A 138810-nucleotide genomic window follows, 5' to 3' on the forward strand; every position below is an offset into this window, starting at 1 on the left:
ACTGCATATTTGAATCGGAAGTCAATGGTCACAAATATGATAAGCTGTTTAGGCAAGAAATGAACTGCATTTCTACAGTATATATTTAATTGGTAGTATACTTAACATTGTTTAATGGTCAAACCTATGCATGCATATTTGCAGACCAAGTTAGACATGGTTGCTTGAACTTTGATGAACTCATTTTAGATAAGTTAAAAGAATTGAAAAACAAAAGACGTGAAAGTTGTAATTTATTAAGGGTAATGTTAAAGAGATTAAATTTGCAGATAAATGATGCGTCACTAATAAAAAATAAGCATGTTAATCAACATTTAAATAATAATTCAATTATCAACTTTCATGTCGTTTAGTTCCCAAAATTTAGTCTACAAATTTAGCCTCTCTCTAACATTACCCATAATATATAAGATGACTAGCTATTATATGAGAAACACTCACACACACACGCACATATGTATAGTACTTGTAAACTCTGGTATAATTCACACCAACAAATAAATGGGCTAATTTATGCCTACTCTTCTCTTTACCAACTTTTGCTGATTCTTTCGTTTCTTCTTTCAATTTTTTTTATTACCTCGGCTTATAGGTGTGCCTTACCTTTTTTATTTGTAGTTTTCTGCTGATATTATGTTATGTACATTCATACTTTCGTTAGGCTTTGTGAAAATCCTTTGAAAAACCATGCAACCCTTAAGACGTGGTATTCGTCCTAAGTGAAATTACAACTATCAATCACAAGAAGCAATACTCAATCCCCCGGTGGTATTCTAACCGAATTGCATCCAATTAATTATCTAAACATCCTAATAGTAGCTAAGCACTAAGATATAGAGACAGTTTAAACACAGTGATTAATAATTCAAAGTATACATGCACAATATCAGAAGCAATTAAATAAAGACTACATATTCATGCTAAGACTCAAGGCATTACCCTAGCAAACAGAAATTAGTTACGAACAACCATAAAACAAATTTTTTTTTTTATTGAAATAGAAAAAGGATAGAAAACAACTTGAAATACAAATGGTCAAAATCCAAATCGTCAAAGCCAAGCTAAGTTCTTGATAGGAGCATATTTATGCTACTTAGTTATGTTGTTTCCTTCCATTTAGTGAGTTAATTACTATGTATTTCAATCTTTTAAGTTATTTTCGTATGTTTTTAGGTCCTAATGGCAAAAGGAGCAAGAAAGTGCATTTTAAGGCTATTTGGAGCATTTTTGGGCATGGATTGGATAGCTTAACCATGGAGTAAAGAGGATGGACGAAATTGAAGTCAAGAAGGACTAGGAAAGGCTACAAATCTGGTGGAGGAAGTCCTAAAGCAAAGAAGATAAGGAAATAGCAAGAAACAAGGAACCTTATCCAACCTTATCTTACCCTATCCTATCCAACCCTATCCTTTCCTAACTCTAACATTATCCTATCCTATCCTATCCTATCCAAATCAGGTTAGGACTTAAACCTAGCTAATTAGAGGGGATTAATTACATATTTGAATACCTATTTCAGTTTCTAGAAGCCTTATCCAAGTGTATGCCGCATGAACACCATTCCTTGTAGGTTTAGGAATTGCAATCCTTCTGCTACTCTTATATCACATGTTCATGTCCCTTTAGGGTTAGGAATCTGCCTTAAACACTTCTTCTAGAACACCTTATCCTCTCCCTACATGTGTGCCGCACCTAACCTTCTAGAATTCCCTAAATCCTAGCCGCACTACCTATTCCATTTCCCATTTGATTTCTGCCTTGAATTAACCCTTTTTCAATGGGATTGTGCAATCCTTCTCCTTCACTAAGTGTGCCAAATTAGCCTATATAAACAGCCCTTGCCGCACCATTTAAATACCACCCCCTTCACACAACATTCATTCATTCATTCAGAAATCCATCCTTTGCCGCAACCTTGCAACCAACCTTCCATCATTCCCCTACTTCCAAACCTCCATCCCAACCTCCATACACCACCATCAAACCTTGCCGCACCACCATATCTTCCTAAATCCATCCAACACCCAGAAAATCATCCATAAAACCACCCTAGACCTTGTGCTGTGACTTAGCAAGGAAGAGGACAAGAAAGACGCAGCCTTGGGCGTTTGTGCATTCGAGTTGGAGTGTTGGAACGTTTTTAGGTGTAATCTATCTTTTATTTTCAATGTTTAATTCTATGTTGCTTTGTTTTGTCATGAACATGAGAGGCTAAACTCGTTTTAGCCTAGGGATGCTTTGAAACCATGATTACGTTTATAATATGAGTTGATAAATTCCAATTGTGATTTCATAAATTGTGAATGCAATTTACTTAACCGTTTGACGGATAACTTATTCTTGTATGTTTATTAGGGAGGCCTACTTAATTTGCATGCTTGAACTTGGTGCTAGAATATTAGGGTGTTTTACATAATCGTCACAAACTTATATTCACAAGTAGTTAAGGTTGTTTTCACAATCATGTTAAGTAAATTCCTAGCATGAGTATCATGATGTCATAGTTACAAGTGCTTTGTCAATACTTATGATTTCCATTGAACGTAATGATCTTTGATTTTATCTCTATTATGATGTCATGTAGGGGACTTTTGAAGAATGCTTTGGGTTGTCGTATGTTGTCATCAAATCCACTAACTTAAGGGAAATCTGAGGGTTAATTAGTGATGTCACGGTTAATCTGGGGTGTTGAGGTTCATGGTTTATCGAAAAAACAACTGGAAATCAATTTATGTTTGAATGTATCATGTGTGGAGAAGTATCCCTTGGCTATCCCATCATCCATTGATCTTTCTTAAATTCGTCCAAAATCTGTTTTAAAGTTTTAAGTTAATTGTTTTCTTTTAAATTCGTCCAAAATCAAAACCCCTTTTCTTACTTGTTTCAAATCTATCCAAAAGAGTCTTTTTGAGTTTTTAGAGTCAAAACTAATTGTATTTTCGTCCAAAGTAAGCCCTAAAGTCTAAATTGAGTCTTTTTGGTTGTTTTGAGTTGTTTGGAGTCTTTAAAGTTTGTTTTGAGTCATACAAGTTAGTAAGAGTGTTGTGAGTTTATTTAAAGTGTTTTAAAGCATATTTTCACATTTTTGAGTCAATTTTTATTAGATTAGCAATCCCTCCTAATCCCCGGCCTAGAACGATCCCTACTTTTATCTATACTACAATTATCAAAAAGAGGGTTTAATTTGAGTGCTATCTTTTATCACATCAAATTTTTGGCGCCGTTGCCGGGGATTAGCAACTTTGCTAATCCCCCGTTGTTTCTTTTTGTTTCTTTTTCATATCTTTCTGATTTAGCTACTGACCTTATTTCTTTTCTTGTTTGTAGGTACTAGTTTATGACTCGTAGTTCTCACCCTATAAGTGCAAACATCTTGGATTTTGATGACGATTTTGAGCGTACTTTGAGAAAGAAGAAGAAGAACCCAGAACTTCACCCATCAAGTTCTAGTTTGGCTTCCAACCTTGAGGAGGAGGAAGAGCCCATGGCAAGGGTGGAAGAAGAGGTCCAAACCATGGCAACGGACAACCGTACAATCAAGGAGCTTTCCGCTTCAGGAATGGACAATGCTGCACCCTTATGCATCCAATACCCAAAGCCGGCTCAAGACAAAACCGATGAATTTGAATTGAAGTCAAGTTTTTTGCACCATATTCCGAAGTTCCATGGATTGTCCATGGAGGATCCCAACAAGCATTTGAAGGAGTTCGAGGTGGTATGTTCGAGCATGACTCCAATCAACGTTGATGGTAGTATTTTGAAGATGAAGGCTTTCCCGTTCTCACTATTGGAGAAGGCCAAGGATTGGTTATACGAGTTAGCACCCGGAACGGTCACTTCTTGGGAGAGCATGAAGAGGGCGTTTCTTGAAAAGTTATTTCCTACTTCAAGAGTCATTCTCTTAAGAAAGAAGATTAGCGGAATTCAACAAAGTCAAGGGGAGTCTTTTCCAACATACTATGAGCGTTTTAAAACCCTTGTTGCATCATGTCCTTAACATTAAATGAAGGAGGAGCTTCTACTTCAATACTTCTATAAAGGTCTTCTTCCCATTGAAAGGCAAATGCTTGATGCTTTGGCGGGAGGAGCGTTGGTGGATAAAACCCCTATAGCAGCCAAGAACCTCATTGCAAACCAGGCTCTCAATGCACAACAATACGAAGGAATTGGGCAAAGGGACACCCCACGGCAACAAGTACATGAGGTAAGTTCTCAATCCGACATTCAAACTCAATTAGCTAATCTTACTTCTCTTGTGTCTCAGATGGCCGAAGGAATGAAGATCCAAGGTTCAATTGTATGTGGCGTATGTTCTATTCAAGGACATCCTTCGGAAAAATGCCCTCAATTGATTGAGAATAGGGGGTAGGAAAGTGCAAACGCCATTGGATTTCCAAGCCAAAATCAGCCAATGAATGATCCATAGTCCAATACATACAATTCGGGATGAAGAGACCATCCAAACTTCAAGTGGAGGGAGCCTCAACAACCTTACCAACAAGGAGGCTTTAGGCAGCAACCCCTGGGGTTTTACACCAAAACCCACGGCCAAGATTCAAACCAACCCCAATCTGCCCAAAAACATCAAGGAACATCTTTAGATAACGCTACAATTCTTAAGTTACTTACCAATTTGTCTCACGGGCAAGAAAATTAAAACAAAAGGGTGGACCACTTAGAGAAGCAAATGAGGCAGATTGCGGAGTTTGTAGGGCAAATCTGAGACCAAGGCAAGCTCCCAAGCTCAACCATTGTCAATCTAAAGGGAGGGTTCGAAACGGCCAACGCAATCACCTTGAGAAGTGGAAAAGAAGTTGCATTACATCCAAACCATCCAAAACAGGTCTTAATGAAGAAGGGAAACAGCAACATGAAGAGGAGGATGCTAGCAAGCCCACGGCAAGGGTACAAGCACCCTTGCCACAACAACCTAGGGACCCTAATGCATCCAACTCATCCAATTCGGCCACCAAAGGTAAGTTAGGTTCAAATTCGATTAATTCTAACCCCGTTCCACCCAATGTTCCTTTTCCTCACAGATTTTTGCAAACAAAGAAGGAGGAGCATGAGAAAGACATTCTTGAGACGTTTAGGAAAGTTCAAGTCAATATCCCGTTCCTAGATGCCATAAAGCAAGTGCCCAAATACGCCAAGTTCTTGACGGAATTATGCACTACAAGGAAGAGGGCTTCACATAAAGAGGTAGTGAGGGTAAGTGAAAACGTTTCCGCTATTTTACAAAGAAAGTTACCACCAAAGTGCAAAAATCCAGGTAGTTTTACAATTCCTTGTATTATTGGCCAAACTAAGTTTGAACATGCTATGTTAGACTTAGGAGCTTTAATTAATGTCATGCCATACTCTATTTATGCATCCATGAACCTTGGTGAATTGAAAAATGATGGCGTGATTATTCAATTGGCCGATCGATCTAATGCCTATCCAAAGGGAGTTTTGGAAGATGTTTTAGTGCAGGTGAATAACTTGATATTCCCGGCGGATTTTTATGTGCTTGAAATGGACGACTCGGTTCATTCTCCACCCTTGCCACTCCTACTTGGAAGACCGTTCATGAAAACAGCCCAAACAAAGATTGATGTGGCCAAAGGAGCACTAACAATGAAGTTTGGTGGTGATATAATTAAATTCAATGTCTATGACTCTATTAAGAATCCTAATGATTGTCATTCTTGTTTTGCCATAGATGTGCATAAGGATATAGGGCCGAAAGGATCCACACCTATCAAGAAGGATGTATCAAGAACCACAATTGGAGGGGAACTTGGAGTGATTACCCTACAACCACCCAATATGGCCGAAAGTAGCCATAGTGACATTGTTGATAGGGCTGCCGATTTTGAGCCTTCACCACAATATGTTTGTAAGTCTTCAATCCCAATTTCAATTCCCATTTCAACTAATAGGTTGTTACCTTCTTTGGTGTAGGTGCCCAACCGATTTCAAGGTGGTGGGAGTATTTACATGGACTTTCGGAACCAAAACACCACCATTAGGGAGGATCACTATCCCCTCCCATTCATTGAGCCATATTACGAAAGTGTTGAAAGGCAGGTTGTGGAGGACATCACCCTCCATGTCGTGGGCTCTAATTGAGGATAAGAAGAATGTTCGTCCGGCTGCACTGACGTTAAAGCAAGCGCTTCTTGGGAGGCAACCCATGCATTTAACTCGAGAGGATTTGGGCAATTCACCAATTCATGCTACAAAATCAGATTTGCGTTCCTCAATCTCTATCTCTTAATTATTTTTACTTTGTCATGTTAGTTTATATTGTTTGTTTGGATGTGAGTCTTTGTGTGAAACATTGAGGACAATGTTTGATTTAAGTGTGGGGGGGGGGGGGTAAACAATTTGTTTTTGCATGATTTTACATGATTTTCGTGGGATTTATCACCTATCACTTATAATGTTGTTTCTCACTGTTTTGAAGTGTTTTTAGAGTGTTTTGAAGTGTTTTTATGTCTTTTGATCAGAAAATCTGAAAATTTACAAAAAAAATTGCAAAACAGTTTTGAAAAACCCAAAAAAAGTTGTTTTAAAGTTGTTTGTGTGTTTGTTTGTGTCTTAGCGTACCTTCCAACACAATGATGAGGATTTGGTTTTTAATTGCATGACTATTAAAGAATGTTGTAAACATGGCTGAAAGTTGATTTATGCTTTGGTTTATGCTTGGTTATGGTTATAGCTTATGAATTCACAAGTAATTACAAAGAGAAAATCAGTTTTTGTAACATGCTTGAAGAAAGAAACTCAAACTAACGCTAAATCCTTGAGAGACTTGAGCCTATAACGTTCTTTGGAGAGTATAATCTGTGATTTATTGTTTTCTAAAGTCGTTGCATGATCTCATCATTCTTTGCTTGGTTGATACTTGGAATGCATCTCATTATAGTTCCAAATACTAGAACTAATGCCCATTTCATTCAAAGCATGATATTGGTTGCATAACATACAATAAGATGAAGTTGTTAGTCAAGCCACAGCCAAAAAGCCTATCCCTTTTCATATGTATTGTAAGATTAACCATTTTGAGCCTTGTCAAAGCCTATTTTCTTTGTTAGCCACATTATCCTTACCTAGCCTAGATTAGGACTTTCCATACCTTTGTTCTTAAAGAATAGTGAAGCACGACTTAGAGTGAACTCCTTTGGTCAATATATGGCGGAAAATGAGTGTGGGGGAAGATGATAGGGCACGACAAAAGAAGAAAAGAAAAGAGAGAAAAGAAAAAAAAAAAAGAGAGAAAAATTCGTGGAAAAATCAAAAGAAAATAGAAAAGTGTTGAAAAGAAGGAAAAAGAGTTGAAAAATAAGTGAGAATGAACTCACAAGTGTTGGTTATTGAAGGAAGGGTCCAAGAAAAAGTAAATTTAACCCTAAGTGTTGCATGAATCTTCCCTTGTGTGTAAAAGTTGATTTCTGCCATTTGAAGAGAGTTTAAGTGTCAAATTCATTACTTTGCTTACTATTGCTTTAAGAACTTTTGTTTATCCTTACCTTTCTTTGTTAGCCAATACCTCAGCCTCGTTACAACCCTCGACTTCTATCTTGATGTTATGTGTTCAATATGTGGAGTTTGAATTTGGTATGAGCATATGGAATCACTGGTTCTCGTTCTAAGTAGTAGCATTCCATTTATGAGATCATAATCATGTCATTGTCATAAATCTAGAAAATGCTTTCTTTGATATAACATATGTGAGTGTTAGTCTTCATATCTACATCAATCTTCTCACATATACCTAGTGTAGGGTGTGAAGTTAGAAAATCTGTGTGAAAATAGAGTGCATTCTAGTGAGGAATTGAGGGAATTCTCTAAGGCATGTTACTACATTCAAAACATTGTTTTAATTGATTAAATGTGAACTAATAAGTAGTAACTATGATTAAGTGTTTGTTGAAGTGTAAAGAAAGCTAAAAACCGTGGGAATGATGTTCTTTAATGTGTCATGATTCGTTGGAAATCCCTGAGGTACATGTTGGAAGGTCTAGAATGTGTTTTGTTTGTTTTGTTTATTTCGTTTTGCTCAAGGACTAGCAAAAGCTAAGTGTGGGGGAATTTGATAGGAGCATATTTATGCTACTTAGTTATGTTGTTTCCTTGCATTTAGTGAGTTAATTACTATGTATTTCAGTCTTTGAAGTTATTTTCGTATTTTTTTAGGTCCTAATGGCAAAAGGAGCAAGAAAATGCATTTTAAGGCTATTTGGAGCATTTTTTGGCATGGATTGGATAGCTTAACCATGGAGTAAAGAAGATGGACAAAATTGAAGTCAAGAAGGACTAGGAAAGGCTACAAATCTGGTGGAGGAAGTCCTAAAGCAAAGAAGATAAGGAAATAGCAAGAAACAAGGAACCTTATCCAACCTTATCTTACCCTATCCTATCCAACCTTATCCTTTCCTAACTCTAACATTATCCTATCCTATCCTATCCTATCCTATCCAAATCAGGTTAGGACTTAAACCTAGCTAATTAGAGGGGATTAATTACATATTTGAATACCTATTTCAGTTTCTAGAAGCCTTATCCAAGTGTATGCCGCATGAACACCATTCCTTGTAGGTTTAGGAATTGCAATCCTTCTCCTACTCTTATATCACATGTTCATGTCCCTTTAGGGTTAGGAATCTGCCTTAAACACTTCTTCTAGAAAACCTTATCCTCTCCCTACATGTGTGTCGTACCTAACCTTCTAGAATTCCCTAAATCCTAGCCACACTACCTATTCCATTTCCCATTTGATTTCTGACTTGAATTAACCCTTTTTCAATGGGATTGTGCAATCCTTCTCCTTCATTAAGTGTGCCAAATTAGCCTATATAAACAGCCCTTGCCGCACCATTTAAACACCACCCCCTTCACACAACATTCATTCATTCATTCAGAAATCCATCCTTTGCTGCAACCTTGCAACCAACCTTCCATCATTCCCCTACTTCCAAACCTCCATCCCAACCTCCATACACCACCATCAAACCTTGCCGCACCACCATATCTTCCTAAATCCATCCAAAACCCAGAAAATCATCCATAAAACCACCCTAGACCTTGTGCCGTGACTTAGCAAGGAAGAGGACAAGAAAGACGCAGCCTTGGGCGTTTGTGCATTCGAATTGGAGTGTTGGAACGTTTTTAGGTGTAATCTATCTTTTATTTTCAATGTTTAATTCTATGTTGCTTTGTTTTGTCATGAACATGAGAGGCTAAACTCGTTTTAGCCTAGGGATGCTTTGAAACCATGATTACGTTTATAATATGAGTTGATAAATTCCAGTTGTGATTTCATAAATTGTGAATGCAATTTACTTAACCATTTGACGGATAACTTATTCTTGTATGTTTATTAGGGAGGCCTACTTAATTTGCATGCTTGAACTTGGTACTAGAATATTAGGGTGTTTCACATAATCGTCACAAACTTATATTCACAAGTAGTTAAGGTTGTTTTCACAATCATGTTAAGTAAATTTCTAGCATGAGTATCATGATGCCATAGTTACAAGTGCTTTGTCAATACTTATGATTTCCATTGAACGTAATGATCTTTGATTTTATCTCTATTATGATGTCATGTAGGGGACTTTTGAAGAATGCTTTGGGTTGTCGTATGATGTCATCCAATCCACTAACTTAAGGAAAATCTGAGAGTTAATTAGTGACGTCATGGTTAATCTGGGGTGTTGAGATTCATGGTTTATCGAAAAAGCAACTGGAAATCAATTTATGTTTGAATGTATCATGTGTGGAGAAGTATCCTTTGGCTATCCCATCATCCATTGATCTTTCTTAAATTCGTCCAAAATCTGTTTTAAAGTTTTAAGTTACTTGTTTTCTTTTAAATTCGTCCAAAATCAAAACCCCTTTTCTTACTTGTTCCAAATCTGTCCAAAAGAGTCTTTTTGAGTTTTTAGAGTCAAAACTAATTGTATTTTTGTCCAAAGTAAGTCCTAAAGTCTAAATTGAGTCTTTTTGGTTGTTTTGAGTTGTTTGGAGTCTTTAAAGTTTGTTTTGAGTCATACAAGTTAGTAAGAGTCTTGTGAGTTTATTTAAAGTGTTTTAAAGCATATTTTCACATTTTTGAGTCAATTTTCATTAGATTAGCAATCCCTCCTAATCCCCAGCCTAGAACGATCCCTACTTATATCTATACTACAATTATCAAAAATAGGGTTTAATTTGAGTGCTATCTTTTATCACATCAGTTCTCCAAAGTGATGCCCCCTTCCATAACCTAATGGCTAAATAGCCTTATTTTTACTACTAGAAAATAAAACTAGGAAACATAATAGAATAATATAACTAGAAAATAAAAGGTTTCCTATTTAAACTGAGATTCGGATTTCTCAGAAAATAAGACTTTTGACTGACCAAATCAACTCTGATTTGGTCCCAAAATGTCTCTTTTTAAAGCTTGAAACGTCCCTACGAATCCTCAAAAGGAATCTTCTTCAAAATATGCCATCTTGACCTCCAAAATACCTAAAACGTCCACAAACGTCAATCTAGGAAAGCTATGTTGGACCTTCTTTTCTTCACCACAGTCAAACAGCTTGGTAAAAAAATCTGGAATTTTGATACAATCATCTTGAAAGGCTCACGAACATTCTCCAATTTGAATCACTCCAAAATTCATCCGTTTGATCACATTTTGCTTAAGAGGAAATCAAATGTTGTACATTGAAAATACATAATAGAGTATCAAAATTCTATCAAAATAACCAATAAATTAATACTAAGATTAGGGTAAAATATATAGTATAATATGAACTCATCAACCGTCATCCAGCTCACTTAACCAGGAAATATTACATGCTTCCTAGCCACAGCTGATTAAATAAAGAGATAGACTTTTAGATTTTAGCTCGTAGCTTTTGGCTTTTAGATTTCTATTTAAAACATTAGGTGATGATCGTGATCCTAATAAGAACAAAAAGATGGTCTTATTCAAAAAATTTGAAGAACAAGTTTGGGAAGTTTTTCTTCGGCAAAGGCCTCAACCTTTGACTACGAAGAGGCACTTTTGGATGGAAAAAAATACATAACTACTATTCTACCTAAATGATAAAATCTTTGTCATGCAAGTATGGGAAGGTGTCGGTTCTTCTTTTTTCTTTTTTTTTTTTCTTTTTTTTTTTTCCTTCGTCTGTTCTTGGTATGGACTCTGTGGATTTAACTTCTCCATGAAAAATAGCTTTATAATTGGGACCTACTGGATTTATACCCAAAAGTGTAGGCTACTATAGTACTTTTGGTACATAGATTTTGAAATTGGTATAGCGGGTCGAACACTACTGTACAATGTGGATGCAAAACTTAGACACGCATGGGACATTGGAATCTACCTACTTTGGATTAATCAAATTCAATGGTGGGTGGGTTGCATGTGGGTGTGAGACTTTCTGTTCTATGATTGATTATGATTGTGGATGGACGACCATTTTGAAAGTCAAGGTTCTTTTCTTATCTTGTTTAAAAATATCATTACTAATCCACACGGTGGAGAAAATTTTTATGGGCACCACTAGGTTCTTTTTACAAATCACCGTCAGATACAGAAGTAAAAATAACTGATGGAAATTACCAAAAAAACAAAAAACAATTTTTAATATACACATTAGACCTGTGATTTGTAATCGATAAGAACTAGTTCATAACATATGGATTCGAGTATTTTTCATTTTAAATTATAATATGTGATGTGTCTATCAAACTGTCACATAATATTATTATTTCACGTGTTATAATATACACTACAAAAAAAAAAAAACTAATTATACACGTATAATAAATAAATAACACATAGGACAGCGTGACTATCACTGAAAAATGTCTAACCTTCGAAGTTTCAAAGCCAATTAAGTAGAACGAAGTGCATGATCCTCTCATTATTGACTTGTTTGGTACTAATGTACTTTAAGATTAATGGGTTTATCTTAATAAATTTTGGGTTGGTCGGAAACCAAGCAAATAATAATTCTTGCATATATAAAATGCACAGCCATGATGAAGAGCTGTCCATTTCAACACAACCTAACGAGTAATGCTAGTTAGATTAAATTTTGTAAACTAAATTTATAAATTAAATAATGTGTCATTAATAAAAAAATAAACACGTTAATCAACACTTAAGTAATAGTTCAATCATCAACTTTCATGTCATTTAGTTTACAAAATTTTGTTACGCATTTAATCTTCCTAGCATTACTCTTTGATATATAACATTGTATATCTATACCATCTGTAACATAAATTTTAAAATAATAACGTACATATATCGAGACACTTAAGCAATTTTTCTAGCCAAACTTCTCGTGGGAAGGCAAACTCCCCAACTACGCGTAGGTACTCACAGTCCGAGTCGTCTCAACTCCGAGTCTCCCCAACCTTAAAAAGAAAAAGTTGGGCAGAGAGCACATTTTCATTGAATTGCAGGTTACTTCCATGTCCCTCATCATTTATTTCCACCTGGTTTTCCTCTTTTTCTCTCATCTCATTACTTCTAGCTCATTCTTCCATTTTACTTTAGAGCCACCTTTCTTCCAACCTTCATCTACTCAAAAAACTGAAAAAATATATGGGTTTTCTAGATCTTTGGAAATCTCACTTCTTGTGAGTTTCATGTTCTTTTTTTTTTTTTTTTTTTTTTTGTATTTTTCTTGTATTGGAGGAGTGGTTTTGAACTCAGGACATGAGGTGCGAGGGTGAAATTTTTTATTTTTTAGTTCCTGTATAAGTTTCAAGGTTTAAGAAAAAACCCCATTTATTTTATTGTTCATACCCTCATTTTTTTTCATGGATCTTGGAAGCAAAAGCTATTTGATCCATGTGTCACAAGCTCTTCCTCCATCAACAACTCCAGGAAGCTCCATTTTTGGAACTCCGATTCACCATTCCGACACAAGCTTCCCCATTATAGCAGTTGCCGGAATAGGAATTGTAGCCACAGCTTTCTTGCTCGTCAGCTACTACATCTTTGTTATCAAATGCTGCCTCAACTGGCACCGTGTCGACATCCTCAGGCGATTCTCATTGTCGCGCAATAGGCGGGACGAAGACCAGCTCATGGTCTACTCCCCCCGTGTAGAGACCCGGGGGCTCGACGAAGCAGTGATCAGATCAATCCCATTGTTGCAATTCAAGAAAGATGGAAATTATATAGGATTGGGAGAGGGAAGCTTTTGCGAGTGTGCGGTTTGCTTGAATGAGTTTCAAGAAGACGAGAAGCTTCGAATCATACCGAATTGCAGCCATGTTTTCCACATTGATTGTATTGATGTTTGGCTTCAAAGCAATGCCAATTGCCCACTTTGTAGAACAAGCATTTCAACCACACCCAGATTTCCTTTTGATCGAACTGTCGCTCCAAGCTCTTCGCCCCAAGATCCAAGTCCTTACGCAGGTAGCCTCAGTGGAGGCGATGAAGACTACGTGGTTATTGAATTGAGCAACGACAACACGATGGATCAAGCAATGCTTGGAAGACAAGGAAGATCGAATTCCGGGGAGTTATCACTATCAGTAAGATCTATTAGTCCTTCACCAAGGAAATTGGAACACAGAGTTTTGCCCAAGAAATTTGAGAGAAAATTTCACAACATGATTACAAGCATGGGGGATGAATGCATTGATATCAGAGGGAAAGATGATCAGTTTTCAATCCAACCAATAAGGAGGTCTTTCTCAATGGACTCATCAGCTGATAGGCAGCTTTATTTGGCAGTTCAAGCAGCAATGCAGCAGCAAAGGCAAATCAGTGAGGTCAGTCCCACTGAAGGTTGCAGTAGTGCTAGGGTTAGAAGATCTTTCTTTTCTTTTGGTAATGGTAGGGGATCTAGAAATGCAATTCTGCCTGTTTATTTGGAGCCATAAGACAAATTTTTTGTTTGGACTTTTGCAAGTTTTTAGTGTTTTTGTGAGATAGAAATTTTAGATGTACTATTGGGAGGTTACATGATTTCCTAATGTTACATAGCCACATTCAATTGAAATTTGAAAGCATAGCTTTACTTTACATTCTTTTTCCTTTCTTGTCCCATTGGGGCTTTTTCATATTAATAATACTACGTTAGTTAAAAATTTCACGGCAACATTTCGAAGTGATGCAAAAAAAATTCCCCCTGATCAAAGTGTTGCGGATGACTTAGAAGACATTATTATTGGCATCATTGCTGAATCACCACTTTATATTTTCTAATTTTTTCAAAAGACCTTTTCCCACCTAATTGAATTGAATAATTGGGAGGCTCATTGTTGTTAATAGAGATAGACAGACCAACCTCAAGAATAAAATTATTTTAGTGGAAAGAAAGAGGAATTTAGGATGGAGGAGGCCCCCTTTGTGTAAACCAACAAGCAGAATCCAAAGATTACAAAGCGTGTGAAAAGGGGGAAGGTCCCTTCCATTGATTAAATTGGCAGAGATACATGGGTCCTCTTTATTCAAATTGCAAACTATCATAAGATGAAGTGCCTTCCTGTGTGATGACCAATAATATATGCTAATGCTGGTACAAGGAAGCTATATGCTTTGTTATTATCTTATGTGTATGGTTGGTGTGAGGTTCTTTCCCTGATCATGTCTACAATTTTCCAGTCTGGAAGATTAACCTACTTACCTATAATCTCAATCAAGCACATAGGGTGTTAATATAATTAGGTAGTAAAGTCTACCCTTTTTTTTTTTTTTTCTAGCCACTGGATTAAATAAATGAAAGGAAAATTAATGAACAAGAGTTCTTACACATTAATTTAGTCTTGGATAAGAATCAACAATGCACTAGAACGTCCTCGTTGACGATCCACATTCATGTTTAGTAATGTCTATTGTTTTAGTTTTATTTATCTGATAATCAACAATAATAAAAGATATTTGAAAAGTTAAAAATAGTGTAAAAATTAATCATTTTTTAGTCTGCAAGAAATAATATATACAAGGGTTCATCTACTTAAAAAAAAAAAGTTCATTTGTCCCGAATTACTGTTTTTATTCTCCTTGAGACAGTGCATTTTCTTTTCTTTACATTACAATCAATAGTCGGTAGAGCAGGCAAATCTTCTGTCAAAATCTTGCTTAGTTGGAAATATTCTGCGAGACTGTGGTTAAGACGTCAAAACAGCTTTCATGCCTCATTTTTCACTGGCTTCGAGATATGCTCAAAATTTCCATAACGCAGTACTTTGAGTTGCCACTTCGGATTATACACTGCTGTCTTGACTCTCATAGGAGGAGGAGGAGGAGTCATGTAACAAAGAGTAGCTGTGTGTGATAACATTGACGTGCGGTCAACACTTTGATGAGAGCCATGGTCTATGTGTCAGATGGTTTGGATGTGAGAGTGCTCTTGAACTCCTTGATCAAGGCATGTGGTACGAGGCATGTTTGGGGGACTCTCATTTATATGTTGGATTTCACACTTTTGTTATCTATATTGCAAATGTTTATCACGAATAGTCTTTAAAATTGAGGCATCATCAAAATGGTCTCTGAAATTAAAAATCAATCAATGTAATCCCTAAAAATAAAAAATTAATATAGTCATTGCATCACAATTCTATAAAAAATTCCGTTATATGTTGATGTGACACATAAATGAGTTCCACAAGTTTTTCTTTATCACAAATGGTCCCTGAATTGATCCACACTATCAAGATAGTCTCTGAAATTGAAAAGTGATAAATGTAATCCTAGAATAGATGTTTCCAACCAATGTGGTCCTTCCATTGTAATACTGTAAAAAAAATTTGCTATATGCTAATGTGGCTCATAAATATTATTTGTTGAAGCAAATTGAACTAGCATGAGCATGACATGACTAACATAGACACAAAACAAATAATGTCGACCAGGAGAGACTTTTTCAGTGTTTATGTTCGATATACCACGTGTCATAATATAAATGAAGAAGAGTTTTTTTTTTTTTTTTTTTTTCCTAGTGTCCTTGAGGGGTGCAAGTTGGATTGAAAATTCCAATCCGAACCAAAAATTTTTATTCCAAGTCTGAACATTTCCTATTGAAAAATTCTGAAAATTTTGGATGGCAACTGGAATGTACCTATCTGATCCGAAATTCAGAAATTCAGTTCTAAAATTTCTCAAACTTGGTACTATAAACGAAACCATGCGTATTCTTATTTTATCACATTTATTATTATATTTAGATATGCTTATTTCATATTTTGTTTATTTAATCATACTATTAAAAATGAAGAGTATAGTCATGCTAACTATTTTAACTTGTCTAATATGATTTATGTCATACGCACACGTAAGGCCTTCCACAGTGATTTAAGCAAGTGTGATACCATATCTAGGAATCAGACGCCCCGAGTTTGATTTCTATAACATTACTACTACACTAGTGTAAGTTCAATGTATTGGTACCACACTCATGAGTTTGATATAGTGAACTTATGAGTTCAAAATTTTCAGCTCACTTAGAAGTGTGATTCCTTGATGAGTTCAATATATTGGTAATGACACTCACTTTTTCCGCCTTACTATCTTGTGGAAAGCCTAACAAGCAACAACGTACAAATATTGCAGAAATTTAGAATAAATATTAAATAGTGGATACATAAAAGTTTAAAAATTTTCAAAGTCTTGCAAAATTGAGGAGATTTGAATTATGTCATGAAATTCCGAGATAAAATTGATTCCGAATTTCCAATAAATTTTGGTAATCTAATATTCCAATATTGGAACAAATATTTGATTCCGAAACTTTTTTAGATTGGCATTGGAATGCTTATTCCCATCCAACCTAATCGAAAGTCACCCCTGTATCTCTCCACTTGTATCTTAAAATATGGTGTACCCCATATTTTGGGTACACTAAAAAATTTCTCGTCAACCATTATGATAAAATTAAGGAAACATTTTGGCTCGCCACTACTCTTAAAACATGACGTGCTAAAAAAATAGCAATTTTCAAAAAGATGATGTTATCCACACACTCATTTGTACCTAACACACTCCTTGTTATTCACACACTCATCTGTACCTAACACACTCCTTGTTAATTTTTGGTATTGATCTTCTTCAATTCATTTGATTCGACATCTAAACATTAAGAGAGTATGTAAGAAGTAAAAATGAGTGTGTGAATAACACTACCATTTTCAAAATTTCCTATTGGCAAGTGGTTTTCCACTTGTCATCAAATTGTGAAAAAGAAGAGAAAAGAAATAAGGTAAATTACGTAAAACTACCTCAACTATGGGTCAAACTACAATCGCATACCTTATGTTATTCCTAAACCGTGAAAAATATTAATATTAATAAAAAAATAATTTTTTTATTTTTAATTCGGGGCTTGAGACTAGGGATGGGCAACGATTACGACGGACGGGTAACTGCGGTTATTTATCCATAACCATTTATTCTCATACCCGCGTAACCGTTTACCCGTTGGGTAATTGCCTAAACGGTTATAACCATACCCATAACCGTTTATAAACGGCGTACCATACCCATAACCGCATACCCATTTAACCGTTACCGTTTAGTACCCGTTTACCCATTTATCTTTTTTTGACCCGTTTATCCTTTCTTTTTTACCATTTGCTCATTTTTCACCTGTCTACATGTTTTTTTAACAACTTGAAAATTAAAAAAGAAAAATTTGTCATAATTTTATTGTTTTAACAATTAAACACCGTTATAGGTATATTCATCATATATTTCCATATTTTAATTTTTTAAGTCCCTATACCATTCTAATAATTGAAATAATAGTTTGCTAATGATATTTTTAACGGTTATCAATGAAGGTAATATAAAATTTGCTATATATATATATATATATATAATGGACCATGAAATTTGAAGTGGTTAAGGAAAACTATATTATATTAGCTACAGAAACCATGCATTTTAGTCAATAGCATTGATCTAAGTTTTGTCCAATAGGGAACATGATTTGTGTTAATTTTACATATAAAATAAACGGGTAAATGGTTACCCGTTTAGAACCGCAGTTAATACTCATAACCACCCATTTAAATTTCATGGGTAAACAGTTATACCCATAACTTTTTATTTATCTAAACGGTTACCTGTAATTGTAACCGTGAAATTTAAATGGATGAGTAACCGCGGTTACTCATAATTGATGGGGTATTTGTCCATCCCTACTTGAGACTGCTGGAGAAGGGTGCTCGCTTGTCGAGAAGCAAAACTTGACGCTGATGACGAGATCCCGCCATTGGAAGCAGTATAGAACCCTAAATTGAAGTGAAGCGAGGAGAGAGAAGAGAAGTGTGGAGAGGGAAAGAGGGAGAAAGGGAGGAGTCTCCCCAATGTCGTTTGTGAGAAAAAAACACAACCTAGATACAAACCCTACATTGAAGTAATTTTTGAAAAATCGAGTAAATCAAAGAGTTAAATGAGAAGGTGGACTTTGGGACTGGAGGGTTTCTGGTGCGAAGGCATTTAAATCCTACTGGTGGATCGTAATCTCACTCTCACAGGTCATCCCTAGCAACTCCATCTTCGTTCACATGAACTCATCTGGTCAGCCGCCAGCTGAGCACATGAACCCGAACCACCTTCATTCTTCCGTTGATTTCGCCGCCGCCAATTGGGTCTCTCTTGTTTCTGATTCCCCACAACTTTGCTATTCTGAATCGTGATTCACAATCCTCTGAATTCAATCGCCGACGTTGGCAATGATGAGCTTGGTCCCGAGATCCGTGGGCGGAAGGCAACTCGTGGAGCTTGCCTATGCAACTCGAGAAGCTTGTACCTCTTCACCTCAAGCAGTCTTAAGGCCCACAAATAAAAAAATTATTTTTTCAATTTTTTTTTTAACAATTTTCAGTTTTTCATTTATATTAATATTTTTTTGGGTTTAAGAATATTAGTATTAATAAATTAAGAATCTTTTATCAATATTTTAATTCAGCTGAGCAAGAATGGACTCATTCTTACCACATCATTATTTAATAGTCAAATTAACAAAAAATTTAATGAAGATCTAACATTACAACGAATTAATAAATTGAAGTATGTCATTACAATATTTAAAACATGAAATCATGGTTCGACCTATAATTAAGATAATTGTGTGTAATTTACCAAAGAAATATAAAATTAGAGCTCACATTTAGTAAAGTCGGGGCAGCATTTCTCTCCTCCTCCCCACTATTCTCTCACCGGATTATTATCCAATCCCAATCGCCATTACCATCTCAGTGCCACTCCCACCGGATACCATGAAGATGATGGTGCCAGTCAAAATCCGATCAAACCAGACAAACCAAGCCAAGCCATTCCAAATCCCGTTCTTGTTTCGTTTCAGAATCATGTAATTCTAATTCAACAGTTTCAATACTTGCATTCCACAGAGCAGCGTGGAGACCCAGAACGTGAAGATGTCGATGAACCCCTTCTGCGAGATTGCTGTGGAAGAGGCCCTCCGGATTAAAGAATCCGGGGCGGCGTCGGAGGTGGTGGCCATCTCCATGGGACTAAAACAGTGCGTAGATACGCTCAGGACAGGACGGGCTATGGGCGCCGATAGGGGGATTCATGTGGAGATTGATGGCCCTCTCTACCCCTTATCCATTGCTAAGCTTCTGAGACCTCTCGTGAAGGTTGAGAAGCCTGGGCTTCTTATCCTGGGCAAACAGGTTAAATGTAAATTTCTTTTAGTTTTTAATGAGTTTAAAGATTTGGGTTTTGTGTGGGAGAACGTCGTGCTCCCTTGCATCCAAGTTGGAATCCCCATTCCCGTAGTCTAGATTAGATTAATTAGAATATTGCTCGAAAAATTAAAAGAGATATTGGGTTTTGTGGCTTTGCATTGTTGGTACTGGTTTGAAGAAGTGAAAATTTGATCTTTTATGCATAAGTGAATGCTTGTGTAGGCTATCGATGATGATTGCGATCAAACGGGGCAAATGGTGGCAGGGCTGCTGAACTGGCCTCAGGGGACGTTTGCTTCAAAGGTTAGTTTTTTATCTCTTCATTCATTCAGCTAGAGAAGAAATGTACTTGCTTTGATTTTGTGTACTTTGGTTTCACGCTTCCTTGATTTTCTTTTGTTTGACATAATTAAACTTTTGAGGAATATATTAAGGTTTCAAATGTGGGTGAATATGAGACAAATTTTGAAGTGTAGATTTTGTTTTGGGGGCTTTTAATCGATTAATAGAAAATTCAATCTGTTTAGACTCTGAGTTAATAGTTGGTTGATATGAGTTTGTTGATGCTACATATTATCGGTTTCTAATTTGCCTTTTGTTCTTAAGGGTGAGCAAAGGTTTTGTTTTGCAATCCATTAAATTGTAGTTGGTGAGAAGCTCCACCCCATTTCTTAGTTTCATAGTTTAGTATCATGCAGCAGAAGACTTCTGAAGAAGTTAATACCCTCGAAAGTTGAGGTTAGGGAGGTGTTGGTCTCTCTATGCTTTCCAAATACATATGTTCTATAGATATCCCAATTGACCAGGATAAGTATGGCTTCTGAGGGTCCGTATCGTATGGGCAATAACAAGTGGATATTCTGTTTTGCAAAACGTTTTTGCGTTGGTCAAGGTGAGTGTTAAAAGCATAGCAGGAGTGCCACAAGGCCAAATTGCAGATAAAAGGTTCTAAAAGTGAAAGAAGATTGTAAAGAACGGTAGTTAAGGTGGCAAGAGTATAGTTAGAGGCATATATACTGATGTTGTCACATGTTATTCATCTTGAGTCTTGACAATCTGAGGATGTAGTTTCTCTCACTCAATATGCTTATTTCAAATTTCTTTCCTTCTAGGCTAGTCTTTGATTAAATTCACTAAGGTTTGACGACATATTGGATCAGAGACTCTTGGTGTTTGAAGTACTGGGTGATGGGGGCTCTGTTTTTACTAAAATCTATTTCTTCTATCTTTCATCTTTAAATCCCTGGTATTCCTAAATTGCATTTCTTTTCTTAAGGAATAAAGGCTTATTTTTTCTTTCTCTTTACTCTATCTTAAAGATATTATTTTTTTAGCCCAAACAAAGTTATCCTCCTTCTGTTGTATAAAAGAGATTGTTCTTCTTATAATTTCGTATTCCTGAGAATGGTTGTCCCTTTAAAGTGTATCCATGTATACTATTGTACATGCTTTGTAAAAATCTCTGTGTTTGTCTTTACTGTTACTTATTTGCACGTGTTAAACTGTCTCTTCGACTTCACATTTAGTTTAGCGAAAAATGAGATGTATTGATAGTATTTTGTTCTATTCTGATCTTCATACATTATGAATTTATTCCTTTGACTAAATGTTTCCAGTAGGTTGTGCTGGATAAGGAGAAGCAGGTAGTGACAGTGGACCGAGAGGTGGATGGTGGTCTCGAGGCCCTGTGTCTAGATTTTCCAGCAGTGATCATGTAAGTATAAGATCTTCTTGCGTATTCCTGTGTGGACACCTAGGACTTTTAGATGCATCTCTTTTTGCCTTCACTTGAATTTTGCCATATGTTTAGGGAATGGGAACATAAATTTATTTACTTTGATAGGACCAATTAGGAAATTGAAACAGCTTTCAAACTTCATTAACCCAACTTATTTACTTTATTAAAAAAACTTCCAAATTATTTTCTGAATTGAGGAGTAGTTCAATTTGAAGGTAGCGTTCGTGATTTCTATTATAAATAAATGACCATATCATTTTTTTTTTCTTTGTATTTAACTGGAGAAACAAGTGCCACTTCCACAGCGTTTTAAATTTCAAAAATACTAATGGGCAATCATGTCTTTACATATCTAAGTAGTCCTATTTTCTCAAATTTTCGCGATAAAGTTTATTGGGAAGATATGAAAGACAGGTTTTAGAGTTGTCAGTATCCTTGATTATCGAAAACCGGAAAGAAACTAAAAAGATGAAAAGTCCTTTTGTTGAACTGCGCAATGTCTCCTTTTCACCTCAAACTTTCCTTAGTCTGCCCCTTTAGGGCCTTCATAAATTCAATTCTTCGTCCCCCTTGTTGTGGAGTAATTTTTCAAGGAGCCGGGAACTCCACATAAGCATTGATAGCTGCTGGTGGGAGAGTTATCTATCCTCACCCATATGCCAGAATAGTTGAAAGGCTACCCTACTGTTCAGCAGAAGATGGACGGGCTGTGCCATTCTCAAACCATTTAGCTAGGGGTGTCGCAGCTGCACCGTGCTTATTTATTCACACAGAGGATTATGTGGATGGAGAAATATGATCAAATTGATAGAGTTGAACGGTTCAGACGTAAATTAGCTTTCCCCGTAACTTTGTTTAGTTATGACATTTCCACTTGCGTAGATACCAGAATGCAGTTTATTTACTTATTTATTTATTCTGGTTATGTCTTTGGCCTAAACGCGAAGTACTAGACACAAATTAACTTGGGTTTGGTAATGCCAATCCAATCATCATGAAGATTACCCAAGCTACTGGTATAACCCAACTTAACTAATAAATATGCAGCGAAAATTTCTTTTCAACGAACAACCGCCTATGGACAAACAATTGAACCCAGCGATGATACCAATCAAAGGATAATAGCTAAATCAACAGCTTGAAATATCTCACTGGAACAGTTTGAACTAATGTTAGCCTTAAAACCCACCAGCCAACCACCATTGTAATCCTGGATTTGTCCCTCAGCACCTAGAACCATCGGCCCCTTACCTAGCCTAGGACAGTCCACATTCAGCTTCAAGTAACCCTAAGGGAAGGGGCTTCCCAAGCCAATAAAGCTTGGGCATGTAAAGGTCTGCAAATAAGGACCTGGTTAGGCCTTGAACCAGTCCAAGGGTACAGCTGCCTGTTCTTTAGGAATTCGACAATTAAATGATATGGATCATATTGCGTCTTGAGAGATGAATAAGTGTCAAAATGACAAAATTTTGATGATATTTTAAGTACACTTGTGACTTTGTGATGGAAATATATTTTGAAGGTTTCAACTTTATTATTTCATATTAGAATATTTGAGATATCAATTAGAGTAATGGACTGAAATCCAGCGAAAACATCAGCACATACATCACGATAGATGCTTGTCTAAACCTGATTTTCTGGTGGAAGATGTAGACTAACACTTGTTTCTGTGACCGTCTTGCAGCACTGATTTGAGGCTAAATCAACCGAGGTATGCAACAATCCCAAGCATAATGAAAGCGAAATCGAAGGTCATAACGAAGTACACTCCACAGGATCTGAATGTAGGAAATCAACTCCGATTTAGAACAGGTTCAAGTCGCTGAACCTCCCACGAGAAAAGTAGGGGTCCTCGTTTCTTTTGTGGACGCGCTAATTGACAAGCTTAAGAATGAAGCCCATGTCATTTAATTTTTCTGTCAGCACTTCGCTTCAAAGCTTTGCTCTGATCAAGCTACTGCTTCAGACTAAAGGTAAGCGCCATTGTATGGGAATTCAAAGATTGACAAGTTTCAACTGCAATAGTGATCACCTGTTTAATAATGTACTTATTTATTTTTTTTTATAATTTTAATCCAAAGCTTAATAAGTTTTTAATCATCATACGACCTACCGAAAATGACGGCATTTGAGAGCATCTATACGTCTTTGCGGAGAATATACTTTGGAATTATATTTATATGTTCTTCAGGTGAGTCACTGTTGATAAAGAAATTAAAGATTTGTAGTGATGCTTTGTGCTGCTATCTAAAGAGCTCTATCTTTTGAATGGATGATGAAAGAAAATTGTGGAAGACGTAAATTGCAGATTAACCAATCATTTGGCAAATTAAATCGATATTTTACTAGGTTGTTCTTTGAGATGGGTTATTCTTGATCCATTGTGATCTTTTAGCATGTTATGTTTCAAGAGTTGTTATTGTCACTCTAAAGAAGTCGTCATTTATTCTTTGAAGTGCGATTTCTATCTTTTGTTGTTACGAAAAATGCATGAAGTGATTTTTGGAATGCTAAGAATCGTTAATTTTGATGTTTGATTCGTGCGAGGTTAAAAATAATGATTTGACGTGGAGCTTGATGTTCAAGTAGTCGCCAACATTTCCTCTTACACTCGAGCTTGCAGTTCGAACTCCTTTTTCCCCGCTAGCTTCCTTTGCAAGGAAAAAACCCGTTACTTATATATATATATTTTTTTTATAAATAATTTGGAAGCGTTCTAGTAATAGCTGGTCATTTGATGTACACCCTGATAAAATTATCGTTTGATGAAAAGATGTCACGCCTTACGAGTTCACTCATATATATAGCATTTTGTAAACTAAATTGTAGAATTTTTAGTACCAAAATCAATTTTAAGGGGGTTCTCATTTTCATGTAAATATAAAGACTGATTGTGGGTCCCATTTTACATCAAATTTTAAACGATTTGAATTGTTTATTTTAAGTTTGCACTGATAGATTTTCTAATAAAAAAATTAATTTAATCCAAACCTTTGAAGCATTTATTTTGAACTTATTAAATACCTCAAATATTTTTAATTTGATGAATATTTCACAAAAATATTTTAAAATAAACAATTTGTTGTAGACCTAATTAACTGAGCGATCTAATGAATAGAGAGAGAGGGGGGTCCCGCGACAACAAGAGAGAAAGAGAGAGATTTAATTCTCAGATGTGTCTTGTACCACCCCCTTATGCCTTTATTTATAGTAGCAGGAATGGTAGAATCCTTACCCTTATAGGGTTACATCTCTTAATAGGTAATCAACTCCTAATAGGTAACTACAAGATACTCCTAGATATACTAGGATTTACACAATCACATTCCTAATCCGATAGGACTGCAACAGACCCCTTGAGTGTGTAAATACTCAAACAAAACGTCGCATCATATCTTCAGCAGATGAGGTAGAACAGTTGATGAAGTCATCGGCATAAAGGGTGAATGCGAGTCTCAAACACAAGTAAGTATGCATTGGTAGTAAAACTTACAAAACCTCACTATGGTAAAACCCAAGGCATAGGGCAACCCATAGACTAAGAAGAAAAGTGAGAAGTATGCATAATGTCTAAAACAAACGTCAAAGAGGACGAAAGTAGTGAACTCAATAGAGTATGATCATCCCAGGATGTGTGCCTCGTTAAAACCTTATTAGGTAGCAAAAACCCAGTGGGAAAAACGCTCCTAATCGTAGGAAAAAGAGTACATTAAGATTAAGTGAGTATGCTTCAGGATACTCCGCCTGCGTTTGACATAACTTACAAATAAGACTACAAATGATTCAATTCAGATAATTTACGCATACCAATTCCTTGGACGAGCTTCTGAAAAGTAGACTTGGGCAATGACTTTGTGAAGAGGTCAAGCCAGGTTGTCCTGGGAACGGATTTGCTTGACTTCAATGTTCTAATGCTATTGTTGTTCGTGAGAGTAAAAGAACTTCGACGTTATGTGCTTGGTGATGTATCCTTCTTTAACTGCTCGATGCATGCTGCATTGTCTTCAAAGATCGTCATAGGAAGGTTAACGACGGAAGTAAGACCACTAGTGCTTCGAATATGTTTCATAACTGCTCTCATCCAAGAGCACATTTGCGAGGCTTTATGCACGGCGAAAATCTCAACATGGTTTGAAAAAGTTGCAACTAGTGTTTGCTTGCTAGACCTCCAAGATATAACAGTGTCTCAAACGGTAAAGACATAACATGTTTGAGAGCGTGCCCTATGTGGGTCAGATAGATAATCAGCATCTGCATATCCAACGAGGTGTGAATCAACCCAAGGACCGAGGGGGGCGTGGTTTCTCTTGAGGATTCATGGATATAGAACAAGCCCAAATTCGTTGTACCCTTGAGGTAGTGGAAAATGTCTTTAACACCATTCCAGCGTTTGTGTGTAGGTGCATTACTGTGTAACGACCTGTCCCCAAATTTTATAGTTTTATAAATTTAAAGCGTGAATTTACGAAAATGCCATTCGAGATGAAAACGTTGATTTTTGTTGACCACCTTTTCATGTCACATAAGATCTGTTATCTTGGCGTATCCTCGTAGTACTCATTGCTACGAACGCATGGGCATAAACGAAATGTAATTTGGAGTTATAACGAAGAGTTATTAACGAATGAAGTCGAGGGCAAAATGGTCATTTGACCATAAATCTGGAAGGCTCCAGATTTTGTTGGAGCATCAATCTAGTGTCACGTGTGTGGCTTGTGATGGAAAAGAAAGAAGAGAAATGAGAGAGATAGACGGATAAGAGAGATGAAAAAAGAGAGAAAAGAAGGGAATGTTGCCGAATTAGGAAGGAGGAGAAGAGAGGGTGAAACAATCAGAAAGCAGAGAAAGGAGAGAAAGGAGAGAGTTGTGGGAATAACTAATCGGACCCCCGACCGGTTTCCATGTCGTGACCCCGGTTCCTGGCGACGGTTTCCGACGATTTTTCCAGCAATCCAAGGCTCGTCACCACCTACACAAGACTCCACAACCCTCTTTCTTCAAGTTCCACTCTAAACTCGACAGTTTTTGGTCTCAGTTTTGTGGGGATAGCACCGATGGCACCATGGGGGAGATCGGCGGAAATCCGCCATGTTTTAAGGTGATTCTTTCGACCACCACCACCATTAGCCTTCTCTTGAGCTCAGGAACAAACCCCAAACAAGTTTGGAGGTGATAGAGCAGCAGAAAAGACGAATCAAAGATCACTCATTTTTGGGTTTCCGAGTGATCGAGGGTGATTTGAGGCGTTTTTCGGCCGAACTGGAATTCAGCCTATGTATGAAAGTTGTTCTTATTATTGAGATCTTCATTCCTGTAACATTTGGGAATTTTGAGAGTTGTTGAATTTTCTGGCGAGTTGGGGCTGCCAGCCGCCGAGTGTGGTGGCGCGTAGAGGAAATCTGAGGTCACTCCTTATGTTTCTTGACATGCCGAATCCAATCCGGTGTCTGTTTTCCCAAATTTGATCATTTTCGTAGTGTTTTACTAAATGGTCTCTGTGTGCATTTAGGTGCATCGACGAAAGCGATCCCGTTCACGCTAGTTTGAGCGACTCTCAGACAATAAAATATCTGTGAGTGGACCCCTTCATAACTTATATATTTTATAAAATATTAGCCTAGCGTGCATTGCATATTTTATGAATAGAGCATGATTTATAATATGTTACGGATTTTCATACTTATGATTTATTTAGATTGCTTTTACTGAATAATTATGATTTATCGGATTTATATATTACTAAAGGTTATGAATCATTGGGTTTTCGATTATGAAATTCTATGGTTTCACGTATATGTTTATTTTGGGTTTATGATTATGGTTTATCATGGATTTATGAGACGAGGTTTGAGCTATTGAGCTCCAATGTTTGATACGAGATTTTGAGATATATTTTTGGTACTTACCTAGTGGGTTATCATACGACACATCTGCACATAATCCCGACGTACAATCCTGTATTTTGCACCCTAATATTTTTGGTACTTACCTAGTGGGTTATCAACGTGTCTACCCTAATATTTTGCACGCCTTCAGGACATAGAATCAAGGCGTACAATCTCGGCGTCAAGGCACTCCCACATTGGCATCTTCGAGTTCTCTTAGTGTAGGACCCATCATTTTGTTCATTCAATTTCATATTATTTCTTTTCTAGTGTCTCAAATTAGTTGTATGCTCTAAACATGCTCCTCATTTGCATATTAATTATATTTAAATTTATAAGTCTTATTTATATTCATTGGTTCTCATGCATATTAGTGTGGCTTTGCACTTTTGGGTGTCGGCCAGCACGTACCTACCCTGGTGTTTAGAGTATATCAAGGTTGGACGTGTCAATATGCGTGACCAATGATCTCTTGATCCATATTGATAGCACATGTCCAGTTCAGTGGAATTCAATTGATGGTAGCTTTTCTCTTGTTCTTGAAGTTTAGGGGCCTTTGGGGCAAGAGGTTAGCTCTTCTAAGTTAAGTTTCCTCCCTTGGATGGGCCTTTGTTCGGTGGACCTTGGGCCCGTGGTGGGCTTGCCTCCCTTTCCCATAGCCACGACGGAATCTCTTTCAATTGTGGCTGTTAGAAGTTGTTGCGTGCGCTTCAGGTGCGGTGTTTGAGCCGGTAGGTCGAGCTTGATGATTCTTCATCAAAAGCTGGTTTTGCTTTTCAGCAGGAAGTAGAATAGATATCAAATCCAAAAATTTGGTGAACTTTTGTGCCCTATATTATTGTTGTAGGACAATATTGGTGGCATTGAAGGTTAAATAGGTCTTTTTTAGGAGATCTTGTTCGGTTAAGTCCTCGATATAGAACTCAAGCAGTGATCGAATTCTACAAACTTCAGAGTTGTATTCATTCACAGACTTAAAGTGTTGGAAGTGTAAATGTTGCCAGTTGTGTCTTTCTTCATGTAAGAAGATATCTTTCTGGTGATCAAAGTGATCCGCCAGTGCGAGCCAGAGGGTACGGGGATCTTCCTCTGCGAGGTACTTGGTCTGCAGTGCATCATGGATGTGTCTTCAGATGAAGATCATAGCAATAGCTATATGAAGCTTCGTTGATTGGTTCCTCGATGGTAGCTCTAAGACTCTTTGCAGTAAGATAGAGCTTCACATCTTGAACCCACTTTAGGTAGATTCTTCTGGAGACTTTCAGAACGGTGAAGTTGAGCTTGTTCAAGTTCGACATGTCCCTAAATAGAGGGTACATCAAAACGTGGTTAGTCATATGGAAAGCCATAGACATACATTGTAGAACATTTGGGGTTCTATAGACATGTATTGGTTTAATTTATGCATGAAAGCTACAGGTTTCATGTGGTAAATTTTGAATGTAAACTTCGGGTTTCTAAGGCACTAAATTTGAAACTACAGGTACAATTTAGTTATGAACATTTTAGTTCATATATATAGGGGTACCTGCAAGAATACAGAATACAATATACAATAAAGTGTAGTGGATTTGTGTATTGCTTTAGGAACCCAAGTGTGAGTACTTTAGGGCTACAAAAGATAGTCAACGGTTTAAAGAGGAGAAATAATTTATTGAATTGTTAATGCCAAAATGAGAGCTTCAGGTCAATAATTTTGGATTAATTGTCAGATTAGTGAACTACTGGTCACTTTAATTAATTCAATAGATTGAGACCATTCAGGGTCGATCGTAGAAGAAAAAATAATTATAACATTCGGGTTAAAATTATTTAGAATGCCAAAAATTAGCATTGGGTTTGAAAAACCATAGCCCAAACATGGTGGGCATGGGTGCCGTGAGTAGGACAAGACCCTATAAAGTTTAATAGGCTTGGGTGGCTGCTAAGAGCAGCCCTAATCATGGTTGCAGGCCACGAGTCCAGTTTGGTAAGCCCATCCGTGAATGGTTAGCGTGTTGGGTCTGGGGCAGGCACACGGGTCAAGGTCCAAAGGGCATGCGGGTGTGCAAAGAAACCCCAATCGCAGCTGGGTTTTAGTTGTGGGTCGTAGGGACAAGCCCAGCCGCATGGGCTGGCTTTTGGTTTCGCAGGTCGGGGCTAAGACAAAGCCAGGATGCATACAAGCTTGTTGGCGTAGGCCGAGATAGGGAACCGGTCCAGCAACCCAAGAAGGTTGCTATAGACGGGCCGAGGCTTCAGGCTCGTGTCAGGGACAGGCCCAGCATGCTTTTGTCATGCAGGTTGGGTTGGCTTTGGACTAGGGCTTCAGGCCCATGTATTAGGCAACCCAAGGCATCGGAGACGTCGTCCTAAGATCTGTCACCACCACTGTTCTAAATATCCCAGCCTAGTGCCGCCTAGACGCTAGGTTGCTGGTCACCTCCCCGATTAATGCCTAGGCGTTTGAAAATCAAGAAAGGGCACCTAGAGCAGCTGAGGTGCCCAGCTAGACCACCTAGGCACCTAGCCCAAACCACCTAGGCACCCACCTAGCCCACCCAGACCCACTTAGGCACCTACCTAGGTTGTAACTCACTTAGATAGAAAATAGATAACTTCCAATTTGCATTTAATTTTTTTCAATAAATTGTTGAATACTTAAATGAGCACACAAATTTTCCTTGTTCCCTATGTTTTCATTATGTTCCAATACTTCATAATACATATGTCATTCTATTTTGTAGTTTATGATGAAATTATATATATATATATATATATTTTTTTTTTTTAAAGTATAAACACAGACACTTATTTACGTGAAATATAATGAATTTACTTAAATCCGCCTAAATCCCGCCTAACCGCTAGGCTCCAACCCACTGCCCGACTAGCATTTGGTTTTTGTCCCTTTTTTTTTTTTTTTTTTTTTTTGCCGAATTCTAGAGTTAAAACCCTAATTACTTCTAAATTAATTTTGATTCTTTTGACTAACAATTCCACATAGCATATATGCATAATGCATGAACAATTATATACATTGACAAAATATATGAACATATATACAATACATATAATTGGAAGGAAAATATAAATATAGGGGGTTTATGCATCATAAGGAATGTTTTCATGCTTCAAGGTTTTTTCAAATATTTTAATTTATTTTAGAAGAACCTGATTGACAGAAAACAATTGAGAGCCTTTGAATTTGTAGAATATAACCTCCTCCTACAATCCTTAAGTTCCTTAGCTTGTGACAAGAGCGTGCTGATAACGTGTTGTTGGCCTAAGCGATCTAAGGAATAGAGAGAGAGGGGCCGACGACAACAAGAGAGAAAGAGAAAGATTTAATTCTAAGGTGTGTTTTGTATCACCTCGTTATGCCTTCATTTATAGTAGTAAGAAGAGTAAAATCCTTACCCTTATAAGATTACATCTCTTAATAGGTAACTACAGGATACTCCTAAATATACTAGGATTTACACATTCACATTCCTAATCTGATACGATTGCAACACGATTTAGATTGTTAAAGGTCATTATGAACTAAGTCAACAACTAATCTCTTTTAAAAAAATGAAGATCCCTTTAGAGATGAGCCCAGCTTTTTGTCACGAAATTGATTTTGTACGAATTTATAACACCAGTTGGCATGCCAAGTAATATGACCGTCAAATACACTAATATTTTCTAATTCTGGTCTTTTTATCTATAAAACAAAATTAAATAATTAAAAAGGTAAATTATAGCAATCGTTTTCCAAGTTTAATAAAATTGGAATAATGATCCCTCAATTAAAAATCCATTACCATTGGTCTTTTAATTCATCAAAATGTATAGCTATGATCATTTTTGTCAACTTTGTAAGAATTTTGTCAAAATAATTTATGTTGAAAGGACCATTGCTACAATTGAGTCCCTCAACTTATCAAAACGTGTAGCTATGGTTTTTTTCGTCAACTTATTTAGAATTTTGTTAAAATGAGTTATGTTGGAAGGATCATTGCTACAATTGGGTTAAAGTTGAGGGACAATTGCTTCAATTAGGTTAAAGTTGAGGGATCATTTCTCCAGTTAGATTAAAATTAAGGGACCAATGGTGATGAATTTTTAGTTAGAGGATTATAACTACACGTTTTGATGAGTTAAGGAATTAATGGTAATAGATGCTCTAATTGATTAAAAACAAAATCAATTAAATAAAATTAAATAATAAACAACATGCTAAATTTGTTTTTTGTATGCTTATTTCATAAAAATAAATTTAAATTTAAATTTACATCGAACTAAGTCCTGAGAATCATATTCATATTAATAGAAGAGAACTCAGTCTCTCTTTGCAATCTCTAATGGGGGAATGGATAGATTATCTTGATTACATCGACGAAACCCAACCCACCGATTTCCTCTGGCCCAACCGCACTCCTTTCGGCGATTTCGAATTCTCCGCCCTCGATGTTCCTGCTGCCGCCGCTTCACAGTTACAGGAAAAAGAGTGCCCCCGCAAGAGGTATTTCCTCTTCCGCTTTCCACGAAATCTTCAGAAATGTAAATGCGTTCTTAGTCACGAAAGCTCCAAACTTTTTGTCACGGAATTGATTGTTTGATTGATGATGTTTTGGTAATAAGGGGACGACCGGATTCGTGCTCTGGATCAGGGGCAAAAGCTTGCCGTGAGAAATTGAGGAGGGAGAGATTGAATGACAGGCATGTATACAATCTCAATTTTTTTTTTATTTTTTTTTTTTTACAAATTTGAAGAAATGGGTTGTTTTGTAATGATGAAAAGAATGGTGAGTCTTTGTTTTCTTTGTGATTGAAACGTATTGCTGTTTGATTAATATGTTGCAGGTTTGTGGAGTTGAACGGTGTTTTGGAGCCCAGGAGGCCGCCGAAGACGGACAAGGCTGCTAGACTTGATGATGCCATAAGGGTTTTGAACCAGCTGAGAGCTGAAGCTCAGGAGCTCACAGAAACAAATCAAAAGTTACTTGAAGAAGTTAAAAGTTTAAAGGTTCGATATACATCATTTACTTGAAGTTTTTGTTTTTATTCTTTTATGGTTTTGTTACAAGTGTTATGAGATTTGGCTTAAGGTTATCTTTAATTCAGCCAACTATTGTGTTGGAGAAGACCGATAACACTGATTTTAAGAGCAGTATTCTGTTCGTTTCAGCTAATTCTTTCGAACCATTTCTCCAGTCTAGTATTTCAAATTTCTGCGGTTATTGCTTGTGATGATCTGAAATGAACAGAATACTCCTATAGAGGATCTTAAAGCCGTGATAGGGCGTCTATGATTGATTGTAATGCTTGTTTTGTTTCCATGTGGTTGGGGCTAACCTCGGGTAAAGTTTCAAGTGTCCTCCTTGCTTTACTTTATACCTGGGTCAAGCTCCTCTGATGGAGATAATATCATACAATTCGTCTAATTTTACAATAGACTTGATTTGTGGCATCTGTAAGCTGAGCCTACAAGGATTCATTCTCCAAAACAATAGTCCATTACTATGATCATTTGCAATTATAACTATTAAGAATAGGGAATTGATATTCACACACCTGTTTTCTTGTTTTACATGCCCCTGTTGGTTTTGTCCGTTGATTCTCCTTTGATTTATCCAATCCAAAGGCTAGAACTATACATGGGTGTGTACGGGGAGAAAAAGGGTGTGCGAAAATCACTTCCTTTCATAATATCCCGTGCTCAGATGTTATATCATTAATTTATCTGCCCTGTTGGTACCGGATATAATCTGTTGTGTAACTGCTTGCTGATTTTTAGATCAGTTTCTTACCACTTTGAAACACGTAAAGTCCTAGTGTGTTAGATCCTATTTATGTATCTTGTAAGCCTGTGTCCATCCTTTGTAACATTATGTTAGGTTCTTTCTTGGAGTTAGAACTTCTACCCCATTTACGATGGACTGGTTTCCAATCTGATGCAGTTAAGCAGAGGTATTACTATTAACTTTAGGGTGCATTTGGATGCAAGGATTTAAGAAAATTATTTAAGAATCAGTACGATAGAGCTTTTGAGTACTCACTTAGTTGACTGTTCTTGCATATTACAGGCAGAGAAGAACGAATTTCGTGAAGAGAAACTTGTACTGAAAGCAGATAAAGAACGGCTGGAGCAGCAGTTGAAAGGTATGGCAATTTCACCTTCTGGGTTTGTTCCAACCCACCCAGCGGTACCAGCTGCATATCATCCTGGGGCAAACAAGATGGCAGTCTATCCTAGCTATAGTCTGGTCCCGATGTGGCACTATTTGCCTCCATCGGCCCGTGATACATCTTGTGATCATGAACTTAGGCCCCCCGCTGCTTAGATTTTTAATAAAGCACTTGGATAATTTTAGATGCCTTCATTTACATTTCTGACCATTTTATTGATTGTTGAGAATATGTCAGCGCTGTTTCAATTGCCTGACTTTATTTGGCTGGTGGCACTTGTGTAGCAGAATTGTTAAATGTAAGCTTGAAGGCTCTCATTTTTGGAATAAAACAGTTCGTAAATGTCCAGTATTTAGCATATTTTTGCTTTTACTTGTTTATACCCCAACCTTTTTCAAGAGCATATCTGACAGCACTGGTTCTTGGCAACATATACACTGAATTTTTTTCCTTCCTAACATTTTTCTTTTCTATCCGTCTGTTGTGAATTTCTTATTAAATGCGTTGTGCAATACTGAAATTGATGGAATTTGAGCACTTGCCAGACAAACAAATGCATCAAGCAAAACTATTTTTAATGGAACTTTTCTTGCTCCCATGTCTGCTCATACAAACTGTTCTTGTCACCTTCATCTTCTTCTTCTTCTTCGGTTTACTGGCTTTGAATTTCGATTTGTGATTTCTGTCTCGATGGATTTCAATCTAATCTTTATGGTTCACCATGCAGCACATTTGTATGTCATCATCAATGTTCTCTTCAAGTCGTATAAACCAGTGATCACAGTAACTGCCCCTACTATGCTGTGCAAACCACGCATGAAAGTTTATTACATCCAAACAACTAACTCCCTCCCTCTTACAAGTTAATCACATTCTGTGACAGGTGAAGTGTCAACTATTAATTAGACTCGATTATTAGTCTAGTAGTACTTCTCTTCTGATGTTGGAAAAGTATGTTGATAAGCAATTATGCAAAACGAGGAAAGTCAATGTTGGGTTCAATGTCTTCTTTCATTCTTATTACTATCTCCTATTAGACTTAACGTCATGACCTCCTCCAACATAGTGAAGACTGTATGTTAACCCAACTGCCATTTGACATACGCCTACCCGCATTAGAAGAATCTTAATGATTCACTATTGTATGACAACATTTCACATTCCTTAATTCTACTTACCAAATACTAAAAATAAAATGGTTATCAAACGTAGTAAGTTTACATTTTCCGAAAATCCTGATACTTACAGAATACAATATTGACCAGAGGTCAACGTTGAATCCAATTGTCCAAGCAGCTCGTCTATGCTCTATGCCCTATGCATACTGCAAAAGCAGTTGCTTGTGCTGCCCCTATAAACTCATCCATGCAGTCAGAGATAGTTGCGCAGGATATCTTCTCAATGTGATTACCTACATTTTTCATTTTTATTTTTAATTATTTGCATACATATCAATTATAAAAAAAAATCATCTGTATTCTCTAATATGCAGGAATTCTGCAATGTGGGTAAACTGCAAGTTAGAAAATTGCAGTTAACCAGTGACAACGGTTGAGACAATTGATATGCGCTCCACCACATATTTACCGGTTAACTGCACTTCCTAAATGTTTGTTAACCCTGTTAGAGAACTCATTGACATTTGCAACAGTTAGAATTAAACCCTTCAACCAGTTCTTGCGGATGGAGGATTTATCTTGAATATGAATTAATGGACGTCATGAAATTCTAATAATAGGCCCCCTGTAGAATTTCATGGTCATTACACCGGCTAAAGAGATGACGGTGCCCAAAACTTTTGCTAACCCGTGAGGACTTCAAAGATAAACCTCTAGCCGAAATCAAAAGTAGTGTATAAGAGAACTTCTATTAACATTCCAGACAATCATTCTACGCTTCTTCAAATGCAATTTCTGCTTTATGTTTTATAAACAAGGAAGTAAAATGATTTTTTAGAGTGCTAATAACAATTGCCGTTTGTTAAGGATAAAACGTGAATTCACGCTTTGAATTTATGGATGAATGGGTGTACTAACCTCAGTTCAACTGCAATTACGAAAGATAGGGAAGCTATGATTTTGATCATGGATGCAAGGAACGTCGGAGAGGTGTATCTTAGGCTGGCAAAGTACATGTTTAAAGTCAAACTTATCCTACAACTATTGAAAACAACGCATAAATTAGGTTTTTATTTATTCCCTTATGATGAGAACCATATACGGGGTTTAAAATCTAAACACCTTACCCAAGAAGTGAAAGAACAAAAATTCTATGAAAAGAGCAATGTGAGCTTTGGTCTCTCTTTTCTGCAGGACATAGGCAAAAGAAACCATCACTAGAAATGTTAATGTTATTGTGATTGGTGTAGGAAAATGTTCTTCTATTATCAGACAGTCTAACATGTTACGTTGTAAAGAATATGTAAAAATGTTGTACTTACTGTGATGTGATGAAAGAAAACAAGCAATAAATATGGAAAAAGAAAGTTACCCTATAATTAAGTACAAATGTAGCTTTATATAACTCTCAATAATTTTAGGCAACAGGGAAAATCACTAGGGCTGATACTGTGTCGATAAGTACGTAGACATGAGGGTTCATCCCAGGATTGAAGGAAGGTTCTGTGAGAAAATATAGAAATGTAAAGGCCACCTGAGCTAAACCCATGATGAGGTGTGGCTTGGACTTCATATAAACTTTCCCACGATTACGACATCCCTCCTCCTGTGCCATAACCACCTCCGGCTGCCGGTTTTTCTCTTTCTTCCTTCTCTTCTATTTAAATACTTGACACGCTGGAGGAGCACATCGTGCATGCACTCATACAGAATATATATATATATATATATATATATTTCAGTCTTGATTCTTGTTTGTGTTGACAGTATCAGGTTCTTGATTAAGTTCTAATGTGATCTACTATCATTATTTTTGTATTCTTTTCTGTGAAAAGAAGCAAAACTTGTCTCCTAATTGACCACTTTTTATTCTATGACGCAAAAATCATATTCGAAAGCTCTACTTTTTGTTGTTGTATATAGAAAGTGCTACTTAGTTAGGAATCATGTATGTCATTACATTCTTTTGGAATATGAACTTTGCACCATAGATTTTTCAGGAACTATTTTAATTTATTTTTTATTAATAGAAAAAAAAAGTTATGATAACATTGTGAACTAGATCATTACTACAAATAATAGTTTGCGTGACGAAGCACAGTTTGTCATGCAAAGACAAAAAACGTTGCCTGAGAATTAGAATGACTAAACCTTCATCACGTGGAGCCCTTTGCGCAAAGGTTGTGAAAGAAGGGTTTATGCGATGACAGCGTAAAATACGTCGCGCAAAAGGTCTTTGTGCGACGACAATAACCTGCATCTCGCGAAGTTTTTTGCACAATGTAGCTTACTCTCATTGTTGCGCAAAAAGAGTGCACCCACAAGAGGTATTTCTTCCTCTTCTGGTTTCCTTGAAACCTTTAGAAATTCAATGCATTTTAATCAATTTTATCTTTATTTTATGTGTTTTTTATTCCCTTTTGATTTATCCAATCCAAAGGCTAGAACTATACATGGGTGTGTACGAGGAGAAAAAAAGATATGCGAAATTCACTTCCCTTCATAATATCCCTTGCTCAGATGTTATATCATTAATTTATCTGCCTTGTTGGTACCAGATATAATCTATTGTGTTACTGCTTGCTAATCTTTAGATCAATTTCTTCCCACTTCGAAACACGTAAATTCTCAATGTGTTAAATCTTATTTATGTGTCTTGTAAGCAACATTCTAAAAGGCGCTAGACGCTAATTGAACGGTGGGCTGGCGCCTAGCGCCTAGGCGGGGCCTAAGCGGGTGCCTAGGCGGACTAGGCGGATTTAAGTAAATCTATTATATTTCGTGCAAAATAAGTGTATCTTTATACTTAAAATATATATAATTACATCATAAACTACAAAATAGAATGACATATATATATTATGAAGTATTGGAACATAATGAAAACATGGGGAACAAGCATATAATGTCTGTTCATTTAAGTATTCAACAAGTCTCTTACAATTTATTGAAAAAAATAAAATGCAAAATGAAAGTTATCAATTTTCTGTCTAAGTGAGTTGTAACCTAGGCGGGTGTCTAGGCAGGTTTGGGTAGGCTGGGCGGGCGCGTTAGTAGGTTTAAGTGCCATTTCTTAATTTTCTAACACCCATGCATTAATCGGAGTAGTGGCCAACCGCCTAGCACCTAGGCGGGGCCTAGGCGGAGATTTTGAGAACAATGCTTGTAAGCCTATGTCTATCCTTTGTAACATTATGTTAGGTTCTTTCTTGGAGTTAGAACTTTTACCCCATTATATTGTGACGATGGACTGGTTTCCAATATGTTGCAGTTAATCGAAGGTATTAACTTAAGGGTGCATTTGGATGCAAGGATTTAAGAAAATTATTTGAGAATCAGTACGATATAAATTTTGAGTACTCACATAGTTGACTGTAGAAGAATGAATTTCGTGAAGAGAAACTTGTACAGAAAGCAGATAAAGAACGGTTGGAGTAGCAGTTGAAAAGTATGGAAATTTCACCTTCTGGGTTTGTTCTAAACCACCCGGTGGTGCCAACTGCATATCATCCTGGGGCAAACAAGATGGCAGTCTATCCTAGCTATGGTTTGGTCCCGATGTGGCACTATTTGTTAGGAAATGCATTTTATTATTTCTATTTGTAATTCCAGTCGTTAAAAGGGTTTGTCCCTTAGTGATTTAGTTATGTAAAGGAATGCTGAGTTGGCATTTCTGAGTGGAGAGACTACTTAAAGGGAGCAATGGCTGTGTTGCTTCTCTAACGAATATATCATTTTTATTAAATAAAAAATAGGCATGAGTTCCTCACTTGTCGTCTCGCTCTTCTATTTCATCCAATTCTCCATTGCTGTACTGTCTAAGTTGAGTAGGTTCTTATCATTGGTATCACCCACTTTCGATCCTGGTCTTTCTATGCATGCCCCACTACAATCCCAACACTCGATTATCTCAAATGGATGCTCAAGTTGCTGCTTTGGAGTCTTCTTTTGCTGCACTCTCTGAATCCATTGATTTGGAAATGGCGATGTTCTTGGAACAATTATGTTGTGAGATGGCTTGTTCTCGTGGGGTGGGGGTTCCTTTTACAATGCCGATCCTCCTTCTTAACCCGTCATCGCCGATTCTCCCGATTTCGGCTAGTTGTATTTAATAAATCATGCATTGTGTACATCATTTGCGTATGTCTTTTGCCATCAACTACATAGTTGCTGTTGTATTTGTTTTCTGCAAACAAAAAAGAATTTGTTTTATTTTATTTTTTCTTTTGAAACTTTGATGAACTGCGGCCAGGTTTTGGAATTGATTTCAAATCAATGTTTACAGGAGTGCGTTAGAACGTTTGAAAAAATATGTTTGTGTTTCATTTTTATATTGGCCCATTGAGTCCGATAATTCGAATATAGTTTCTATCTTGTGACAAAGTCAACTTAAATATGACCCACTAGATTTAACAATGATTTATTCGGCTTGATATAATATAAATCTTTTCCATCTCCTCATCTTTTTGTGAAGATCGTGCATAAAGAATAATTTGAGCATCCAAGTAGTTTGTTAATGAGATTTTAATTTTCTCTGTGATTAGCGTATCGCAGTTTTCAAACAAGGATATTGCTATTTACTCTTTTTTAACTTTTTACACACCTTTCCTAATTTCGACCATCTGATCGAATGATCGAATGAATTGAAGAAAATCAAATAACAGAAATCAACATAGTATATAAGAAGTAAAAAAAAAAAAATGTGTGAATGCTGAATGGCACCACTAAAGAAAAAGGAAGCACCACAAGAAATTCGTGGATTCCCTCCTAATCATGTTCTCACTCCCCTTGGAACCCGAATATACGAACGCAAGTGTTCCAAATGACGCCAATACGTGAGGTTTTGGCAAAATGCTGAAAGCCTAAAACCTGAACTATACCAGCTGTATAGCTAAAGAAATTACACTCATTCAGTTGGCTTCAACACTCTCTTTTATTCAGAATCAACACAGCCGCCCTCCACCTCCACCTCCACCGCCACCCCCATCCCCACCCCATCAAGAGTTGAAATACCAACGCAACAAAGCTACATGAAATTTCAAAACCCAGCGCAGGTGGCGGAGGTGGAGTGATTTTCTGTATGCCATTATCCTTAATTATGCTCTCCATGTGTTGTCTGATAAGATGACTCTTCCGCCTTGACGTAAACTTCATCACTATCTTTTCCCTACAGCAGCAAGTACGGCCCAAGGATGAAAATGAAGGCCCCTACTATGCTGAACAAACCACACATGAAATTTTAGATAAATCCAGGATTGTAACACAACGTGGTGGTGTAAGGTCACATAATGTGGTTCACTGATGTGCATTATACAAAAGTTTAGTTTTGCATACGGAGGAAAATTGGCATAGTCCATTCTCTTAATCGGGTACCATTAAGTTAAACTCTAGATTACATGCGATTATCAGCAAAATCATATTAGATTGCATAAGTAAAGCGAAAAAGAAATTACCTGCCAGTATAAAGTCTTTCACCTAGGACAAAGTAAGCTAAAACAGCCACCAAAATTGTTGAAACAGGATTAAGCATGGCCACAAAAACTGGCCCTTTCTCTTCTGTGCACAATAGTTGAATGAAGATTATTAGACCTGAGCACACTACTGCCTGCCATGCACACCACATTAAATTAGTCCTACCAATAACTATTTAGTTTTAAGTTTTTAGTAAACATTTTATGTAGCATTTCACGTACATTTCTTCCACCTCCCTCCCATCTTCTATCTCCATCTAAAACAATGAAAACTAAAAACCAAAATGGTACAAAATGGGTCGTAATTTCACGGTCGTTTTCAGAAAATCCCGATGCTTACAACATATAATATCGACCAGAGGTCAATGTTGAATTCGATTGTCCAAGCAGCTCGTCTATGTTCTATACACACGGTGAAGACAGCCGATTGTGCTGTCCCCTATAAAGCTCATCCATGTAGTCAATGATAGTTGTGCAGGATATCCTTTCAATTTGATTGCCTACAATAAGTTTAACTTTATCAGAAAATTATTTGCATACATCACATGCCAACATCACCAATATAAATTATCAGAAATTCTATATGTAGTCTCACATATATGCAGGGATTCTGTAATGTGGGTAAACCACAAATAAACAAATTGCAGTTAACCGGTGAATGTTGTATTCAGGTGGTTGAGAGGGTTGAGATTGTGATCAATATGTGCGCTCGGCCACATATTCTTTGGATAACTACACTTTTAAAATTTTAGGTCAGATCATTGTTATTAGCATTCCAAAAAAGTCATTTTGCACTCTTTAGCTTATTTTTTCACAGCAGAGAAAGTATGATAACTTTTTTGGAGAGAATAACATCTCACTTTCGGTTAACTTCATTACTCCATTAGAAAACAATTCGACATATATATGTATATTTGTAAGTATAGTTTGAGTAAGGAGTGAAACCTGCATGATGTACCATGCCGACCATGTTATGCAGCTTGTAACAGTTAGTGTTGAAGCCTTCAACCAGTTCTCATGGATGGAGGATTTTCCTTCAACATGGATTAGTGCAGGCCATAAATTTCTGATAATAGGCCCCTTGTACAATGTCATGGTCATCACACCAGCTAAGGAGAATAGGGTACCGAAAACTTTTGCTAACCCTCGAGGATTTTGAAGGTAAAGTGTAACAACCCGTCCCGGAATTTACGGAAGAAAATGAGTATTTTTGTATTTTCACTAAGTTTAGGGATACCTTCCTTTTTAAAATTGTTTTTGAACCTTATTTGGTGAGCCCAAGGGGCCCACCCCCTGTTTTGTCCCCCCTGCCGTGTCCCTCCTCTCTTCTTTCTTCTTTCTTCTTTTTCTTTTTTTCTTCTTTTCCTTCTTTTCTTTTGTTGTCTGCACCTTTTTCCTTTCTTTTCGAAAACTCTCATTCCTCTTCTTCTTCTTCTTCTACCCGTGACACACACACACACACACACCCATTGTTGCACCTGCTTGAGGACACAGCCACCATCATCATCATCAAACCTTAGCTCTCTCTCTCTCTCTCTCTCCCTTGTTCACGGCGCCAAGAGGGTACGAGCACCTCCGGCGAATTTAGCTTGTTTTCCAGTTGGGTAAGCATGGTTTCTTCCTTTTTAGTCAAGTTAGATGTTGGTTAAATGTGGTTATTGAGTTTGGGTTCTTGATTTCCAAGGTTTGGAGTGTTTTTGGCACGGGTGAAGGCACCCAAATTTCCGGCGACTTGGATGGGTTCCGAGGGCTTTTCCGGCCATCACAAGCCGTTTCACGGCGAACCCAAGGTATAAAACTACTCATCTCGGCTAGTGCTTCATTTTGGTACCTAGATCGGGGTCTAGGTTGTAGTTTTGGCGTCGGCCGGAGCTATGGAAGCTCCGGTGTTCTTCTCCGGGCACCCAGGCCTTCGGGCCATTCTTTTTCCCCACGGGCCTTAGGCCATTTCGGGTTTTAGCCTAAAAGCCCAACCTTTTCAGTTTTTATTTTTTTAGTTTATTTCTTTTAAAAACCCAAAGGCCTTAGGGCCTTGGTTGCAGCCCAAACCCTTTTCCCCTTTTTATTTAGGCCTTAGGGCCTGTTAGCCCAAAGCCCATCACCCTTTCTGTTGTGGGCCTTTGGGCCGTATGGGTTCAAGCCCAACCCAACTCACCTAAAAACCTAAACCCAAAACCCTAGGGCCCAAACCCGGATCCAATACCCAAACCCTAAACCGGGTTGACCCGGTTGACTCTGACGGGTTGACCCACGACCCGTTGACCTTGACCCGTTGACCGTTGACCGGGTCAACGGTCAACTTTGACTTTGACCGTTGACTTTGACCTCGGGGTTGACTTTTTGGGTTTTCGTGCGGGACCCATCCTAGGCTAATTTCGACGTCCTGAACCCGTTTCCGATGTCCGTTTTCCCAAATTCAATCGTTTGAGTAGAGTTTGACTAAATGTACCCTTTATGTGATTAGGGGCGATTATCGATGGCGTTTCCTTCTTCGCTAGATGACGTGGCTTTTCGACGGTGAAGTACTGTGAGTGGACCCCTTCTAAAAATGCATGTTTTAATGGTAGAATTGCATACACAAAAAAACATGACTTTACGATTATGTTTTATGAAACGTTTTGAGATAATATGCTTACTAAGGCTAGTTTGAATTATTACTATTTTTCCTATAACCCATGTTCTTGTAGAATATCTGATGGATGACGATATGATATTTAGAACATGTTTAGAACACCTCTTTATAGTATAGATGATGGATGACTTTATACTATGAAGTTGATTTTTCAATATATGTATGTTCACTGGTTTTATACCTACCTAGTGGTCCTTTCCGCTACGGGACGTAGGGATAGATCCGGTCCGTCCCGGGCGACGGTTTGGTGTTGGCATAGGGCCTGGAGTGTGTTTTCCTCTGACTGTCTGCTCAGAGACGGGGAGCCGGCAAGGAGCCTGAAGTGTATTTTCCTCTGACTGTGTGCTCAGAGACGGGGAGCCGGCATGGGGCCTGAAGTGTTATATTGGACATTCACTAGTGTTTATTATATATGCGAATTATGATTTGAGACATTGCACGACATGCTAGGTTTCGGAAAACCTATGTTTATCATTATATATATGTGTTTTCATAAAACCTGGGGGTTAGTATGTTGATAACTGTTTTATTATATATATATCAACTTGGTCCACTCATGTTTGTTTTGCGCCCCCTTCAGGACTTAGAATCAAGGCATACAATCCCGACGTCCAGGCACTTCCGCATCGGCATCTTCGAGTCCTCTCGGTGTAGGACCCACTTCTTTGTTTCATTCACTTTTATATTATTTTCTGTTAGTGTTCTAGATTAGTGGTGTGCTCTGAACACGGTCCTTATTTGCATATTCATTATTCTTTTATATTTATAAACCTTATTTATCCTTTATTTTCAGCATTTGCACTTAATAAATGGCTTTCGTCACCCTCGGGTGTCGGCCAGCACGTGCCTATCCTGGTATTCGGGGAATATCGGGGTCGGGGCGTGTCATTAAGAACCTCCAACCTGAAAAAGTAATCTCTTAAGGATAAAATGTGAATTAATGCCTTGGATTTATATACGAATAAGTAGGCTTACTAACCTCAGTACAACTGCAATTACAAAGGTTAGGGAAACTATGGTGTTGACCATTGATGCAAGGAAGGTCGGAGAGGTGTATCTTAAGCTTGCAAAGCTCATGTTTAATGTCAAACCCACCTATAACCATTGGAAAGAAAGAGGGAAAAAGTGAGCTTAATTAGCGTTTTAATTTAAGCCTTGAACAGAAGCATATATGGGTTCTAATTCTACATGTTCTTACCCCAGAAAAGAAAGTAAAAAAAGTTCCAAGAAAAGAGAAAATGTGAGCTTTGGTCTCTCTTTTCTGCAGGAGGGTAAAAGATTCACAAATTAACATGTATGAAGAATCGGAAAATATTTTATTATCAGACAGTCTTAACATATTTTGTTAGGCTGTCAGACTCAAAAATGTTGCCGTATGCAAGTATAAATGCAACTTTACACACATACAGATACCTTTCAAGAAAATAAGCAAAAGTGAGCATCACTATGCCAGACACAATATGTCGATGAGTTACGTAGACATGAGGGTTCATCCCATGATTGAAGGACGCTTCAGTTATAAAATACAGAAATGTATACCCCATCTGTGCTAAAAGCATGAGGAAGTGTGGCTTGAACTTTCTATATAGTCCCTTGAGGTTACTACTACGTAACTCCTGTGCCGTAACCTCCTCCGGTTGGCGGCCGCCTTTCTTCCTTCTTCTATTTCAATTCTAGACAAACTGGAGAAGCATGTCATGCATGTATACGTTCATATAGGGCATGATGGACCTGATTCTTGTTTCATGTTGACAGTATGAGGTTCTTGATTAATCTACTGGCTTAATTCGATCCCATGTTTGCTCAAATGGCAAATATATATTAATCCAATATTATTTCAAGATTATAAAGTAACTTCTAAGTTCCAATTAGAGAAGATTTTTTTTATGTATCATAAAGACTTTTCCATCATTCTGTGATTTTGCGTATTCTGTCCTGTGAAAGTAGTTTTTTGTCTGCCTATTCTTTTTCATTGCAGCCATTCGGAAATATGACTTTTGCATCATTAATTTTGATGAACCATTAGAGAATCTCATTAGCAATGAGAACTTTATTATTGAATTGATTGCAAATAATCATCATGTATTTATCTATTTCATAAAATTGGTCACCTATATTTTACATATTCTGTTATGGGAGGCTACTATCCTTCTCAGTTGGACCTTCTTGGTTCTCATTCTCATTCTGCAATGTTGCTCAAAGATTGGAACCGCTTACTTTCTAGTTCACCCTTTAATCATCAATTTTACAAAAATGTAACCTAATCAAAAATCGTTAAACTCGATTAATGTTGTCAAGTTTTTATGTATATGACTCAATAGCATGGTGCAATTCAATACTATGGTCTAGTGAATGATGAGTTCATTACCAATTCATTGTATAATAAATAATAAAAATAAAATTCAATAACATGGTTTGTCTATTTATTGGATAATCATTAGATGACTAAACGATTTTGGGATTTGATTGGTATCTGGCAAATTTGATCATTGAAGGGTGACCTTCTGCAGGATAGAAGGAGGAGCCCTAAAGGAAGAATAAGAAGGTTACTAGTATTCCTCATTCTGCATATTCACTAAACATCACAAGTCAAGGATGTTTTTTTTTAGTAGGTCCTTAGTGACATTCATGTTATGATTGTGTCGAGCTAGCTGTCCACGAGCGCTATTTCAACTGTTGTACCATTGTACAAGACTCTTGCTCAAATGGTGGATATGCAAGTAATGATAACTCATATGCCTTTCTATATCTCCATTCTAGGAGTACAACAATACATCCCACTTCAATTTATTTGAATTTTGCCACTTAGCATTATGGTCTAGTGGTATCTCTCTTCACTTAAAAGTGAGAGGTTTTAGGTTTGATTCTTGTTAAATGCGAAGTTGAACCAATTATTATGGCAAACTCATCGTAAGGCTTAGCCCGCTCCTCCACCCCTAAGTGTAAATACTATCGTTTGTTCAAAAAAAAAAATCATTTGAATTCTATGACCTCATATGACGCTGGTAGGGTATATTAACATGAGACATGTGAGTTGTTCTTGTTGAGGAAGTCTTTTTTGTTTTTGTTGAACATTGGTTAGAGGAAGATGGTCAAAATTTTACTATGTTCCGATTTATAATATCTACTGGATAAATGAAAATTAGAAGTGTGGCGAAAAATTCAATAATTAAAGGGAAATAATTTCAGAGAGCTATGGGTTCATGTGGATTTTGGTATAAAATAATTAACATACTTCAAGTAGGATCCAGCATCAAGTAGACACACTAGCATGAGGAGTGAGGTGAGGACCGCTCAAAGTGGATGGCATTGTGTTTATACTATTGAAACTTCTTTGTTTTGAAAGGAAAGAAAAGACACCCATCCAATATTGTTCCCTTGAAGCATCTAAACAAAAGCTGCGCAAGACTTACCATATGCTACTTAAAAAAAAAAAAGAAAAAAAACTAATTAATATGTACTAGACTACCAGTAAGATGCCACACCAATAGTACAATTTATTTATTTATTTAAGTTTTTGTATATATTTTGAAAATCTCTTCTCACGAGTGTGACACATGGTGCATAAGATTTTGCTATTATTGTTTTCACATGTTGCAGTCATGGAGGATCGGTTGAAAATGAATCCAACATTGATGAGAAGAAAAACTTTGCATGTGCTTATAAGTAGTTGGACTATTTCCCATATTGCCAATTGGTTTTATTATGGGACCCCAATTTCTTCAAGGTATCAGACCAAGTCGTTCCACATGTGAAGCCAAACGGTCATACGCGCATATTCCCAATTGGTTTTATAGTGAAATCCCAATTTCTTCAGGATCAACTCCTCAAGTTTAAGGAACCAAGTAATATTCACTAATCAATTCGGATCGTCGCCAATTTTGACAAATTCGACAAAAAAAAGTAGTAATATTCTCTTTGCTATTAATTCCACTCTACAAGTAACAATTCTACAATTCCAGTTGAGACAACTCTTTTCCAACTGATCTAACTGCACATAATGAAAGTAGTTTTCGAGTATTCTACCGCTATGCGCTATCAAGTTTGTTTCCTTTTCTACAGACACTGCAATTTCTTGTTTTTGTTGTAAAGAGAGAGAAATATGTATGACAGAGGAGGACCATCTAACATGCTGCTAATAGCCAGAGCATAATCAGAGAAGAAATTGCAATTGTTAGCCAGCTCATGTACGCCAAACCAACTGCAATTTGGTATTTCTGGCATTCCTCTCCGGAATTACAATCACTCAGATCACTAAAGTACAACATGGTTATGCCTGCTGAGGCCGAAGCTGCTGCAAGAGACAATGTTGCTGTAACCTATTGAAACATTCAACGAGTAAGCTGTTAAACCGCAAGCGCTATGAAGTACGAACACAGATTTCATGTAAGAGGAAAACAAAGTCGCGGATTTATAGAGGCTGACCCAGTCTCCAACAACAAAGAGGCTAACCAATACAGGGTTGTGGAGGACCTTCATTTTCACCAAGGAGTATACATCTAGCAGTGCAAGTACTAAACTCCAGATCAGTTGCAGACCCATTGAAGAATTCAGGTAGCTGCAAAATCAGCACTGCTTAACCCAATACCGGACAACTTACGGTCCAAGAAACGCCATGTGATGCATCATAGCTGGATGAAATTGGCATTGCAGTATAGTGGCAGCGACTCAATTATATGGCCTAGAAACTCATAAGTGCTTAATTCTATCAACCAAAAGAAGCTGAAATCTGAAACTTATATAATCGAGTTACGCAGAATTGAGCTGATAGCAACCAATTCAACAAGGCCAATGAAGATATTCTAATAATGCTAATTGACTTCTCATGTCATATTAAGGAAATAGTCAAAACTTCAGCAGAGGAACTTCCCAATTCCTTCTGCTTACATTTAAATATTTACGTATCCCGAAAGTGTGTCCGTTCAGTTGACTCATTCTCTATAAACACTACAGTCTAGCCAGAAATCTGTTCTTCTGCAATCAAAATCTAATAAGAAATCAGTGATTTGAGAAAGAAAAATACCAGAAAGCGGTGAAATTGAAGAAGCTGGCAGTGGTAGCCATGAAAGCAATGGACCCGGCAGCAAAGACGCATTGGGAAATCCTGAGAAGAAGGCCAGTCAAAGTCCCGGGCGTCCCAGGAAAATCCCTCATCTGATTATTCCTCTTAAAACCCGGAAACGTATCGGATTCTTACTGGGTCAGAGAAAAAACCCCATGTTTCCTCACGTAAAAAACTCATCACCCAGAAAAGAATAAGAAGAAAGCTCACCAACCCACTAGTCCTTTCCTTTCAAGAACCCAAGAATCTGTTACCCGGAAAAGAATTGGGGTAAATTCCAACTGGGTGAGTTTGATTGTTGTGAAAAGTGAAGAACTTGGACTGCAATTTACAACAGATAAAAGCGGAAGAAAGAGTTGAAGTGAACGAATCAAGAAAAATGGCTGAACAAAAATGGGATTCCCAGATTCTTTCTCAACCAACATGCTTACGATCAAATAGCGTCGGCAAATCTGGCATGCTTCACCCATAATCAAACTGATTGTTTCCTCCGTACGCGCCATAAGGCGCGTAGATGCCACCGGACCTATCGAGTTTGACCCGACCGGACCTGCCGATCTAATGTATCAACCAAACAAAGCGGCGGAAGCCACACTATATATAAGAGTGTTTTTTTGTTGACCATTGTAAAACAGTGATTATGAGCATCGGAAACTTATTTAATGACAATTAGTGCATGCTCACCAAGTAACAGTAATTATTTCTCGAATATAGACTTTGATCAATCAGACGCTTTAATAATATAACATGTTGTCACCTGTTGAACTTTGTCAAAGGTGGATCAAGAATTTTATTTCCATGGATGATGGTGTATAAGTTTTTAATATTTTATTTTGAAATCAAAATAACACTGGAAATTTGATCTACTTTCATTCATTTGTATGGCATTTTTGAATTACCGTATTTCATCATGCATTAGATGGGCATCTTGCGGAGTGCTGCGTTGCACGCATATAAATTGAGAAATTTTTTTTATTTTTATTTTTATCTTTTTGAACAAATTGGGAAATTTTGTTGAACATCTGGTGAGCACCACAATAGTCTTATGTAAGGTCATTGCCACCCTAGAAAACCACCCCTCCCCCCGCCCCACCCACCACCACATACAAAATGACCTCCTACATTTGGGTCCCACGTGGGCCTATTTTGGTGGGTCCAAACGCCGATGGTCTCCATTATGTATGTCTCATGTGGATGTTGACGTGGTATGAGAAGTTGTACACAAGAATGACTTCTAACAAAATTGAAAATTCGCAGACGAAAAGATTGGGCTAGTTCAGTTGAGAAGGGTATACAAATTCAGTCCCAACTCTAGGAGAATCTCAATTCAAAGATAACAAAGCCCCATCAAACTTCAAGTTCAACAATCTTATAAAGTTCAACATTCGAACCCCTAAACTACTTCAATTTTATTTTTAATTTTTAATTTTATGCTACATATATAATAGACGTACATGAGGAGAAAATTTTAATTGTGACAGGAACACAAGTAGTACATCATGTGGTTTAATAGGAATTGTGGGAAATTTTATTTTTTAAGTTATTAATTTTTTAGCACACATATCCCATCATTTGTATAATGACACGTGATGTACCACCCTGTGTACCAGTCACATTGAAAAATCTCTCGTATATGAGAGAAAGATGAATTTAGTGTAGGTTATATTATCTTTTGTTAAAAATGAAGATGTAAAATGTATATAGTTTCACTATACATCTATTTGGATGAGGAAATAAACTTAGAATTTGAAAAAAAATGTCAGAATTTATAAATTAAAATCCACAAATTTTCTTGTTAGATTCATAAACATAGAAATTTAAAATTTGTTGATGAAAAAAATTGGAATTATGGGAACGGTGATGACACTGATGGTTGTGGTAATGGTAGTTTTGATTGTGGTGCTGAAGGAATTTTTTTTTTTTTTTTTTAACTATGTGAGATTATTTGAGCAACACATTCATATATATTAACAATTAAAGAAAGTTTGAACTCAAAACAAACCCAAGACCCACGAAATTCAAGGTCTATTGGATGGTGAACCAAGACTCATTGCAAAAATGAAAGAGGAAAGTTTGAGCTTTCGCACCCTTGAAGCTTATCTTTGTTTTCACAACGTAGTCATCTAAGTGGAGGGTCTTCAAGTCCTCTCCTTGCACCTTGGATCTTTGCTTCTTCCTTACTTCTTTACTCCTTGAGGATTGAATGAATATAATCTCCAACCACCAAAGAGATGGCGCCTCTAAGTCTCCACACCAAGAATGTGTGATGAACACAAGATGGACAAATAAGAGAACTTTTGATGCTAGAAAAACTCTGCTAGATGGCCAGCCTCCTTAGAAAGAAAAGAGAGAAAATGTTTCCATCTTTGCCTCAAAGAAACCGTAATGGGGAAAGAGCTATAAATATCTTTTTAAACCCACTCACATTTGAGTGGCAAAATTGAAATTAACTCTCTTCTATAACATGGACAGTTTCCCTTGTCATTGGCCTCATTTCCCATTTTGTCTAAATTGTCATACAACTTAAACATAATGAGCTTTAGTTACCAAAGCCCATTGGGTCTAAAAATTCTAAATAATTTAAAGCCACATATGAAATGTTCATATGATTAATTAACTAATTAATTAATCTTAACCATACTCATTTCATTTATATCTTTTTAATCTCATCCTTACACAATGTATGATTCATTAGGTTAATGAGCGAGGCAGTGGACGATTGTAACTCTTACTAATCAATTCTGAATTAAAACTTACTTTCAATTTTCCCTATGAAGAAAATTAGTAATTTCATTAATGCTTTCCGCAGTGTTAGTTGCCATTAGGTTATACCTCTTCCCATTTATTCGTGCATGCGACCACTTCTCTACTCCCACATCAGCTAGGTATTTTGCTACCAATTCTTTCACCTTCACAAAGTGTGTCAAACTCAGTATAGGAATACGATTTCGCAGCCTTGAGGTAGTGGAAGAAAAACTTGTCATTCTTTCTTAACCGAAGCTTAGCCTTCATATTACCTTTCAAGTGATACATACATAAACCATGTTAAGTGTCTTGAAAAACCTTATTGACGACGTTTAAAATGCTTGTGTTCCGGTGTGAAATTATAATTAAATTTGGTACATTCCCAATCACTTCATGCAGTTGCAGTTAAACGTTGTCGTAACTAAAAGAATAAATTTGTACATTTATTTTTAGTGAGATGCATCAATGGCAATAATTGGATGCATCCATGATAGAAAACCCTTGATTGACTCACCAATTGTGAAGAAGAAGTCCCGAAATTGGTGACCTCCGTCAGTTAGAATTGCAGTCTTGCTACTTGGATTTAGCCTCTCAAATTCAACACAATACGTGGGGAGATTGGCATACGACTCATCGGGTGAATCGCATCAAGATGCAAAAGCGACTGATCTGGCTCAGGATGCTGTCCTATAGATATTTGTCACACCAAGAGTAGTTTTAACATCTCGTATGACATCTTTAGCAGTGTACACAATATTGGGATCGTTGAACTTATTCCTCATCATGTGACCGATAAGTCACGTGTTGACTTGCAGATGACAGTACTTGAACTAAATCACACTGGTGGCGAACTTCATATTTTGCAATCTTAAAATCGCCACTGCCTTTCCGGTATGTAGAAATATGCCAAAGATAGTGGGTATGTAGAAATATGCCAAAGATAGTGGGTATCCTTACACTTGACAATGAGACACCTCTTCTACGATACATTGGCCAGGTACTGAAAATTCCCTTTAATCGCTTTCACTTAAAGCCTTTGGAACAGATCATGCTTGTCGACAAAAAGGTCGCCCATTCTAAAAAACGGCTGCCAATCCGCATTTCCGTCAACACCATAGTTGGGCCTTTTCACATAACCATCATAATTGCCTTAGTATCATAAGGCATCAACATGACATGTTCACTTGTATACTTGTTCACGGCAATTGAATCAAATTCGTAATGCTAGGAATCAAAGTCCACCACGGTAACCCAATCTATGTCATCGCCGTCTTGAAAAGACACCTCTATAATACCCAAAACCCTTACTTTAGGTGCAAAAGTAGACCCTGCATCAGAGCATAATGGGAGGTTAGAGGGAAGTTGGTTCATACTGGTTGAGTTGTCGAGTATCAATACATATATAAGTGTCACCCTCGTAGCAATAACTACCCGGCTATACTCCAAAAACTACTGCACGTCATTATCGTACCGAATCATCACATGTTTATTTGCATTCGACCCCATTGAAACTCAGTAGGCAAGAGTTACCATGTAAATACCACTAGTCGCAATATTCAAAACAATCTCCTCAGAGTCCATGCATTTTATGGATTTAGACACAATAACTCCTTTCTCTTCAGCACCTGCGTACTCCTTTTCATTATCAGATGCAACCCACATTCGATTGTGTCAAATCGTTACAAGTACTTCTCCCATGTTATGTTGCACAAACCTAAAATTACATATAACATACGTGCATCAAAACTAGTGAAAATTCTCGATTGTCATATTAAGTTATAGCCATGCACACCATGTACACCATTTGTAGATAACGAAAAAATTTCCCAAATTTCTACAATTGAACACTTGAAACATAAATTGGAACATACACAATATTCTACCACGTCAAAAATGAAGTTTTTTCCACAACCATAGCCCCAACATGAAACACAAACCCTAACTGAACTTCTATACATGAATTCATGTTACAGACAACCGATATATTCCGTAAATCATTGATATAGGAACTTGGAATTAAACATCATACCTTAGTAGTCTACAAAACCAAGCCAATGCCTAGGGTGCCGAAATATGCTTGCTGAAACTTCAGTGGCCGAAAAAAAACGGAAACTTTTCAGCCAAAATAGGAAAATATGGTACAAACGTGTTATCTTTAAGGATGGAAGACTTTGTTGTGTTTGGTTATGGAAGAATAACACACATAACTCACAGATCTGAGCTCAAACCCAAAAATCCTGACCTCACTCTTCTCAGCTTTTTCTTGACATCCCTGTGTTCAAAATGATAGCTCATAGTTCTAAGCTCAACCCCAAAACCTAGAGTGCAGTCTTCTTAGCTCTCTCTTGACTTCTCTCTTTTCAAAATCAGAGCTCACACATCTGAGCTCAACCCAAAAACTCATAGCTCACAGCTCTCTCCCGACATCCTTCTCTTTGAAATGCTAAGAAAAATGATGCCATCAGTTGTGAGTTTTTAAAATTTAAATGTGGGTATTTTCGTCATTTCACTTTTGTGCAAGGTGTGCATGGCCAGTTTGTCCTATTTTGGTCCCAAGAACAAGAAAATGGCCCTTTATGTCAATTTCCGTATTTGTTTTTGCTTCTAATCTATCACTATAATATTAGTTACATTCAATTGTATCTTAAATATAACCACCACGAGGGACCAGTGGTTGGGGACGAATTCCAGGCCTGTATTCCACACAACACATCCTGAGTTCGATTCCTGCTGCTAGTGAATCAAATGATGGTGGCCAAGGATTGGAATGCATTTATAAGTCTTTCGTGCCCCAAAAGAGGGACTAACGTGACGAAGTCACCAACTAGTTCCCTTTTTAAAAGAAAAAAAATTGTATCTTAAATATGTTTCACTTGAAATTTTTGTAGTCTTCTTAGGATATAGGTAAGTTACAATTAGCCTCAATTTACAATACAGCTTCAAATTTAGACATAGATCTAATTGCTCCATTGTTCAATTGAGTTATGATTCCTAACTCTAACTGCAAAGTTGTATCAACCTTCGCTGTACAACTCTTTCACTAAAGTTGTATCATTTTTAATTTCCTCCATATCTCAAGCACATAATTAAAAACCAAATGGTCCTCCTAAACAATTTCAAGTTTAGTTGTTACTTTTATTTCCGTGTTACAGATTAAGGGTCAAGCACTCTATGTTGAACACTCTGAAACTTGTCATTTGGCATAACCTGGACAAATTTTCAGGAAACTTTAGAAAGTTGGCGACTATATACATACATACACAACGTTACAATAGCAGCAAAAATAATGTATTTGGTAACAAACCTGAAGAAGGTCACCTATATATACTACCAAGCCACCTGAAATTGGGTTCACATTAACCCACTGATTGTCATGAAGGACTTGAAGGCCACCAATTTGATCTTGACGGTGAATAGTCAGGAAATAAGGAACTGAGTGCTTGCTGCTTCCCATTGTTAATTCTGGTTCTGGGCATGCTGGAGAGTAGTGGCACGCACAGGTATAATCTTTAGCACATCCCAATTCCTTTAGGTAGTCTGGTTTGAGCCCAAGAGCCTCCCATAATAATCCAAAAAGTTGGTCTCCCAAATTTATGACATGCTTTGTGTACTCAATTGTTTCATCTCCGTGTATAGGAGTGAGCCAATATGTAACAGATTTTGGGTTAAAAGGTCACAAAAAAATAAAAAATAAAAATAAAAACATTTTTCCTAGTCATCAAAAGTTGAATTGATAGAAGGGTGTGTTAACATAACTATATTATTATAGAGGTGGCTTTGGGAAAGCGAAGCGTTCGATCGCAAAGGGCTCAATATTTGAGGGTCTCTCAAAATTTTTTTGCTATCTAATATAAAACATTATTGTCGCTTAATACTACGGCCTAGTGGTATTCTTTTTCACTTGTAAGTGAGAGGTCTTATGTTTGATTCTCACTAAAGATGAATTTAAACCACATTATTGCTAACTCATTATGAGGTTAAGCGTATTCTCTCTCCTTTGGTGTAGATAATATTATTTGTTCAAAATAAAAAAAATAAAAAACTATATATATATATATATATCATTTGTTCCAAAAAAGCTTGAAGTTCGTAGAAAAAAACATTTTGATGAGCATGATGATGACTCATATCCCAATCAACTCAATAATCAATGGAGAAATAATCTTGGAGTTTATCACTTTTTATATATAATAGATCAAGCTATTGGTTCAGCGAAGAGAAGGTTCAAAAAATATCAAACATATGATGATATATTTGGTTTTTGTTCAATCATGAAAGGTTAAATTCAATGGACAATGATAAATTGAAACATTATTGTTGTCATTTTAAAAACTTTCCTAAGAGAGAGTTGACTTCTTTTATGTTGATGGGGATGCATTATTTGTAGAGTTGAGTCTTTTATGATAGCGTTTGCTAAAAGAAATAAGTCATCCATTGATGTATTAAACTAGTTGAAGATGTTGCATTATTTTTCTACTGCAACCATTGCATACAAATTGTTTTATTGTACCTGTTATCATTGCATTGGGGAAATGAATTTCTCAAAGTTAAAGTTACTAAAATCATACTTTGCGATCAACCATGTTGCAAGAAAGTTTAAATGGGGTTGCTTTGATATCGATTGAAAGGGGTTTTTAGAAAATTTGATTATGAAGGTTTAACTGATGATTTTGCAGCAGAAGATGCACGAACTACCGTCTTTAAGTGAAACTTCAATGCTGGACATTTTGAAACTTTTGTTCATTTGGTTTTTTTAAGATTGAAATGGTTCTTGATTATTTAGTAATATGTTTATTATTATAGCTTTCTTTAAATTCAATGATATTTGAACACTTATAATTAGTATGATTTTTAAGGTTTGTTTCAGTTTCATTATTTCTTTTTAGCTTCAATGCATTATTCAATTTTTTTTTTTTGAAGACCGTCTTAAGAAGGGTCCCATTATAAATTTCGCATAAAGTTGTCGAAATCTCACTAACGTTCGTGCCATCCTATACATATATTAGGACAAACTTCTTAGAGGGAGCTATGTTTTTCAGTTATTGAAACCAATTTTTGATCGTTTGAATACAGCCCTACAATTCTTGTGGGTTAGAAAATCATGTGCATAAAAGGTGCTTTAGATTTACAGTTTGGTAACATAAACATTTTATGTTATGAGACAGTTTAGTAATTAATTAAAACTTCTTTTCTGTTTTTTTTTTTTTTTTTTTTTGTTGAAATGTTTTGCTATTATTTAGAAGAGTTCGAAACTATTACAATAATTCAGATAAGAGGGAAGTTTCGAACCCAAGACACATGGGTAGAATATAAACATCTTATGTTATAAGACAAATTAACAAGATTAACATATGTTGTCGGACAATCGGACAATATAGGATTAGAGTGCATGTATAGCTTGAGTTCAAAAGCGAGGATCAACGGTAAAATCACCACACATAATCAATTTATCAATAAATTAGGCAACCAGTAACCAAAAGAAAATACACCAAATCATCAACGACACAAACAATAGCATTGACAAAGTGACGATGAATAAGTACCTACAAACTGAAGGGAGTTGTTTGGGATCATCAACAGCAGTCCTGGTATAAATCAGAGTGTCCCTCCAATTAGCCGCTCGCGCGTGGTACAGGTCATAGTTACTATTGAATCTGACAGTTTTTGCTCGATCACGGTTATACCAAACTTTCTTGGCATCAAGATCCTGCTCGTTAAACTTGACTACTCCATAGATCATATCTTTCAGTACACTCACTGGGACTCCATGATTGACCACTTGGAAGAATGCCCATGTTTCGGACACAGTCCGAACTTCATCCACAATCTGCTTATGGGTGCCATGGAGATCAATGACTGGAATTTGCATGTTCGGTTCGTAACACATGGCAAACTGGGTGAGCTCATTAGGTGGCCCTATGAATATCTTGGGTACGTGAACTGTGCCGGCATCAACAAGGCCCTTGACACCAGCCATAGTCACATCAAAAGCCTCTTCGGCTCGGTCGTTTTCTCCATGCCCAGTAGCTTTGATATCCATGAACTTTTCAATACTAGAAAACTTGATCAAGTGTGGAAATATTGTCCGGCCCTCTGGCTCAAGTTTTTTAATGTGGAAAATATGTTCCAATTTGCATATTTCCACTAACTAAAACGATTTCACTGCTTCAAATGTTGGACGACTCAGACATATATATTTTAATAAGCAATGACTGACAGTAGCTTTGTCAATAATGGTGTTCCTGTTAGCTTTGTCAATAATGATTGTCCTATTAGCTTTGTCATTATGATTGTCCTACTAGCTTTGTCAATAATGGTGTTCCTATTAGTTACAATTCCAGCAGAGTTTCAACTTCAGGAATCAGATTTTTGATGGGGTTGTAAATACGAAAATCCTGACAAATAAGACAAGAACATGTGTACAAAGTAATTGCATTGTATTAATGAATTTGTAAGGTTACAATATCTGTTTACAAGTTTATTCTGAATCGATCTTGAAAAAATATGTAGATCTGTAGGTTGTTAGTCCAAGGGTCGTGATGACTTGATCTCGGATAAACGGTTATTGCGAGGTTTTGGCGATTTGAAGGATCAGCACAGGTAGTAGTGCTTGATGATTCTTTGAAGGTTTGGCGAAAAACACAGAGAGCTTTCTTTCTTCAAAGTGTTTTGAGGATTTGGATGCTTGAGCTTTGGCAGCGTCTGGATGTTTGAATGATTTATGGATCCCTTTCCTTTGCCTTGGGGGCCTTGTATTTATAGATATTCCAAGCATTGCCTATGGATAGATTTGTACTTGATTTGTGGCTTGATTCGTGATTTATTTCCATTAATCAATCAATAAATCAATTATTTAATTTAAATAAAATCAAATAATCAATCTTGCCCAATTTGGCATTTCTATTTACTTTAATTTAAATTAATTAATTTGTTTAATCTAAATTAAAATAAAATATTAATTTCCACCAATCGTTGACATGTATCCTTGATAACTTGTCTAGTCTTGATAAGTTATATGCCATGTAAGCCCTTGTATGCTACGTAAGCCTTCTCATGTCAAAAATTAATGTGTTTGGGACATATTTATTTCACCGAAAGTTCGAGGTCTACAAATGCCCCCACTTACATTTATTTCACGTGTAGAAGGTGCGTTTTGAAGTCACTTGCATAGTGAATGTATTTGACCACCATGCTTTGAAGTCTCTCAATGTAGATGTCAATTCAAGGGCCATCGAGACTTGATCTTAGATTGGGCTGGAAGTTTCTTCAAGGGCCATAGAGGCTTGGTCTTGAATGAAAAAAAAAAAACACGAGGAGCTTCACGTGGCTGGTGATCTTCAGCTTTGATAGTGGATGAATCGACACGTGTTTGTTGTGCTTGATGATTCTCCATGAGCTTGATGAAGAACACGAGTGTTTTCTTTGACCAAAGAGCTTTCTGGTTTCCCCCAAAGATTTGGCTTTGCTTCATTTCTTTGGAGTCGAATTTGATCCAAGGGTGGTGGACACTTGATCTTGAATCAGACTTGTCATTTCTTCAAGGGCCATTAAGGCTTGTTCTTGAAGGAAATGGTTCCATGAGGAGCTTCACGTGGTAGGCGGTCTTCGACTTTGGTGTGGATGAATTGACACACATTTGTTGTGCTTGTTGAATCTCCATGAGCTTGATGAAGAACACGATTGTTTGGGTATTTAGATTTTGATGTCCAGAGCTTTGACATGTTTCCTTTTGCTCTCCCCTACTTATGAATGGAGTGCCTAGTATCTATAGGCAAATAACTGAGCTTGATTTGAAATACCCAATTGGAGCATTAGGCTCGTCTGACTGCTTTTGTGCCATCCGATATATATATATATATATATATATATATATATATATATATATATTTAAGGTGGGATTTTCTTTCCTCTTAGTGGAGGCTTTGATGATTGCTTGTACTCCAAGTAGTTGTGTGCCTATAAATTGATTAGCATGAATAAACCAAAACCACACAATTCCAGCTCTCCTTCTTGCTTTATGAGAGATTCGAAGGTGAGTTTTTTTATTTTATTTTATTTTTCTCTTCTCTCTTTTTTTTTTCGACTTTTCTCTTCCTCTTCTTTATTTATTTTTTCGACTTTTTTTTTTCATATTTTAAATTTTTTTTCTTAGTTGCTATTTCTGCATTTGTGTTGATTTTGGACTATATAGCTTATGGAGTTTGTTTTTGCTACAAGTTTGTGTTGTTGATCTTTCTTTGCTGCGACAGAGATCACTATTGTCTTGCCATCGCTGCTGCCTAGGAAGATGATGACACGCTGCTACCTGCGAAGATAAGGACTCACCGATGCCTGCAAGGACAAGCCACTGTGACAACAAGCTTGTGATGACGCTGTGAATACAAGTTGTGATGCTGTTGCAATGCCACTATGACAACAAGCTTTGATGCCACTGTGAAGTAAGGACATGCCACTTCCTTCAAGGACACGCCATTACCTGCGAGGATAAGGACATGTCGCTGCCTTCGAGGACACGTTGCTGCGAGGACGAACCGCTATGATGACAAACTATGATGTCACTGTTGCAAGTGTCTCTGCACTTGCACTGCCTCTGGGACTACATTGCCTTGCACTACCTCTATGACCTGCATCACCTCTGAGACTCTTTTATCCACATTGCTCTTGCCGCTTGCTTGTCCACGGAAGATGCTGATGCATTAAAGACATTAAAAGGCTTGCTCAAGATTCAGCAGTACAATATTCAAAGACTTAGTCTCGGAGTGATGGCTTGGTCTTGCATCTTTACCTTAAAGGTTGGAACCCCTATTTTTATTTTGATGTGACTGAACTTGATGTTAAGAGTTTGAGTTGCCTACATACCCTCATTTTAAGGAGGGATCAAGTCATCACGTAGTTTAGATATGTTTGTTTGTTTCTATTTTTCTCTATTTTTTTCTTGTTTTATGTCCAAACTTTTGCTTGAGTCGACCTTTCGGGTTTTCAACTCAACAGACTTTTTTTGTGTGTTCTAACTTTTGCTTGAGTCACCCTTCTAGGTTTTCAACTCTACAGACTTTTTTTCTTCATTTTTTTTTTGTGTCCTAACTTTTGCTTGAGACGCCCTTTCGGGTTTTTCAACTCAACAAACAATTTTTTTCATTTTTTTGTGTCGTACGCAATTTAGGCTCTTGCGGGCCAGGAGCATTTGTGCCTAGTGCAGTTTTAGCTCATGCAGGCAAGGAGCTTTGGTGTGAATTTGTCAAATTATGTTGGAAAGGTGTTCCTCGTAGACTTTATAGCAAGGAGTCTTGATCGATTCATTGAAGAAGTCTTCAGGGAAGAAAGTGAGCATCATGATAGGGGACATACGATTTTTGAGTGAAATTTCATCATCTTCAACACTTTCATGTGGCTCCAAGGGTTGACAAGAGTTCATTTGCCTTCTTTTTGATTGGTCAACTTGCAGATGAAACGTATGCTTCTTGTGCGACTTCCTCGGAATGACCTAGGTTCATCATTCAACTTCATTTGGCTTGACTTGCATGGTTTTAGAGCATGCCCCTAGCGATCGAGGTAAAGATATTGAGTCGAAAGAGCTAAAAGTGATGGTGATATGGTTTTCTCCATCACATCGTCAAGATCTAGCTCGATGATTCATTCTTGGGCCAACTTCATGATGAGATCATTCAGCACGAAGCACTTTTCCATTGGATGATTGATGACATGGTGGTATTTGCAGTATCTTGGGTTGTCCATGCGATTCATCTCTCTAGGCCGCTTGCACTCTTGCAACTAAATCACCTTCTTTTGGAGCAAATATTCCAACATAGGAGCGACGTCTAACTTGGGAAAATGATACTTTTTCTCTTCCACTTCTTTCAGTATGCGTCGTGGCCTTTCTTAGACTTGACTTGACTCAGCCTTCTTCACACCCTTCTTGTCTTGTACAAAGGACTCGAATAGACCAGTGCTTATCGCCATAGACTCCGTGATGGGTTTCTTTGAAGAAGACATCTTGTCACCAACTGTATTATTCATTTCATCGTGGCTTGCAATGCTTAGCTCCATGTCATGAGCTCGAGTGGTTAGTTCTTTAATGGTATGAGGTTTGATCCCTTGAAGGATGTATTGCAAACCCCAATGCATTCTTTGTATGCACATCTCTATGGAAGACATCTCTGAGAGTTGATCCTTCAATTAGGGCTTAATGCATGCCAACGGCTGATGTAGTCGACCGCTCGTTCATCCCTTCATTGCTTTGTGTTGGTGAGCTCCATCATGCTAATAGTGCGACGTGTGATGAAAAAGCGGTTGAAAAATTCTTTCTCCATTTATTGCCAACTGCCGATTGACTCTGGTTCTAGGTTATGTACCAGTCAAATGTGGTATCTCGAAGTAAGTGGGCAAACTACTTCACGTGGTAATCGACATCGGTACCAGCGTTGTTGCATGTCTCAATGAAGTGAGCGATGTGTTGTTTAGGGATGCAATTTCCATCAAATTGCAAGAATTTGAGAGGTTGGTACCCAGTTGGCATTCGAAGATTATCAAGTTTCTTCATGCACGTCTTTCTCCTCAACGGTTTTTGTCAACATCTCGATTGCTTGAGCCATTTAAGCTAGTTGTTCATCAACAGAAGTAACTCCTACCATCATCACCTGCATAGAACCTAGGCATGGATGTGCTTTTAAGTCGACACTGGAGATATGTAATGGTGACCGTTCAGCTGAATTCTTCGATTTTGGCAAGCACCTTTCACTGGTTCGAGAGACGAGCTTCTTTGCCCCCTATGAAGTAGTAAAGATGATCGGCATGTGCTTTTGACGTGCCTCACGTGCCTTAAATGGATGCGCCTTGGCAGCAACAGCTTTTGACTCTCTTCGGTTGATGAAGTTGATAGATGGTTGATTCTCATGATGACCTTTATCTAACTTTGGTGGAAACGCTGCCAGAGTGATATGTCAAGTTGCATTCATCTTGCCTCGTGAAACAATTCCAACCAAGTTACAAAAAAGGTCATGTTTTTGTTTGCATGCACGGGTACAACTTGAGGCTTCATTGAGGCCATCACTTAGATTGGAGATGAGTCGCAAGGTGGCGAAGAAGTATTTTGGCCTCGCATTTGAAGTTGAAAACGCCGCTCATCACTTCGGAAAGTCTTCTTGCATATTGCAAAAGCAACTCCTTAGACAGAGCTATATTTTTCAGTTAATGAAGCCAATTTTTTCTCATTTAAATATTATCCCTACAGTTCTTGTGGGTTAGGAAATCATGTGCATAAAAGGTCAATCGGAACAAATCAATCAGTTGACCCTAAAAATTACAAAACCTATGTGGCACGCAGGCCAAGTAACTAATAAGCTAACTACATCCTTCGGTTGAATGCGGGGCGTGCCAACTCGTCGGTCGAGATCAGCTTAGGAGTAAAATTTGTTGATGTTGTGTTGAATGCGTTACTGACTTCTTTATCTTGCGACTGCGGCCAAGGAAGGAACAAATCTCGACCTTTGGATTCTTGAGCCTGAAGATAAGGCTGCTAGTTCTGCAAAGTTGAATATCAAATCTGGCTCTCAGGTTGCCGAATGTGGTAACTTGGTAACACCTCACTTCGCCGAGAAGGCTAATGAGATGACCTCTGCCAATAAGGAAACGAAAATCGTTCTCGACCGAGAGTTGGATAGATAACCAGTCGGCCTCGACGCAGTGCTGTTTATCCAAACTGAAGGTGCTTCGCAGTTGGCTGATTCTATGGCAACATTGCTGTTTATCCAAACTGAAGGTGTTCGTCGGTTGCCTTCACAGTGCTGTTTATCCAAACTGAAGATGTGTCGGCGGAAAAAGAAAATAAAAAAATCTCACGATGTTTGAAAGGTTTGCGCAAGGCAATTGTGTGTTGAATTGGAGGTCCTCTTTCCATTGCTACTGCATTTGTATTTATAGGACTGAAGTACTTGCTTTGCCCAACCAGATAATGTTGCAGAGATTGGTTAGGATTTTACTACCTCCTCCACCTAACATGTGTTATCAAAACCCCAAATCTCAAATGGAGGCCACATGCATTTTTAGAGGACTCATCTTTTGCATGCCTCCTTAGACTAGGTTTCCTAGTCCAACTACTCCTTTTCTTTCATCCCATTATCCCATCACTGAAATAATTATATAGGAAATAATCTTTCACACAACATGCTTGTGATTCCATCATCAATTCATCTGACCACATCCATCACTATGCAAAAAAGACCTAGCCTACCTAGGTTTCTATCTCACCATTATCCAAGATCAACAAATCCCATGCTGTGCCATGTGATAAGATCCCAAGCCGAGTTGCTCTAATCCACATGGTACACCTGCTAACAAATTCAAATTAAATCGTACTGTTCCACTTGCTTTGGGATATAATTCGCACCCTATTTATCTGGTTGAAAAAGATGCTAGGATAATTCATATTAAAAGATAATTATTATGATAAAAACCATAATATTATCCTTTAATAATGACAAAAAATTATCTCTACTTTTCCATCCGACAATTGAGAGCTATGCTCACTCAATGACCTTGATTGCACCGGCCAATGGTGTAAATTTGGACCCAAACACAATCTTATCCATGATATATTTTACCCTAGTCTTAGTATGTTTTGGTAATCGATTTATATTTTCAATATAAGACATCTGACTTTCTTTGGAGCAAAACATGATCAAACAGACGAATTTTGGAGGATGTTCGTGTATCTCTTGGCGTGTTTGATAGGATTAAAAGCACACCACAAAGTAGCACACAAATGTCCTATTGATTTTCCTTATTAAGACTAAGATTTGTCAATTGTAGCATATGAAAATAAGGGTCTTTCCCGCAGAAGATTGTTTTATCTAACTACTTAAAATGTCACAAAAACTATGTTGCTGTCCCTACTGACCAGTCACCGAAAAATAATTATTAGACCGACTTGCACTTATCTAAAGTCTATGAAATTTTATATGAAGATACTAGACACACATAGCTACACTCATACAAATGTTTGGGATTTTTGGAATTGATTTGCTATTTAAATTAAATCGAACAAAAACAGAACATAAACATATTTTTAAGTAGTTGACAAATTAAGAAAAACGAGTTAGGGGAATTGCTATCCACCACCAAATAATCATGCAAACATTTTATGTTTCATTCAAATTCCTTTCATTTTCGGATGAAGATGCTCAAGTTGGCTCAATGTTAGAACTCAACCTATTACTCTTTTTTATGTAGTATGTTAAGAGAATAGCGTTTTCAACTTAACTTAGTCCCTAACATGCAATCTAGAATGGTGTGTTCATAGATTTAACAAGTAGAAATCATTAAGAACGAAAAGAGTTTGAGTCATCACAAGGCATCGTAAGTACTAGCGTTGTCTTACTTATCCTAGAAATTGATTCACATGTTAATCGCAATTAACAAGTACTACTCTAGAACATATGTAGGTCCTCATTCGACAAGGGTAGGCACACACATATTCATAGCATTAGAATCCTAGATATGCTTACTAAGTATGCATCCATAGAAAACACATAAAGAATTCATCAATGAGACAAGTAGTGAACCAATTTTCATCCATTCATAAAAGTAATTCAAACGAAATGTCATAACAAAATTTGCAATCATATTCGGGGCTTCAAAACAGCCCCTAACTACTAAAAATTAGTTACACATAATTCTCAAATTAAACCAAAAGAAAGACATGAGTTTGAGAAGATAAAACCGAAAGAAGAGAATGCCAAGATTTCCTCCTTCCTTTCCTTCCTTCCCCAACGCAGCAGCCTTACCTTTTTTCCTTGCTTTCCTTCCTTTTTTTCTATCTTTTTTTTTCACCTTTTTTTTTCACTCTTTTCCACTGCAACCTGCAGCCCTTTTCTTCTTTTCTACTGCCATAGTTTTTTCTCCATAACTCACCCCACTAACAGCCATTTAGTGATGACAATAAGTGAGAGGAAATGCTAAAACAATTGTAACTCTTTTAGGCAGCCTTTATGCCCATTACTCCCACTTAATTTTCCATTTCCTCTGATATTTGAATAGGTGTCAGCTGGCTTGTTCTTGGCTGCATCAGTTTTGGCTGCTAGTTTTATTGGATGTATTGCTTTCAATGCTTTCTTGTTAATTACAAACTACTCAGCCTCTTCGAACCTTTCAGTATTAAAACCGCCATAACGTCTTCTAGAAAAATGATATTAACAATCCACAAAATGGTCCAGAAAATAGACATCCGTAGCTTTCCAAGCATATAAGGCTCATTCTCTAATTCATTCTGAGCTGTCCGCAACTTGCTTCCAAAGTCAGCTGACCTACATAGGCAGTTTTGACGAATTTGTTACTTAACATTCCACTTGTGTTATTTTTCTTTTCTTAACTTGACAAATCCTACAAAACACAAAACAAAGTAAATAGCTCAAAACTATAAGGAACTAACTAAGAAAAGACAAGTGAATTTGATGTAAAATATATATAGATATGAGCGTATCAGTGTTTGTGTCAAAATTTGAGATTTTTCTACCAAGCGGTTATTTTTTTGCAATAGAATAAAGTAGTAGTGTGCAGAGCTGGACAATGACATTTCTAGACTTAAATTGTATTTTTGGAGCCTAAGATGACCTCTGATGGGTTCGTGACCTTCTGGAGAAGTGTTCAGAATATTCCAAACCTTAAATCCAGCTATATTGAGCTGGCTTTGGAGCAGTTTAAGGGTCCAAAACGTGGCTGCTCAGATTTTAGGCGAATTTTATCATTTAATTTAGGGTTATGTTTCATATTTTATATTAGTTATTTAGTTTCCTAGTTCAACTGGAAGACCTTTTATTAGAAGGATTTAATTTCTACTAGGCTAAATAAGCTTGGCCGCCCTATTCCTAGGGTTAACTTCTTCTTCGTGTGTTCTTGAAGAGAGGGAATTGGCCAAGCATAGAGATTTTCAGACTTTTTCCATTCTAGGTGTTTTGATTATAGGGAAAGTTAGAATCCTCTGCACCTTTCTAATACTCCTTAGATCAAACATTGGTTCTATTTTGAAATTTGATTAGGACGCCTAAACGATAGCCATGTCAACATTTTTATATTTATTTAGGTTACATGTCATTATTGTGTTTTTTTTTTAATTTAAAATGTTAATTATTAAATTCCATATATATCCTTTTAGGTTGATGTATTTTTGTACGTGGCCTTTTTTTAGGAAGCCAGTTTCTTCTCCCATGCTTGATCCTATGGTTTCTTCTCCCACGTATGTGATCCTCATTTTTGAATTTTGAATAGACTTATCTATTTCAATTAATGGTTGTTTTCACTATTTTATATTGATATCATGTGAGATAATTAGACGTATTCTCTATTTTCGAAGGTTTGAGGCTGGTACCTTAGAAGGTTTATCGAGATTGTCTACAACGTCTACCTTGCTATGGTACATTGTGATAAATACTTATAGCTCATTTATAGTGATGGTGATATATTGTTGTTTAGATATAAATGTGCTTAATGGGGTTTCAGATAATTATCATAAAGTTAATGCCTTTCTGTAGTTTTGTCGATTTTAGTCTGTGTTCGAAAAGGGATTTGGATTGGTTATTTTGTTGTGGGTTTCAGATAACTATTCAGATGCATTCTTTTTGGTTGCCAAGTAAAATTGTTATTTTGAGTTTTAATGAAGAGGTGCTTGTGTACATGATTTGGTTTAAGACTTGCCGTCCTACCACTATTCCTTTTCCTCGTTTTTATTCCTTCTCTTATTATGCTTTCATTGAACAGTTTATTTTTTAGGAGTTTTCAGTTGGTATGAAATCTTGGTTATGGAACAACATAATGTTAGTATTATGCAGTGTTTTGATTGACATTTTTTTTTTTGGCAGGTACGGTGAAATGTGGTCGATCAAATGTTGCCGAGTCATTCGATTCTTGGATTATGAAATAGAAAGCAAAAGAGTTAATTGATGGTGATGAATGCTGAGAGACGTATTGCTGCAGAGAAATGGAACTCTTATTTATGCCCCGAAATGGAGAACCAGTTGGATAAGTTAATGGAGGTGGGAAGACATTGACACATTAGCCGGTTAAGCGAGTTTGTATTTGAAGTATACGTAGCGATGACTCGGTGATGGTGGACTTGGAAAAATGGTATTGTTCATCTTGTCAGTGGCAGATTAAAGGTTTCCCTTGCTCACACGCAGTCGCAGCTATCATGCAGAATGATGGCAATCCTTATGAATACATTGAAGACTATTTCACAGCTGATTACTAGAAGTCTTCATATTCTTTTCCAATTAAACCGATCCTGACATCAATCAACCCCAACTTGATATAGTGAAGGATTTTGTCATCAAGCCTCCAATGACAAGAAAACAACCCGGCTGACCAAGGGTTAAGAGGATTAAGTCTAATGGGGAAGAATCAAGACCAATGAAGTGTTGGAGGTGCAAGAAGCTTGGACACCACAATAAGAACACTTGCTCAACATCCTATTGATTATCAATCATATCTATCATTTTTTTTTAATTTGCTCAGCACCCTTTTGATTTTGCTCAGTATTATGTTTTTGGTAATAAATCATTATGTTTTTTTCATCTTTCCATTATAAACGCTTCTATTTCATGCTCAATGTTGTATATGCTCAGTTATCATATACTTTTGAAAGACATAGCTCATCTTCAAAATATTCTCGATATCCCAAAAACCCACCTATTAGGGAACCATTTGATAATAATTTTTTTAACATACCTATTAGTTGATAGTTTAATACCAATTGATCATTAATCGTCTAACTAATGACAAAAGACAAACCAAATAATTGGTACATTTGGATTAACACACCAACACTTCGCCAACCTCTTATGTTTCAAAAATAAAAAACTTTACGTACCAAACGCCTGGAATGCTCTAATTTAATATTATTTCATGAACCAAACGATCAATATTAACCAGTATAACATTAAGTAACGTACCAAACTCCTGGTACATACAAGAAAGGGGCATGTTTGGGCTCTGTGGCGTCACAAGCGGAGAGGGCAAATGAGGCAGCAACGGGAGTGGGCCACTGCAGGCGAACCAGTGCGCAAAGCCCAAAAGACTCTTCTTCACTTTGGGTTTTGGGACGAGGGCCTCGGTGCGAGTTCGAGGTTCAACAAAGAACCTTGCATTTGCAACTAAGAGGGGTTCAAGCTTGGAGCAACGGAGCTCCAACTTGACTCACAACTCGGCTTCAGCGACTTAGGTCATCTTCAACCGAGAGCTGGCCAAAGGGCTCATTTTAGCCCTCTGGCCCTCGAAGATATTAATATTTTAATGAACAGTATAGGGTCATATTTGCCTCCGTCTCCAACCGAGGGTCAAAGGGCAGTAGGGCCAAACATATTTTATTATTTAAATTTAAAAAGTACAACAACTTAAATTCAAATCCAACAACAACTTAAATTTAAAAACTACAATGGTAACTAGCCCAAAAAACCAAAAAAAAATAGAACTTAAATTTAATGAATGGTTTAGGTATTTATAGGAAAAAAAAAGTGTAAAGTACAAAAAACTACCTAAACTATTGATGTCACAACATTTTCATACCTCATCTTTTAAAATGGACAATGTCATACTTCATCTTACAAATTTGTGCCAATGTCAGATCTCCGTCAGTTTTTCTGTTACTTTTTCTGTTAAATGCTGACGTGGCCAGAAACGGGACCCATTTTTATTACAAAATAATTAAATATTAAAAAATTAAAAAAAAAACAAAAAACAATAAACCAAAAAAACCCATCAACCTGTGTCCCCCTCCCCAAAAACCCAAATACCCTTCTCTGAGTTCTCCCCTACCCAACCTTCTCTCTCCTCTCTCTCTCTCTCTCTCTCTCTCTCTCTTCTCTCTCCCTGCAACTTGCATCCCTAAAATCCCGAAACCCAGAAACCATTCCCACTCGAGTCATCACCGCCGGTGAGCTCTCAATCCTCTAAGTCGACGATCGCAGATTAACCCCAGACCCTTCCCTGCCACTGCCACTCCTGCTGGCATCAGAGCTCTCCTTCTGGCACCACATGTGCTTTTGGTTCCCCCACTTTAAATACCACGACAAGTTGAAATTGTGCAAAGGCTTCGCCCTTTCAGAACCCATCGCCATGGACTTCACCTCCATTTTCTCCTCCTCATCCGACCCGCCTATATACACCATTTATCGAAAACTCAGACCAAAGAGAGCCACTCTCAGATCACAACTTTCTCTCTCTCTCTCTCTCTTTCTCGAGCCTCTTCTGATTTTCTTGAAAAATCTTGGAATTTTTTGGAAAAAATGGAGAATTTTTCTATTGGGATTGTTGTTGTTGTTGTTGTTGTTGTTGTTATTGTTTTGTTTTTCTCTCGCAAATTGTCGAAGGTGCAGACTCGGGGGCCGAGGAGGAGAAGGGAATGTTGTTGTGGAGGTTGTGGCTAGAGTTAGGGTTTGGGGGCAATTGCGGGTCATGGCTGTCATCGTTGGAGTCAATGACAGAGGTAGGGTTGTCATCGATGGGATCAGAAAGGAAGGTTGAGGGGGACGGGTGAGAAGGATTTCTGGGTTTTGAGATTTTAGGGATGCAGGTTGCAAGGAGAGAGAAAAGAGAAAGGCGAGAGAGAGAGAGAGAGAGAGAGAGAGAGAGAGAGAGAGAGAGAGAGAGAGAGAAGAGAAAGAGGGTTGGGTGGGAGAGAACTCAGAAAAACTGACGGAGGTCTGACATTAGCACAAATTCGTAAGATGATGTATGACATTGTCAATTTTAAAAGATGAGGTATGAAAGTGTCGCGACACCAATAGTTGAGATAGTTTTTTGTACTTAACCCAAAAAAAAAAATTAGAATTTTTAAGAATTAAAAAAAAAAAAAAAAAAAAAAAAAAAAAATTGAATACAACGGCTAGTCAGCTAGCCGTTGTATTCATTTTTTTTTTTTTTGAGCAATCCTGTTAGTTATAACCGACAGGATTGCTCTATTTTCTGGCCAGCCCCGGGCTAGCTGGCTGGCTGCATGCAGTCAGCCCTCTAGCCCTTTGGCCCTTTCAAATTCTGTGGGGCCCTTCAGATTCCACGAGCCCTCTAGCCTAGTCCTCTGTTGGAGACGGTTTTCGGGCTATTTTCGGCCCTCTGGACCATTCGGTTGGAGATGGCATTAGGTTGCTGGCCTTGAGTGCTGGTGGCTCGACGGCGCGACTTCGAGTCACTGCTCACTGGGTTTTTGAAAATAGTTATTTAATTAATCACAATACCAATTCATATAATTGCAATATTATGGATATAATGCATAAACAATTATGTAGAATCTAAAATTTGTAAAACGTAAAGATGGCTCTTGCAGTATGGTGATGGTTCATGCAATCAAGGCTGAAAAAAATCTCAAGATTAAAACCTTTTTTTTGGAAGAACCCGAATTGCGTGATGATATTGATGAACTAGTTTGTAGCAGAAATTCTCCTTCAAATACTGTAGCATAGCGTAGAAACATGCTGATGACATGTTGTGGCCTATATTTAACTGAGGGAGAAGAGGGTGCGGCAGCAAGACACACAATGGAGAAATTGTAGGGATCCTTGTGTGTGTTCTTATTCCTCCACACAGTGCCTTTATTTATAGTAGATAATGAGTAGAGGATTAACTTATCCTCAAAGTAAATACAATCCTATAAAAACTCACATTTAATATAAATTCGTACATCTTCCAAATCCCTTGTTTTTACCTTCGCCATTTGAAATGTGTTAGCGCAGAGTTCCCGTCAAGCCCCTTTCTATCGTAGTACGAAATGAAGTCTTGCAGTGAGGTTTCCCTGTACACAGGCGGATGATCTTCTGATAACAAATTCTTGATGGGGCCGTACAGCCTTGTGGATGGGTAAAGATGAAGGGTGAAAAAGCATGCAATGGATACTCTTGGTCCTCCATAGTTGGCAAGCACTTGATGTTCTACGCTCTTAAATCTGTCATTGGATATAAGCTACAAGAACACAATAAAAAAATTTACAGGAATCCAACAACAAATGGTTTGACATATATAGTTGTACAACATGTTGCACGTGTCAAAAAGTGCATGGCGACCATTTTGAAGTGCTCATATAAGCCCAGCCTACAATGAAGACCCAATTAAAATGTTTGTGGCCTAGATAGAATAAACGAAGAGTAATTACTATCAGAGGTACTTGGCTTAAATCTGATTACCTTCTAAGATTGGCCTACTTGCAGCTAAATTTTATGTTTATTTCTTGTAACATTTTATTCTATCAATGAACCTTATGTTCGACTCCAAAATAAAAATGTACTTAATGAAGTGCTTATTAGCAAATTTGCAGCCAACAAGTATAGCATGTAATGCAATGCTGCTGATATGCATGTTAGAGTTGTTAAGAAGATATGTAGGAACTAGAGGGGCTTGCCTGCAAGAGATCTCCGATGTTGACTACTAGAGCTCCCGGCACAGGCGGAACATCGATCCACTGGTTTTGAAACAGAATCTGGAGGCCACCAATATGATCTTGAAGTAGGATGGTGAGAAAATCTGGATCCGAGTGTTTGGTAGTGCCCATAGTTAGTTCAGGCTCGGGGCATGGCGGATAGTAGTGAGTGAGAATAAGATGTCCCTTTGCACAATCCAAACTTAGAAGGTGATCAGATTTAAGCCCAAGTGCCTCTGATAACAATTCAAATAAAGTAACACCTAATTTGTGAACGTGGTCTGAGTACTCCATAGTAATGTCTCTGCAAATTAGACACAGAAAACAAAATGCAACAACTGGGATGAGAATCATTTGTCATATCCATTTCGCTTAGACCAAAATTTCAACTATTCATAAATCAATGTCCTTCTCTTCCAGCTAAGGATGGGCAACCGTTATGGCAGACGGGTAACCGCGGTTATTTACCCATAACCGTTTATGCTCATACCCGCATAACCGTTTACCCGTTGGGTAATTGCTTAAACGGTTATACCCATACCCATAACCGTTTATAAATGGTTAACCATATCCATAACCGCATACCCATTTAACAATAAATGTTTAATACCCGTCTACCCATTTACCCTTTTTAACCCATTTATCTTTTTTTTACCATTACACTTTTTTCACCCGTCTACATGTTTTTTAACAACTTGAAAATTAAAAAAAAAAATTGTCATAATTTCATTTTTCTTTTACAGTTAAACACCGTTATAGGTACATTCATCATACATTTCCGTATTTTAATTTTTTAAGTCCTTATACCATTCCAATAATTGAAATAATAGTTTACGGACGATATTTTTAACTGTTACCAATGGAGGTAATATAATATTTGCTAAGTATTCTTGGGTTGTGAAAACTGTTTAGAAGACAGTATTCTTAGGTTATTTAACCCATAATGTAAAGTATTAACATAATATATCTAATTAGCTACATTATATTATAATTAGCTATATAAACCATGCACTATAGTCAATAGCATTGATCTAAGTTTTGTCTAATAGAGAACATTAGGATTGACTCGGTATGGGATGTCGAACCGAAACTAGTATCCCGAATCCCAAAATGATATATTTCAGGATGGAAATTTGAACACCAATCCCAAACAAAATTTTCGGGAATCCCAAATTTCAGGAATCTCAAAATATTTTCAAGATTTCGGGACAAATCAGGAATCCCAAATTAACATATGAAATTATGAATTGTTCTTCAAATCAAGAATCCCTAGTTCCACACAATTTTTGCTAGAAGTCAGATTTTGAAGGCAAAAGATGAATCCAGTTAATGATAAAACGATCACAAAAGACTACGAAACATACTTTGGGCTGCTCCATGGGCCATGGCTCTCCCAAAATATCCTATATATTTCAAAGGATAGAGAAGTGTACGCAGCCAATCTCTACAGCTTTCAACTTGGAGAACTTCCTGCAACTCTAAGTGTTCAGTATGTTGGATTTAATAGTCTTAGGTGCAGAGATGGGGAGGACAACTTATACATGGACCTAGGGACGGCTGAGTGAGGGTTTTATTTGAATTCAACGGTTGAGATTAAATCTCAACCAAATCCGACGGCTGTTACAATTCCAAATATATATTTAAAATTAAATAATATATTTTTCTTTTCAGTACGGTTTGGGATTACCAAACGAATGAAAATGTGAGACCGATTCCAGTACCGAACTTTTGGGATCGGTTCGGGATTGGGTATTGAAATTTTCGGGATTTTCAGTTTGGGATTTTTTTAGTTCGGTTTGAAATTTTCGGTTTTTTTTTCCACCCTAGAAACATGATTTGTGATAATTTTACATATATAAAATAAATGGGTAAACGGTTATCCGTTTATAATCACGGTTAATACCCATAACCACCCATTTAATTTTCACAGGTAAATGGTTATACCCATAGCTGTTTATTTATCTAAATGGTTATCCATAACCGTAACCGTGAAGTTTAAATGGGCGGGTAACCGTAGTTACCTATAACCGCGGGTATTTTACCGTAAGTTACAGCAACAGAGGGCAGATGCTATTGTTCAACTAAACTTTAGTCTTGACCCCCAAGCAATTTATACAAAGAAAAAACTACTCATGTCCATTTGATGTTTTTGATATGTCATGCATATTTGGCTTGGAGAAGACTTGGGATGCATTTGGTCTTTAGATTATAAATATCAAACTTCGTTTTTTCAAGGGGACTAGTGTTGATGCAAATTTCCATCTTCTTCTTCTTGAACAAAAATGCACTTGCAAAACAATTAACACTTAAAATCAAGGCCATGAGCCTCACGCGCCCACGATGAATGGGGGGACTTTGGCCGAAGAATCTCCGATGCCAAAGTTAGAATTTGAGAGAGAAAGTGTTTAAAAAGTTTTAGAAGAATAATGAACTTAGGTTTTTGGAGAAATGAGGAGCTATATATAAGGGTGTGGCCGGCCCTATTTGGAGAAATAGGGACTGGCCACTTATGGTGGAAATTGATTCTAATTGCAAGATATTATGCCAAATAATATCTTGCAATCAATTAGGTAATTAATCAATTAATTTGACAATTATTCTCAATTTGGAAAGAATAATTGGGAGTTACCTCGTGGGTGAAGACTGAATGAGGAGTGATGAGAGGATCTTAAAATAATACCATTTTAATCACTTTTGACCTCGATTGAGCCGTTATTTTCCGTTGCATGTGCGTGGCGTGTCGCCTCTATAATTTTCTTGGTTATTTTTGGCTCCACAACTAGAATATTAGCATCTTCTTGCTGTACTTTTATGCATAATTGAAAGCGAATTCTAATCAAAGTATCCAATATCAACGTCGTAAGCGAAAGCTAAAAACAAACAATCTCAAAAGAACACGGGATTAACGTGGTTCGGCGTGAAAGCCTACATCCACGAGTGAAGCACAACGAGAAATTTCACTAAACAAGTGAAGATTACATAAGAGTGTTTAACTCTCAACACAACCCAAATCCCACAAATGACAAAGCCTACACCAAACAAGTAGAGAACTCGAAGAAACATAGAAGAGAGAAAACTCATGACTCCAAACGGTTACCTTCACCCAAAACCAAAAGAGAGAAAACTCTCTAAACCAATGATGACAGCACATAAAATACACTTAACCCCAACATCCTATTTATCGTGCATAGGACTTAGGTACAATGACAATCCTAATTCTACCTAGAAGTAAATCTAAATTCTAAACAAATAGATAATTAACAAAATCTCTCCACCAAATAGATCTAACCAAGAAATCAAATCCAGTACCCAAATAGGACACCAAACGAAATAGGTAACATAACCTAATTTCTGCATCATCCTAATTTTGAGTCGTAAATCACAACACTTCCGATACTAGATAGAAAAGTATCGAAACATTAGGATTACACAGGAAACAGAATCTGATTCACTATATCCTTGTTGGGCATGCATATGACCTATAAAATATGAGACATGGTATTGTAACTAATATATAGAGCTTCTTTACAACGTTCCTCTTGCGATAAACTTATGGTTCCGCCACTGTACACTTCTATTTTTTTAATTAAAAATGATGGGGTGATAATGCTCGTGTTCATCCTGTAATTATATTAAAATAAAAAGATAAATACAAACGAGCCAAACCTTGTTGAGGAAAAAACAGAGCAAGTAATACGACAAGAGAACCAAAAATCAATCCCACATACACACAAACATATGATAAAAAATCATCTGAAACTTTAGTTGGTAGAGCTTCTTGAGCCACGGGTACGCCTTGGCCATGGAGGACACCCACGGTGCCATGGACTGACAGAGGTGGAGAAACAAGGGAGGAGGAGAGATCGAGAGATAGAGAAACAACTAGCGAGTTGTGCTGGCTGCGCGACGTGGTGGTGGACATGGTGATGGCTGCACGATGAAGTCGTTTGGTGGTGGGTTGTGGTGGTTGGGCAACAGAGAAAACAGAGAGAACTCGGGGAGAGAGAGAATCAGGGCATGAACCGAGTAAGAGAATGTTAACATAAATTAATGTTCAGTTGTAATGTTTTGCTTGCGTCTGTATGCAATGGCGTTGGTTTTGTAATGTGAAGGCCAAGTTGTGTTTGCTTTATGTTTGGAAGTCAATATGCCTAGAATCTAGGTGCTAGCAAAGAGGTGGGATGCATTATGGCTCCTGCTAGTTAAGGTGTAAAAAGTTTTGTGCCTGGTTTTTACAGAAAGAAGAAAACTTGTTCTCTCTTCTCCATTTTCATCTTGCATATCACTTGTATAATCTTGTCTATGCTCCATCTTGATAAAAAAAATAAATAAATAAATAAAATAAATAAAAAAATCCAACAGACAATAAGACCCTCTGGGGGACGATCTGATCAGAAGTAAGCAGCTTGGCCATAGTATGGGAAGATTTTTCAAAGTGACTGGTACATGGGTGGTACATCACATGTCACAATACAAATGGTAAAATATGTGTGTTAAAAAGTTAATAACTTAAACAATAAAAATTTTCACCACTTAAATAAAAACACGTGGTGCACCACTCGTATCCAGTTACAATGAAAATTTTCTCCTAAGTCCCCAACCCTTATAGTCTCTTTTCAGTGCACAATCGTCGTCCGATATTAACTTTTTAACACATATATTCTACCATTTGTATAGTGATATGTGGTGTACCATCCCGTGTACTAGTCACATTGAAAAATTTCTCCGCTGTATTCTACCATTTGTATAGTGACACGTGGCGTACCACCCTCTGTACCAGTCACATTGAAAAATCTCTTAGGATTTAGGGGTTTGGGGTTTGGCGGGAGTAAAGATAGGGATGGGCAAATACCCATCGGTTATGGATAACCGTGGTTACCCGCCCATTTAAATTTCACGGTTACGGTTATGGATAACCGTTTAGATAAATAAACGGTTATGAGTATAACCATTTACCCGTAAAATTTAAATGGGTGATTGTGGGTATTAACCTCTGTAGACATCAAAATTTCGGTGAAATGAATGTTGACCAATAATTAAAATTTCAACGTTCACGTGTCACATAAATTTTACATGTAGCGTGTGATTCAACGAAAAATCGAAATAAATTGGAAAAGTCATCAAATATGACACGTGTCAATACCTGGCAGAAATGATTTATTTCATCTGCTAATTTAAATCCAAAAATCAAGTTTTGGAATTCTATAAATAGGAGGCCAAGGCATTCATTTTGGGGGAAAGAAGGAAGAAAGAAGGAAGAAAGAAAGGAAGAAGGAAAAGAAGAAAAGAAGGAAGGAAGAAAGAAAGAAGCCTTGAAACTCTAAAGCTCTCAAGCAAATCCCGAAGGATCAAGAAAGCAATCTTCGTTCTTCGTCAAATCCACACATCCAATCAACCTTCAAGATTAAGCCCAGAAGCCCTTGAAGATCCGCTCATCCATCAACCTTTAAGATCAAGCCCCGACGGCCCTTGAGGAAAGTGTTCATCGTTCATCATCCGTTCAATTCAAGATCAAGCCCCGACGGCCCTTGAAGAACTTCCACCAACTCAAGATCAAGCCCCGACGGCCCCCTTGAAGAAAGTGTTCATCATTCATCACCCGTTCATCCTGAGATCAAGCCCTAACGGCCCTTTGGATCAACAACCTCAACAAACTCATACACCCATTCTTCAAGATCAAGCCCAACGCCCCTTGAAGATCCATTCATCAACTGTGCATCCTTAGATCAAGCCCCGACGGCCCTTTGGATCAACAACTCATCCACAAACCCACATCGTACGAAGATAGAATCAGAGGATCAAATTACAAAGAGATTGTAACCCCAAAATCATTAATACAAAATATATATTTTGTACACGTATTCTTGTCTCTTGTTTCAGGAATTATTCGTGTTTACAAATTTGGCACGCCCAGTGGGACTATCTCTACCTCTCATCTCTATCCTTAAATCATCGAAAAACGCAAATGGCATCAAGAAAGGATCAAGTTGTTCCTGCAATCAAAGCAAAGAACAAGAACATCATCGCCGCAAGTGGTGATATTTCGGGCATCATAACCCGAAGTAAGGCAAGAGATCTTTTTGCCGCGGCTTCCACCCCTGCATTAACTCTGTCAAAGGAACAAGAGCACCTGAGGTACGAGCTTGTGATTACCCTAGCCTCGCTAAGGGCATCAAAAGAGGAGAGCCCGAGGAAATACTCAGAGTCCCTACTCTTCGACGCTGATTCGAGCGGCAGCACAACCATGCAAGTTATGACCACGGGAGCAACTTCAATCGAGGAGCAACTAGCTCAGATGAATGAAGCAATCGCAAAGCTCACACGAACTGTGGAAGAGAAAGACTTGCAGATTGCCGCACTTGTCAACCAACTAGATGCGCTGCCCGACGTGAAAGTCGACCCAATTGTTGGCCTATTAAAGAAAGAAGGCGACGAAGAAGAGGAGCCACCAGCGGAGAAAGTTGAAGAGAAGCCGAAGCTAGACCAAGCAACGACATCCATGGGATCTCTCTCTATCCAGGAGCTACAGGAGATGATCGCAAGCACTATCAAGACACAGTACGAAGGAAGCTCGCATGACTCCGTACTGTACTCAAAGCCTTACTCCAAGAAGATTGATGCTTTGAAGATGCCAAGGGGTTATCAGCCCCCAAAATTCATGCAGTTCGATGGAAAAGGCAACCCGAAGCAACATGTCGCCCATTTCATTGAAACTTGTAACAATGCTGGGACAGAGGGAGACTACCTCGTCAAACAGTTCGTGCGTTCGCTGAAAAGTAACGCTTTTGACTGGTACACTGACCTCGAACCTGAGTCTATCAACAGTTGGGACCAGCTAGAAAGGGAATTCATCAACCGTTTCTACAGCACTCGTCGTACTGTAAGCATGCTAGAGCTGACCAGCACGAAACAGTGGAAAGATGAACCTGTCGTCGACTACATAAATAGATGGCGTTCTTTAAGTCTGGATTGCAAAGATCGGCTTTCTGAAACCTCTGCCATTGAGATGTGCGTTCAAGGCATGCAGTGGGGACAACACTACATCCTTCAAGGCATCAAACCACGAACATTTGAGGAGTTAGCCACCCGCGCCCATGATATGGAGTTAAGCATCACTCGTCATGGGAAGAAAGAACAGATCACCGACTACAAGAATGACAAAGTTTTGGGGCCAAAGGTGGATAAGGCTACGTGGAAACCCACCAAGGAAGCAATGACGGTCAACATAACTCCAATCAAAATCCCTACACGAAGCAAGGCAATTCAAACCGAAGCTTTTCGTGATCAAGAGATACGTAGACGCACTTTGAAGGAGCTTGAGGAGAAGACTTATCCATTCCCCGACTCTGACGTGGTTGCCATGTTGAAAGACTTGCTTGACAAAAAGGTGATCGACCTACCTGAGTGCAAACGGCCAGAAGATATGAACCATACTAACAATCCAAGGTACTGTAAATTCCACCGCTTCATTAGTCATTCGACGGAAAAGTGCTTTGTGCTAAAAGATCTCATCATGAAGTTGGCTCAGAAAGGGATCATCGAGCTAGATCTTAATGATGTGGTGAAGTCAAACTATACCACCGTCACTTCTGGCTCTTTGAACTCAAAATCTTCACCTCAACCGCTGGGGGCATGCTCCAAAACCATGTCAGTCAAGTCAAGTGAAGTTGAAGGATGGATTTATGTCACTCCAAAGAAAATGCACAAGAAACATACGTCTCCTCCACAAGTTCGCCAATCGGAAAGGGGGCAAAGCAGCTACCGTCAACCTTCAAAGCTACATGAAAGTGTTGAGGATGATGAAGTTATGACACAAAGATCGTCCGTTGCCATCACAATGCGCGATTTCTTCCCCAAAGACTTCTTCAATCACTCAGTCAAGACTCCTTGCTATGAAAATTGCAAGGAATGCCTCTCTAAGATCATTTGACAAATTCACCAAAGCTCCTTGTTCGCACGAGCCTAAAAGGCGACAACCAAAGCTCCTCGTTCGCACGAGCCTAAAAGGCGACAACCAAAGCTCCTTGTTCGCACGAGCATAAAAGGCGACAACAAACGCTTCTTGCCTGCATGAGCTGAAAATGCAAACGGCACCAAGACGCTCCTGGCCCGCAAGAGCATAAACTGTGTACGGCAAAATCATCATCAAAACCATCACTCATTTGAACTACGTCATGACTTGATCCCTCCTCAACCAAGGGTACGTAGGCAACTTGAAACTTCAAAACTTCAAGTACAGTCACATCACCAACAAAAACACAAACACTTTGAAGAAAAAAAGCGAATTCAAGCTATGAATACTTTATTTCTTTAAAGGAATGATTTGGTTACAAAGCCGTATTACAAGGGTGAGCATCACACCAACGTCACCACCGAGGAAAGTTGTGACCAAAAGACACTACACAGCATAAACTCGCTGCAGTCTTTTGCACAACCACACACGATAAAAGTGACACTTTGGGACAAGCTTCAAGTAGCAGTGGTAAAGAGCCCACGACAAGCAGTAAGGTCAATGTGCACAACAAAGTCACCGCCGAGGGAAAACCGTGACCAAAAGGCATTACACAGCAAAATCCCGCTGCAGTCTTTTGCACAACACCACATGGTAAAAAGTGGCGCACTGCAACAAGCACCAGGCAAAGAGTACAATTGCACCCACATCTTGCTCACTCCGTCACCAATTCCAAATTCACAAGAAGCTGCCACCAATTGAGAACATGGGTAATCCGTCAAAAGGCAGCAAGGAAATTTGTGAATGTAGTAAGTACCTGTAAAAAAATAAAAAAAAATAAAAAAATACATATGTTACTATGTATTAAAAATATATATATATATTCTCTACTCAAAAAAAAAAAAAAAATACATATGTTACTATGTATTAAAAATATATATATTCTCTACTCAAAAAAAATAAAAAATAAAAAAAAATACATATGTTACTATGTATTTGAAAAATATACATATTCTTTACTCGAAAAAAAAAAAAAAAAAAAATCGAAACACGGTAAAAGGGGGGTTCACGGCAAAGCAAGCAAAAGTACTAGGTATAAATTTATTGTTTATAATTTGTTCTTTGTCTTGGTGTTGCTTCAGCTTTTTGCAGAGGAAGAGAAAGAAGACTTGGCTCTTCTTATTTTCACAAAAGCAAAGTAAAAGGTGAAAGTTTCACCATCGCAGCCATCAAAAGACACGGCTACTGCAGCAATCACTACCGCCAGTGTTAACCTCCCCAGGGACAATGCAGCAATTCCTCCACTTCAGGTTTGACACCTTGCACTACCTCGAGCTCATCATTCTGGCCACCATGATCAAAATCAACGAAGAGCTTCATTGACCGCTGTCAAACGACTAGCCGGTCTTCAAACTCGACGCCTTACACTCTGCCTCAAGATCTGGCTGTTTCTGCACCTCCACCGTGGCTGCTGCCTTTGAATGTGATCAACAAAATCAAAGTTTGTCAACTCACACCCAAAGATCTCATCCGTCTGCTGGCCTCTGCTGCTGCCTCTGAATGTGATCAACAAAATCAAAGTTTGTCAACTCACACCCAAAGATCTCATCCGTCTGCTTGCCTTTGCTGCTGCCTTTGAATGTGCTTGACAAAATCAAAGTCTGTCAACTCACACCCAAAGATCCTCCGCCTTCTCTCTCTCGGACTCAGCCTGGGTTTTCACCCACAGCCTCAACCTTGCATAGCATCCTTTATATAGAAAAAAAAGCGACAATGTAGAATAAGAAATAATAAAATAAAGTAAAATGAAATGATGATGTTGGGAAGTAATGATGAAAGTAAAGAATAAAAAAATAAAAAATAAAAAAATAAAAAAAATAAAAAAATAAAAAACAACTCTGGTGGATCAATCCACCGAAAGAAGAAAAAAAGAATAATAAAAAAATATATATATATAAAATAAAATAATAAAAAATAATAAAATAAAGTAAAATGAAATGATGATGTTGGGAAGTAATGATGAAAGTTAAAAAAAAAAAAAAAAAAAAAAAAAAAAAAAAAAAAAACTTTGGTGGATCTGTGCCACCGAAAAAAAAAAAAAAAAAATCTTGGTGATGTACATGTTTTCTCTGTATTTAGCACAATACACTAAATAAAACGAAGTATGTTCATTTATTTTCGAAAAATTACAAGTGCGAAAAAAAAAAAAAAAAAAAAAAAAAGTGTCTAACAAAGAAAGAGAAAAATGGAGCATTCACAAAGGTTGTTCACGTGAAGCCCCACTACTCGGCCAAACTCCAGGAGCGGGAAGCACCGAAGATAGATCATTCGAGGCCCCAATACTTGGTGGAACGCTTGATGACGCAGGAAAAAGGTGCCTCTGGAAGAAAGACGCAAGCCTTTGACGGTCACTTTGAGTGCGACCTTGAGATTCTTGCATCTCATCAAGCTTCCTCTTCATGCCCGACGAATAGTTATTTGCAAGCACATGCAAACTTCTATTCTCGTACTTAAGCTGTTTAATCTCCTGCTTAAGATCTTCCACCTCTGCCATCAATGATTCCACCTGACGGGACCGAGCAAGCAGGCGTTGGCCCATGTTGGACACAGAGCCCGTACACTGAACACTAAGAGCAAGGGACTCTTGAACGGCCAACTCATCGGACCGTTCTGAAAGCAGCCTACTATCTTTTGGTGTGAGCAGGTTCCTAGCTACTATTGTAGCTGTTGTGGCGTCCTGCATCACTGAGTCTTCACCTGTAAGAGGACCGTTAGAAGATAAGAAAGACGGGCACCATACATTACCTTGACGCGGCGCAACTGGATCACTGCTGAGACTCAATTCTAAGCTAAGGTTCGATGGGTTAGCCATTTTTCAAAGGTGTTAAAAGAGATGAGAGGTAGAGATAATCCCACTGGGCGTGCCAAATTTGTAAACACGAATAAGTCCTGAAACAAGAGACAAGAATACGTGTACAAAATATATTTTTTGTTGTATTAATGATTTTGGGGTTACAATCTCTTTGTAATTTGGTCCTCTGATTCTATCTTCGTAGGGTGTGGGTTTGTGGATGAGTTGTTGATCCAAAGGGCCGTCGGGGCTTGATCTAAGGATGAACAGTTGATGAATGGATCTTCAAGGGGCGTTGGGCTTGATCTTGAAGAATGGGTGTATGAGTTTGTTGAGGTTGTTGATCCAAAGGGGCCGTTGGGGCTTGATCTTAGGATGAACGGATGATGAATGAATCTTCACTTTCTTCAAGCGGCCGTTGGGGCCGTTAGGGCTTGATCCAAAGGGGCCGTTGGGGCTTCTCTTCACTTTTGAACAAGCGGCCCTACGATTTCTGAGCAAGCGCCTCTTCGTTTTTGTAGAGGTATTGATCACCTCTAACATGCACACTTCGAAGGTTGCTCATTCCTGAAAATCATCTCCGGCCTTTTGAGTTTTAACTTGAAGAAAGTGAAGATTCATTCATCATCCGTTCATCCTAAGATCAAGCCCCAACGGCCCCTTTGGATCAACAACCTCAACAAATTCACACATCCAATCGTTCTTCAAGATTAAGCCCAGAAGCCCTTGAAGATCCGCTCATCCATCAACCTTCAAGATCAAGCCCCAACGGCCCTTGAAGAACTCCAACCAATTCAAGATCAAGCCCCAACGGCCCTTGAAGAACTCCCACCAACTCAAGATCAAGCCCCGACGGCCCTTGAAGAAAGTGTTCATCGCTCATCATCCGTTCATCCTAAGATCAAGCCCCAATGGCCCCTTTGGATCAACAACCTCAACAAATTCACACATCCAATCGTTCTTCAAGATTAAGTCCAGAAGCCCTTGAAGATCCGCTCATCCATCAACCTTCAAGATCAAGCCCCGACGGCCCTTGAAGAACTCCAACCAATTCAAGATCAAACCCAAACGGCCCTTGAAGAACTCCCACCAACTCAAGATCAAGCCCCGACGGCCCTTGAAGAAAGTATTCATCGCTCATCATCCGTTCATCCTAAGATCAAGCCCCAACGGCCCCTTTGGATCAACAACCTCAACAAACTCATACACCCATTCTTCAAGATCAAGCCCAACGCCCCTTAAAGATCCATTCATCAACTGTTCATCCTTAGATCAAGCCCCGACGGCCCTTTGGATCAACAACTCATCCACAAACCCACACCCTACGAAGATAGAATCAGAGGACCAAATTACAAAGAGATTGTAACCCCAAAATCATTAATACAACAAAAAATATATTTTGTACACGTATTCTTGTCTCTTGTTTCAGGAATTATTCGTGTTTACAAATTTGGCACGCCCAGTGGGACTATCTCTACCTCTCATCTCTTTTAACACCTTTGAAAAATGGCTTACCCATCGAACCTTAGCTTAGAATTGAGTCTCAGCAGTGATCCGGTTGCGCCGCGTCAAGGTAATGTATGGTGCCCGTCTTTCTTATCTTCTAACGGTCCTCTTACAGGTGAAGACTCAGTGATGCAGGACGCCACAACAGCTACAATAGTAGCTAGGAACCTCCTCACACCAAAAGATAGTAGGCTGCTTTCAGGACGGTCCGATGAGTTGGCCGTTCAAGAGTCCCTCGCTCTTAGTGTTCAGTGTACGGGCTCTGTGTCCAACATGGGCCAACGCCTGCTTGCTCGGTCCCGTCAGGTGGAATCATTGATGGCAGAGGTGGAAGATCTTAAGCAGGAGATTAAACAGCTTAAGTACGAGAATAGAAGTTTGCATGTGCTTGCAAATAACTATTCGTTGGGCATGAAGAGGAAGCTTGATGAGATGCAAGAATCTCAAGGTCGCATTCAAAGTGATCGTCAAAGGCTTGCGTCTTTCTTCCAGAGGCACCTTTTTCCTGCGTCATCAAGCGTTCCATCAAGTATTGGGGCCTCGAATGATCTATCTTCGGTGCTTCCCGCTCCTGGAGTTTGGCCGAGTAGTGGGGCTTCACGTGAACAACCTTTGTGAATGCTCCATTTTTCTCTTTCTTTGTTAGACACTTTTTTTTTTTTTTTTTTTTTTCACACTTGTAATTTTTCGAAAATCAATGAACATACTTCGTTTTATTTAGTGTATTGTGCTAAATACAGAGAAAACATGTACATCACCAAGATTTTTTTTTTTTTTTTCGGTGGCACAGATCCACCAAAGTTTTTTTTTTTTTTTTTTTTTTAACTTTCATCATTACTTCCCAACATCATCATTTCATTTTACTTTATTTTATTATTTTTTATTATTTTATTTTATATATATATATTTTTATTATTCTTTTTTTCTTCTTTCGGTGGATTGATCCACCAGAGTTGTTTTTTATTTTTTTATTTTTTTTATTTTTTTATTTTTTATTTTTTTATTCTTTACTTTCATCATTACTTCCCAACATCATCATTTCATTTTACTTTATTTTATTATTTCTTATTCTACATTGTCGTTTTTTTTCTATATAAAGGATGCTATGCAAGGTTGAGGCTGTGGGTGAAAACCCAGGCTGAGTCCGAGAGAGAGAAGGCGGAGGATCTTTGGGTGTGAGTTGACAGACTTTGATTTTGTCAAGCACATTCAAAGGCAGCAGCAAAGGCAAGCAGACGGATGAGATCTTTGGGTGTGAGTTGACAAACTTTGATTTTGTTGATCACATTCAGAGGCAGCAGCAGAGGCCAGCAGACGGATGAGATCTTTGGGTGTGAGTTGACAAACTTTGATTTTGTTGATCACTTTCAAAGGCAGCAGCCACGGTGGAGGTGCAGAAACAGCCAGATCTTGAGGCAGAGTGTAAGGCGTCGAGTTTGAAGACCGGCTAGTCGTTTGACAGCGGTCAATGAAGCTCTTCGTTGATTTTGATCATGGTGGCCAGAATGATGAGCTCGAGGTAGTGCAAGGTGTCAAACCTGAAGTGGAGGAATTGCTGCATTGTCCCTGGGGAGGTTAACACTGGCGGTAGTGATTGCTGCAGTAGCCGTGTCTTTTGATTAGCTGCGATGGTGAAACTTTCACCTTTTACTTTGCTTTTGTGAAAATAAGAAGAGCCAAGTCTTCTTTCTCTTCCTCTGCAAAAAGCTGAAGCAACACCAAGACAAAGAACAAATTATAAACAATAAATTTATACCTAGTACTTTTGCTTGCTTTGCCGTGAACCCCCCTTTTACCGTGTTTCGATTTTTTTTTTTTTTTTTTCGAGTAAAGAATATGTATATTTTTCTAATACATAGTAACATATGTATTTTTTTTATTTTTTATTTTTTTTTTGAGTAGAGAATATATATATTTTTAATACATAGTAACATATGTATTTTTTTTTTTTTTTTTTACAAGTACTTACTGCATTCACAAATTTCCTTGCTGCCTTTTGACGGATTACCCATGTTCTCAATTGGTGGCAGCTTCTTGTGAATTTGGAATTGGTGACGGAGTGAGCAAGATGTGGGTGCAATTGTACTCTTTGCCTGGTGCTTGTTGCAGTGCGCCACTTTTTACCATGTGGTGTTGTGCAAAAGACTGCAGCGGGATTTTGCTGTGTAATGCCTTTTGGTCACGGTTTTCCCTCGGCGGTGACTTTGTTGTGCACATTGACCTTACTGCTTGTCGTGGGCTCTTTACCACTGCTACTTGAAGCTTGTCCCAAAGTGTCACTTTTATCGTGTGTGGTTGTGCAAAAGACTGCAGCGAGTTTATGCTGTGTAGTGTCTTTTGGTCACAACTTTCCTCGGTGGTGACGTTGGTGTGATGCTCACCCTTGTAATACGGCTTTGTAACCAAATCATTCCTTTAAAGAAATAAAGTATTCATAGCTTGAATTCGCTTTTTTTCTTCAAAGTGTTTGTGTTTTTGTTGGTGATGTGACTGTACTTGAAGTTTTGAAGTTTCAAGTTGCCTACGTACCCTTGGTTGAGGAGGGATCAAGTCATGACGTAGTTCAAATGAGTGATGGTTTTGATGATGATTTTTCCGTACACAGTTTATGCTCTTGCGGGCCAGGAGCGTCTTGGTGCCGTTTGCATTTTCAGCTCATGCAGGCAAGGAGCGTTTGTTGTCGCCTTTTATGCTCGTGCGGACAAGGAGCTTTGGTTGTCGCCTTTTAGGCTCGTGCGAACGAGGAGCTTTAGTTGTCGCCTTTTAGGCTCGTGCGAACGAGGAGCTTTGGTGAATTTGTCAAATGATCTTAGAGGGTCATTCCTTGCAATTTTCATAGCAAGGAGTCTTGACTGAGTGATTGAAGAAGTCTTTGGGGAAGAAATCGCGCATTGTGATGGCAACGGACGATCTTTGTGTCATAACTTCATCATCCTCAACACTTTCATGTAGCTTTGAAGGTTGACGGTAGCTGCTTTGCCCCCTTTCCGATTGGCGAACTTGTGGAGGAGACGTATGTTTCTTGTGCATTTTCTTTGGAGTGACATAAGTCCATCCTTCAACTTCACTTGACTTGACTAACATGGTTTTGGAGCATGCCCCCAGCGGTTGAGGTGAAGATTTTGAGTTCAAAGAGCCAGAAGTGACGGTGGTATAGTTTGACTTCACCACATCATTAAGATCTAACTCGATGATCCCTTTCTGAGCCAACTTCATGATGAGATCTTTTAGCACAAAGCACTTTTCCGTCGGATGACTAATGAAGCGGTGGAATTTACAGTACCTTGGATTGTTAGTACGGTTCATATCTTCTGGCCGTTTGCACTCAGGTAGGTCGATCACCTTTTTGTCAAGCAAGTCTTTCAACATGGCAACCACGTCAGAGTCGGGGAATGGATAAGTCTTCTCCTCAAGCTCCTTCAAAGTGCGTCTACGTATCTCTTGATCACGGAAAGCTTCGGTTTAAATTGCCTTGCTTCGTGTAGGGATTTTGACTGGAGTTGTGTTGACCGTCATTGCTTCCTTGGTGGGTTTCCACGTAGCCTTATCCACCTTTGGCCCCAAAACTTTGTCATTCTTGTAGTCGGCGATCTGTTCTTTCTTCCCATGACGAGTGATGCTTAACTTCATATCATGGGCGCGGGTGGCTAACTCCTCAAATGTTCGTGGTTTGATGCCTTGAAGGATGTAGTGTAGTCCCCACTGCATGCCTTGAACGCACATCTCAATGGCAGAGGTTTCAGAAAGCCGATCTTTGCAATCCAGACTTAAAGAACGCCATCTATTTATGTAGTCGACGACAGGTTCATCTTTCCACTGTTTCGTGCTGGTCAGCTCTAGCATGCTTACAGTACGACGAATGCTGTAGAAACGGTTGAGGAATTCCCTTTCTAGCTGGTCCCAACTGTTGATAGACTTAGGTTCGAGGTCAGTGTACCAGTCAAAAGCGTTACTTTTCAGCGAACGCACGAACTGTTTGACGAGGTAGTCTCCCTCTGTCCCAGCATTGTTACAAGTTTCAATGAAATGGGCGACATGTTGCTTCGGGTTGCCTTTTCCATCGAACTGCATGAATTTTGGGGGCTGATAACCCCTTGGCATCTTCAAAGCATCAATCTTCTTGGAGTAAGGCTTTGAGTACAGTACGGAGTCATGCGAGCTTCCTTCGTACTGTGTCTTGATAGTGCTTGCGATCATCTCCTGTAGCTCCTGGATAGAGAGAGATCCCATGGATGTCGTTGCTTGGTCTAGCTTCGGCTTCTCTTCAACTTTCTCCGCTGGTGGCTCCTCTTCTTCGTCGCCTTCTTTCTTTAATAGGCCAACAATTGGGTCGACTTTCACGTCGGGCAGCGCATCTAGTTGGTTGACAAGTGCGGCAATCTGCAAGTCTTTCTCTTCCACAGTTCGTGTGAGCTTTGCGATTGCTTCATTCATTTGAGCTAGCTGCTCCTCGATTGAAGTTGCTCCCGTGGTCATGACTTGCATGGTTGTACTGCCGCTCGAATCAGCGTCGGAGAGTAGGGACTCTGAGTATTTCCTCGGGCTCTCCCCTTTTGATGCCCTTAGCGAGGCTAGGATAATCACAGGCTCGTAACTCAGGTGCTCTTGTTCCTTTGACAGAGTTAATGCAGGGGTGGAAGCCGCGGCAAAAAGATCTCTTGCCTTACTTCGGGTTATGATGCCCGAAATATCACCACTTGCGGCGATGATGTTCTTGTTCTTTGCTTTGATTGCAGGAACAGCTTGATCCTTTCTTGATGCCTTTTGCGTTTTTCGATGATTTGAGGATAGAGATGAGAGGTAGAGATAGTCCCACTGGGCGTGCCAAATTGGTAAACACGAATAATTCCTGAAACAAAAGACAAGAATACGTGTACAAAATATATTTTTTGTTGTATTAATGATTTTGGGGTTACAATCTCTTTGTAATTTGGTCCTCTGATTCTATCTTCGTAGGGTGTGGGTTTGTGGATGAGTTGTTGATCCAAAGGGCCGTCGGGGCTTGATCTAAGGATGAACAGTTGATGAATGGATCTTCAAGGGGCGTTGGGCTTGATCTTGAAGAATGGGTGTATGAGTTTGTTGAGGTTGTTGATCCAAAGGGGCCGTTGGGGCTTGATCTTAGGATGAACGGATGATGAGCGATGAATACTTTCTTCAAGGGCCGTCGGGGCTTGATCTTGAGTTGGTGGGAGTTCTTCAAGGGCCGTTGGGGTTTGATCTTGACTTGGTTGGAGTTCTTCAAGGGCCGTCGGGGCTTGATCTTGAAGGTTGATGGATGAGCGGATCTTCAAGGCCTTCTGGACTTAATCTTGAAGAACGATTGGATGTGTGAATTTGTTGAGGTTGTTGATCCAAAGGGGCCGTTGGGGCTTTATCTTAGGATGAACGGATGATAAGCGATGAACACTTTCTTCAAGGGCCGTCGGGGCTTGATCTTGAGTTGGTGGGAGTTCTTCAAGGGCCGTTAGGGCTTGATCTTGAATTGGTTGGAGTTCTTCAAGGGCCGTCGGGGCTTGATCTTGAAGGTTGATGGATGAGCGGATCTTAAAGGGCTTCTGGGCTTAATCTTGAAGAACGATTGGATGTGTGAATTTGTTGAGGTTGTTGATCCAAAGGGGCCGTTGGGGCTTGATCTTAGGATGAACGGATGATGAATGAATCTTCACTTTCTTCAAGGGCCGTCGGGGTTTGATCTTGAATTGATTGGAGTTCTTCAAGGGCCGTCAGGGCTTGATCTTGAAGGTTGATGGATGAGCGGATCTTCAAGGGCTTCTGGACTTAATCTTGAAGAACGATTGGATGTGTGAATTTGTTGAGGTTGTTGATCCAAAGGGGCCGTTGGGGCTTGATCTTAGGATGAACGGATGATGAGCGATGAACACTTTCTTCAAGGGCCGTCGGGGCTTGATCTTGAGTTGGTGGGAGTTCTTCAAGGGCCGTTGGGGCTTGATCTTGAATTGGTTGGAGTTCTTCAAGGGCCGTCGGGGCTTGATCTTGAAGGTTGATGGATGAGCGGATCTTAAAGGGCTTCTGGGCTTAATCTTGAAAAACGATTGGATGTGTGAAATTGTTGAGGTTGTTGATCCAAAGGGGCCGTTAGGGCTTGATCTTAGGATGAACGGATGATGAATGAATCTTCACTTTCTTCAAGGGCCGTCAGGGCTTGATCTTGAGTTGGTGAAAGTTCTTCAAGGGCCTTTGGGGCTTGATCTTGAAGGGGGATTTGACGAAGAACGAAGAGTGCTTTCTTGATCCTTCGGGATTTGCTTGAGAGCTTTAGAGCTTCAATGCTTCAAGGTTTTGGTGTAATGTAAATTTCTCTTCCTTTCTTCCTTCCTTCCTTCTTTCTTCCTTCTTTCTTCCTTCTTTCTTCCTTCTTTCCCCCAAAATGAATGTCTTGGCCTCCTATTTATAGAATTCCAAAACTTGATTTTTGGATTTAAATAATCAGATGAAATAAATCATTTCTGCCAGGTATTGACACGTGTCATATTTGATGACTTTTCCAATTTATTTCGATTTTTCGTTGAATCACACGCTACATGTAAAATTTATGTGACACGTGAACGTTGAAATTTTAATTATTGGTCAACATTCATTTCACCGAAATTTTGATGTCTACAAATCGGTTATAAACGGATAACTGTTTACCGTTTTATTTTATACATGTAAAATTAATGCAAACTATGTTCCTTATCAGACAAAACTTAAATCAATGTTGTTGACTATAGTGCATGATTTTTTGTAGGTAATATAAGATAGACTCACTACAGTTTGAGAATATATGATCTCACTGCAAGTGTCTGGATATATGCTAATGCAGTGCAATTGGAAAATTTTAATTTGGAGAAAAGATGAACCTGCTCTTGCTTTTCATCTTCTCTCTCATCAACTCCTTCGGATTATCATGTAAGCAACAAGCTATCTCTCCCTCTACCCATCTAAGATTTTTGTTTAATTCAGTTCAAATTTTGGTGACAATTAATATATGATGCAGATGGGTATGATCCATTAGATCCATATGCGTTGATAACAGTCAGATGAGATTTTCTGCAGCAAAGTGGAACATATTATATTTGTGTTGAAAAAACATGTAGACTCCTCAATTGTCAAATGACAAATTTTTCTTTTTTAATTTTCAAGTTGTTAAAAAAACATGTAAACGGATGAAAAAAAAGGTAAATGGTAAAAAAGAAAGGATAAACGGGACCGTAGAGGTTGCAGGACTTGTCTTCGAAGGTTGAGAGAGATCCGAGAGTATGAGGTCCGTGAGGAAGTGAGGCGCGAGTGAGAGTCGGACCAAATCTAATCACCATTAATAATTCAACTATATAAAAAAATTATATTAAAATATTTATCGATTCGGTTTGGAATTACTGAACAAAGGCATATGGGATTCGGTCCCGAACCCGTATCAAACTTTTTGGACCATCGGCTCGGGATCCGGTACCAAACGGTTTGGGATATTCGATTTGGGACAATTTTGGTTCAGTTTCGGGATTTTTTGGGTCTGATTCGGAACTTTCGGGAATTTTTCCAGATCTATATATTTTGGGAGAGAGAACCAAACACAAGAGCTACTGAGGCACGATCGAGTAGTTGAGCACATGAGATTGTAATTACTTATGCTACTTTTGAATAAGATTATGAAATGTTTCAATATAGGATTAGAGTGGAATTCAATCTATTGACTAACCTGCAAACCACCGGCAATTCTTGAGGATCAAGGGGCTCAGGACCCATGACACAAAACAAACTGTCCCTCCAATTGGCAAACCTTGACTGATACAGATCAAAGTTGCTCCCAAACTTGACTTTCCTCATCAGCTCCCTACCATAGTACTCGGCCTTCACCTCCCTTGGCTGCTCGTGGAACCCACGTGCCGCTTCCAACATCTCGTCCAACACTCTCTGGGAAATCCCATGGTTCACCACCTGAAAAAAACCAACAGTCTCTGCGGCCCGCCGGACTCTGGTAACAACGTCATCGTGCCTGCCGACAGTGTCAGCAAGGTCTACGACAGGAATACTGAACTGGGCTTGGGTTGGTTGGCAGGAACTTGGGTTGTCGCCGGCGGTATCTTCCGGCGGCCGGATGAAAATTGGTGGGATTTTGGTGATTCCTTTGTCAACGATCCCTTTGACACCAGCTTTGGATTCGTCGAAGGCCTTTAGTTGTTGAAGGCGGTCTTGGTTTATTGGGTTCCCGGAGATCATTTTGGATGTATTTGTAAAATCTGGTGACATTTTTGGGACTCGAAGATGTAGAAGCTTTTTTCAAGGCTTACACATGCTCCACAGGATCACAATTCACACTTCCACGTGTTTGCTGCCACATGTTTAACTTTGTAATTTTCAGTGTAGTGTTTTTTTTTTGGTTTTTGAAACGCTACTTTATTATCAAATATAATATAGAATAATGATATTCATATCATGTTTTTGTACTACATTTCTATATCAACTTAGGTGACATGTGATGTGGACAGCCACATCATTTGAAAAATTTACAAAACTCAAGGAAATGAATAAGAAAGACTCATTGTATACCACAATCATAATTTAATTAACTAGTTTTTCTTAATTATTAGTTTATTAACTAATGAACTAAATTAAAAAATTTGATTAATTCAAATGATGTGTCTATCCATATCAAATGTCATATAAGATAGTATGAAAATATAATACAAAAATATAGTATGAATAGCATTACTTCACATTATATTACATAAGAGAAAACCCAAATACTAATATATAGATGAAAAAATGAACCTCTGTAAGAGTTCAAAACATAAAAAACAACAAAGCAAACTTTAAACAACGAAGCAAAACTCCTAGCAGCATTAAACCATTGCTGCCGTCGGAAAGCCGCATGCCCACCAACAGAAACAAAGGTCCCCAACACACCTCTGAAAGCAAGCTAAACATTTCCCCCAACACAGAATCCCAAAACGGGGTTCCAAACACTGCCATCGAACACCACAACAATAGCAACCACAAATCGAAAGAAGGTAGCGGGAAGAAGCAACCCACTAGCAATGGTGTCATCAAGGGCAAACCGAATGAAAGAGGTGATGTGAACACCCGAGCAAAAGCTCTATGCACTTTCTAGGAAAACGCGACAAATTGTGGTGAAGAGAAGTAGGAGCCGAATAAGATTGCGGAAACGATGAACGATGGAGCCGATTGGGATGAAGAGGGAGGTGGATTGTTGAGGAAAGTGGGGCTAGAAGAAAGGGGGAAACAGAAAAGAAAAAAAAATGTGAAAAAGGGGAAAGAGGTGGGAAAATGGTGGAAGGAAGGGGAAAAAAGAGAATCGGCAAAAAGAGAAAAGGTGGAAAAAGGTAGAAGAAAGATGGAAGGAAGGTGAAAGGGAACATGGAAAGAAGGGGCTACAGAAGGAGAAAACAGGGGCATAAGGGGTTGGAGGGAAGTGGCGAATTGGCCATGGACTAGGGAAAACAGGGGCTAAAGGAGAAGGAGAGGAAAAGAAAAAAGAGAACGAGGAAGAAGAGGGCTAGCACCAACGTGGCCATAGCTAGGGTCAACGGTTACAAGAGGGAAGAAGAAGAGGGGCAGTCACACACTGGTGGGAAAACTCTCACAAGTAGAGAAACGCTCTCACCCAGGAAGAGAAGATATTAAAGGGTGATCTAGTTTTGTGTAGTTTGTTATGCCTTAAACCGAGAACCATACAAAGCAATAAAAGAAATAACAAAGAGCACAAAAACAATTTCAAAGTTCCTCTGATATATGAGTATCTCTCTATCAACGGAAGTTTTTATTAATTACCAAACAAATATAAAATAATTCACGAACTCACAATAGCTCTCAAGTACACAATGAATGCCTCACAATTTTCTGATTTTTCAAGTTAGGGATTATTGGTATATGGTTTTGTGAAGTGTTGAGAATATTGCTCTTAATATAGTGATGAATACTGGAGTTAATGTTGGAGTTAAAAGCACCTAAAGCAGATTACCAAGTTATGATTTTGTTGCTGTAACTTTGTAGCTGGCCCTTAACTTAGAAGGTTTGTAGGGTTGATTTTTGTGGATGTTTGTAGGGTTCTTAATTTCTTATGTAAGGATGCAAAGAGATGTCCCACATCAAAAGCTTACCAAACCTTGCATGTGTTTATCTAAAATTAGGCTATACTCATATTGTATATGGTAGAACCTCGACTTCATTCATCTTAGGCCTTGCATAGTTGCACTGTATTTTTTTTATTGTTGAATTTCGACCTGCAATTTCCAAAGTGCAAGAGTTGCATGAGTATTCCCGAGTGCCAAATCCTTATTATCCCTTCTATACATTTGGCTTCTATGTAACTCCAGAGAACCTCTGTTGTTGGGGTTCGTCATTTCCAAATCATGTGCTTGGAGATAAAAGTATATTTGTTTAGGGTTGAATTGTTATATTATTCTTCTCTCTAGGAGGCATAAATATATAATCATACATGAGGCCCTATAAATTAGGAAACAAGAATCCTAAATATACAATGAATCAGTCATGTAATCCTATTCTAATTACATTCCTAAACCATAAAGTTGACTCACACCAACACTCCCCCTTAAGTTGGTGCGTAGATATCACCTAACCCCAACTTGTCGAGTGAGTCTTGAAAAACCTTCACCGACATTGCATGAGTTAACACATCAGCTAACTATTCTTCTTACTTCACATACGGAATGTCAATCAACTTAACGTCCAACTTCTCCTTGATAAAATGTCTATCCAACTCCACCATGTTTTGTACGATCATGTTGGACTGGATTATTGGCTATCTCTCTCACTGCTTGATTGTCACAGTAGAACAACATAAACTCCCGAGGCTTAAATCCTTTTTCAATTATAAGAATCTAGATCCATAACAATTCGCAAATCCCATGTGCCATACCTCGATATTTTGCCTCGGCTATGGATTTGGCCACCACGTTTTGTTTTTTACTTCTCCAAGTTACGAGATTTCCTACTACAAATGTAAAGTAGCCTGACATGCAGTGACTATGTCCATGTTTCTTGAAAATTAATCCTTTCCCAGGTGCACCTTTCAAATAACTCAATATACTCATTATGGCTGCCATATGATCCTTACTAGGAGAGTGCATAACTTGACTTACGATTCTAACTGCATATACAATATCTGGCCTCGTAGGTGATAAATAAATCAATCTAACCTCTGGTACCTCTCTTTGTTAGTTGGAATTTGATTATGGTATATTGTCAGGTGATGATTCTGCATGATAGGGGTTTCTGTTGGTTTACATGCCAACATCCCAGTTTCAGAGAAAAGATCTAGGACATATTTTTGCTGACACAAGTAAATACCATCACAAGAACAAAAACTTTGATTCCGAGAAAGTATTTCAAGCCCCCCTAGATCCTTCATCTCAAACTCTGAGGAAAGATAACTTTGCAATCTTTTTATCTATTCTATATCATCGCCAGTGACTACCATATCATCCACATAGATTATCAACAAAGTGACCTTACTTCCCATGGGATTGATAAACAGTGCATAGTCTGCATTCCCTTGTTTGTAGCCATAACTCTTTATTACTTGGGTGAACCTCCTAAACCATGCTCTGGGTGATTGTTTGAGACCATAGAGGGCCTTTCAAAGTTTGCACACTTTTCCAACTCCATTTGGTACTTCGTATCTAGGTGGAAAATCCATGTATACTTCTTCCAAATCTCCATGTAAGAAGGCATTTTTCAAATCAAATTGTTTCAAGGGCCAATCAAAGTTAGCAACTAAGTACAAAAAAACTCGAAAAATAGTATTCATTTTTGCAACTGGAGCAAACGTTTGCTGATAATCAACTCCAAATGTCTATGTGTACCCTTTAGCAACCAATCTTGCCTTGTATCTATCTATGGATCTGTCTGCTTTGTGCTTTATGGTGAATACCCATTTACATCGCACCGGTCTCTTCTTATGTGGCAGTGGTACCACGTTCAATGTTCCATTTCTTTGTAAGGCCTTCATCTCAACCTCCATGGCTTCTATCCAACAAGAATCTTGCAGGGCTTCTTCCACTTTGGTTGGGATCTTAACTCCAGCCATTTGATTCACAAACGCTTAATACTTAAGTGATAAACGATGTGTTGACGCATACTGTGCAATTGCATATCTCACTTTTCCATCCGAAGAAAATCTATCAGGTGGTTTATTGCAGTTTTGCCTAGAAGGTAAGACATAAGATTTTCAATAATACTTGAATTATGAGAACGTAACTCTTGGATATCCTCGGGGATATGAGCGAGTACTGGTAGAGGAGAATGAAGGTTATTATTTGATGGATCTACTACTTCGGTGCTATCCATTTTCCTTCTTCCTGACCCAAACAATTCAGGCCCATTTATAGACCAAGTCAAAGGCTTTCCCCTCAATCCACTACTGCATTCCCTAGCATGTTCTCCATAATAAGCCCATAGGTCAGCACTTGGGCTGCCCAAAGACTTCACATCTTGTTCCCCACAGTCAATGGATGGATCCATGCTTGGTGTAAATGCATGAATCAGTGTTTGGGCTCCTACCAAGCGGGCCTACGTTGGTGGTCAAGTCGGCACTTAGGCTACTGCCAAGTGTATTACTAGCAAGCTCACTATTTTCTTGGTTTATTTCAACCCTCCCATTGGACAGCTCCAATGGCATATCAAACCACCTATATTTGTCTTGTATACTAACCAATCCCCCCTGATGAGTAAAGTGGGTTGGTTCTGTAGCAAAGAACATTTCAATTTCGGAGAATGTGACATCCATGGTGACGTATAAATGCCTAGTAGAAGGATGATAACATCGGTATCCCTTTTGTTGGCTATTAAATCCAAAAAACACACAACGAATCGTACATGGGTCCAATTTAATGCGTTGGTTTTTTTGAAGATGCACATATGCCACACAACCAAAAATGCAAAGTGATAACTGAAGAGAGGACAGAAGAGAGACATGATCCGTCAAGGCTACCAAAGGGGTTTGAAAATTATGAATCTGGGAAGGCTCAGTTCAGGAGGTAAACGGAATAGGTGACAGCCTCTGCCCAATATGTGTTAGGTGCCTATGCTCCAATAAGAAATGCTCGAGTAGTTTCCAAGATATGCTAGTTCTTACGCTCTGCCACATCATTTTGTTGTGGGGTTTGAGGACAAGTGGTCTCATAAACAATGCCGTGCTCCGTGAAAAACTCAGAGACTTCTGAATTAAGATATTCTCCACTATTATCTAATCTGAGGACTTTAATAGGGAGGAAGAATTGATTTCCAATCATACGGTAAAATTGTTGGAAGATTTGACCAACATCACTTTTCTGTTTCATTGTATAAAGCCATGTCATTCGAGTGCAATCATCCACAACGATAACAAACCACCAAATACCATGTTGTGTAGTTATTGGTGAAGGACCCCATACATCAGAGTGAACTAACTCAAAAGGCATTGTTCTTTTATTGAAACTCAAATGGTATGAAGTACAATGACTTTTTGCAAGATTGCAATCATTACAGCAGAAATCAGACTCTGAAATGCCACTAAATAATGACGGAAGTAATTTTTTCAAATAACCAAAAGATGCATGTCCTAGTCGATGATGTCATAACCAAATTGTCTTGGTCTTATTATTGTAACTGCTACGCACTTGATTGACTCGGCTTGGAGCCACATCCTCCATATAATATAACCTTCTCCTCTTAGTATCACGCCCAATGATCGTCTATGTTTGGATATCCTAAAGTAGGCAAAAAGTAGGAAACATTAGTACTACACAATCCAACTGTTTTGTAACCTGACCAACATAGAGTAAATGATTTGATAATAATGGAACAAGTAGTGTATTGTGCAAAGATAAAGATGGAGTAAGGTCTATTGAACCAACTCCTGTAACAAGAGCAACTTCACCATTTGCGGTGATAACATTCTCCTTTGGTGGGGAAGTCATGTGGTGAAATAATGATTTGTCGTATGTCATGTGATCAATAGCCCAGGAGTTTATTATCCAGCCGAAATCTCGTTTAATGGATGCTATGAGTGCAGTACCAATGTTACCTGGATCCTTATTTGAAATTTGCTTAATTAACGAGAGCATCTGGTCAATATCTTCCTCTGTTGTAGGTTGCAATTTTTCTTCTAAGTTGTGGCCCATTTGTTCATCCAAGTCGTGGGTTGATGTGTAGGGCCTAGGCTCATAATATCTTGTTGTAATATCAGGTTTCCCAACATTACAATTGGACCCTATGTAGCCTGCTGTCATAGCAGCCCCTCCAGCCCTAGACTCGACCAATTTGGCCTGCCCTATGCGCTTCCCTTTGGTTTTCAACTGTTTTTTTTTAATTCCCACTACCATTTTGGATACCCATGTAATTCAAAACATGTGTCTTCAAAGTGCTGCTTTCCCTTGTAGTGATTGCAATGAAGTTTGTCATTATCGATGTCTTATTGGGTACGGTTTGGGTGTGGTGTTCCAGTGGACGGTGGACGCATGGATGGTGGTAGGGACTTGGTGACCATTGCCATAGAAGAGCTTGTTGTCGTGGCCCTTGTCCCAAGCATAGTTTTCTTTCTTTGTGCTTCACGTTGAACCAAACTGAAGCACTCTTCAATCCCATAAATGGGTTTCTTCTTAGGATTCACTCTAGCCATTGTCTAATCCTGCAAGAAAGTCATACACCCTGTCTTTTGAAAGCTCTTCCATACGGGTTCTAAGATCAGCTACACACAGCATCTTGATAGGACATCTTTTATCAAGGTCTTGCCATACTCCCTTCAATTTTAAGACCACCAGGATTTGTTTTTTCTTATGCAATCTTTGCAGAATGCACGGCTTAGCTTTGACTTGTTTTAGGGTTTGGGAAGAGATAGGCCGAAACATGCTCTGATGCCAAGATAAAAGTATATTTGTTTAGGGTTGAATTGTTATATTATTCTTCTATCTAGGAGGCATATATATAATCATACATGAGGCCCAATAAATTAGGAAACAAGAATCCCAAATATACAATGAATCAGTCATGTAATCCTATGCTATTTACATTCCTAAACCATAAAGTTGACTCATGCCAACACTTGGTACCTGTGATTGTCTAGGAAATTGGTTGTTATTCTCAAAGAGAAAGAAAAAAAAATTACATGGGGCAGATAATGGAGTCACTATAAAAATATATATTTAAGAATAAATTTCACAATCTCCTGTACTTTATTTTCTCCAAATTAGAGGAATTTATACAAAAACAACAGAGCAATACAAGGAAATAAATCTAAATGATAATCTAGAATACAAATAAGACCATTGCTCAGAAACCTAGACCATACATGCTTTCATCTTAGCAAGTATACACAAGACTGAATCATTAAATAAACTAGACCATACATATTGACAGCCAAACTTCATACCTTAAGATATCCAGTGCAGGGACCCCGTTGAGCCCTTTCGTATAGTAGTATGCGACAAAATCTTTCACCGTGGTTTCCCGCTAAACTGCGGAAATTTCTTCCGATAACAACTCCTTGATTGGCACATACCTCCTCGAGGAATTTTCCGGCGGAAGATGTCTAAAAAAACATACCACCAAATTCTTGGGCCTATGTTTTTGGCCGACACCCTATGGTTGACACCAATAAACTTGTCGTTTGAGATTAGCTATTAATTAGAAACTACATAATAATAAGCTATGGTGCTATGTAGCATTAAATGTCACAAGTATTGGATGACTTGGGTTCACGGAACCAAGTAAAATCAATAATTCAAACTAATCCAAATCATCCAATGTTTGTATCATTTAATACTACATACAAGGAAGAATTTTCTGTAATAATATCTGCATTTCATTTACAATTTGGTTAAATTTGACTTGCAAGTAACAGATCTCCGAGATTTATAACTAAAGCTCCATGAATTGGGGTAACATGAACCCATTGGTTTTTCAGGAGTTGGAGGCCGCCGATTTGGTCTTGTAGGAGCAGAATGAGCAAACTTCTATCAGAATGTTGACTCAACAATAATGTGCTTATAAGTAATTGGGTTACTTCTCATATTACCAATTGATTTTTTTTATGGAACCTCAACTTTCTTCATGGTATTAGAGCAGGTTGTCCCACGTATTAAACTCAACAGCCTCCACGTCACCCGAGTTGTGTTGTCAACATGTTAAGCTTGAAAATTCGCACACGTGAGGGGCATGTTGAGAATGAACCCCACATGGATGACAGAAGGAACCTTACATATGCTTATATGTAGTTGGGCTATTCCTAATATTACCAATTAGTTTTATGGTGAAACCGTAATTTTTTTTACAACTATTGTGATAAAGTCCACGAAATCAGATAAACAAAAGACCGCCATACGAGAACCAGAGAGAAGAAGTTAATCTTTATACCCAGAAGAAAAAATGTGGAACAAAAATTCATGCATTATACCTGCAAGTTAAACAGCACCGATTCAAGCTCTGTATACTTTAAGTCAAAATAATTGAGTTCAAGATTTGATTGGTGATTCTGATACCACATGTAAAAGTTTTCATTTAGGATCTAAACTAATTAAATACAAGTAGCTACAGTTAATGCCATAATCATATGTAGAACTGATTTCATGGAAACAATTAATAAAACTTACTTGGAGGCCCTGCTTCTCTCCTCGTTAGAGTTCTTATCTCTTTGTGAGAGTTCTTCTCTTCATTGTGTGAGAGTTTCCAGATCCACCCTAGCTATAACCAGGGTCCCTGTCATCCCTTTTCTTATTTCCTGTCTGTTCTCTCTTTGCCACTCTGTCATCCATGCCCTTTCCTGTTTCTCCTTGAAGCCACCTATTAGATTTGTAACCACTAATCTTTTTCTCGAATTTTCGCGATTCTCTCAGGAAGGTGTATCACCTTCTTCCACTTGTATGTGTGCCCCCGTTGGCATTGTTGCTTGTGAGTTGCTTATTCCCATAGGCTTCCTTCGAATGGTGACTACAACTTCTAGGGTGCTCGTTGGAGGATCGCGTCTTCTGTTTCTTCACTCCTGGGGCGGCTTTTCTTGGCTGGATTTTAGAATGCTGTTGGGGTCTTGGTTTGAGGCGTTCTGTCTGCAGGTATCTTCGATGTGTTTTTCGGTTTTTTTTCTATATTGGGCTCACTCAAAACTTTGTTTTGGGCTCATGGGTTACTTTGGAGGTCCATTTTTGCTTGTGTGTATTGTATTTGAACCTTTTCTACTATAATATATTGTGTCGGTAATAAAGTAACTTTTTACTAATAAAAACTTTTTCTCTCTACAATATTATGTTTAGTTCTCAATAGGACGAACTTTTCAATATGAACGATAAATTGCTAGTGGAGAGACAAAACATATATATCTACAATAGTTAACAGTTTCTTCTTATTAAGAAAACTGTCATCCACCATTTGAATGCTTTAAAACCACTCTTCTAGAGTTCTACTCCCACTAAAATATTTCCTGATGCATGTTATAATTTTATTTTTTATTTAATATAACACAAATAAAATAATGTGACAAAGCGTGACACAATCATACAAGAAACCTGAAAATGCGATATGGGAAATTAAAAGGTCGGACGGACACGTTTCACATTTCAGAATAAATGTTTAAAAAAGTCATAATGTTTACACCAACATTCATATCTTGAAATGTAGTAAAGGCTGACATGTCCCCTTTGCTTTTTCTGAGGCGTGGTGCATCATATACTCTTTCAATTCGAGTTCCCGGTAGAATTGGGGATTTTCTTCTGTTACCAATTCCTTGATTGGTGCGTAAGCTTTTGATTTCCCTGCGACAACATATGGTCGAAAAAAGCTTGCCACCGAAATTCTTGGGCCTACGCTCTTGGATATTACTCTGTGGGGGACGCTCATATACTTGTTGTTTGCCATGAGCTGCACAAAAACAAGAAAAATTATAAGGCAAGTGAATTATACCAGACCAGTCCATCTCTAGCTGCCTTCTTCGAATTTCTCTTTTCATAAATTTGACAATAAGTTATACATATTAACACCCTCTATGATTTTTTTTGATTTTATAACAGCTAGTAATTTTGGAAATTTTACGAACACTTTTAAGATTTCAAATTACTTTCACAAACTCCTTCTGTCAAAATTTCATCTAAAATTATTTATGGCATAAAAAATGTTTCTTTAACTGACAAATTTTTCGTGAGAAATAATTACATGAACACCGCTTGAGTTTACTGTATTCTTACGTAACCCTAAGGTTTCTTGTTTTTTCCACGTGCCTCCGTACGGTTATAATATTTGCATAAAGACTCGACATGAGGTTTTAACATGTTTTCATTTAAGCACTAAATACAAAATGACTTGACATTAGTTAAAAACAAGTTAACAAAATATAATTTCGTGAAGTTAAAACAATCTTCTAAGTTCTCGTAATGTCTTTATCTTACATGCTAATAAACGAGGGTAATTTCTTTTAAATTTTGTAATTGTCATAATGTTCTTCTTCTTTATAAAGGGTGGTATATAAAAGGGGTTTTTTTTTCTTTATAACTTTAATCCTTTAAGAAGATTGAAATTTAAAATAAACCTGTGTTAGATTACATATTGATTATAATGACACACTCCGATCGAAATTAAGGCGTGCTGGCAGCCACGCGGCTACCAAGGCACGGCTAGACGTGCCCCCACGTGCGGCCACGTGCCTAGCACGCCTAACGGAAAAGTTAACGCCGTAAGGAAAATTCCGTTAAAACTAACCTGACGCTGTTAGCTGCCGTTAGGAATATTCCATCAACAATCGAAATCAAGGCGTGCTGGTTGTCAAGCATTGATTTCGGTCGGGGTGTGTCAATAATCCCTTAATTTGTCCTTAATTCAAAATAATTAATGTGCATTTTATTTATTGTCTCCCATTAAATACTTAAATTTATTAATATACAAATTTTAATTTTTTTTTGACCAAAAAAGAGTTTTTAATTTATTAATTTTATTTAACATTCTTTAAACTTGAAAGACTCAATTAATGTACCTAAATGTTAGTACCAAAATGTATTATATTAAACTAATGTATTTAAATGTTAGTGCCGGAATGTATGTACCGAAATATATGCACCAAAATGTATTATATTAAATTAATGTAACCAAATGTGTGTACCGAAATGTATTATATTAAATTAATATACCTAAATATTTGTATCGAAATGTATGTACCGAAATGTTTGTACATATATGTATGTACCGAAATGTATTATAATGAATTTAATGTACCTAAATGAAAAAGACAAAGTACATCGAAATATTTTGTATAACAAAGATTAATTTATCTAAATGATTAAAATAAAATATATTACGATAATAAAATGAAAATGAAAATTATAATCAAATAAATTAATACATTAAAAATTAGGAAGAAAAAGAGAAATAATTAAAAAATCAAAATGTAATTAATAAATGAGGTTATTAATGTATCAAGGGACTAAAATTAGATTTTGATCTAAATCATGGTTTTAATCTAAAAGTCATCTTTGTCAAGAATTAAAATGAAGTTTTCTATATATAAAATCTGAGGCTGAGGGGCTTATCCAAAAATTTAAATAGACCTTTGGGGGTGCAGGGGTGTAGGCAGTTTAAAGATTTTTTTCACCATCAATTTTGAGATGAAAATTTTAACGGAAGGGTTTCTGTGAAAACAATTTGAAACCTTAATGTAATTCCAAAACCTCAAGGGGATTATGTGAAAAATCGAAACACCTTTGAGGGTGTTGATTTTTTCTCAGTTGATGTTTGGATATTTGTTTGAACTACTGTCACTATTCATTAATGGTAAAGTAATAGAAAAGTAAGAATTGAAGATAATTTTTCTATAACAACTTGCCTGCAGAAAGTCCCCAATGTTGACAATTAGAGCACCTTCCTTGGGAGGAACATTAACCCATCGATTATCATATAAAACTTGGAGGCCACCAGTTTGGTCTTGTAAAAGTATGGTGATGAAGGTGCCATCAGTATGCTTGCCAGTGCCCAACGTCAAGTCTGGTTCAGGGCATGCTGGGTAGTAGTGACACAGTTGAATAAGCCCCTCAGCGCAATCCATGTTTTTAAGATGGTTTGAGTTGAGCCCAAGAGCCTCGGATAGTAACTCAAACAAAATAAATCCCAAATCCATCACTTGCTTTGAGTAATCATTCACAATTTCTCTGCACAACTCCAACATATATATCAAGTTCAATCATGATTAAAGTTATGAAAGTAAATATGATCATAAAAGACTAAAATTGCAATTAATAGTTAAAAGTACCAGTATAATATATGTTCATTTCCCACCAGTGTCACCAACAAATATATATAATTGTAGCAAAAATTTGCACATTTATATCATATACTTGTACGATGTGATAAGTTTTGTATAATAATGTCGACGAATTCACCCCATCGCAATAGGTGGGTAGCAAATCACAACCCGTTCTCGAGTTTAATCAAAATATGGACGAGTTCTATAACTAACATTTTGTTATAGGAAATTCCTTTTACAAAGTAAATTATAGATGCAATGATGCATGATCAATTAAATCAAGTAGATGATCTCAATAAAACACTTAATTGTACAAAACTAAAAGGACAAGAATTATACCTGCACACTGAGGGTAATTCTTCTGGTTTGGGTGGATCCGGAGCCACATAACACACAAGTGTATCCTTCCAGTTAGCTTCCAGAGAATGGTACATATCACGATTGGACATAAAAAACACCTTCCTCGCAAAGTCCCTTGAATAAAACTCTTTCTTAAGCTCAATATCCAGCTCATGGAACTCACGCACTCCATCAATCATTCGATTCAAAACTTCAACAGGAATCCCATGATTTACAACCTGAAAGAAACCCCATTTCTCACTCGCAACTCTGACTTCGTCGATGACTCGAGGACGCGAAGCGGGATCGTTTTGGTGTATGCCTTGGAGATCAATGACTGGAATACTGAGCATGGCTTTCTCCCCAGCGGCCTCCGTCTCATGATCATGCCGTGATGGACAGTAGAAAATACGGGGAATTTTCGTGCAGCCTGCATCGAGCAGTCCCTTGACGCCGGCTTTTGTATCATCAAATGCTTTCAGCTCACTTCTGCGGTCACCGTAATTATCCCCCATTGCAGTACACCTAATTCCAAGTTCATCTCCAACTGCGTTTATTGTGGCCGCCATGTCCTTCAATATTTTTCCACAGTACAACGCAAGGAAAAAGATCTAGGTCTTAGAGAAAAGCTTTATTGCTTGTTCTGTCTGGACAACCGTAGTGGGTATTTATCAAGCAATAATTTATTTATTTTATTAACATTGATTTTATCGGATCATCGGATGTCCCCGGGGGGACATTGTTTTAACATTGATTAAATTACTTGCCGGCAATTTAACATGGATTAAATTACTTGCTTCAAATTATATTTTGCCACTTCAATTTTGGATTATATCATATTCATTCCTTATGTTTTTAGTATTGTAATTTTTACATTAGCTCACAAATTTGTTACAGTATCAATTACATAATTTGTTAATTAACAAATTAAGTGATTACATGACACACATAAAACTCATATTTATAGTGATGCGGATGCAACTTTCCAGTTTGTAAATTAAAAAATAAAAATATTTTAAATATAAAACAAAAATTTAAGGTATACGGGGGAGCCCACATCACTTCGCAACATTTTAAATTCAAAACTCTACTATTTCTAGAGAACTCACACCCTCAGCGCCCATAAACAGCCACACCACGCCGCCCAAACCCACACCGGTTCAGTAACCTTTTCTTTATCGAAAGGATAAGGATGGTTTGCCCTCTCACTTCTGATGCCTTTTTGTATTTTTTATTTGTGTGGTTACAGTTAAATTATGTTGATATTTTATATTATTATTCATTTTTGTCTTATTATTTCTATAAAAAAATAATATAAATGTTGACGTAGCTTAACAACAACCACACAAAATAAAAAAGCACGAGAGGATACCGAAAGTGAAAGGATAGACAATCTTGTCTTTATGAAAATGGCCATTCATATTCATGTCTGTCCTATCTGATATTTGAAATGATTAAATTCATATTCATGTCTGTCCTATTTGATATGTGAAATGATTAATCAAATCATATTTCATAATACTGCTTTTTCATAGGTCATATATACAATGGCCGGTTCTTTGCTTTCTTTAATTTTGTCCACTCTAATAGTTGTACTTTTGTCTTGTCTATTTCCCTTCGGAAGCTTCTACAATTAAGGTATCTAGTAAGGCATGGTACAAACATACGGCGTTAAGCTAAAATATCCAAATACAAGTTGGATCTTTTGTAACATAGTAGAGCATACACACAGGATTTCTGTTTGAATTTGAAATAACAATTTGGGGCGAGAAGGTCGACCCGAGAACTATGAACCTTAGTTCAGTACGCATTCTTCAGGCCAATGGGCTTTTAGCCTGTAAATAGGATCAGTTTGACTGAGTCCTTTTGAAAGAAGGACTGTGAAGAAATCAAGTATGGATGGCTCGGTTGAGTCATATGCGAATAGAAATTGCTAGTGATCAAATTGAGCCTTGGATAAATACGAATTATCCCAAGGATTAGTGTGCCAGCGTAATTGAATAAAGATGGATGAGTCTCATAACGAGATTAGATTCAGAGTCCTAGTTGGAATCAAAGAGGCGAGACTAGATGAATGTGAAGTTTTGACCACAAAAGGATAAAGGGATTATCCAAGCAGATGTCGAGCAAATATAATCCCATCAGGACTCTACCACGAATGCCTTACCTATAAACAGAGAAGGCTCTGCAACAGAAGTTGCCCTTCAACTCAAAAAACAACTCAAAAACACTCTATGTGAAACCCTCACTCGACATTAAACCTTTTTGACATTCCTAAGAATAACACTAACTATCCTAACATACCGGCCGACACATCTTCATTTCAAACAAGTAAACAACATTGTGTTGGAAACCCCCGACACCTTCATTTTGGATAAGTAAACAATACTGGAGCTATAAAACTAGGTGATTCAAGAGCACTATCAGTTCGGATAAGTGAACAACACTACTTCTGGTTAGTTGGTTAATCATACTCAAATCTGTAAGGCTACATCATCCCTCAAATTCACATTTCATTGTAATACACATATTCCATCCATTTTTTTTTTCTATATAAATAAAACCCCAAAAGCACAACCTATGTAATACTTTCTCAAAACAATAAGGGATCGATTTCTGCGTATGAGCTCAACTCCAATATCGGAGCATGGTAAAGAGATGTGTCTAACAAAGAAATGGCTAAGTTAAAGGCTCAACGGGCTACTAAGGATGAACATAGCATATAAGGTAGGCATGAAAGGCTCAAACGATCCAAAGATGGCCTATATCACTTCCAAGTTATTACATGAATTGATGAATAAATCAAGAGGTATAAAGCAAGTTCTAGAGATACATGTAAGAAATCAAACGCACAAGAATAATGTGATTGCTGCATGATAGTTCAACCACAAAATAGGCTCAAAAGCTCACAAGGATTACATTAAGTCACTATATTCACATATGAAGTGTTAAACCATGCTTTAGTTTCACATCAACAAGGCAAAGTGCATTCAGTTTTCCAAAGATGATCGAACGTGTATAAAGCTAACAAAATGAATAAAGAGATTCACCTAAAACATGCTTACGACTTTCTCAATAACCATAGTTCAAATTCAATTCAATTTCATCATTGGGTTGGGAAGCTAACGAAAATCTAACTAAAAACAAGAAATAAAAAACAAAGTATTTTTCAAAGTTTCTGATTTTTATAGAATTTTAATTTTTTTTTTTTTTTATAAAAATACTAACTAAAAGTAAATAATTAAAAAAAAAAAAAAAAAAAAGGGAGGATCCAGCCAATTAAAAGCAACATGCTTATTCCAAATGAAACAGTCAGACTAAACAAAATTTCTTCAACCAGGGCTTAAAAATCTCACTCCCACCCCCTAAACTTAGATGAGACATTGTCCTCAATGTCTAGAAATAAAGCACGTAAACAGAAGAAGGGAAGGATAAATGAATAATATCACTTGAACAGAGAAACGCCCCTGATTTATGCTTCACATGGCAGCCATGGTGTTCAATGCAATAGCCACCCCCAAACTTAAACATCCGCGGTCTCAATCATTGTTATGTGGCAGCTAGACGTCCCTACACCAACATAAAATAGTCAGCGAGTAGCAAATAAGTGAAGACAGAAAACAAAACAAAGAAAACAAAAAATATGAAATTAAACAAATAGAAAATATAAGAAAAGCATGGGTTGCCTCCCATGAAGCACTAAATTTATAGTCTTCAGCCGGACTATAGTGTTGCTCAGGCGCAATCAAATAAAGGGATGTCAATCTTCATTGCATCGAAGTTGACTTCCAAATAAGGTTTCAATCGTTGACCGTTAACTTTGAATGCATTCCCAGTCTCCAGATTTTGCACCTCAACTGCCCCAGGAGGAAAGACTTGTAATACTAGAAATGGACCATACCAACGTGAACGAAGCTTTCCAGGAAAAAGCTTCAATCTAGAATTGTACAACAACACCTTCTGACCAACAATGAATGACACACCCCGACCGAGATCAGAGTGTGCAGGCCGTCACGTGGAAGTGACGTAGCCGTGTGCATAGTGCGGAAGCTAGAAAGATAGTAATATAAAAGTACGAATAATTAAAATCTAGCATACAATAGTCAAAGTAAAGAGTGCTAGTGCGAGTGAACCGCTAAGTCAGAGCATTAAGTCTACAGCAGTCCAAATTAACATAATACGATAACAGTGCACCCGAAGTGACCCTACATTAGTGCGAGTCTGTCAGAAGCGCCGGGAAGCCCTCTGGGAAACCACCGAACCTGCTAGCTAGCTAAAACCTGGAGGAGCGCAAAACAAAAGTGTGAGGGGGCAAAAACAAAGCTTTTCGAAAACCATTTCAAAAACAATATTCTAACCCCTCGCCGTAAAACCTGTATACTTCCCAGAAAATAAACATATGTACGTAGGTATAAATATGCCAATCATGCTCAAATATATGCCATATCGGAACCTCAGCCTGAAATGCAAGTGCTCAGGTATAAATCACATCAATAACATATAATTTGGCAGCCGGAGTCACCCTACGTGACCTGTACGGCTGCATCTAGAGCTCAAATCTCAATCTCAATAACTAAACCTGCCCACGAGTTGGAACCACCTAAAGTGGTCTGTACGACAGGCCTGGGTGTAATACATATAACGTTCTAGTGCTACGATCACGTGAAGACTGTGCGAATAATCGCGTGTCACCTACGAGTCGAAACCACCTAAAGTGGTCTGTACGACAGGACTGTGCACCTAACTTGGATCCAAGCTGAGTGTATGGTGCGGGAGGTGAACGACACGTGAAGGACTGTGCCCTACTTTGGGCGGAAGCACTAACACCGGGGGTGCAGGTTATGAGCTCTCTAATCATCTCTAACCACTATTTAATGCAATTGTTAGATAACGCTTACCTGGCACTTACCTGTGCCTCCACAGCACCATCATATCCATATATACACATGTAATTGAATGTATAAATAAACGTATATGCGACTAGTTATGCATAACCACCACTAATATATAGAAGGAATGGCATATAACGATTAAGCATTTATATAAAATTTCTAGGAATTATAAGTATATAGGTATATACAGAAAACAAAAGCCCACTCACTGGTACGTGGAAGGGTTATAGTCCCCCTGCCTCGCGTGAGCACGCTCGTCCTCGGGATACGTGTCACCTATATGCGAAAATACTATAAAAACGTTAATTTTAAAGCACATAACCATCCGTTCAAAATAACTTCTCATACATTGCTCAAAATGGACAATTGAATATACCAACGTGCTCTACACAACCTCAGGAACACACCAGAATTTTTAGAAAAAAATTTCACCGCCGCACGCGCCCCCACGCGCCGGCCAAGGCACGGCCACACTGGCCGGCCACGTGCAGGCACGTGCCTGGCACACTGACGGCGTCAACTGACGTCGTTAGGAATATTCCGTCAAATTTGACAGATTCCGTTAATGGCGTCAGGAATATTCCGTCAGAATTGACGGAATATTCCGTCTCCTTCTCCGATCAGTCTCCGGTGCCGTCGCCGCCGCCGGAAACTGGGAAACCTGCAATCGATGATTTCTCGCTCGTTTTTCCACCATTTTTCAAGATTTTTAAACCAAAATGAAGCCCTAAACTAGTAGAACACGTCTAACCAAGTTTTAAAGGCTAAAATCTACGAGAATTCACCTGTCCAAAAACTCCATGACCGGCCGACTCGAACCAGGCTATCCCTACGTCCAATCTCGTCCAACGATGTACTCCCAAGCTCCTAGGAACCTCACAAGGACATCTAAGAGCTTCAAAAGTCCAAAAACATGCTAGAATAAGTTTGCATGAATAGTGCTCAAATCGGAGCTTACGAAATCGACGTGAAAACGACTGGTTTCTCACCTGGAAATGCTATGATTGTGTTCCCCTCGACCTCACGATCACGACTATACCCTTGGTTTCCTCGATCTGTCACAGTTGATGGTTCTTGGTGCGTGACCGTACGTTTGAAGGAAGAAGAAGGAGGAACGAGGACTTGGGAAAGAGAGAGAGAGACAGAGAAAATAATAGAGGGAGAGGGAGAGTGAGACAGTGTGTGTGTGTGTGTGGCCCAACACTTGCCAACACCACACAAACAACCAAACAACATAACAAAACAAACTAGGGGTAAAAGGGTCATTTCACCTATGCGTTTCGTTAGTTTCGGGACGGGATGTCACATAGAACTCTTTTCGCAGGATGTTTTTATCATGCCAACGCTTGGTTCTTTCCTTGTAAATTTAAGCATTCTCATAAGCCTCGTTTCTCAACTCCTCAAGCTCATCTAATAGCAAAAGCCTTTTCTGTCCAGCTGCTTGAAAATCGAAATTAAGCTTCTTGATTGCACAATAAGCCTTGTGCTCGAGTTCAACTGGCAAGTGATAAGCTTTCCCGAAAACCAATCTGTATGGAGACATCCCAATAGGCGTTTTGTAATTCTATACGCCCATAGCGGATCATCTAAACAAAGAGACCAATCTTTACGTGATGCATTCACCGTCTTCTCCAGAATTCGCTTAATCTCTCTATTTGACACCTCGACTTGGCCACTAGTTTGAGGATGGTATGGCGTAGCGACCATATGAGTGATATTATACTTGGCCAAAAGAGCTTTAAACTGTTTATTACAAAAATGAGAACCTCCATCACTTATAATCGCTCTTGGTGTTCCAAACCGAGTGAAAATGTTAGCCTTGAGAAACCGTAGAACAATTCTAGCATCATTAGTTGGTGTGGCAATGGCTTCCACCCACTTAGAAACATAGTCGATAGCCACCAGAATATATTTGTGCTTATATGATGAAGGAAAAGGCCCCATAAAGTCTATGCCCCATACATCAAAAAGATCAACTATCAAAATGTTATTCAACGACATCTCATTTCTATGAGAGATATTACCAAGCCTTTGACATCGATCACAAGCAACAACAAATGCATGAGAATCCTTGAACAAGGTTGGCCAAAAGAATCCAGATTGCAGAACTTTGGCTGATGTCTTTGTTGCTCCAAAATGCCCTCCACAAGCATATGTATGGCAATGGTTCAAAATACTTTACTGCTCATCTCGGGGAACACACCTGCGAATGATTTGATCTGGGCAATGCTTATACAAATAGGGATCATCCCAAAAATAATGCTTCACTAGAGAGAAGAATTTCTTCCTTTGTTGAAAATTCAAATCCTTTGGAACCACCCCACTTGCCAAGTAATTTGCAAAGTCAGCAAACCAAGGGACTGCACCATGTTGAGCAGCAAACAATTGTTCATCAGGAAAAGTCTCAGTGAATGGCACAACGAGATCAACATCTTCTTCTCGAACTATCCTAGATAGATGGTCTGCCACCACATTTTCGGACCCCTTCTCATCTCGAATCTTGAGATCAAATTCTTGGAGAAGAAGTACCCATCTAATCAGTCTCGGCTTTGCGTCTTTTTTGGATAAAAGATATTTCAAGGCAGCGTGGTCAGTGTACACAATAACCTTTGAACAAATAAGATAGGACCGAAACTTGTCAAGCGCAAATACTACAGCTAACAACTCTTTTTAAGTGGTTGAATAGTTCAACTGGGCATCATTTAGCATGCGACTAGCATAGTAAATAACATGAGGTAATTTGTCCTTTCGCTGTTCCAAAACTGCTCCCACGGCATAGTCACTTGCATCACACAGAAACTTGTTGCGTAAATTAGATAACCAAAATTAAACCCATTAAGTCTCGAATTTTAGTGCTCACAAGTATACGAATCAAATGATTGTATAGCATATAAGCATGGATATCATCCCACAGAGATCGAATTGATTCTCAAAGTCTTACTAATTAAATTGAAACAAATCATAATGGAAAAGATATGAAACTTAGAAATTAAACTGAAATAAAATACAACTTTAAAAATAAAATGCATAAATTAATAAGATTAAAATATAAGAAAATAAAACCTAGGGCATTTGAATTCACCGTAACCAATCCTACTTAATTCCCTTAATATGTTATGCTCAAGTAGTTCCCCAATATTGATGATCGATTTTCCCTAAATTATTCGACGGCCATGACATCTGGTTACATCAAAAGTATCCTTACATGTTAACCCTCTATGGCATCTAGATGGATTTAAACAAGTAAGAACCTATTAAGCTCTATAGAAATCGTTGGAAAATCACACAAACCCTAATTGTATGGCATCTACAAATAGGTGTTTATGGTATCAATTGCAAGAAGCTAAACCCAAGTTAAGTATGACATCTACTCTAACTTGCATCAAATCAACCTAATTTAAACCTAGATGGTGATCAAGCATCTAAATAAAAATTAAGCGCATTACGATTATTAAAAGATACTCAATAAGGAAGAAAAACTCAATAACAACAATGCCACAAGGCAATTAAGCATTCATGATCGGGCTACATCGTAGCCCTAGCAAAGAAAAAAAAATAAAACTAGAAAATTCTTCCCTTTTCCCTTCCTTGCCGCTGCCCCCCTTTTGAATATGAATTGTGTTTTTTTTTTCTGGATGGCTTTCTCCCCCCTTATAAAACCCACGGCAAAAGAAAGTCCAAGAAAGAAATATAACAATTAAAACCCTACTAAAATCCTATCCCTAATGGACTTTAAGTCCTTATTAAATAAAAAGAAAATAACGAAAATAATAAAAACAAATAATTATGTCTGTTCTTAAATCTATTAAATAGCACTCCCATGTCTATTTGATTCCAAAACTGCTTGGTTTCATCTTCTTGTTTTAATGCATATGTCTTGGTGTAATTAATTAGCCTCTTGCTCCACTAGAATTGCTTTAGACACCTAAAAAGCTCATTTTCCACTTTTTTTTCACGTAACTCTTATATTGAATGCCTAAAAATAAAACAATAGAATTTAGTGCATTTAACCCATTCATATATACAAAATCCGAAGGAAGTATATGATAAAAATATATGAAAATATGCACCCATCACATGCCGCACCCCTCAGTTAAATATAGGCCACAACAATAGATAATTTAAAAATGAATTTTTATTAATTTTCAATCTTGTTCAAGAATTAAAGTGAAAAAAAAAAAAAAATCACCCTACGACTCTTTCACATGAAAGATAAGCAATATTTCACAATCACAATATATTTAATTATTCAATTGCCCGAATATTTGCTGAACACAAATTTAAATAACAGATTAACAGAGTTCTCTGCTTTATTTCGGCATACAGATGATTGAATAGCTATTCTTATGACTACTCAAGTTCAGCATGACTAACAGGCTTATTCATTAACACATGAGAACTTAATGGGCATAAATTTCTTCACAGCTTGAATTTCACTAAGGGGGAGACAAAATCTATCCCTTTCGTGAGGTAGTGATTCAGATAATCTTTGAAATCAACTTCTTTGTAGATTTGTGGATTTTCGTCAGATAACAACTCCTTGATTGGTCCATAAGCATATGATTTTCCTCCCTGAACATATGGCCTGAAAAAGATTGGCACTGAAATTCTTGGTCCCACCTTCTGCGCTATAACTCTGTGATAGACACTAATGAATCTGCCATTCGTGATGAGCTGCACAAAAAACAGCATAAAGTTATTAGTATTCTAATTAAATCTAATTTGAATTGTGGGAAGGAAGATTCAAACTTTGGTGCAGAGGACCGATTCCCTTTAGCCCACTTGGCTACACCCAGGTGTACTTATTACGAGTAATTTAGCGTAAAGGTTGTCATTTGGACTTTAAATTTGATAGATAATACAATGATAAGTAGGGCTAATTAATCAATGAATTCTTGCCTGCAGAAGGTCTCCGATGTTGATAACTAGAGCTCCTTTCTTTGGAGGAACATTAACCCATTGATTATCATATAAAACTTGGAGGCCACCAATTTGGTCTTGTAAAAGTACGGAGATGAAGGTGCCATCAGTGTGCTTGCTAGTGCCCAAAGTTATTTTTGGTTCAGGGCATGCTGGGTAGTAGTGACCAAGAAGAAATTGCCCCTCAGCGCATCCCATGTCTTTCAGTTTGTTTGGATTAAGCCCAAGAGCCTCAGAAAACAACTCAAACAAAGTATGTGCCAATTTCATCACTTTCTCCGAGTACTCTATCACTATTTCTCTGCAATAATATTTTATGTTAATTTTATAAGAAATTTATAACAAAAATTACAGTACCTTGTAAATCCCAAACTTAGAGAATCAATTAAGAGTAATTTTATTTAACCACCCAACGCTGACCACATACCATTGCGTAACGGACTTCTATTAGATTACTGTTAGTGTTATGCGTCTAAATTGCATTATTGATTATTTAATTACCCTACATTTGAATACATATATACCTGCACACTGAAGGCATCTCTTCTGGCGTTGGTGGATCAGGAGCCATATAACAGGAAAACGTATCCCTCCAATTAGCTTCTTGAGCATGGTACAAATCATAATTGGAGGAATAAAGAACCTTCTTCCCACTCTCACGGGAATACAACTTTTTCTTCAGCTCAGCGTCCTGCTCATGGAACCTACGCATTCCGTCGATCATCCTATCCAAAACATCATCAGAAATTCCATGATTGATCACCGCAAAGAAACCCCATTTCTCACTTGCATATCGAACTTTCTCAATTACTTCAGCTCGCAAAACTGAGTCAATATGGATGTTTTTTAGGTCAATGATCGGAATACTCAATTGGACATCGTCACTTGCCACCTTCCGGTCATCGACGCTCAGTTGCTTGGAGTGAAAAATAGATGGGAGTTTTGTAATGCCTGAATCAAGCAGTCCCTTCACACCACCTTTTGTTTCGTCGAATGCTTTTAATTCACTTATCCGATCCGTATTACTGTTGGCCTTCACTCCAGCCATTTTCGTTGTCTTGCAAAAACAAGTAAGCAAGTTAATTACACTAATCATATAGGAAGCACAAATCAAACAAGATGAGACTCTATGCACTTATCAAGAGGGAGCAGAAACAGCCTAAGATGTGTGCGTGAGGTCTTGGAACTAGAAATATATAAGTAAAAAAATGGCTTTAGGGATGGTAGATCATGAGGTGGCAGTGTGCATGAACGGACTTTCTTGAGTTTTCAAAGTAAGTGACACTTGGCTTTCATGCACACAGGTGATATCTAGCTGATGAGAATCAGCACATAAATCATAAATGTAAAAGTGAAAGTGATGAAAGCAATATTAATTTTGATGAGATTGTAGTGATATCAGAATATCTGAGAATTAATGGAGTCAAAGCTATAGAGTGCATCCTTTGCATCTACACCCTTCGGATCTTATAGGATTTGTGTTGTTTAGATATTTGATGTCCTTTGCTTTCGTTAATATGGACAGGGCAGATTGAGTATTATAACTTTTACCATGTGGTCTGATATTCTAGTTAGGAAATACAATATTAGAATGAATAATGTTAAAAAAATTAAATTTGTAAATAAAACTTACAAACTAAATAATGTATTGCCAATAGAAATATATTTACTCTCCCTAGCATTATCTTATTGAATTTTCACTCATTCATCACGAATTTGAAACTACTCATTCCTTAAATTATAGTAATAATTTCGAACTCTCTCATTTCCATAATCCTATTTCATATTTTCATTCCGCTTCACCGGTTAACCCAAAACAAGTGTTTTGAAAATTTTAAACCCTTAAATTTTCCCAACCATGTAATTAATAGAGCTCTAAATTGAGAGAAATCGTAGTTATTAGAATTCACTACTTATTTCCACCTCAGTTTCTTCAACTTTATAAACATCTAAACCATTCCAAACAGTGACAAAGCCAGAAATTATCAGGGGATGAACGAAATTTAAAAGGGTAAAAGATTTCAAAAAAATTTAGACAATAAAATCCTTTCACTTAATAGACAATATTAACATCGTTCATAATTTATCAAGCCAGTCGTATTACACACTACACGTAATTGCCTACAAATCCATTGACAAACTAAATCCACTAAAATCCATTGCCAAACTGTAGAATAGAAACTACTTGCAATTTTTGTAAGTAGTATTTCATTGTACAGTTTTCGTTAACTGATCAAATTGTAAAGTAATCTTATATTTATCCACCTCCAGGAATTGACTCAAATAATAACTTCCCTGGACATATGCAACATAAACAAAGGATTTTAATCAATATGACACCGCTAATGTTAAATCCTAATCATTTAAAACGGCAAGACTTGACTTTTACACTAATCAATTAAAAAAATAATTCTTGCTAACCAAACAGAAAATAAGATGCGGATGAAGAAACACACCTAAAACGGCGTGATTGGTTCCTCGACAACAACCAAAAAAAATCCAAATTGTCTTTTTAGACGATTGAATCGAAATCGAAACGAACAGACACACGAAGATATAGATCGAAGACCCTTCTAGTGGCTTCAAAAAGCAGGGTGGCGATGACTGACACGTTGGCTGGCAAACAGCCACTTAAACTCTGAGGACAAGAAATAAACAAGATAGCACCCAACAAAAAGGTATAATCGACTTTTCATTGCACAAATGAGGAAACATAAAGGGAAGTAGGCTGAAACAGAAAAGGATCCGGGAACCAATATAAACCATAAAAAGTATACAACACGATCACCAACACGTGGCACAATCAATGCTCACCTACCATGCAACAGGTGACATGACAGGCACAATCAATCCTCACCTACCAAAGGCAATCATGACATGACATGATAGGGATGCAGGGAACCATGGGAGGAGAGTCAGGAGAAGAAATTTTTAATAATTGTTTTGCCCATGATCTACTTTTTTTATAATTTTTTAATATGTTGTTTGCCACAAATCATTGGAGGCCCTACGTGGAAGGTAAAAAAAGGAGCAAAACCAAAAAATAAAATAACCAAAAGGCCAAGACAGGTGGGCTTTTTAAAATTTTTAACAATTATTTTGTGCATGCAATCTAATTTATTTATAATTTTTTATTCTGTTTCGAAGGTGAGATGGCGACAGGAATAGCAGGGAAGTATGCTGAGGGGAAGTCGGGAGAGAAAAAGGAAACAAATACCTAGAATCAAAAGGGCAAGACGGCCAAGCCGAGCAACACGCGAGAAGAAAAAAGATGAAGGAAAAGGGTAAAAACGACATTTCATGTAGCATCTTCAATATGCCAAAAAAGTAGGTGTTAAATCAGGGGCAAAACCGAAACAACACTGTTAATAAACAGCGCTTTTCCAACTGCTTTTAGTATATATAGAATGTCCTTCACTTTCGTTAATATGGAAAGGGTAGATTGAGTATTATAATTTTTACCGTGTGGTCTGATATCCTAGCTAGAGAATACAATATTGAAATGGATAATGCTAGAAAAATTAAATTTGTAAGTAAAATTTACAAATTAAATAATGTGTCACCAATAGGAATACATTTACTCTCCCTAGCATTATCCTATTGGATTTTCACTCATACATCGCGAATTTGAAACTACTCATTCCTTAAATTATAGTAATAATTTCAAACTCTTTCATTTCCATAATCCTATTTCATATTTTCATTCTGCTTCACCGGTTAACCCAAAACAAGTGTTTTGAAAATTTTAAACCCTTAAATTTTCCCAACCATGTAATTAATAGAGCTTTAAATTGAGAGAAATCGTAATTATTAGCATTCAATACTTATTTCCACCTCAGTTTCTTCAACTTTATAAACATCTAAACCATTACAAACAGTGGCAAAACCAGAAATTGTTAAGGAATGGACGAAATTTAAAAGGGTAAAAGATTTCAAAAAAATTTAGACAATGAAATCCTTTAAGTTAGTAGACAATATTAACATCGTTCATAATTTATCAAGTTAGTCGTATTACACACTACACGTAATTGCCTACAAATCCATTGACAAACTATAAATCCACTAAAATCCATTGCCAAACTGTAGAATAGAAACTACTGGCCATTTTTGTAAGTAGTATTTCATTGTACAGTTTTCGTTAACTGATCAAATTGTAAAGTAATCTTATATTTATATTGACTCAGATAATAACTTCCTGGACATATGTAACATAAACAGAGGATTTTAATCAATATGACATCCCTAATGTTAAATCCTAATGGCGCACAAGATGAAGCATAGGAGAAGAACCTGCAACAAGGAGGCACAGATGGATAAAAATCCTAAAACAAAACAGAATGAATGTCACCTCATAATTCAAACTAGAATACCGAATTAGCTCTTTGTTTGTTTTTTTTATTTTTTTATTTTATTTTAAAAAATACCGAATTAGCTCCAGTTCCATCCAAACTTACTCAAAACAACAAAATGCCCCGTTCAAACTAGAGAGAACAAATTCAACCTGGAAACCACAATTAGCACTAAACCCAGATAAATTCACACTAAATCATACAAAACCCATCTCACATAGATCTCACATCATCAATTAATTTAAATTATGCAAACGAAAATAAGGGACAGCGCATGGTGTTCAAATGGGTGGACGGCGGCGGCGCAAGAGAGACTCTTGCAGCCTTTGTTGTTGATTGTCGCCCTCTCCAATGGCAGAACAAAGGTTTTGCAGCCTGCAACTGCAGGTGAATCGTATATGCCTGAATGCTGTGAAGACGGAGGTAACGGGGAATCAGTGGCTAGCCCTTTAATTAATTTTTTTTTTCAACAACCAACTAAATGGACGGCATCTTTTACTTGAGGACTATTTTAAATTTGTTTATCACTATATGAACTGACGTCGTTTTATTTAGGGTCTTTTCAGCCAAAAAAACAAAAATTAGAACACTGCTGCACAGCAGCGGCAGAAACCCAGAACACCAGACAGCTCCATGAGCAGCCATTACTTCCGACGGGATCAGAGGGGCGGAACCACCAGTTATGGGCTTGATTTTTGGCAAGTGCAGGGGTGGCCGTCCCTCCTTGTCTTTTTGTAGCTTCACCACTGATCATTAAAGATCCCAAAATGAAAGGTTATAGATTTTCACATATGATGGTAGATCTTATTTCTATTATAAAGATAGTACAAACATGTTGTAAAAGTACAATTTTTACGAAAGGGTTAACTATTACTTGACCTAAAGTGAAAACAGAATAAAATTACAATAATGAAAATGCCGTAAAAAAACAAATGCATGCGTGAAAGAGAAAATCTAAATAAACTACGTAGGCTATTGGGTGTAATTTGTCCATATATATTATATGAAGATGCCAAATGTAAGCTTCGATAAATCAAACCTTAAAACTTCAGAACGTCCTTTCTAATGCACGAACTCTAAATTTCTTTGAAGTTCTCTCTTTCTTCCTTATTCGCATGTTTTTTATTTCTCATTGCTCTCCTTCAATGTGAATCAACCTATTTAAAAGCATTTCCACCATCGCTTCTTCTTATTATTGACTGTTCACTCCTATCTAGCGTATCTACGTCCTCCGCCAAAACTAGCTACACTCATCAGCATACAACAGTAGTTTGTTGAATAATATACAACAACGAGGAAACCTACTTTACATCCCTTCTTAAGGTACCTAACACAACCAAGAAACAATGTAGATTAGGAGAATGACTTACATGTTATGGATAAATCGACACAATGACATCTTTAAGATTATGGTTTATTAAATAACAAACAAAGACGTGTAAATTTTCGTCCACATCTTGTTTTATTGGTGCAGAATGCCAAATGACAATGTATTCGTGTTATGTAAATTGTTTTCATAGGCTAGGCACAACAAGGTATTTAATGGTGCTGGGAAATGAAAACCAATTTGAGCTTAAATTAGTTATTGGTGCCAATGTTGATTGGCTGGATGTTTTCGTTGCGATGCGAAAACTTTGCCGTCCATTTCCTTGTAGCATGCCAACTCGGGGACTTCTAATAAATAGAAATGTAAGCTGGTTGTAGGGAAAAATCGTAAGGTTGTTGAAGACGGGTATATCATGTAATTGTGATTATTCTTATTTTGAAAAGCAATATCTCTAGGGATATAGGTAGGATTTTGCCCAACCTTGTAATAAATGTTGTGTGTATTATCTTATTAATTTTATTCTACTCAAATACAATTTATGTTGTAGTTGGTTATAATCTGAATCTTGGTTCTATAAAGCCAAAAGTTGGGGTTTTCCAGCCCATGATAAGTTGTCCTAAGGCTATTGGAATATAGTCTTAGATGATTAAACTATTTTCCCAATTGAAGTTGTTTTTCAATTGGAGTGGCTTTCCCAATTGGAGATGGTTTCCCATTTGGAGTTGTTTTCCCAATTGGAGTCGTTTACCAAATTGAAGTTTGTTTACCAATTTAAGTTGTTTTCCCAATTGGGGTTGGTTTCTCAATTGGAGAATGATTCATAACTGGATTCCAATTAGGATTAGAAATCCTTAATGAAGAAGACCTTTATTATGTCTATATAAAGGGGCTATTCTACTAGTTTTAAATTGGAGGCAAAGAATAAGTTGTATACCACTCAAGGAGTTAGAGTGAGAGATGGGCAAAGTGTGTATGAGAGAAAAGAAAAGAGACAAATATTTCTTGTTCTTGTTTTTCAAGTTTTTTGTCAAGTTTTAAATCTAGTGACTTGGCAAGATTATCCTTCTTACTAATTATTGATAAAGAGAAGATCATTGTTGCTCCGTCACAGACGGCATAAGATAGCAGACTCATGTTAATTTATGGTGTTAATTGTCTTGATTATTTTATTTTTGATTACCAAGTTTATTCTGTTTTTTTCCATTCTTAAACACAATATTCCCAAAAACTCTTCCAAGGACTATAAGTGTAGATGCAAATTTCCGCCTTCTTCTTTTTAGATGAAAATGCACCTGCAAAACAATTAAAACATTAGGTTAAGGTTAAGAGCCTTATACGCCCACGATGAATTGGAGGGGGGCTTTGCCCGAAGAACCTCTGATGTCAAAGTTAGAATTTGAGGGAAAAGTGATTAGAGAGTTGGAATTAGGTTTTTGGGAGAAATGGGAACTATTTATAGGGATGTGGTTGGCCCCTATTTGGAGAAAAAGGGTCCGGGCACTTATGGTGATTTTTGGGTGTAATTGCAAGGTATTATGTCAAAATAATATCTTACAATTAATTAGAAAACTAATTAGTTAATTTATTTAATTAATCCTATTTTGAATGAATAATTGAAGATTACCTTGTGGGGAGGATTTGATGAGGATGGACGAAATAGGTTTCGAATAAATACCTATTTTGATCACTTTTGAGTTTGATTAAGTCATAATCATCCACTGCTTGCACGTAGGAGTTCCGATGTGCCTCGAGGGTAGTTTTGTCTTTTTCACCCAAGAATCCACGTGTCGCCTCCATATTTTTCTTAATTATTTTTGGCTCCACAAATGCCCCCACACCTGTTGGGCTACTCTCAGGAAAGGGCAGCAGGTGTAGAGATCTTCTTGCTTTAGGAAACATTGGATTGTTTCCTATTTTGATGTAGATTCCCTCTTTAATTGGAAATTAAATTCTTCTAGGAAAGGGAAATAAATTTCTCCCAAAGTCTATGTAAGTCTATCTTAAGTAGATTATTGAATCAACTTTGGAGAGCAATTTATTTTACCCTACAAGAGAGAGAAAGCTAGAGGATATTTGTTCCCCATCCCCTACCAATCCTCTACACTTCCCCGTGCAAAGGACTATTTTGTGTTGCTTTCTTTGTCTTCTGAATTTTTGGGAGCCTCGGGGTTTGAAATTTGGCTTGACGAGGGTCGAGGATGTGTAAGAAAAGGCTTAGAGAAGTTCATGGCATTGTTGCCGTGGGTGGCAAGATGCAACGTGGTGGCGGCTCGGCTCAGCTCTGGCCAAGGGATGGCGTGGTTGGCACAGGTCAGGAAGCTGGGTTGGATGAATGGGCTTCCGCCCACAAGAAGGAATGGAAGAGCAAGGCACTGGCCTTTTTTTCTTCTATTTGGGCCGTGAGGCCTATGGGTAAGCAGGCTGCTTTACCCCTCGGCTGCTTTGCATTTTTGCTAAGCTGCTTTCTAATTTGTTGATTGTCCTCCTTTGTTTTTGTAGATTTGGAATTCGACTCGACGTCTAAGACTTCTCCGAATATGAAGAAGGTGCATATCGCACTAGGCATTCTTTCCAAGTATCCTAAGTGGCGTTGGCTGCATAGTCCTATTCACTGATAGAATGGTGGAGTGCCCCAAAAAAAGGAGATAAAGCGAATCAAGGCTGAGGTGTTGGCTCATCCAATCACTATAGTAAAGCCTGCTACAAGTGAAGGTGGAAAGAAGATATCTTTGCCATCTGCCCAAGAGATGCCAGCTGAGAAAAAGCCAAAGACCTTTTCCACTGCTTGCGAAGGTTAGCCAGCTGCCCCTAGGCTTGTGATTGACTTGACTTCTTCTTAGGTTGAGAAGGATGAAGCTGCTAGATCTGTGCCAGTGACGTCTGCCATTCCAAATGTGGCTAGTTTGATTGTTGATAGGATTACTCAGCGTAAAAGTTTCGCCGTGCCCTCTGTGCCAAAGTTTGTGCCAAAATGTTCGTCAGGAACTAAGTCTGGTTTGCCTTTGGAAAAACTTACTACTATGAAGAGTGACAAGGTGGACCCTGCTGCTAAAGTGGCGCCAAAAGCCACTCTCCTTGCTACTGAGAAGAGAAGGTTGCTCGTAAGGGCAATTATGAGAAATCCACGAAGTCTATTTTGCAAGGAAGTTGCTGAGATTTGTGCACTCTTGAGACTAGATATGCTCGAGGACATGAATGTGTGTGCCAAATTTGTTGATGGTGTCAAAGGGATTGTTGGCCCAAGTTCTTTTGCGAAGCATACGACCAAGTATAGAAGGATTGCTCTGCTAGCCATGATGCAGAAAACGACGATTCTAGCAGCCGAGTGTATGTTCCTTGATCAAAAGGATACCAAGGCTGCCAAGGAGGTAGCAAGAACTGTGGCAGCCGAAGATTACTCCTCGCCCGAGAAAATCAAGACGTTAGAATCTGAGCTTGCCACTTTGAAAGGGTCTAATATCTATACCCCCACTTCTTTGCAGCTTGAAACCGCTTGCCAGGTGCTTTGAAGATCAATGACAGTCTAAAGAAGGAAGTGGAAGAGCTGCAACGAGTCCGTGTTGGCCTGCTTGAGGAGAATGAGCAATTGAAGGGTGAGAAGGCCGGATTTGATGCTTCACTTACTCAGATTCAAGCTGATTTCTACAAGCTGGGATATGTAGACCATATCTTCGGGAGACCATCTAACTTTGAGTTTGTTGTAAAGACTTTGAGACCTTCTCAATTTCTTCGGAATACTTGCTCGCCTTGACTTTCAAGGCTTCCATTGATCAAGTGCCGCTGCTGAGGATGTCGCGGCTGCTGAAGGTGTGGCGACCGAGTAGTTGTAGAGTGCCTAAGCTGCTGAAGAGTAGTCTTCAGGATTTTCTTTGTTTTCCTTATTGCTTTTTGCTTTGCTTAAACTTTTTCGGTCGTTGTTAATAGTTTACCAATTTTGCTAGAAAATTTAATAAACTTGCTTCATTCGCTTTTCTCCATCTTCGTTTCTTTTGTTCACGCCCTAACCTTTAGACTTTATAGACTAGTGGCAGGTGTGCTATTTTTTTTATAAGGAGACAAGCTCGCATGGCCTATGCAGCTGAAAACGTTGGTGTAGAAATTTGCAAAGTTGTTAGCTATAGAGTCGGTAACCAGATGCCTTACTTACAGAAACAGACAAGTTTGTGTAACCATTTGGATGTTAACTTTGGTTTTTTCAATTCCCTAGGTTGTTTAGCAAGTATCACAACACTTTAGGACTTGGTGTGGGTCGTTCTATGCTTTGGCAAAAATGAAGCCCATCGACTGCGTAACATGTCGACAATGGATGAAGCTTCGTATATGTGTGCTAACTTGTTTAACCTCTCACAGAAATGTGCGGTTGTATAAGTTTAGCATGACTTACTGCTCGAAGGGCAAGTCATAGGCAGTCTTCTGGAAACTGTAGGTTACTTTAGTGCACTTGGTAGCAGCTTTAGGGTTCCAGGGTAGCTGTCCATAGGGCGTACTACGTCATATGCCCCCTCCATCTCTAGGGGCCGGTTCCCTGTGGATTAGGCCAAGAGACCCAAAATCCTTCAGTTAGCTAAGCCTTGAAAAAGACTATTGTGGCTATTTCTAGGAATCCCAGTGCAAGACATCGTGCATCTAGTTATACTAGGGCAGCCTGGCTCATCCACATCTGGATATTCGAAGTGTTGAGTTTATGCTCCCACTTTGGAGAGTAGACCCATGTGGCTATTGAGGAATTGGTTTACCCTCTAGCACTGAAGAGAATGTTTAGTCCCTTGGGGGGTACAATTCCTACGACGAGTCCCTAAGAAGGGTACGGTCTGCTTTTTGAAATGTATGAGAGATCAGTTATTGTAGACATGTAGTCGAGCTAAGTCGTAAATTACTTTTGAATTCTTCATTGAAAAACGAGTGAAACAAACAAAAACTTAGCTATAAAGTAAAGACTACATAACAACTGGATAATCTCGACTCAAGAGGTGGCGCCCATTAAGCTACTTGAGTCTTTGGGTTTTTGATGTAGTAGGAGGTCACACATGGTACTTCCTCAGATTGTAGGCTTCCATTGGTATTCGATTTCTTTGTCGTTCATGGTGGCAAGGGTGTAATTACCCTTGCCGCCTACTCTGCTGATCTTGTACGGCCATTCCCAGATGGGATCCATCTTTTTGGAGCCTTCTTTGCGGGCAATGATGAAGGCTTTTCTTAGGACTTGATCTCCGAGTTAGAACTACCGGATCTTGGTCCTTTTGTTGTAGTTAGAAAACAGGTGTTGCTGGTAGGCTGCGATATGGGTGATGGTCTACTCGTGCTTCTCCTCTGCCCGATCTAAGCTCATGGCCATCTCCTCACTGTTCTGCTCAATGCTTGGCAGTAAAGTGCTGATACTTGGCACGATGACATTGGGAGAAATGATTGCTTCGAACCAAATGCCAAAGAGAAATGAGTCTCACTGGTGGCTTGTCATTTGGTGGTGCAACATGCCCATAAACATCCGGGGAGCTCGTCTAGCCACTTTCCCTTTTTGTTGGAGAGGGACTTCTTGAGGCAATCGCGGATCGTCTTGTTAGATGCTTCAGCCTGCCCATTACCTTAAGGATATCTCAGCATGGATATGTGATGCTTGATGCCATACTTTTGGAAGAACTTTGCCAAATCTTTGCCCACGAATTACAGGCCGTTATCGATGACGATGGATTGAGGGATGCCAAATCAGTAAATGATGTTCCTCCATATGAAGCGCTCTTTGTCTGCCTGAGTCTTGATCGTCATGGGCTCTACTTCTACCCACTTGGTGAAGTAATCGGTTACCACGATCATCATGCCCCTGCCTCCAGTAGTGAGCGGCATTGGTCCTACGAAGTTGATTGCCCACTGCATGAAATGCCAAAGACTCGTTTGCGGGTGTAGCTCGCTAACAGCCAGTGTTGGTACCGACTTGTAGTGTTGGCAACAGTCATACTTTTGTGTTAAGTCCTTAGCATCTTGATGCATGGTAGGCCAATAACAGCCTGCGTTAAGAGCCTTCTACATTAAGGATTGGCCTTCGGAGTGATTTAAACAAACGCCTTCTTGGATTGATCTTAGAACCTTTAAGTCACCGGGAGGCACTAAGCAACGAAGATGTGGTCCGATGTAGGATTTTCGAACAAGAATGTTATTCCATATGTAGAAGCAAGCCGTCTTTATTTATAGTTTTCTAGACTCCAACCTTTCCATGGGGAGTGTGCCATTCACTAGGTAGTCTATAATAGAGCTTTGCCGGTTGGGAGTTATACTAACCTGTGACACTTCGGCTGCCGGCTCCGCCTCTATGGTTAGCTTGTCTATGTATTCCACCGGTATAGAGTGTTTGAGTTGGTGGTCGAGGACAGAGCCTAAGTCGACTAGCGTGTCTACATTGGAGTTGTCTACCCTTAAAACTTGAGTGAGAGTGTAAGTCTGAAATGCCTTAAGTTGCTTGCGTACCTTCTCTACGTATTACACCATCCTTGGATGCTTTGCCGTGTACTCCCCAATAGTCTGGCTAGTGATTGGTTGGGAATCAGAATGAATTACAAGCTTTTTCACCGCCAAGTCTTTTGCCATTCGGAGGCCTGCTAGTAGGACCTCATACTTTGCTTTGTTGTTAGATGCTTTGAAGCCTAGAGTGATTGCCTACTCAAGCATTGAACCGTTTGGGGTGACAAGGACCACGCCTGCTCTTGAGCCTTTATAGTTGGATGTACCATCGACAAGCAAATGCCAGAAGTCTCCATTGGAGGGAGTAGGCATGGCTAAGGTGTGTTTGGATACTTCTGAGGCATTGTTGGGCTGCTCTGTTGTGTTGCCTAGGCTAGGCATGAATTTCGATATGCAGTCCACTAAGGCTCGGGCCTTTATCGTCGTGCGGGGTCGAAAAACTAAACCGTATTGGCCAAGTTCCAACGCCTATTTCATTACTCATTGAGAAGTATCCGGACCATGTAGGATTGATCGTAGAGGATATTAAGTCATGACGACGACTGTGTGAGCTTGAAAATATGATCTGAGCTTCCGAACCACAACAATTAGCTCCAAAATTAATTTCTCGATCTTTGGATATCTAGTTTCCACATCGAGAAGAGCTTTAGAAGTGTAAAATATCTGCAGTTGGGCCCCCAACTCTTCTCATATAAGGGCAGAGCTCATTGTTACTTCGAAGACTACCAAATAGATGTATAAGTTTTCCACTGCTTCCAGCTTGGATTGTAAAAGAGGTGATGTGAGATACTTTTTCAGGTCTTAGAAAGCTCTTTTGTACTCATCATCCCATTTGTCTCGTTGTGCTTTCTTGATGGCCTTGAAAAAGGGTTTGCATCGATCAGAGGACCATGAGAGAAAACGGTTGAGGGCGGATGCTCGTTCGGTCAAGCTTTGGATCTTCTTCAATGTGGTTGGAGATTTCATCTCTAGGATCACTCGGATTTGCATGGGATGTGCTTCGATTCCTGGTTGGCTTACTAGGTACCCTAAAAATCTGTCTGAAAATACTCTAAATGTGCATTTGGTGGGATTGAGCTTCATCTTGTACTTTCTAAGAATATCGAAAGTTTCCACCAGGTTGTCGATGTGGTTTGACCGTTGCTTGCCCTTAACCATGATGTCCTCGACATAGACTTCCATGTTTACTCCAATTTGCTTCTTGAACATCATGTTGACTAACCTTTGGTAAGTGGCTCTTGCATTCTTGAGGCCAAAGGGTATGACCTTGTAGCAGTAGATGCCTTGCTCGATCATGAACGCTGTTTTCTCCTTGTCGGGTTCATATATGGCTATTTGGTTGTAGCTGGAGTAGGCATTCAACAAACTGACCAACTGGTTCCTAGAAGTCAAATCTACTAATTGATCGATTCGGGGAAATGGATAAGGATCCTTTGGGCTTGCTTTGTTAAGGTCGGTGTAGTCTACGCAACTCTCAATTTGCCCTTCTATTTCTTCTTTACTAGCACGACATTGGCAAGCCATGTTGAGTATGTTACCTTTTCTATGAATCCAATGTCGAGTATCTTGTCAATTTTCGCTTCGATGATCCCCACTCACTCGGGTGTGAAATGTCTTCTCTTTTGGATCACCAGTTTGGCAACGGGGGGCGACGTGTAGCTTGTGGCAAGCTATCTCGGGGTTGATGTTAGGCATGTCAGAAGGTGACCACGTAAAGACGTCACGATTTTCCCTAAGAAAAGCCGTGAGTTTTTCCTTCTCTATTTTTGGATCGCATCATATCCATTAGAGTTTGATTTCTTCTTTCTGCAATACCATTTTGTTACGATGTATAAGGCATAGTATAATTATGCCTTATACCATTCTCTTCGCAGAAATCATCACAGGCTTCAATTTCTGCACCTCTATCACTATTAAGGGTCTTTATGGATCTTCCTAATTGGTTATCTACTTCTGCCTTAAACTCTTTAAATTTGTCTAAGGCTTCATTTTTATGTTGCGAGAAGTAGACAAGTCCATAACGGGAATAATCATCAATGAAAGTCAAAAAATATTTCATTCCTTTATGGGTTTTAGTTCTCATTGGTCCACATAAATCTGTATTCACTATCTCAAGTAAATTGTAGAAGTCCAATGCTGAAAAAATGATTTTCTAGTCATTTTTCCTTTAATACATGATTCACATGTATCAAAATCATATGCATTTACTTGAGGCAACATTCCATTTTTACTCATGCGTATCATTTTATTTCTATTTATGTGACCTAAACATAAATGCCATAAATATGACAAATTTTGAACAGTAGAGACAAAGGCATACTCGGAAGAAATACTTTTATTAATACAAACTGAGTACATATCATTAACTATTATTCCCCTTACATAAATATAACCCTTTTTCCCAATAGTGACAACACCATTCATGAACCTTGTCTCAAAACCTTTTTTTTCTAAGACAGAGACAGAGACAAGATTCCTCCTTATATTTGGTGCAAACAGAACATTTTTAATCACAATGGTAGATATACTATTGTTGATCTTGCAATCTCCTTCACCCAGAACATCGACATAAATATTATTACCCATGTAGAGACGATGTTCTCTTAGTGCTTTCTCCTTGAAATTGATGAAGCAACTTTTTTCCTTGCATACATGATGAGTTGCTCCTGAGTCTATCCACCATTGTCCTTGATCTTCAACAATGAGTGCTTCGAAGACATTCAAAATAAATTCTTTAGGATTTTTGTTGTTCTTTCATCGTTTTAGGCACTTATACCTATAATGACCAGTCTCTCCACAATTGTAACATGCACTCTCCTTCCTTTAAACTTGTTCTACTTGCAGTGTGCAAACTTTTTGAAGTTTGGGTGCTTGTTACTACTATGCGGCTTGTGCATGTGTTGCTTGTTTTTCTGAGAATCTTCCGCTATGTGGAGGTTGGCTCTGCCATGTCTAGTTTCCTTTTTCCTATAATTTTTATGAACTTCTTCAATAGCCAACATTGCAGGCAACGTATCCATTGTTAATTCAACTTGACCATAAGTCATGGAAGTAACTACATTTTCCCAAAAATTTGGGAGGCTACCAAGAAGAACACTAACTTGTATTTTATCAGAAACTGGATGGTCAGCATTGACCAAGTCTTTTGCCATTACTTGCATTTTAGTAATATGATCGACCATAGAATCAGTTTCCTCTATTTTTGTCCCATTGTATTTCTCAAGCAATAACGGAATGTGCGTTTGAGATTTAGGGCCATACTTCTTTTCAAGTACATTCATGATTTTTTTTGGCCAAATCATATTCTTCATAGAGAGGTATTAATTTATCTTCCATGTAATTGAGGATTGTGGCCTTAGCCAACTCATTATCTTCCACCCATTTATTATAAACTAGAGAGGGGCCAAGGGGTCTCTAGTCCTTGATAGTGTACAAAGTCTTGTCATAGGTTAAAAGATAAGTTATCATTCTCTTCCATATTCGATAATTAACGTTATTCAACCACTCTATTTTAAAAACTTTGGATTTGGAAGATTTAGTTGCCTTAACTTAGAAAATTACAAAACAAACACAATACTTAATACAAATACAAATACTACTAGTGCACTTTTAATTATTACAAGCCACAAATACTAACTACTAGTGTACTTTTAATTATTACAAGCAACAAATACTAAATGTTCTTAATAAATTAAAGACTAAAAATAAAATAAAAATAAAAATAGAGACTTATTTATTTTTAGCAGCAAATACCCCATGCACTCACAAGGGCTTTGTCCAATTAGTGAAAGATGAGTACTTGTTCAGGCGATCACGTTAATAGAAGGCTTGTGGATTTCTTGCTTGTCTACTTGGCTAGGCGTGATCAACTCTTTCTCTATTTTCATACACAAAAGCAGCCTCTTCTCGTCTAGTGGATTATGTTTCAATTCTCTGTGACCTTGGTCCCCTTAAATTTCTTGCAATTGAAATTTCTCTTTGTGCCAAATCAGGATATATAAAATCATAACAAGTATTATATTGATCCAAATGATTTAGCACTCTAACTTTTGGATTCCTAAAATTAAAGGAAAACTAATGAAAAGAGCTTGAAAACTTTGAGTTTTAACGATAAGGACAAAATAAAGAGTAAAGTGAACAGTACCAGGTTTGACTTTTTAGTGTAAAAAATATGATTTTTCGTTAAACTGAACAGTACCGTGGACTTTTCGTTAAAAATTCCTAAAGTTAAACCTTTGCTTCCACTTTTGGTCTTTGTGATTGTTATTCAAAGTATTCCACAAATCAACCTTATGAATAAAATTATTAAGGAAAACTGGATGAATAAAACCTGAGTTTGAATTGAAGGGAACTGCCTAGGTTGTAGGAAAAGGTTGCGAGTGGCTTCTCGAATCTGGCCTGCTTGAAGATGACCCCACCTCACAGGACCTGTGAATTGGACTTTCTTGTAAACAGATTATTATTGTCTTCTGGTCCTTCACGTGCACTATCACAGTGCTCAGAATTAAAAGAAAATCTTTTGTTTCTTTGAACCGAACAATCTTTAATAATGGAGAAATTCCTTTCTTGACTTTGACTTTGTGATGGACACCACTTGACAATTCTTCTTGGAGGATAACGGTGATGTCGACGTGGTTTATTACCACGAGAGCACGAGACCGCAGCTGGAGGACGTGACCACGGTGGGAGAATACGACCACGCTCTTGAATATTATCTGTCGATGGGATGCTGTGGCGAGTCCACGGTGGAAGGCAAGACCACAGTGGAGGCAGAGGGTGTGAAGGGCATATTTTTTGAGGGGAAAATTGCAAGTTCAAATTCGGATTTGTAGTAATCTGAGAGCAACTTTGAACCAGACTTGATGGTGCAGGTAAATCCCTTGGGCTTGGTTATCAAAATGTAGAAAAAGGATCAGCACTTGTAGTTTCAATTTCTTGTGCAAATTCAGTTTTTGCAGTCGGCATCAGCACTTGTCGTTTCAATTTCTTGTGCAGATTCAGTTTTTGCAGCCAGCAATGCCGACTGCAATGGGTTTTTTGAGGTTCTAATAGGATTGAATAAACCCTCTGGATGCAATTCGTTAAAATTCTGATAATGGTAATTATATTCAGGGAGTGAACTTAGTGAATTTGAACGCAAAAATGGTTCAATGATATATTGAGTTTTGTTCTCTATCGAATGAAATGATAGATTGAGTTTTGTTTTATCTTCAACTAGGTTGAGTGTCCTGGCAAAGTTCTTATCGAGGTCTATGTAAGCACATTATCTTTAAAGATTGTATGTTATCGTATATGAATTAATGAATATCGTACTTTTTAAAAAAGAATAAATAAATAAACAAAAGTAAATATTAAACCTAGAGCAAAGCATTTCTCCAAAGTTCTAGAATCGACCCGTTCAACATGGATCATGTAAATATAAACCGCTGGATGTGTGGCAAAAGAGTCAAAAGCCAAGGATGTCTTGCGAAGTTATTTAGTAGACACCATTTATGCCTTGCAGTACTGCTCCTGCCTCCAAGTTCAGAGCTTGAAATGTGTTAAGACAGAGGTTCCTTCAAACCCTTTAGAATCGAAGTGGGCATTAGAGTTTAAATCACTTTACCATGAAACAAAAAGTTCAACCTAACTATTTGTTATCGTTTTTATCGAAGGGATATGTGATGATTGCACATCCTTTCTTCCTTTCAGATTTTGTGGCGTTGGACTAACTCAGTTCAAAACTATTCCGGTAGACCCCTAATTTCGACAATGACACAACCTTTCTGACGAATATGGCATGATCTCAACACGAGGAGAAGTACACCCCTAGAAAAGGAGTAAAAGTTTTTAGAACTGAGTCTCAAGTTCCATCGGAGTTCTGAGCTTGAATATGAATCATAATGGTTTTACAATGCAACATAGCGATCATGCTACAACACCACTTGCGAAGAAGTTGAAAAGAAAAGCTGAAAATTTTCAAACAGGAGTATGAAAGAAAGTTCAGTACTTTTTTAACAGAAGTAGATTGGAGATTTTTTTAGGAGACAAATGAAGAGATTCGAGAATATTTAAAGAAGGTATTTTGGAGTCACCCTACCGTTGGATATGAATCCTCGCATCTCGAGATCAACAAATATGACAGTTGAGTTTAACTGGAGAAAGCAACGGACAAAGACTCGTTTTCTATGCACACGCATCTGAGACAATCCTCATCATTGCAATAGTGATGACACCATTCATGAGGTACCATCATTCTATTCCACAAAATATGAAAACCTAATCCAGCAAAGAATCAGCAAGCTTCCTATAATCTTGGAGTCCTCACAATCCAAGGATTGGATTGTGCCACAAGTAATCACACTCATAAGAGAATGCAACATATATCACTAGATATCCTTTGGGATTCTCCCAGTTTAACAAGGATTTTACTATCCTAAATGATCCTCTCATCGACTAGTATAAATATACCTTTCTAGGATTCATCTCAAGTAATGCAATCCTTTTATACTTATTTTCTTTCCTACTGCTTGAGTCTTAATTTGCTTACTAACTTGACCATTGGAGAGCTTTTAACTAGCATACCCCCCTAGTCTTTGGCTTATTCACAGCTTTTTGCTATTTTACAGATACTTGAATTTGAGCATCTCCACCCTATAGCGGTGCGCAAATTTAGTTCCAACAAAAGTCATCTAAATTTAGATGCCATTACACATTATGATCCCTCCAATTAATCGATGGTGCTGTATATAGATTGAAGTTGCTTTTGCACAGTAGAGGTCTGAAGTAATCCCTAGAATAAGCTCTTTCTTCAGTTGGTCACCTTGCCCAAAAAAACCCATGTACTCCATCCTTCATCTCCTCCAGAACACCAATAGGTATTTTATGATTGACAATTTGAAAGAAGCCCCAAGCCTCTGATGCCTTTCCTACTTTGGCAACAATCTCCTTGCGGTTAGTTAAACGGACTGTCAAGTTCAAGGCCTTGACTGTATATGATTAGAATGCTAAACTGGCTGATTTCTGCATCGGAGATGGTACTGTTTATGGAGTACTGATCGCCTGGTTCGGGTGCTTGGTGAAAAATCCGAGGGACTTGGGCTATCCCGGCGTCAACGAGCCCTTTAACACCTTCCTTTGTTTCATAAAAAATTTTACTTACACTTGGTCTATGATAATTTGTTGGAACTTCATTTGTAGTGCTGGTAGGTATCGTTTTGCTGGTTTAGTGGTTATCAGATTCAATATGATTAATTCTGGAAGAATGCATCATTATAGATAGTGAAGTTGGAAGAATGCATCATATTTATGTAAGTTAATATTCATTTTGGGTTAACTATTTAGAGTTCAGACAAATAATATTAGACACGGGCATGTGATATTTTAGTTCAATATTTCAAAATTAGGTTTAGTTGGATCCTAATCAATTGATCAAGACTTCAACTTTCACTTAAAAAAAAAAAATAATCACCTTGTTGGACGGAAAATTTTTGTTGGGTCAAAGGAGGTTTCATCGCTTGAAACTTTTGCCAATAGAAGTTCGTCGGGAAAAATTGGTCGTGCAAAACCCTCACTTGAAGTCCTACCCAACGAAAAGTAGTCATTCGTCATGCGAAATTGAGTTTGCCCAACAAAAGAAGTTGTCGGGTAAAAGTATGTTGACCGTTTTTACACAACGAAAATATCTTATACGACGACATCGTTTCGTCACCCCACACCAAATTCAAAACTATTAAACTTTGACGCAACGAAATTTCGTTGAGCAATTGTTTAAAACCAAAATAAAATAAATAAAATAAAGTTTGATCCACAAATAAATTCATCGGGCTAACCTTTTTAACTTTTTTTTTTAAAAAAAAAATCGGTAATAAAACAATTTTAGTATAAAAAATTTATTCAATTACAAATGTATTAATTTAAAAAGCTAAAATTAATGCAACTTAAAAATAAAAAAGTTTAATTATATTCAAAATAAAATTATTTGTACAATTATGTTAAAAAAAAATAAAAAAAACACTAAACTACTCGAGTGGCTACTGAGGTGGCTGGGGAATGACATCTGAAGATCGCTCGGGGGCTTGGTTGCGAGTAGCAGCTTCTTGCTCATGTACGGCTTCTTCTCTCAGGTGCCCTGTCTTTTCTTTTTGACGCTCATCTTTTTCTCTTTGGCATACTAGATGAAGAAGAAGACCCCTCGAGGTCCCAAACACGACCCGTTCCTAGACTACGGACTTTCTTGCCTTTCCGTTACTCAACACCATCCATCAACAACTGTATAGACATCTCTCGATTAGGTGTCAACTTTCCCATATGCACGTTCGATTGCTGATGAGAAAGGTTGAGAGGTACTCATCCTTTTTCTACGTCAAAGACGTCTACAAAAAAAAAAAAAAAAAAAAAAAAACCAATTAGGCTCATCACAAATAGACAAGTCATCAATGACATATGACACAAATCAAGTAAAGGAAGCTCAAAAGCATTCCTAAAATTCGGCAAAGGGGAAGAAATCTCCTCAAAATCGTTAAGGGGGCCAAATTGCTCCCAAAACCAAAAAGAAAGCTAAGGCATCTTCATTAAACAAGCAAAAATTGAAGATTACTCACAAAATAAGCAACAAGCCCTATAATTCGGCCAAGCAAGGGAAAGTGGCTGAGATTAAGACACAAAACATGCCTAAATTCTCCCATGGATGAATCAAGACACAAATCAAGCCTAAATCCACCCAAAGGCATGGCTTTGGATGTCTATAAATACAAGGATCCAAGACACTTAAAGGGGCCAAAAATCCTACATTCAAAAGAACCTCTGCACAAATCTTTCAAGATTAATACATTGCCAAAGCTCTCTTTGAAGAACTCACAACCAAAGCCGAAACAATTCCTTCAAGACTTTGCTTGCAAGCTCAAAACTTGTAACGACGTTTATTCCAAGATCAAGTCGTCAAGACCTTTGAATCAACGAAATTCTACATCAACACTCCCTTTGCCGCAACCCAAAACCTGAGGTGAAGACTATCCACATATTGTTTCAAGCTCAAAACTTGAAGTAATCGTTTAATCGTTTGTCTGAGATCAAGTCATCGCAACTCTTGAATCAACAACCTACGCATCTGCATCAAATTTGAAGACTAAATCAAAGGAAAATTGTAAATAGAGATTGTAACGCTACAAATTCAAATCAATACAAATCTACTTTGTACAGGTGTTCTCGTTTCATTCGTTACAAATTTTTCGTGTTTACAAGCACATAAACTCATCACTTTTTGTTATGATCACCAAATTTTGAAAAAAAAGAAAAGAAGACATGAGTGAGAACAAATTCAACCATCTAAGAACAATTTGAATGAGGATCATTCGACACAAAGTTATGATGACAAGCATAATTGCCTCCCATTGTAGCCCAAAAACTTAAGTTGACAAAGACAATGGACACAAATAGAACAAAAACTGCAATTAATTAACAATGTCAACATCCTCATCTGTAATAAACATTTTAAACAACAACAAATAGTCAGTAATGCAGAGTTGTAAAAGGTACCTTAATAAGAAGAGACGCAGGTAGATTACCTTAAGAGCTCTTTCAGCGTAAAAAATGAAAATGCTCAAGTAGGCTAACTAGAAAACAGTCCAACTGAATTGACTGTAGTCCCAATATAATGCCACTCTTCACTATAGGCATTCCATACGAGCAACATATCAAGCATTTCAAAAGTCCATATATGTAAGGCATTCAACAAAATTATTTTGTTGACTTGTTCCTGATAAATCTGTTAAATGTTCACCTGGAATTAGAACATCAAAGATTCAACAATCAGTAGGGAAATGCAAAATATTGAATATTAATTAAGTCCATGAACTAAAAATTTCATAAATGGCTCTTAAATATTGAACCCTAAAATTTCAAACATCAAAGATAACATATCTGAACAATGGAAGATCAAGTCAATTACCCACCCAAGGTTACTACAACATGAAGCACAACCACTTTGCATCACTCATAGAGAACACAAAATTTTAAATAAACCCATTAGTCAAAATTGAAAATTTCATAAGAAATCGAGAAAGAAACACTAATTTACTGATAAAATTCAAGAATTTTAGTCAAATCCAAAACATAAAAATTCAAATTCATAAGAAAATCAAGAAAAAAAATATTAACATTACTAGTTAAATCAATATTTTTTTTTCTTTCTAAATATACCTTGTGAGAATTGCAGCACTGCTTTGTGAGATATAAAGGAGGCAACTTTGGCTGATAACAAAGGAATTGAAGGGTATTTTAGTCCGTTTACTGTTAATGACCAATGTTTTTGTGTTGGGTTTTTGTATAGGTATAATATTATAACATTTTGTGGTCAAAATAAGAGAGAATTATAAAACACTACAAAAAAGATAAAAAAAAGTAAAAAATGATGATGGGTTAAAGTGCTTCCCCTGGCTACAGAATTGGATCCTCTCTAAGGCAAAGCATCAGGATCCTCCTGACCTACTAACATGGGCTGTTGGATTTTGATCCAACGGCTACAATTGTTATAACTTTAGAGGGGTCCCCCTGTTTGTAGCCGTTGGGTCAAAATCCAACGGCCTGTGTTATTGGGTCAGGAGGAACCCAAGGATTTGCCTCAAATAGGATCCAATTCCCGCTCGCTACAATGTTCCCACTTGTTATGTCAAATGTTTGCTTTCTTTCCTACTAAAATAACATATAAAATTTAGTAAAAAGAAGATGGTAGGACCATCTTAAAAGAAAACGTATTGTTTAGAAGTGGTAGGACCGGCTTACAAAAAGCATGCAATTAAAAACTGATGGGATCTCAGCAATTTTTTTCTTCTTCAGATTTTAGTGTCTTCAAATACACCCGCCCAGCTCTCGTCCAGCCCCGCTCAGTCTCGCCTAGCCCCGTCCAGCTCCGCCCTGGCGTCCGTTTAAGATGATTTCCAATTTTGTGACTGATTAGGAGGAAATCGCGACGGTTGGGTACCGTTGGGTGCCTAGGCACCTTTTAGACCAATTTTTAGAACACTGCATATACCAGCTGCAAAAGTGCCTGCAAAGATGAATGTACCAAATGTACGACGGACCTTCGTCCCTGAAAACAAGAACGCCACTATTGTGGTTAACCCTTGTACATTGGAGACTAACCAATTTATCTGTCTTGCACCATAAGGGTGGCAGATTACTCAGTTCAAAGGATTTACCTCCCCGAAAGTCGAGGAACATGGCACGAACGAATTCACCCCTCGATCGTTGTCTCAATATTTTCTATCTCATGAGATTAAGTCTGGATTACTCCCGAGATATGAAAGTCTTGGTCTAGTATGTTGGTTTGGATGAGATATGGAATTGGAATGAGATTATCATATATAATGTTTCATTTATATGGTAACTACTAACATAAATGAAAAGTGACGATAACGAACCATGTTACATTGATTAGTGTCAATGTAAAACTAATTAGTTATCTAGAAAAATTAATCCATGACGAATGATATGAATGAAATAGTGTGAATGACGCCTTGTGGCGCAAGGCTTTTCTCATACACCCTGTGATTGATTGCAGCATTACAAACGTGGCTTTATTATCTTTGGGATCATGATACGAAACCTACATGGAGTTTCCAAATGATTGAGATATACTAATTCAAATAGTTCTAGAACACAAGAACACCCTCTCGGTTCTGATGAGGCCTTCATTTTGCGGATGCAGAACTATCCGGGTGGATATGGTATATCCATCTAAATGAATATTTGATCAGTTAGGGATATATGCCTTTGTGTGTACAAAATCTGAAATGGCTAGAGTTGAGAAAATTGACTCACACCTAAAGTCGGACCTTAAGAGGAATGATCTCAGGAAAACTCGACATTACCTTGACCTGAAGTTTTGAGCTAGTTCTAATTGTATTATGGTCCACCAGTCGAACTAAACCCAGAAGGTGTTATGTCTAAGTATACCCTGATTGTCTAGACGCTAGATGCAAATGAGACCTTTATGGAGATTATGGAGCATAAGGTTCCATATTGGAATGTGAGGCAAGCATATCTAAGTACAATTGGCATTTGTTGTACTTAACTCAATGCAATAGATCAGACATCTTTTGTGCTGATAATCTTTTGGCATAAAGCAATACTGGGCCTGCACACCACCACCAAATTTGGTGTTAAAGGCTCTTTACGTTACTATGGATTTGAGTTTATCTATCCCTATGCATCTTAGAATAGATCACACCCCCTTGATCTTCGAAATGATGCCTACCTTGTGGGATTAATTGAATCAAACTATCTATTTGACTGCACAAGTTACATTCCCGAATGGTTATGTCCTTACCATTAAGGAACACTGCAATATCTTGGAGAACAATGATATAGACCTTTAGTTGTGAAACCTTTGAATCATTCTTAGATTCACTGTATCTCATCACGTGAGAGATGTGGTCGAGAACTCTTGTTGAGCATATTAGAACTCCTTGCAATTTTCATTTATCATTAAGTCCCAATAACGATCCATAAAGACAATGCCGTATGTGTCGACCATATCATGATACATCCAACAAGTCAGCGCCAAGCATATTATGTCTACATCAGCATAAGCATCAAAAGATTGAAGTCAGGCTGTCCGATCCCAAACAACCTTACCGACCTCTACACGAAGTCACTGCTAAAGTCTACCTTCCAGAAGCTTGTTCAAGGAATTGGTATGAGTAACTTTCTCATTTGCGATGCTTGTAATTTCTTTTGGAAGTTCTGTCAAACTCAGTGGGAGTATCCAGAAGTATACTCACTTGACTTGAATGTACTTTTTTTTCCCTATGCTTAGGAGCATTTTTCCCATTGGGTTTTTACTACCTGACTAGGTTTTGACAAGGCACCCATCCTGAGTTGGTCATACCTATGTGTACGTTCTACTTGTGTCCCAAAGACGTATATTTTTGACTTAATGCAACTTCTCACTTTTCTCTTTTAGCTATGGGCTTTTGTCCCACCTTAGGTTTTGCCATAGCAAGGTTTTGTGAGTTTTACCACCCATGCATTCTTTTGTTTGTTTTGAGACTCGCATTCGCTACTTGAGCCCACTAGACGAGACGACTTCATCAACTGCTTCTACATTTGCCTGAAGATCTGATGCTCCAT

The 138810-nt window shown here is 37.9% G+C and overlaps 7 protein-coding genes, 3 long non-coding RNA genes and 3 pseudogenes across 11 annotated transcripts; 5 read left to right on the top strand and 8 right to left on the bottom strand.

Annotated features, from left to right (window-relative positions):
* The first annotated feature begins 12317 nt into the window (after window positions 1–12317).
* On the top strand, window positions 12318–14035 carry LOC125477350 (RING-H2 finger protein ATL16-like). Its single transcript, XM_048584361.1, has one exon. It carries the CDS (start codon window positions 12817–12819, stop codon window positions 13891–13893), a length of 1077 nt encoding a protein of 358 aa, XP_048440318.1. The 5' UTR covers window positions 12318–12816; the 3' UTR covers window positions 13894–14035.
* A 5106-nt stretch (window positions 14036–19141) lies between these two features.
* Window positions 19142–23678, top strand: LOC125477333 (annotated as a pseudogene).
* Window positions 23679–31572: 7894 nt separating this feature from the next.
* Window positions 31573–34455, top strand: LOC125477272 (transcription factor bHLH104-like). 2 transcript variants are annotated; one of them, XR_007258434.1, is made up of 5 exons: window positions 31573–31783; window positions 31903–31980; window positions 32125–32287; window positions 33348–33748; window positions 34178–34455. XR_007258434.1 is itself a non-coding variant. In XM_048584219.1 (4 exons), exons 1-4 carry the CDS (start codon window positions 31623–31625, stop codon window positions 33603–33605), a joined length of 660 nt encoding a protein of 219 aa, XP_048440176.1. In that variant the 5' UTR covers window positions 31573–31622; the 3' UTR covers window positions 33606–33808. The 2 variants fall into 2 exon arrangements, 1 of the variants encoding a protein (XP_048440176.1); XM_048584219.1 differs by lacking the exon at window positions 34178–34455 and having other exon boundaries at window positions 33348–33808.
* A 476-nt stretch (window positions 34456–34931) lies between these two features.
* LOC125477282 lies at window positions 34932–36234 on the bottom strand (annotated as a pseudogene).
* Window positions 36235–39660: 3426 nt separating this feature from the next.
* LOC103942547 lies at window positions 39661–44458 on the bottom strand (annotated as a pseudogene).
* Window positions 41407–42639, top strand: LOC103933960. Its single transcript, XR_007258512.1, has 3 exons — window positions 41407–41643; window positions 41724–41829; window positions 42504–42639. It is a non-coding gene; the product is annotated as an uncharacterized LOC103933960 (long non-coding RNA).
* A 2115-nt stretch (window positions 44459–46573) lies between the features above and the next one.
* Window positions 46574–48247, bottom strand: LOC103942545 (CASP-like protein 5B3). Its single transcript, XM_009352732.3, has 3 exons — window positions 47695–48247; window positions 47097–47229; window positions 46574–46990 (listed from the first exon to the last, which is right to left on the bottom strand). Exons 1-3 carry the CDS (start codon window positions 47823–47825, stop codon window positions 46796–46798), a joined length of 459 nt encoding a protein of 152 aa, XP_009351007.2. The 5' UTR covers window positions 47826–48247; the 3' UTR covers window positions 46574–46795.
* Window positions 48248–53669: 5422 nt separating this feature from the next.
* LOC103942546 (1-aminocyclopropane-1-carboxylate oxidase homolog 1-like) lies at window positions 53670–56607 on the bottom strand. Its single transcript, XM_048584627.1, has 2 exons — window positions 56023–56607; window positions 53670–54105 (listed from the first exon to the last, which is right to left on the bottom strand). The coding sequence occupies exons 1-2, from the start codon at window positions 56516–56518 to the stop codon at window positions 53723–53725; spliced, it is 879 nt and encodes a 292-aa protein (XP_048440584.1). The 5' UTR covers window positions 56519–56607; the 3' UTR covers window positions 53670–53722.
* Window positions 56608–70007: 13400 nt separating this feature from the next.
* Window positions 70008–91511, bottom strand: LOC125477418 (1-aminocyclopropane-1-carboxylate oxidase homolog 1-like). Its single transcript, XM_048584502.1, has 3 exons — window positions 90881–91511; window positions 70856–71177; window positions 70008–70419 (listed from the first exon to the last, which is right to left on the bottom strand). The coding sequence occupies exons 1-3, from the start codon at window positions 91429–91431 to the stop codon at window positions 70162–70164; spliced, it is 1131 nt and encodes a 376-aa protein (XP_048440459.1). The 5' UTR covers window positions 91432–91511; the 3' UTR covers window positions 70008–70161.
* A 6815-nt stretch (window positions 91512–98326) lies between these two features.
* Window positions 98327–100330, bottom strand: LOC125477357. Its single transcript, XR_007258472.1, has 2 exons — window positions 99792–100330; window positions 98327–98781 (listed from the first exon to the last, which is right to left on the bottom strand). It is a non-coding gene; the product is annotated as an uncharacterized LOC125477357 (long non-coding RNA).
* A 360-nt stretch (window positions 100331–100690) lies between these two features.
* LOC103939373 (1-aminocyclopropane-1-carboxylate oxidase homolog 1) lies at window positions 100691–104612 on the bottom strand. Its single transcript, XM_009349455.3, has 3 exons — window positions 103760–104612; window positions 103004–103325; window positions 100691–101052 (listed from the first exon to the last, which is right to left on the bottom strand). The coding sequence occupies exons 1-3, from the start codon at window positions 104326–104328 to the stop codon at window positions 100795–100797; spliced, it is 1149 nt and encodes a 382-aa protein (XP_009347730.2). The 5' UTR covers window positions 104329–104612; the 3' UTR covers window positions 100691–100794.
* An 8259-nt stretch (window positions 104613–112871) lies between these two features.
* LOC103939374 (1-aminocyclopropane-1-carboxylate oxidase homolog 1) lies at window positions 112872–116181 on the bottom strand. The gene is made up of 4 exons (XM_009349456.3): window positions 116028–116181; window positions 114096–114628; window positions 113551–113872; window positions 112872–113325 (listed from the first exon to the last, which is right to left on the bottom strand). The coding sequence occupies exons 2-4, from the start codon at window positions 114617–114619 to the stop codon at window positions 113071–113073; spliced, it is 1101 nt and encodes a 366-aa protein (XP_009347731.3). The 5' UTR covers window positions 114620–114628; window positions 116028–116181; the 3' UTR covers window positions 112872–113070.
* A 14121-nt stretch (window positions 116182–130302) lies between these two features.
* LOC125477312 lies at window positions 130303–130811 on the top strand. Its single transcript, XR_007258454.1, has 2 exons — window positions 130303–130571; window positions 130696–130811. It is a non-coding gene; the product is annotated as an uncharacterized LOC125477312 (long non-coding RNA).
* The last annotated feature ends 7999 nt before the right edge of the window (window positions 130812–138810 follow it).

This window comes from the organism of the source record quoted next, unplaced genomic scaffold (assembly GCF_019419815.1).
Source record: "Pyrus x bretschneideri cultivar Hongxiangsu unplaced genomic scaffold, Pyrus_bretschneideri_v1 Contig21, whole genome shotgun sequence".
Taxonomy (NCBI): Eukaryota; Viridiplantae; Streptophyta; class Magnoliopsida; order Rosales; family Rosaceae; genus Pyrus; species Pyrus x bretschneideri.

Coding starts and splice junctions, on each gene's coding strand:
- LOC103939374 (XM_009349456.3), bottom strand. CDS start 114,619: ATGGCTGGAGTGAAGGCCAACAGTAATACGGATCGGATAAGTGAATTA. Junction 113,873..114,095: donor GAGATGCCTTCAGTGTGCAG/GTATATATGTAT, acceptor ATATTATTGCAG/AGAAATAGTGATAGAGTACT. Junction 113,326..113,550: donor ACATCGGAGACCTTCTGCAG/GCAAGAATTCAT, acceptor TTTTTTGTGCAG/CTCATCACGAATGGCAGATT.
- LOC125477350 (XM_048584361.1), top strand. CDS start 12,817: ATGGATCTTGGAAGCAAAAGCTATTTGATCCATGTGTCACAAGCTCTT.
- LOC103939373 (XM_009349455.3), bottom strand. CDS start 104,328: ATGGCGGCCACAATAAACGCAGTTGGAGATGAACTTGGAATTAGGTGT. Junction 103,326..103,759: donor GAATTACCCTCAGTGTGCAG/GTATAATTCTTG, acceptor GGAGTTGTGCAG/AGAAATTGTGAATGATTACT. Junction 101,053..103,003: donor ACATTGGGGACTTTCTGCAG/GCAAGTTGTTAT, acceptor GTTTTTGTGCAG/CTCATGGCAAACAACAAGTA.
- LOC103942546 (XM_048584627.1), bottom strand. CDS start 56,518: ATGGATATCAAAGCTACTGGGCATGGAGAAAACGACCGAGCCGAAGAG. Junction 54,106..56,022: donor ACAACTCCCTTCAGTTTGTA/GGTACTTATTCA, acceptor CTCCTATACACG/GAGATGAAACAATTGAGTAC.
- LOC125477272 (XM_048584219.1), top strand. CDS start 31,623: ATGGGGGAATGGATAGATTATCTTGATTACATCGACGAAACCCAACCC. Junction 31,784..31,902: donor AAAGAGTGCCCCCGCAAGAG/GTATTTCCTCTT, acceptor TTTGGTAATAAG/GGGACGACCGGATTCGTGCT. Junction 31,981..32,124: donor AGGGAGAGATTGAATGACAG/GCATGTATACAA, acceptor AATATGTTGCAG/GTTTGTGGAGTTGAACGGTG.
- LOC103942545 (XM_009352732.3), bottom strand. CDS start 47,825: ATGAGGGATTTTCCTGGGACGCCCGGGACTTTGACTGGCCTTCTTCTC. Junction 47,230..47,694: donor TTCAATTTCACCGCTTTCTG/GTATTTTTCTTT, acceptor CTGATTTTGCAG/CTACCTGAATTCTTCAATGG. Junction 46,991..47,096: donor TCTTTGTTGTTGGAGACTGG/GTCAGCCTCTAT, acceptor ATGTTTCAATAG/GTTACAGCAACATTGTCTCT.
- LOC125477418 (XM_048584502.1), bottom strand. CDS start 91,431: ATGTCACCAGATTTTACAAATACATCCAAAATGATCTCCGGGAACCCA. Junction 71,178..90,880: donor GAATTGCCGGTGGTTTGCAG/GTTAGTCAATAG, acceptor TCTAATTTGCAG/AGACATTACTATGGAGTACT. Junction 70,420..70,855: donor ACATCGGAGATCTCTTGCAG/GCAAGCCCCTCT, acceptor GTGTTCTTGTAG/CTTATATCCAATGACAGATT.